Source organism: Hesperophylax consimilis, chromosome 16 (genome assembly GCF_061612785.1).
Source record: "Hesperophylax consimilis isolate HC1 chromosome 16, BYU_Hcon_1.0, whole genome shotgun sequence".
NCBI lineage: Eukaryota > Metazoa > Arthropoda > Insecta > Trichoptera > Limnephilidae > Hesperophylax > Hesperophylax consimilis.
Window position 1 is genome coordinate 17284598 of NC_142851.1, and position 144179 is coordinate 17428776.

At 33.5% G+C, this 144179-nt stretch overlaps 2 protein-coding genes across 2 annotated transcripts; one reads left to right on the forward strand and one right to left on the reverse strand.

The window, feature by feature from the left end:
* Nucleotides 1-6247: 6247 nt before the first annotated feature.
* spn-E (tudor domain containing 9 protein spindle E) lies at nt 6248-54546 on the reverse strand. Its single transcript, XM_089640984.1, has 26 exons — nt 54243-54546; nt 51145-51315; nt 48043-48264; nt 46075-46150; nt 43858-43976; nt 41745-41906; nt 40519-40730; nt 34985-35160; nt 34459-34622; nt 33663-33830; nt 33030-33192; nt 32516-32643; nt 31727-31939; nt 28645-28874; nt 28302-28362; nt 28078-28169; nt 26808-26967; nt 24805-25020; nt 23440-23661; nt 14418-14537; nt 14166-14329; nt 12996-13115; nt 10094-10361; nt 9550-9668; nt 7507-7725; nt 6248-7332 (listed from the first exon to the last, which is right to left on the reverse strand). Exons 1-26 carry the CDS (start codon nt 54450-54452, stop codon nt 7176-7178), a joined length of 4332 nt encoding a protein of 1443 aa, XP_089497110.1. The 5' UTR covers nt 54453-54546; the 3' UTR covers nt 6248-7175.
* Nucleotides 54547-55861: 1315 nt separating this feature from the next.
* On the forward strand, nt 55862-70230 carry LOC149416816 (dihydrolipoyllysine-residue succinyltransferase component of 2-oxoglutarate dehydrogenase complex, mitochondrial). Its single transcript, XM_089640647.1, has 10 exons — nt 55862-56022; nt 56133-56263; nt 56345-56452; nt 58550-58859; nt 61379-61459; nt 62136-62287; nt 62809-62967; nt 67831-67964; nt 68597-68754; nt 69117-70230. The coding sequence occupies exons 1-10, from the start codon at nt 55969-55971 to the stop codon at nt 69249-69251; spliced, it is 1422 nt and encodes a 473-aa protein (XP_089496773.1). The 5' UTR covers nt 55862-55968; the 3' UTR covers nt 69252-70230.
* The last annotated feature ends 73949 nt before the right edge of the window (nt 70231-144179 follow it).

Consider the following 144179-nt stretch of genomic DNA (forward strand, 5'->3'; position numbering starts at 1 on the left):
TAACGTGATGAATGATGTAATGTGATGCGACACCAATGTGATGGTCCATACAATTTGATCTGATGGTCAAATTGTATGGACCATCAGATCCTATGCGAATCCTACTGTTATTGGATTTGATCCATTAAGCATCGATGACACGGAGCTAGTTTACGAGCTGCTAGTCGACGAGTCTATAAGCTAGCGAGTAAGCGAGTTAGCGAGTGTCGATGACACACAAAACTTTCCACTCGCTCAGTAGCGAACTAGCTAGCGAGTTGGAATCACGTGTTATTTTGCATGACGTGTTGTTTGCGTTCTATCGTTTATTTTTTTAAGCTGAAAAATGAAGTGGAACACGCGTGATATATTCTCTATCTTCCCATAAGTATATATTAACATAAAAACAGACACACACACACCACAAAATGCAGGACATCATATACCGATGTTACTGAAGGCCGCATATGTTTCAAGTTGACTATCGGCCGCTGCTTCCTGGGTAAGGTTTTCTGCGGTTTCCCTTACTCCATCAGGCAAATGCGGAAGGATTCCCACAAAATTACGCAGCCGAATTTCCCCCCCGATCCCAACACAACACAAACAGACACGTATGTAGTATATGGCCGCCGTTGGTCGCTGGTAATGTTGATGCTGGATAATACATGCAATTTTAGTAGGGTTTTTTGGTAACAAATTTTTTCCCTACCGAGAAAATACAAGGCCTCTAAGTCTATAAAAGCCAGGTAATATTTGAATAAACCCATATGAGGTAAAAATTGTGAGGCGCATATGACGCCGTTCTATTTGTATAAAGAACATTAACTTTAAATTCAGTAAATTTAAATGATTCACCACTTCATGGAATATAAAAATCTAGAAAATAAAAGATAGATGACTGCCAAAACGCAAAGATACTCGCAACTAGTTCCTAGCAGCGATGATGACACACGGCTAGTTAACTAGCTTATAAGCCAACACGCCAGCAAATGGCGAGTAAATTAGCCCGTCTTTTTATTTTACTCGCTGCTTTTTTACAATCGGATAGTCAACTAGCAGATTGTAAAAAAGCCGATGACACGGGGCCAGTTTACAAGCTGCTAGCGAACTCACTGGCTTGTAGCTTGTAAACTAGCCCCGTGTCATCGATGCTTTATACACGAAATGCCAATGAAACACACAACCCATTATGAAAGCAATTCAATCAAGCGCTTTTGTATTAAAAAATGACTAGGGATTGATCGGCACGTTCTTTGCCGCGCATTACATTTAAAGATCATCTGTCCATATGATATATTCGCATCACATTGCACGATGCATAAAACAATAGAATAATCCCATTCATGTTAAGGGCTGCATTTATTGTAATTTTTTTCAATGCCTTCGTTTTGTCCTTGTAACCTCCTACCTTGAGGTTACCCTGAGGCCACCAGCCCCTCTGGACTTTCCCAACCCTAGAATAAAGAAGAACACTATAAATGCCTTCCATATAGATTTGAATGGAAACTGATGTCGCCACTGACTTAATACCTTTTGGTTCTTGCCCATTTACTATGCGCTCTGTCTCTCTTAAATTCGCCTGACATTGTATATCACCATCCCTTTAAGAATCATAATGATGGCGAATCACAGTTCTGCATTTTAAATTTAAGGCCTCCGTGGTCGAGGAGTAAGGCTCTCGACTAGCAATCCGGAGGTCACGGTTTCAAATACCGGCATACATAAGTAAATTATATATGTTTAATTTGTGTTATTTCATAACATATTCCAGAGTGGAAGATACTCTCAGTATGATTGCATTTAGAATTGATACATTGTTTGAAATGGCTTTAGCCATGTTTGGTGACCAAATCTGAATTGCCAGGTATTTCACCTCTTTCCTCTCCCCCTCTCCTTCCCCTCAGTCTCACAACATACCTTATTACCTCACAACATAACGTACATTATTGGAGATGGCGTAGTCTCATTGGTTCCAGACAGTTGGGAGCAAGACTTATGTGCAGTATTCACATTTTTTAAAAAGCGGAGAAAGAAATCTTAAGTTCACGAAACATGCCCAGGTGGCATTTTTAGTGTTCTTCTTCATTCTAAGTTCCCAACGTTCAAGGGGGCAATATCATCCACTTTGAGAATGACTGCTTTAAATGATAGCTTGGCTCAGAATGTTATTTATATGATTCTTTGGATCAAGTCAAAAACATCAATGAAAAAACAATACAGAATTAAAAATATAAAATCAAGAAAACAACTTGTTGCCAGCCAGCTTATCTACAGTTCTTTGTTTAGTGGTAAATGCGCCTCTGGGCTTAAAGCTAGTTGTTTGAACTGAATTTAGATTTGAAATCTTCCCAAATTGATGATAATTTGCATTTTTTTTTCAGTTGCCACATGAAATAAAGATCCCCATTAATCAACGATTCTCGGCCTCTATCAGTCATCAAGCATAACTGTTAAGCTTAACAGATGATCAAATGCAATTCAAACAAAACGAAATGATTTCTCTGATAGAAAAAATGCAGTTAATGTTCACGATAACACATGTTAAAAGACATCGGTCCCTGACATGGTGAGAACAATAATTAAAAACTTTTGGAAGAGAAATTGTTATAAACTCGTGACAGAATAGTGCGTGTTTTTATTTGTTATGTTATGAAATAGCCGGACCCACAAAAAATTTGAAAAGGAGATCAGATAATTAATTTGGGTTAAGTTGAAAGGGTAAACAAGCACAAGGTTATCAAATAAAACACAATAATAATAAGATTATTTAAAAATAATGGATAACTTTCTTCAAATTGTGCCTGTCCGTATAAGGCCGGTGAATATCATGAAAATTATTTCAAGGGGGGCTAAAAACTAAGCTATGTATTATTATGTTGAGAATGGGAGGTTTAAGAAGTCTTTTTTAAGAAATTTAGGGCTCTGGGCTCACACTTAAAATGGCATTAAAGTTGCCGAATTCCGCTACATTATAACCGCTAATTTTTAAAAAATAACACTCGATTTCAACTTAATTCCTAAAAGAAACAATTATTTATGCCGGGGAGATTGTAAAAGATGCATTAAAGTTCCATTTTTTTCTCAATCAGTTATGTTTGAAGGTTAGGAAATATGCATAAAATTATTTAAATAACCAAAATTAAGAACCTAATAACCTATTTTGTGCATGTTTTTCAGTCTTCCCCGTCTTAAATAGTTGTTTCCAGTAGTAATTAAGATGAAATCAAGTGTTATTTAAGTGCAGCGGAATTCAGCAACTTTACTAAAAGCACTGTTATTGTAGTGAATAAAACTACTTTGCTCAACTCTAATGAAAATCACGAAGCGTTTTTAAATCAATCATATTTTATTAAATGAAGAGCAAAATAATTCTATTATTAATTCTATTAATAGTCCACACAACACTGAGTCTCTCTCAACTAGCAATTAAGTCAATAAATATTTAAAACATTGATAGGAAGACCCTTTTATACTATTAGTCGGAATTGATTTCATACACTTTATTTTGTCCTTTTGACTGTTTAATCATTTATGGGGCGTCACGTGGACGGAACCAATAAGTGGTAGAATATCTTGAAATTTGATTGGAATCAACCATTTAATCCCTGAAAACGTATTAATTGTTTTTACTGATATTCATTTTATTGGATTGTTTTTTAATTTTGGAATAACCTGATGAGTAAAACCTTTAATTGTAATATTTGATCATTGAAAACAATATTAGCGATTTACAAATGGAAATTTAAAACAGAAAAAGATACGGTTTCATCTAGGAATTGAACCCAGGATCATAGCCTTGCCGGTGCGTTGCTCTACCACTGAGCTAATCCAAACCTATTTCCTTCAGTCATATTTTACTGTATCATTACGCATATTTTTACGCAAGATTCTTCCCGAAATAAATGCAATCTAGATTGTGGCGGTATCTTTTTCTGATTTTTCTGTTTCAAATTTTGAGAATAGCTAATATTGTCTTCAAAGATTAAAGATTATTGTTATTTGAAATTTAATTTCAAACGATAAAATATCCTTTACATGTTCCAGAATCAAAGAGAAATCACAACTTTTCACGTGTAAAGTGAATATATACATTGAATTGTCTCTGCCTACTGTGAAAGGGTGTAATTGTTTGTTAGTAAGGACGGGTTGTTTCAGAAAATTTGAACAATTCATCAAATTTAAAAGTTAATATTCAAGTTCCGAAAAAGTCTTGTTGGTTCTTTTAATATATCAACATAGGCCAGTTACTTCACAGAACTGAAATAATAATAGAAGTTGAATAGAACTTTCAGTCTTTGAAAATAACCTGTGAAATTTTAGAAATTCTTCAAATTCTCTGAAACAACCCGTCCTAAGTTTAATTTAAATAAAATTATATCACCTTCCGAAAAGGATTGCAGTAAAAAATGTCTGAAACATCCATTCAATGATGCAATATTTTTAAACATTTCACAATGGATAAACTTTCTTCGTCAGCTACTAAACTAAAAGAATTGATAATAATCACTACCCACAGTGGAATCTTAGAGAAGATATGCATTATGTTGATTGTAGCTAAAATATTACATAAATGGATGATGAACCTTCACCCTCTTATCAAGGGTTATAATATTTACTGTAGTATTGTAGATTGATGGCGGGGACTCAAAACGTCATTAAAGTGTTTGTTATTTACATTTCATGTGACCCTTTGAAATCTGCTCTAATGATTAGTTATTAAGTTATCACAAAAATGATAATTATTGAATAATATTATGTAGTTTGTTTACAGTTGTATTTGTGAACTAGATTGTGATTATTTTTATATCTTATGTTTAATATGTAGAGTAGGAGGAAAACCCAACCCAACTGCTTGGAGCCAGTGGAAGTATGTCAACACCATTTGGGGGATGCTAAGTTGGGATATTGTGAGATATAAGGAAGGGGGGATTCAATTCTGAACGACAGTCCCCACCAGGGCGATACTGAGAGTGTCTTCAATTCTGGAATGAGGTGCTAAAATTTAATATATTTTTTATAAAACTCGATATATTATTATAATTTTGCGACATATGCAGGCATATGCAAGTACAACCAGAATTATAAAAATCGAGCATGAAAATGTAGAATACAAAAGTCCAAAGAATGACAAATGAATACACCGTGCCCAGACCCAAAACCAACACGCAAACCGTAACGCAGTTTTACAATTCAGGCAGCATCTGACGAGCCTGGGCCCAGTATTTTTTTTTTTTTTTTTAAATGTCAACTCAGCCACCGACCGGATGGATGTGGACTTACCAGGTAAGTATTGTGTATTATCTCCATAAATAGTTAGTAATAACATAGTTAGTAACATCACTGTAGAAATTCATTATAAGTTTGTACATCGCCCTTGAGGCGATTTTGCACAAAAACGGCACTATACAAGTCATCCAATTATTATTATAATTATTATGTTCGCGGCAGTACCGCGTGTTGAAAACTTGAAGAAAACAACAGAATATCCTATTTCGCATAGGTACTACTCTGAATTCGTACCCCTCTGACTCGAAAACGAAAGCTCAAATCAAAAAAGTTATACAACAAAATTGACTCCAAATGGAAGTAGATTCACAAATTTCCTACTTGTTCTACGCGTTTCCGGACACCGTGTATAAATATTATCATTCCAATATTGTATTAATAATAAATAAATAAATGGCAGTCTTGGCGGTCTGCCGATCCCTGACCTAGGCAATACACGATTAATGCTTTCATGAAAATACCTGCAGCAATGTCCGACACCAATGGAAGGGGTTCTTGCTATTGTGAGATGTTTTGGTCTTAGGTTGTTATTTTGTTAAATTAAAACTGCCGAGCCCTCCATGGGATATTTGATGTCCTATGCCTCAGTTTCTCATATTTTATGTGCGGTGATAAATTATTGTATTTCACAGATTGTTGTAATCAAAAGAGGCCTTTAATGTGCGAGATACCATTGTTCGCCAATTATTTATTTCAGGTTCATTAGATAATATAAAAATAACATTCAAAATTTCTTGAATCTCTCGTTTTAACTTAACTTTGTCACATTATTGTCTCTTATTTTATTTTTGCATGTATATCGTTTTGTTTACATTTCGTGGTGTACCTTTATTGGACGGTTGTTATTCTTCGTAATTTTTTTTTTTATGTTAACACTATACAATATACCTATGCGAAGTAAAATAAAAACTTGATGGGAAATGAGAAACTGGTGATATTTTTATCATTAACATTATTTATTGATGAACGAACAAAAAAATTTCAACAAACGTATACATATGAGAAAACAAGATATATTTGTCATAAGATTATGGAGAAATGTATTAGATACATCGCCATATTTACATATTTTATTTCGAGTATCACAAAAAAGTACGTTAATCATATTTATTATATTATTTGAAAAACTCAACATCATTAAGACTTAAAATATAAAATGTTTATGACTTAATTATGAAATAAAAAAAAGTAGAAAACGTTGCTGAAAAAAAAAAAAAAAACTTAAGTTATTTTTGGTAAAGGTGCACTAGTTTAATAGCATAACTGATTTCGTTACAAATGTTAGTTAGTAACTGGTTGCAATTTACGTATGGCACATGAATTACATAGGGAACTGCCCACTCCGATGACAAAAGTACACGAAAAAATTACATATTTCGCAAAGAATATCTAAATCCAAATAAAAAAAATTTTCAGTAACACAGATGAAGGGTAAGACTAAAATCATTGTCAACCCTAAAACGAAAAAGAGCTTATATTGTTTTATATTTATATTACAGAAAAACTCTCATATAAGGTTTTTTTTCAAGCGACCAGAAAAAATAATGTGAAATAAAGTCCATTGTTTTATTAAAATTACGAGGGACTGAAAACTAAAACTTCTTTTAAGGGGAACCTTATAAGAGGGTTTAGTTGTATTTTCTTATAAATCTGAGCATCGATAATAACTGGGGGGTACAGTGGACAGATGTGCAAATCAAGGTCAGAATTTGTTGCAGAAACAAACAAAAAAAATAAGGATTAAAAAACAGTATTTTAGTAAATGAAACAACAGTGAAGTCAGATAATTTATGATTATTTTAGCTTACCCTCAGTAAAATAAGTTTGCTTTTAAAAAAAACTAAAAGACGATTAGAACACCTTCTTTGAAAAAAGTTAAGTAGATAAAAAAAAGCGTTGCCAGATGATGACTAGTCGTCTTGTCCTTCATCCAGGCTGGGTAGGTCTAACTCCCGTTCCTTGTGGAGTCGGGAGCTGAGATGGAGCCTCATGGCCGTCAGGGTGAGCTCATCCGTGTGGCACAGGGCACACTCCACCCTTTGGGTGGTGGGCCCGCACAGCAGCATCCTGGAAGAACGGGAAAATGTCAAACCCAGTCCATCATAAATATTTACGCAACAAAGATGAACGATTAGCTAGTATAGGAAAATGTCAGTAGACTGCCACTATATAAAACCTGGTCAATCGTAAATAATAATAACGAAACAAGGATGTTAGATTATGTGGTATTCGTTTACATACCCCTTGCAGGCATTGTGCACCTTCTGGTTCTCCACGGCCATCTCCATGAGCTGCTGGGGCGAGATGGTGCGAAGCTCGAGGGCGTCGTGGGGGGGAAAGATGGCGCGCTCCCCAATGAAGTTGGTGGCCTCCGCCTCGTCCACGTCGTAGTTGGCTCCCCACTGCCACGGCCGCGATACTGCAGTGGGCTCGCGCCATCGCCGGCTACGCGTCATCAGGCTGCGGGGAGAATTACTGCACTGTCAGCATCATCTTTGTCATCACCATCATCATTATCACGATTACCACTATCATTATCATCAACGTCATCATCATCATCATAATCTTTATTAGCATCATTACACCATCATCGTTTCCAATATTACAATCATTATCATTACTAAAATTACCGGCATAATCATCACCATCTCCAATATCACCATCATCATCAGAATACTAGCATCGTTATCATTTCCAATATAATCAGCATTATCACCACCATTACATAAAACGTATTAATCTAGAAGTTGAAATATCTGAGAGTCCCAACTGCTCCCAACCATCAGAAGCCAGTGAGACTATGGCATCCTCAATTAGGGTATGTTAACACATTGTAGTCGGGCGCTTCAAACAATAGACTCTAGCCTATAGCGGGTGTTTTTCGCGATTAGCACAAAAATATATCGCTTTCTTAAAATTGATACAATTTCTAAACCAAATAATATTTAAGATTGAAATTTTCAAAGAAATCATATATGACATATGATCATCAAAAATAAATTATAATTGCTTTGATTATATCATAATTTCACCACATTTCAAAGCTGAATATAAAAACCTGATATTAATTCAGTAAATAGCATTCAATATTCAATATTTGAAAATTCCATGTAAAAGGTAACATGTTTATTTATATCATATAGTTATATAATCAATAATAATATATATTTGCCATGCCCGCAATTTTACAATAGCAGGATGTGTGAAATCTGATCGCGCAAATATTGAACAGTGTCGCCTAAGGCCGAAGGCGAACACTCAATAACTCATAAGTTTAATTGCTTCTTGTCAAAAAAGAGTCTTTTGCGGTTGCATCGCCTAATTGAAGAGCCCATTCCACTTATGAATGATAGTATATATTCTTTCAAGGAATCAGTAAACTTCATATGTTGATAATCCATCACACACCATAAGTGCATGTATCATTGGCTTGTAAAGACATTTTTGTAGGGATAAAGTCCTATACAATGATAATATATTCAAATAATAAAATACCAAACAGTAAACAAAACAGTGTGAGCGGTATGAAAAATAGTCCAATACGTGAAATGACTTAAACTAAACTGGAGATTGAGATTGCATAAAAACTGTAGATTTCTGGCGACGCCTTTACAAGCGGCACACTAGCAAATCCGGACAAGGCATCTCAAATAACGTCGACAGAGTGTCGCCTAGCACCCAGGTAGCAAATTACCCTTCAAGGCGTTTTATTTCACGCTGATAACAAACCCGTATAATGCCGTTTCCCGCCAAAAACCGACAGTCCGCGAAAAACGGCAAATGCCGTGTCCCGACGACAATGTGTTAAGGTAATGTGGAGGGGAAGGAGATGGGGAAAAGGAAGGCGTGGAAGTATCTAGGTATTCAGATCTGGTCACCAAACACGGCTTAAGCCACATTTCAAGCAACATTTTAAATTCTGAATGGTGGTCTTACGCCAGGGCGATAATGAGAGTATCTTCTACTCTGGAACATGCTGCAAATATACTATTTTTTAATTTGTGAAATAACACAAATTAATCAAATAGAATTTACTTGCGCACGCCGGAATTTGAACCCGCGGCCTCTGGCTTGCTAGTCGAGAGCTTTACTCCTCGACCACGGAGGCCGTCTAAGTATAACATATAAATAATAACCGTCGACACATAAATTTAATTTTGACTTTCAATGCTCTCAACGTGCATATGCTCACTCTAGTCAAATGAAATGTTTAACAGCCATTTTTATCCATAAGGACTCAATTGTACATATTATTCAATAAAACGGTTTATTATTATTATATACCTTTCGAACAGGGATTTAATTTTTTTGGTAGTGCCTAAAACATCCGGTTCATTCATCGGAGATTCTTGTCCTTCTTCAGTGAACAACACTAGATCCATGTAATAACGTAGCTTGTTGATCTAGAAAAAAAAGTTCAATACATGTGAATTTCTGGGTGAACGTTACAATTTTCAGTCCACAATGTAGATACGCTATGGGAGTTTTGGAATATCTATTTAATTTTTAATAATCAACCCGTATAAAACAAAGTTTTGTTTATATAATAAATTTCTTTTTTCTCTTCCATCTCGTTTATGTTGATTCCTTACCGATCTGGGGGAGTCTCCTAATATTGATGTTTTGTCAATTGAAAATACAGAGAACTATTTTACCTTCGCCCCAAACCAAATATTAGTGCAAAAATTTCTTCAGAGATGTCAGTATTAGGATGAAAACATTTAAATCATCAATAGATGCGACTTGCAGCAAGGGTCAACAAGATATCCTTGATGTTGCTTTGGGGTCATGACATGGTAAAGCATTGAAATTTGATTGGGCAACTTACATTCTGCAGGTCCATCCTGTCTAGTTCAAAGTCGATTGGCACCAGGATGTCCTGTTCAGGGTAGAGTGGACTGCCGTCCACGTGGCCCAGGCCGCACAGGATGGCCGTGTAGTGGCATAGGGTGGCGTCTGGCTTCAGCTGCGCCCGCGGGCTGAATATCAGCGCCACGAGGCTTGGCAGGCCGCGGATGTTGGGCATCATAGTCGTGTGGCGGAGGGTGAGGTTGCCGCCGCTGGATGACTGGTCGATGGACGCAGCCACGAGGAGCCTGTGCAAAAGATGGATAGCCAAATAATACAGAGAAAATACTCGGGATTTCATGGACAGCCAAGTGCACTAATTTATCTATTGTGGAAGAGCTATGCATCCAAATCAGGCTTCAACTGTCTGTTTACAGCAGAGGTTCCCAAACTTTTTTGCCCCGTAGACCACTTGCCAAATTATTTTTTTTTCCGTAGACCCCTTGCCTGCCGAATATTGAATTTTCCTAAAACTATTAACGTCCCATGTGAATCATTGAATAATCATTTATTTTTTAGTAAAAATATTCCCTTCCCTTGCCTGCCCAGCAACCGGGTGGCGGTATAGTTGCTCTGTCTTTACATTGTGAAGACAGGGGCACCCTTGTGAGGTATTACACCAAATGAAAATGAAGCAGGATAAGCAACGGGAATTTCTTTCTGTAGCTAGCCCTACAGAACTGCCCCTTAAGTTCTTTTTCAGTGCTTATTCCGGTCAGTTCTTCTTGTCACATGATATCCGATTCTTCAACGTTGCATTTCCATAGTTAAAATGTCCTCAAACTTAGTTTTGAAGTCTGTGTGAAATGCATTTAAATGTTGAACGTCATTATTACACTGGACGTTTTTCAAAAACAAGTTGGGGAACTAGGAAAATTCGCGGCTTCCAATGTGCAATGTTTTGCTTGAATATATTAATTCTGACAAGAAAAGGAAAGGAAAAGGAAGGAGGAAGAGGTAAATTCTCAGTCTATTATATTTGTGTTAGGTGTATTGTGTCATTTACAGAACTCCTAAATGTTGACTTGAGGTAAATAGGGGTCCGCTCGTATGTACCCCCATTTGAATATCGTGGAAACCCAAATTTTTTTCTCGCTGACATAGACCCCTAGCAAGCCGATATCGACCCCTGGGGGTCCATATAGACCACTTTGGGAACCTCTGGTTTACAGCATATCCTATGATATTGGACACGTTGCTCGACAACCTGAGAACAGGAACCTGGAGAAACTAGTGATCACTGGAAAAGTGGAAGACAGGAGATATAGGCACCCGGAACATCGGTAGCCATGGCTAGCATGCAGCACAGGACTGCAGGGAATGGAAGAGCCTTGTTCAACAGGGAAATTAGTACTGAGGCGAAAATGAAAGAAGAAGTACAGAGAAACTCTTCTATAAAGGTTTTCATGGGGCCAGAAAATAAAAGCATTGTGGGGATGTGCAATAACTTTCCTATTTCCGATAGTGCAGTTTGGCAGTGTTAATCCAAGCTGCAGCCTGCGTAATGAAGATTGCCTTGAGATAGGCCAAACTATGATAGGAGAGGGCACCGCAAGTATCCTTTATTATGATGGCCTCTGTGGTTAATCAATTTTTCAAATCAATTTTTACGCCAGACCCAAATATACTAGAAATATGAACATATTTTGGACCGAAATTTTTGCCAATAACACTGGATATTTTAATCCTATGTCTAGAATGTCTCGATCATACAATGATCTTGCTAAAACACACACTGTCATAGATATTTTTGCAAATAATATAACTCGCTTCAAGAAATATCTCCACGATTTCTGTACTTAGAAAAAAAAAGAAAAAAAGAACAATAAATAAATACAAAAAATTATTTAGTGTTTTAGAATTTTTTTAATATATACTCTTTAAATTTTTCTACTTATTATGTGCTTCAATCTTTGTAATTTAAGTTTTGTATATAAATAATGTCATTGTTTTACATGTTTGCTTATGTGAATGTGCAAATGTGATTGCTGCAGACACATTAGTCTAGGGATATTTATAATTGTATTTTTATTTATTTTGTAATCCATAATTAATGTATTTATAAATATCCTGTTTGTGTCTCGAATAAATAAAATAAAATAAAATAAGGGGTTAAGGTTTTGACTAGCAAGCCGAAGTTTGCGGGTTCAAATCCCGGCATACACAAGCAAATTTTATTTGATTAATTTGCGTTATTTTAAAATTTACTAATTTAAAATAATATAGTATATTGGCGGCACGTTCCAGAGTGGAAGATACTCTCAAGTAAGACCACTTTTCAAAATTTAAAACGTTGCTTGAAATGGCTTCAGCCATGTTTGGTGACCAGATCTTAATAGCCAAGTACTCCCCCACCTTCCACTTCCCCATCTCCTTCCCCACACCACAAACTTCAGCCTCACAACAAACCCCAATTGGGGCCATAGTCTCACTGGCTCCAGACGGTTGGGAGCAATTGGGACCCTTGTGCCGTGTTCATATAATTTTTTAAATGCAACATAAATCCTACAAAAAGCACATATTTTATTTTAACTAAGGATGTTTTAAGTGTTGGATGCCTTTAACGGTAATATTTTAAACAGACCGTGATAATGAATTTAAGGGTTCAATACGACTTAAGGTAAATCTATGTGTCCTAAAGGCTAAGCTTGAAAACTTCTTATGAGCGGACTTTGCAGTAGTACATATTTTAAATTTTTAAAGAAATAACGATTAGTGGACTGTGTCATTCAATTCACATTACGAGGTTTTTAGCGAAATGCAATTTTCACAAGATTTAATAAGAAATCAAATATTGAACCTGACATAATGCATACACTAACATCATTCAAATCTAATCTTCGAACAACGTTCGTTAGGAAAAGGATGAAATTCCTGCGTACCTGTCGTTAAGGTCTTGAGGATCTGTAGTTAGAAGAACAGAATTAACAGAACTCCATTCAATGTGTGATGACTTGTCTTTTCCTGCATACATCAAGTTTAGCGGACTGGTTTCAAGAGGACTGGAAAAAACACAAAAAATTATTATTAATAATTTTCAGAATAAGATTATTGCAAAAGCATCCATGTATATCTTCTTCTTCTTTCGTATGGTGTGAGAGTCATATGGGAATACTAGGTTAGTAAGCCAGTCTAGGGCCTAGGGCCTCGGGCATCGCCCTGTAGCTCTCATCAATTCCGCCGGGGAATGAATACAGCAGGCATTCTTTGACCACGTGTTCGGTGGTCTGCACCACATTGCATTCATACATCGCCGACCCTTCAAGGCTCCACCTGTGCATCACGTGGGCACAGTGGCTGTGGGAGGACCTTATCCTAATGATGGTGAACCAGATTTTACGAGGCAGTGAAAATCCAGGCCGTCTTTCAGTGGGGTTGTGCACGAGATGGGCATTTCAGATTGTCAGTCCAAGTGATCCATGAACTAAATACAGGGTGCGGCAGAGAAGACGGACGGTTTTAAAAAAATCATAAAATAGTTAATTTTTACTCAAAAACAAATTTATTGATGGAATCAGGTTCGCGAGGAAATAGCATTTGAGACAGTCAAGTGTGGAAAATCACATCAGGCATGTGGTAGCCGAAATCGTTGATGCAGTGCTGGAGGCGTTCTTGGAAGTTCGCATAGACTCTCTCCATTTACAGGAGTTCGAACTGTTCGCGGAGCTCCTCTTGGTCTTCCGTTGATCAGTTCACCACGCCTGCAAAGTGATTCAACCCAACGAAGGATGGTGTTTCGAGAGGGAACGGCTCTATTCCGATGAATGTTGAAGTGGCGACGAAACTCACGCTGTACGACGGTGACTGACTCATTATTTCGGACGTAACAATCATAGGCGAAAACGCGGTGCTCCATCGTCCACGGCTCCATGACGACAACTGGTAAAACAATGCTAGGAACTAACGAGTCAAGCGGCACCCCCCCACCTCTCTCGTAGACGGAGGGGGAGAGTACTACCCATCTCAAAAACGTCCGTCCTCTCTGCTGCACCCTGTATATATGCGGGAATTCTTATGTATGTGGTTTTCATTATATTTTATGTATGATTTACCTGAACGGTCCTTTCAAGGTGATTTCTCTATTACAGTCTTTGACATCCGGTGGATCTATGATCACAGCTACAGTGGAGCTGTATTCCTTTCTCTGCTGTTTGTTTAAAGCGTTCTTTTGAATCGGTTGAAGGTTTTCAGCCGTATCTCTAATATCTCTGTTTAGCTGAAATGATTAAACAATCGCTAATTTTATGGCAGAGGTTAAATTTAATAATACTTATCTTATTTCAAATATATAAATTTAAACATACCCTGGAAATGTAGCTTTCTTCTACTTCTTGGGCAAAGCCTTCCTTAACCAAAGTTTTGTTCACACTCACATTGTCACTAATTAACTCGAGTGACACGACACCCATGGCTACCGAGTACACCTGAAAAAAAAAAAAAAAACAAATAACTAAACAGTTTATTTATCAAAGTCAACAGATTGAACAGACAGAACAAATGGAGGAAGATAAAACAACCGGGGAATATACATCATATCTCAAAAATTATTGAAAAAATCTTGAAAAAATCTTTAAAAATAGATTAAGTAATTACATAGAGAACAGAAAACTTTTAAGCAAAAATCAGTTCGGCTTTCGATCGGGGAGAGGTACGGACGACGCCATAGCACAACTCATAGAACATATTTCTAATAATATAGATCGTGGAAAGAAAAACATCGCAATATTCTTAGACCTAGCCAAGGCTTTTGACACGATTTCTCACAAAATACTCCTCAAAAGACTACAAAATATTGGAATTGTAGGTATGCCATACGAATGGCTAAAGAATTACCTAGCAGGTAGAAGCCAGCAACTCAAAACTGGTAAAACTTTGAGTAACTCACTAGGCACTAACTTTGGTGTACCACAAGGAAGCACATTGGGACCCCTTCTATTTATAATCTATATCAATGAGTTGTGCGAGCTACCAATCGGTGGTAAAATTATTACATTCGCAGATGGTACGGTAGCTATCTTTGAAGGAGATGACTGGACTGACACACACAAACTTGCTGAAAGTGGAATTAACGTGATAAAACAATGGCTCAACAAAAATCTACTAACACTGAACACTTCTAAAACCAAATACATGAGATTCAGCTCAACCATAAAGGGACAACCTAGTACAACACACACAATAAAAACACATAATCATGACTGTAACTCCTATAATACTGAACCTAACTGCAATTCTGAAGATCTTGAAGATCTTGAATGTGTGAAAAACATCAAGTACCTAGGTGTCATAATAGACAATCATCTTAAGTGGAATTATCACATTGACAATCTTACAACTAGGGTAAGAAAACTTACTCACATTTTCTTTGCAGTGCGAAACATAATTAGACAAGTAGATCTAAGAAAAATATATTTCGGACTGTGCAACCCCCTCTTAATGTATGGTTGCATTGGCTGGGGAGCATCAGGAAGATCAATTCTAGATCCGCTTATGAAGACCCAGAAATCAATAATTAAAGTCATAATGCGCAAACCATATAGGTTCTCTAGCGATGAGCTCTTTAAACAATTTAATGTACTTGATGTTCGTCAAAACTATATAAAAAAGATTATTATCCATGTACATAAAAATCTAGACAATTTTAATAAAATTGACCATAAACACATCACAAGAAGCCACACCAGAAATGACCTTATGATCCCAACGAGCAATACGGCAAAGTACCAAAAGACACACACATACTTGGGACCTAAATTGTACAACAAAATCCCCCCTGAATTAAACATAAAAACTTGTAATATTTCATACATAGGCCCAATAATAACTAAATGGTTGATTGGACTGGGCAGAGGAGAATGTGAAAAAATGTTAAAAAACGTCACGTAATAAATAGACTAATCACACACTATATATATCTCCCATTATTCTAATTATTGATCATACACATTCGAAACATACACAACAGCTCAAGTTCGACTCTATCATAAGATTGTAACGATTAAACATCACAAATTAAAACATTAATGAGATATATTATAGACATAGACAAATCACACACTTACTTTTACATATTTTTTGGTTTCTTGGAACGGGCAATTTGCCTAGTTAGGAACCAATAATTTCGACCTGATAAGGTACAATAATCAATAATCACAAAATATATTTTCATTATATCTTGTATATAACATATTGTACTGTGTGTAAATTTAAATGAATGAATAAATAAATAAATATATATTTATGCAGAACTATTAGAAACAAGTGAGATGGGCCATAAATCATTATTAGTATGCACAAAAGTATCGCCAGTCTCGTTCACCTATACTACTGCAAATCGCATCTATGCACAGTAGCGCCCTTCCCTTTACCCCTCAGGCCAATTTGTTCCCTTTTGGGAACAACTCATATAGGTCTCATGCAAATCGTTAAGATCTATACGGTGTTAGAAAGAGAAAACACCATGCTTTATATTCAAATCTAAAAGTTAACCACAGAAAAAAATAAAAAATGAATTTTTTACTATTTATTTTTATCTGAAATGACAAAAGAGTGAGATTACAGTAACGTTTATAATAAATTTGTTAAATAAACTGTTGATGTATGTGTGATTTTTTCTCTCTTTATAAGTAAGAGACATTTTAATAAACATTTATTATGTTTAAACAATTTTTGAAATATTTAACCTGTCCGGTGGTATGACCGTACAGGTACGGTGAGAAAAAAATTCCTCGTAAGGAGTATGACCGTACCCGTACGGTTGCGCCTAAAATTAATTAATTATTGAATTTCTTCCGGAAAACTGATAGTTACTGCCATCTAAAGACAATTTGTCATAACTTGCAAAAGTTTTTAGCGATTTAGGTACATTACCAACGGAGTTATTCACAATTAAAATATTCCGTGACGTCACCGTCTGGTAGTTGGGGGTAAACAACATTTTTATTGCGAGCGACGTCTTTTGTGAAGTGAAAATTGTGGTTTTTGTTTGTTTTTACACTGAATAACCTAATCATCTTGCATTAAAAATTACCTCACGTGTTTGGATGTGAATATTTATTACATATATTGTACCGACAGTGTTTGTTTTCAGTTTGAATACAGTTTTTGACAGTTTGAAAAAAATTCAATAGTGAATCTGAGTGCTGTGAACTATTTGAAATATTATTCGTTATACTGTTATTATCATTGACATTTTATTATTTTAGGTTATTAATAATTTGGACAGTGTTTTACTGTGATTCGACCTTGTGATTCGCATTGATAACTTGTTCAATTTAAATATTTTACTTTTATAAAAAATGGTTAACCCTTTGAATGAACAAGACATTGCTAATATTTTAATCGAAAGTGAAGATGAAAATGTTTACGAGGATCTTCATGATTTGCCAATACATTCGGATAGCTCATCCGACGAATCTGATACATCTGATGAGGATGAAACTCTCCATAGTTGTTCAACATCCAAAAAGAGAAAAGTTGACCATCGTAAATGGGATCAGGGTAAGTTTACGCCCATTATTCATGAATTCGATTCAACTAACTGAAATTAAGTCTTTGAATTCGAACAAACTCATGGCGCTGAAATGGAACAATAAAGGGGATGTACTTATGCTTAGTAACATACATACAAATGCAATAATTGTTACTGATAAAATTGACTTCCCCACGGGAGAAAATAAAATAAAAACCAGAGGTAGTTTTAGATTATACGAAGAATATGGGAGCTGTTGACAAAGTGGACCGCATATTGGGCTTCGCAAGCAGTTTCAGGAAGTCTCTAAAATGGTATAAGAAAATTATCTTCAGATTGATAGACATTGGAACACTAAATGCTTTCTTTTTGCATCGTTTGAAAACGCAAAAGGTTTTATCATTTAACGAATTCCGGGAAAACTTAGTGTCTCAAACGATCTAAAAATATCACACGCCAAGGCTGGCATCATCTGGAGGAAGGAGAGTAGTGGATCAACCAACTCGCCTTTTAGGAAAACATTTTCTCCGTCTTGTACCAGAAACTGCAGCCCAAGGAAAGCGAATTCAACGACAACGCCATGTGTGTAGACATCCAGCAGTTCGAGCTTAAAAAAGAAGTGACACGAAATATATAGCCACAAGCTAATGCTTCTATGGAAGAGGAGTCTTGAAATATTTGATCATATATTGTAACAAATAAACAAAAATGTACTTATATAATAAATAAATATAAAAAAATATGTGCACCGACTGCAATCTTGCATTTTGCGTATATCCATGTTTCGAAGACTACCATACGAAAATGCAGTATAAGTTAGTGAAGACAATTTTATTCCTAAGAAAGTGTACATTATAATTAGATTAGTGTTTTTGTTATCGTAATTATTGACTGCATATACATTGTGTACCTATGTTGAATTTTTATAATGAAAATACAATAGTATAAGTGTAAATAATAATACGTATATGTAAGTGTGTGAAAAAAGTTGTTCTTCCCCCCTTGATCCACTTGGCATCATTAAAATTGTGGTAAGTGAATCTGATTTTTATTAAGTAAAAACAAAAATCTGCTGCGATTTCGATGGTTGGCGATTTCTGCAAAATTGTTTTTATTTTTTCCTTCTAAATAGCTTAGTATTTTTTTTTTCGTGCTAGTTTCTAAGGATTTTTTTACTATTATTTTTTACTCTACGAAGTGGCATTTATTTTTTTCTATATTTTGATTGTTGAAAAAACTCCCTCCAGCGGGACCGTTTTCTTTCCAGAAACTCACCACCGGACAGGTTAATACCTTACCACTGACACCACTGGCAGAAAGCATAACAATCTATATTTGTAAACGTAAATCTCTAGTTTAAGCCGTAGTTGTGAGTCACATTATAGTGATATTGTGCAAATACCCACTCGGTCATAAAAATATGTATAGTTTTAAGTCATTAGGTAAAAGTCTTAGTTGTAAATCACTCAACATTAATATTAGTTATAAGCCACTAGTAGTTACAGTAGAACCTCGTTAATTCGAAATCCAGCGGACATCATAAATCAAATTTCGAATTAACGAATTCGCACGTAATTCGAAATTTTATGAAAAAAAAAAAAAAAAAAGACGGCGAAAATCGAGTTCCTCGGCCGCCCCTTCAAATTCGGGTGGTATCTTTGGAGTAAATTTGTATTAATACGAATTATTCCCGTTTAAATCGAATTTTTACAGCCGATTTTCGCCGCGATCGGCCCTTCAAGTTCAGATATTCTAAGCAAATTCATAAAAATACCACACATTTCCACGTAAATCAAATTTTCGCGCCCGATTAACGTCGCGGCCGGCCCTTTAACTCGGATATTCGAAAAATACAATATATTTATGCGTAAACCGAAATTCCGCGGACGATTTCGGTCACAGCCGACCCTTTAAATTCAGATAATTTAAATAAATTACGTAAAAATACGTCATATTTCCGTGTGAATCGAAATTTTGCGGCCGATTTCCGTCGCGCCGAATCTTTTAACTCAGATATTCGAAGTAAATTTAGTAAAAATACGATATATTTCCGCTTAAATTGAAATTTCGGGTCCGATTTCCGTCGCAGCCGACCCTTTAAATTCAGATATTTATAATAAATTCATAACGATATATTTCCGCGTAAATCGAATTTTCTCGGCAGATTTTCGTCGCGGCCGGCATTTTAAATTTAGATATTTGAAGTATATTTGTAAAAATACGTCGTATTTCCGCGTAAATTGAAATTTGGCGTTTGAATTCCGTCGCAGCCGACCTTTTGAATTGAGATATTTATAATAAATTCATAAAAATACGATATATTTCCGCATAAATAGAATTTTCTCAGCAGATTTTCGTCGCGGCCGGTTTTAAATTCAGATATTTGAAGATATTCGGAAATATATGTCGTATTTCCTCTTAACCCAATCGCTGCCATTTACGCGTATCGGCGTACGAACGATCCGTGCCACAACTGCCATCTACGCCGTATCACGTAAATCGCCAGTATGAATGTTTCGAAGATGATATTTCTAAGTTCTAACGGTAGATGGGGCTAAATATTATTTTGTAAAATATTATGAACTGTTTCTTTGCGACATCTCTGGTAAAATATGATAATTTTAATTGTTTATACTACGAAAAACAGCATCCAAAAAAGGTCAACAGATTTCTTGACGCAGTCGTTTGAATCTCCCGCCATCGCAGCGTCGTGTGTGTGGATATCACGTGGTTCTTATTACGTTCTCTGTGGTGTGGTTCTAAAAGTTTTTTTAATATTCGGCGGAAATGTGGACTTGAGTTTTTATTCCCGAATTGAGAATTTAGTTTGCGTATTTTTTTTTTAATTTAGTTCGATATTTCTTTTCGTGTGTACTTTTATAAAATCATTTTTGAAACTTTATTTTTAATATCCCTAAATATGTCAAGACGCGATCTCAATGAAGAAGAGATAAGAGAATTCGTCCTCGATATTGACTCTGAAATTGAGGAAAGTGATGATGACTCAGATATTATAACGCAACTTAGTGACAATGAAGATGAGCCTATGGAGACTGAAGTTACCCAAAGAACTTCGTCAGGAAATTGGACTGTGAATTCCGGAAATTTTAAACCAATCATCCATCAATTTAATGATTTTCCATCTGGAATAATCGTGACCCCATTATTATCAGAAAATTCCCCGGAAATAAATTTTTTTGAACACTTTCTAAATACAAATATAATGGCCGAAATTGTCAAGGAGACAAACAAATATTATCAAGCGACTATTAGATATAAAGTTATTTCTGAACATTCACGGCTTCGCAGGTGGAAAGATACATCAGTTAATGAACTCTACATATTTATTGCAGTGACAATGCTAATGACCAGAAATAAGCACCACACGATAGAAGAGCACTGGTCAAAAGATCCCCTTCTGACAAGTAATATATTTGGCAAGACGATGGCAAGAAATCGTTACCAGATATTGCTGAGTATGCTGCATATGTCAGACCCTGATTCTCAAATTGCTGGTGACAAATTAAATAAAATTAAACTTCTGGTCAATCACACTCGAAAAATGTTCAAAGAAACAATGGTGCCATACGAAAATCTTTGCATTGACGAGAGTATTATAGAGTTCAAAGGACGTCTTAAGTTTAAACAATATATTCCATCCAAACGCCATCGGTTTGGAATAAAAATGTTTATTTTGTGCGACTCGAAGACAGGTTATATTTTAGATATAATTATTTACTGTGGAGATGGGACGGATGTCACTGACAATCAATGTCTTGGGGCTTCAGGAGCTGTTGTCACCACTATGTTAAATGACTACCTCGGTAAAGGCCACAAATTATATGTAGATAATTGGTACACTAGTCCAATATTATTTAAATTTTTGCATGACCACCAAACTAACGCATGTGGAACGGTGCGAAAAAACCGTAAAAACATGCCAAAATTCAACAAATTGAAGAAAGGGGAAATTACTTCTCAGTATTCCGATTCACTGATGGCATTAAAATGGCACGACAAAAGAGAAATTCACATGTTAACGACGCTTCATGATGATAAAGTTTCTCCAACTGGGAAAATAAATTTTAGAACTGGAGAAGTAGTTTCGAAGCCAAATTGTATTCAAGATTATAATAAAAACATGGGCTTAGTAGATAAAGCGGATATGATGATAACTAGTGTAAATTCGCTTAGAAAATCAATTAAGTGGTACAAAAAAGTTTTCTTTCATTTAATCGATTTATTTTTACTGAATTCGTACATTATGCACAAAACCGTTACTTCCAAAAACATTACTTTTCCTGATTTCCAATTATATGTGATAAGACAATTATTAGAAAAATATCATACTACATCGCACCCTGAAGTTGGTCCATGTACGTCACAAGATGTGCCATTACGGTTATCTGCCAAAATGCTAGTAAAACATATGCCGATACCTATACCCGCAAAGGAAAAAACCCAAAAACCTTATAAAAACTGTTATGTTTGTTCTAACACTAAACTTAGACCAAAAACAAGAAAAGCGACGAAGTACATGTGTGGCGAATGTAACGTACCGTTATGTGTTTGGCCATGCTCAACAATATTCCACGAGAAAAAAGAATATTAATTTTAAATCTTTAAACATTGTGTAAATAAAATGTAGTACAATTTAGTGCAATATCAAATATAAAATGTGAAAAAAGTTGGAGAATCGTTGCCGACTCGATACAATCCATAATGACATGTGAGTGTTTATCTTATATCTCTTTGTTTATTTGTGTTAGTGAGTCAGCACTATGGCGGTTCACCGCACTCAATTATTCTGTCGGTGTTTATAATTTATGTCGAAAATACATAATGGGACACACTCGAGGATTCAAATATCTTATCAAGTATGTACCAAAGATATCAGTAATGAGCATCTAGTATAAACAAAGCCCTCAATGGCAATGGGAATGCCGTAAAGATTAATTTAATTGAGAACTTAAAAAAGGCTGAAATAGCTTGGCGTGTGATAATTGACAGAGTATATTGCTTGGGCAGGCATTGGGTTAAATCGAATTTTATCGGCAGATTTTCGTCGTGGCCGGCCTTTTAAATTCAGAAATTCGTAAAAATATGTCGTATTTCCGCGTAAATTGAAATTTGGCGTTTGAATTCCGTCGCAGCCGACCCTTTGAATTCAGATATTTGGTGTAAATTCATAAAACTACCACATATTTCCGCGTAAAACGAATTTTCTCGGCCCTTCAAACTCGGATATTTGAAATAAATTGGAAAAAATACGACATTCCAGTGTAAATCGATTCCGATTTACAAAATAATAATACTAATTAGGGCGATGTATAATCACGTAAAAATACACTTTTCGGTGTTTTACAGTCATGGCTTTGGTCTTTTAGATTCAGATTTACGAAATTTTATGATTTATTTTCGCAAAAATCGAAGTTTTTCGAATAACACAAACAAATTTTCGTGTTCGGACAAAAATAAATTTCGAATTACGAATCAACGAATTTCGAATTAAAAAACCATTTTGTATGAAAAAAATTTTCTGTGGATATTTTTTTGGCGAAAATTTCGAATTACGCATTTTTTCGAATTATCGGTAATAATATATCTACTGTATAAGCCAAAAGTAATAAGTTATAAGTCTAAGTAATAGGAATAAATTAAATGCATAAATTAAGTTTGTTAAGAGCCCTTGAGGTGATTTTCTCATGAAAATGGAGCTATACAAATAATCCAATCATTATTATTATATCTCCATCTCCATTTGTATCTATTATTTATAGCAGGAACCCACATGCGGGTTTTACTCTAAACCGATTGCAAACTCAGCTGTAAAGATGACAATTAATTCTACAAACCTTTCCAAGTAGTCTCTTGTTTTTAGTCAATTGAACAAATCTTCTAAAAGCTGCTTCGGTCCATATAGCTCTCTGGTCTTTGACTATGGATGGGGCTGTTTCAGTCAGAACGCACTTAAACGCCAATGCCTTTATTTTAGTGAGCAGGTCACTTTGAGGGTCCAGAGCTTTTAATGCATTCATTGGGATGAGGCGATTAATACCAATGTCAATGAAGAACACCTAATTAATTGGATTAAAAAAACACTATTAGGCGAATGAATATTGTCAATGAAGAACACCTAATTAATGGGGATTAACAAAACACTATTAGGCAAATGCATATTGTCAATGAAGATCACCTAATTAATTGGATTAATAAAACACTATTAGGCAAATGAATATCATACAAAAAGTTATCATAAAAGTGTTACATAATAGGTACATGAAAATTATAAATGACAAAAAAGTCAACGACAACTGTAATGCTTTCATTAACAAAATATATTTAAGTTTAGCAAAGGAGAAAACTGTTTAAATCTGTGAAAGAATATTTGATGTTAATCACGCTAGCGACTAAACATATTAGCCGATTGTAAAATTTACAGTAAAACTCTGAAGTGGGATCCATATTTGGCAATTTTTTAAATTAAGATTTTTTTCTAGCATTGACACATACATAGTAAAGTTATTCGTATTATGTATTTTTAAATTTCAGGTAAAATTATTAAAAATATTTTATCATTTCCGGCTCCAACAACATCAATACTTTTGTATTTTTTCAATCAGAGCAAACACAAACTACTCGAGTTGCCACTTTGTAACTTGCGTAATCTGCTTACAAAGTTGTACATTTTATGACTGTTGAAAAATATTCATTTCAGGTAATTATGTTGTGATATTGGTTTTGGATTAGAATTTTTTTTTTTTGTAGTGCCGAACTTCTAAAACCTCTTAAATGGGATGCAGATAATAATAACGAAGTGATACATTTTATGACTTTTTTCATTTGTGATGGATTCACTGACAATTCTTTTGAATTTCTGAGGCGGGAAGTGGTTTTAGCTAAAAATCCTTTTGTGGGTAAAAATAGTATTTTTTGAAGTTTTTTGTATGGAATTTGAAGGGACTGAAAAACAAAACTTCTTAAGGGTGAAAACTTGTTAAGTGGGAAATTCTTAAACGAGTTTCACTGTAATTGATAAAAATCACCAAAATTTGGGTAGTTATGGCTTAAATTCATTAGCTTTACTACTTTGGGTAGCCATCACCTGAGTGTCGTGGAAGTTATTGACAATATAAGAAAGTGCAGTTTTATTTATTGAATTGACTAGGAATTATCTGTTCGTTTTATGAAAAGGATAAGAAAGATGGAGGTTAAATTACCCAAACTAAATTATCACGGTTGATCTTGGTGATTTGGGCACGGTGATAGAAGTAGGGGCCCCCATCGGCGACGGGGAGAGGAGCGGCGCACAACTGCCCCAACGCGGGGGCGCTCAGGGGGGGCAGAGGCTTTTGAAGGCAGTGATGCAGCCATTCCAACTGATCCTGGGTAGTCTGGTCGGCATAGTTGCACCAGAAGTGACTGCAGTCCACTAACTAAAATGTATACAATGTTATATAGACGGAAAACCGGGCCCTTTATTGTGGTAACCGGATATAACAGAACAGTGACAAAACAGAACATGATAAAATAATTGATTAGGCTTGGTTGGGTTTTTTGTTCATCACTTTTCACAAAGTTTTGTTTTGTCAGTTTAGTGTATTTTATTATCGATAGCCGGACCATTCAAAAATGTGATATAAAGTCATGAAATGTGATGAAACAAAAACTAGGTTAAAAAGGTCACATAGCAGATCGTGCTCCGGAGACCTTTCTTTTTACAACTGAACTTGCTGATTGTGCACCGGAGACCTTTTCTTTTTACGACTGAACTTGCTCATCATGCTCAGGAGACCATTCTAATACCATCCAAGTTGCAATGTTTTGCGATGCGATTTTAGGCTTAAAGATATGAAAACTCTACAGACAACAAAATCAGAATGCGCTAATAACACTGTTGTCAACTGTCATTACATGAATGTAGCATCTACGATGGCTTACTAATTGTCTATGAATGCGTTGATAAATGAAAATATTTAAATATTGAAGACAATATTAGTGATTTCTAAACTAAAATCTGAAACAGAGTAATCAGAAAAGGATACGGTCACATCTAGGACTCGAACCCAGGACCCTTGTCTTTCCGGGACACTGCTCTACCAACTGAGCTAATGGGACCCTATCCCCCTCGGTCACTTTTAACTGTATCATACTTCGAATAAGAACTACCAACATTGTCTTCATTTTTTCACCGCACATTTTTATTGGCAACTATCTTTATGTATGATCGCAAGATTCAGTTTTCAATGTAGTTTAAAAGTCATTATTTATTTAAACACCGTGATTGTTGTTTTTCATATAGGGTGTGTAGTCAGGTTTGTGTAGAAATAATAAAAATATAATATATATTCGCATAAATATATTTTTTTCTTAGATAAAGTTGTTTATTCTGAGGAAACATCTAATGATAATATAAACTTCAAATACGTAAATACATATAAGATACATTATCTGGTATACAGAAAAATATTCCAAAAATAAATAGATCGAGGTATTTATTCCAATATTGGAGCTAAATTCATCAAGGTAATTTTCGCGTCGCTCCAAGTATTTTCGTCCTGAGGATTATCTGCTCCGGCTTTCCACAATTATATTTAAAATATGGATTGACCATTATAGATACCAACGTTTGAATTTTACTACATAATATTAATATTTAATTATTGAAGACAATTTTAGCGATTACTAAAGGAAAATCTGAAACAGAAAAATCAGAAAAAGATACAGATCAGCTTTAAATTATTAACCTCAACACAGGCTTGTCCTAGTGAGGTTAAAAATTATAACTTAAAAAAAAAGATACAATGTAAAGAAACGATAAATAAATAAATAAATAAAATAAAAATACAGTCACATTTAGGACTTGAACCCAGGACCCTTGCTTTGCCGGGGCACTGCTGATTTTTCTGTTTCAGATTTTCATTTAGGAATCGCTAATTTGTCTTCAATAATTAAATATTACAATTTGAGGTTTTACTCATCAAGTTATTGAAAAAATAAAAAAAATATTAATACTTCATACACAAGAATTTCTGTTACTCAAAACTGAGTGAGAATTTCTGTTACTAATTTGAACGGTCACTGTGATTTGGTAATCAGTGTATCTTGGTAAGCGAACGCCATCTATGGGAAACCTAATAGACTAATCTATTGCCATCGGGTGAGCTCGTACACTAATATCACAGTAACTACTAGTGCATGTAAAATAAAAGAAAAAACTTACATGGCTTATATTTACTTGAATATAGGTTTCATCGATATCAGGAATGCGCGGCTGCATAGATTCTTGAATAGAATTTTCAAGTGGAACCCTTTCCCATTCTTTATGTCCTTTAGCTTTATATAAGCCAAGCTTAACGGCATACTCCATAGACTTCTCAACTCTAAAACAAATGGGATAATAAAAAAATTATTGCTTTGAATAATACCTATCATGCAGATTGGAAATTACTATTCATGGCAGAATTGCACATTGCAATCATGGCACCATTAACAGAAGATAACAAATAATACATATTGATAGAAGTAAGTAAGAACACCGGTAAGTGTACAGCAGACAGAGGGTAATATTAACACATTTCTGGCAGGTATTTTTTGCACTGGCGCTACGTTGTCTTCGGGCGAAAATAAAGGTCCCTTTAATAACTTTAATTTGTTTTAAATCGCTATATCTTCGAAAATATTTTAATGAACAATTTCTACGTAGTAACTCAGCATAACCAAGCTTTAAAAGTACTAAACAAAACAAAAATATTATTTGAAATGTAACTCAATTAACCTTTATCGGTATTTGCCCATACATGCTTTCTTTAAAAACGCCTGACATCTCTCGCTAGCTTGCACATAGGAGTTGAGTGGGTGCAGAAGAGAGATAGAGATTCGAGATTTCATGGTCATAAAAACCCTCATTCCAGGAATTAAATTATTACAATAACAAATAATATGCTATCCTTTTGTTGAAATACCGATGTAAACGAAAGGCACAAAGATAAATCTAATTACTTGACTTGCATTACGATTCGATAATTAAGTACATATAAGGGACTGAACTGGTTAACTTATTCGTTGCTAGGAGCTTTTGTTACCGTTAAAAGTAAATTTGGTTTGGATATGATTTGAGATTTTCACGGCCAAAATTATTAGTGATTTATTTTTGGGGTATTATGCCGTGTTGCGCTTTCTCCTTCTTTGACCGATGTTCTTTAGCCACACGTCTACCCTGATGATGGACACTGTAATGCTGTCTGAAACGTTGGCTAAAGAAGGAGGTGGCGCTATACAGCATGGTACCCTACAAATAAATCACTATAAATTGTACTGGTCGACTCATGGGATTGCTTGGCAGTAAACCGGTTAACTCATTCGCAGCCAGGAGCTTTTTTTATCGTTAAAAATAATAAAGTTAGTTTGGATTGGTCCACCCATGGGAGTGATTGGCAGTGAATGAGTTAATTTATTATTAACCCATGATCTTGCGAGATTAATTTACTTACGTCATCACAGGTATAGTTGTTGGAATTTTTATCTGGCGACCCTTGACGGCTGAGTATACAGGTAGTATAACTTGTCCCGGAATCTGTGATATCTAAAAAATTATACATAGGGTGTTATTAGGTTCCATTTACAATGAGTAAGAAAAGGTTTTTTTTTTTGCTTAAAAACATTATCTATATGTACATAAAATGCTTAAAAAAATTATATTAAAATTATTTTTTACCTTGTCATTATTTTTATTTGGTTTCAGTGATTGCCTGTTGGCGAATGTGACAAATACTTTGCTGAAACAAGTGAAAAATAAATAAGAAATCAAATTCATAATATTCCAATTTAGATGGATTCGTAACAATTTTTTTTTCACTATTTGACTATTTTAACAATAAAAAATAAAGCAGTTTATTCACGGTCTTCCTCACTAGATATTCCTGTTCCGAGGCGGACTGTAGGTTGTTGTAAGGGTGTAACTTCATGATTTCCTCATCTTCGAGTATGTTGATTTGATCATGTACGTCACGGAACCGGGTAAAAACTCATTTCTTGTAGGAAAATGTTGGATAGCAAACCTGCTGTTGCTGTCAAATGAAACGGTCATGTCCTCGGGAGCGCATTGGGTCAGCAAGCCCTTGATTCGCTCCGAGTAGATGATGCTGGGCTGGAAGTAGTCCATGCCGCTGAAGTAGACAGTGTTGCGCGGGTCGCGACCACACAGGGTCCTCGTGGCCTCGCGCTCCTTGTCCTCACCCCACCGAGACAGGGTGAAGTAGAATGGGTAGAAGGCGCCGGCTAGCAGTAACTAAAGCATACTTTTCATGTTAAATTGATGCTCAATTTCTTTAATAAAATGTTATAACTGAAGAAATTGTTTATAAAAAAACAAGTAAAAAAATATTCTTTTCAACATCTTCAAATTTAATATTATTATGTGCATAAATAAATTATTCGTTGAAAGAATAAAAAAACAAGGAAATTATTCAGGATCGCTGCCCCCTCTTAACCACTCAGAACATTAGAACGTCAAAAGACGTAAATATGATAATAGCGGTCAAGACATTAGAACGTCTTTTCACGTAAACGCGCGAGATTTTACAAAAATCGATTTATTTCCATCACTAGTACACGGATTGCCATGATTTAAAAAACAGAGTATTGATAATGAATAACGCTACGCGTCTGTATTCAACAATATCTATGGAACGTAGAACTGCATTATCTAAGCCGATTGAATCTGTCATCTTGTTCGTTCATAATTTATTGCGTTTCTAAATAATTTATTAAAAATATTTTAGTTTGGACGGTTAATATTTTGAGGTGACTAATAGTTTTTAATTATATTTCTTCAATATATAAAGTGTTATTTCTTTATGATACTCAGAAAAAAGTACATTTTTCACGGCTTTGAAATAATGGTTATCGATTCTTGCATATTTTTGACGTTTTCATAAAATATATATTTAGAAACGCAAATATTTACTTATAACAACACAATTCGATAGTGGATTTCATAATCTTTCCAAAACATTTTTTAGAATGAGGCTACGTTTCCCAAGACGTGAGTTATGATGCTTTTAGCAAAACTCGTAAATAACACAAAAATTATTACGTTTTGACAGTTCTCAAAGGAATACTTAGTATATAAATGTCTTTGTCTGAGAGGTTAAAACGATTTAAAAAAAAAACCTTTTGATTCACCTTAATTACTAAAAAAGGTAATCATCTGAATTTGGGAAATTTTTAATTTTAGCATTCTTCTTTTTAATTACATAAAATTAACATTCATTTTCGTTATATGGGATGAGAGCCATTTAAAATAATCAGTTGATGACATTTTCTTATGTTGGTGGTATTCCTGATATTATACGAGTGGCTAGAAGAGACGTTATTACCATTTACTCTATGCAAATTAGGTAGGTACTATTTTGGCGAACTGTATTTAGGTGTGACCAGATAAATCATCAAAATGATAATTCATCACATATTTAAAAAGTTATATAAATTCATGGAAAGTGATGAAACAAAAACTTTATTAACTGGGTTAAGTAGGTTAGGTTAGGTTAGGTTTAAATTTTCTCATCATTTCTAAAGACTTTATATCACTTTTTAGATGTGTTGAATTGTCGATGTGTTGATTTATCATGCAACCGTATTTAGGCATGTTTTTTAGTAAAAAATATTTTTAAAAAAGGTTAGGTTATGTTAGTATAGGTTAGGTTTTATTACATACAATTTTTTTAAAATAAATTACAAATAAAACATGCTTTAATACCCTAATTTAATTTAATTATTTCCAGAGTTCCGCCAAAATAGTGTCTACATAATAATCATGAATTAAATAGTAATAACGCTTCTTCTAGCGACGTGTATTATATCAGGAATACCAACATATATCATTGATAGAAATTATTGGAAATGGTTGTCATCTCATACAAAAAAAGCGAATTTTCATTGACGTAATTAAACATTAGAATGTTAAAATTAATAATTTTCCAAATGCAGATAGTTGCCTTTTATTAAGGTGAATCAAAAGGATTTATTTTTAAAAAATCTTATAAAGCGTGGCAAGCGATCCTGAATATTTACCAAAAAATAGTTTTATAAGTTGGAATGCAGGATTCCCACGAGCTAGAACTTCCGTTGGTGCCGTTCAATTTTAAATATCACCCGACTTGTGGTGAACTTCAGAAAAAACTTCTCTTCTAATTGGTTATTTTATTGACAATCGATTACGGTACCATTAGACTATAAAAGTCAAGACTATACTAGTATAAAAACTCATAAAAAGATATTGCTGGATGCGGTAAAATAATTATTACTCATCATAAATGTTAAAATATTTACGGTAAAATTTCAACAATCATAAATCACGGTGATTATTTTGGTAAGCGATAGAAAACATTACATTAATTACGATGATTATTTTGGAAAGCGATATAAAACATTACATTAATCACAATGATTATTTTTAAAGCGATAGAAAACATTACATTAATCACGATGATTATTTTCACAATTTTCAACAGTGAACACATTCACTGTTGAACTACTATCCCGAAAACATGATAAAAAAAAAAACATTTCAACAAAATACACATTGTTTTCAATAAATAAATGCACAAACGAAATAAACATTCGATTGAGATTTTCACATCCCAAAATTATGTGATTTATTTTTGGGTTATTATGCTTGTGTTCTTTAACTTATTTGACTAAAGAAGGAGGAAGCGCAACGTGGCATAATAACCTAAAAAATTATGACAATAATGAAATAAACATTGTCTCAAATAAATAAATGAACAAATACTAACAAGATTTCCATTACACAATGCCAGATAAATGAGTTTCTAATGTACTTATATTACATATTATAAATACAGTGAAACACTTTTGTAAGGTTTTCCAAGAGACCAGAAATAACTTCTTAACCTCTTAAATGCCATGTATCCAGCTGATTCTATTATCGTAATAATATCTTTGAATATAACTAGCTATTCCCGGGAAACTAAATATGGTAAATTATAAATTATTTTTAAAACAAGTTATTACGATAATAGAATCAGCTGGAACACGGTGAAAATTTTATGAAACATTCTTCAACATTATGAAAGACACATTAATAATTTGTTAATGATTCAAAGTAAACATTCCAACCTTCAGAATAAACGGCCGGTCAATATCGTTCCATAAATTTTGTTGAGCATTCCGGCTAACAACGGATTCCCGGGATAGTCTCTGCTTCAACTCTGTGACCAAGGAGACCAATTCACGGAGGGCGTTTATTTGGAGGAACGAGGACTTGGCCCAGGCCCTTTCCCCGCCTTGATAACTGCTGAAATAGTTTATGTTGCGAAGATGGGTATAAATCTACAACAAAAGGTTTTACATTTATGCCAACAAAGTAAAATAAACCAACAAGAACTGTTTTTAGCACGGTAAAATTAATATATTTTTTTTTTACATTTTCTCCACACAGGAGGTACTGAGGAAAATTAGTTCCATGAAAATATGTCATCTTTTATATGACGGTCTTTTTAAGGAAACGAAGGAGAGAAAGCTCTGGGAAAGAAAAAGGAATTTGGGGGTATTTGGGGGTATTTGGAGGTCAGTTTGTCCAGGAGTGACAGACGTACGAATCCATTCCTCCCGCTGCGGTGAAAGGCGACGAATTGAAAATAAGTTTCCATGAAAATATGTCATCTTTTAAATGACACTCTTTTTAAGGAAACGAAGGAGAGAAAGCTCTGGGAAGGAAAAAGGTATGAAGGGTGAATAGGAAGTAGGAATTAGGAAGGTGAATCCATTCCTCCCACTGTGGTGCAAAGCAACGAATTGAAAATAGGTTTCCCCATTTGAATGATATTTATAATCAACTGATATAGTTTCTTGTAAACGTGTTGTTGAATGTTTAAATATATTTATGTAAAGAGGGGTTAGTCATACATTGTAAACACCGAGAAGCGCCAAGCAGTCGCTCGTGGATCCATTGGCCCATGCCAGTTTGCTGTTATATGCTGCCATGCGGTTGTTGAAAGGAGTACTAAATATGTTCTTCACACTCATCCCGCAAGCTAAAATCAAATGTTTGGATGTTAAAAAAATACAAAATGGCTATACGGGTGTTAAGGGACCTACTTGACTTACTTTAACCAGTGATTCCTGACGTCATTTGGAATAAAAAAATGTAATGTATTTTTTTTTTCAAAAATGTTTTTCAAATACAATTATAAAAAGAATTCTTCCACATGTCGTCACTATATACTCAGCCGAGTAAAATGATGTCAGGAATCACTGGTTAAAGTTATGTCAAGTACGTCCCTTAACGGGTAAATTGCACAAACTTCGGGACGTGATTCCACACACACTTTTATATATTAGAAGAGTGGTTGTGTATATAATCCTGTGTCATCAACAGCCATTGTCTGTTCAAGCAATCACATCAAGGTTTTTAACTTACCCATCACAATGCAATCATCCAGAACGCCAAATATGTATCCAAGCATAATCAGTTTAGAGAATCTTACATCAAGAGGTAATTTAGACATTATTCTGCCCAGATAAGTTATGTCTCCGTCATCCAGAGACATTTCCCCAGATACTGTTTTCAACAAAGCGCCAACCTGAAATACAAAAGCAAACATATTGAGCTATATAATAAACCACTCGCTCACCTCACTATGTACAGTACACCTCAACAACTTCATTTTTTTAACTCCATAGGACTTTGCCATATTTTGACAGAAGGTCGGAGCATTTCCGCTTTGCAATAAAATCCAAATAAATGAAATATTTCAGAACATAACCGCAAACTAAAAACCGCTTTTGAAAGGTGATAAAATACAGTTTCAAATTTTATTATTATAAATAAACATATAATTTATGATAGATTAAAATTTTGAACGCGAACAGAAAAAAATGGCTCACCTTACATGTTTTGTAACTAAAATTACTGATAGTGAAAACAATATATAGAAACACACGCGTTTTATTAGACAAATTTTGGTGATATAATTTTATGCAAAAGCGTAGATTTAAAAGAATTGTTAAAACTCATGTTAAAAGGTTAGGTTACGATAGGCTAATATGGTACCTGTTGAAGACTCAGTACGGTCCTAGTAATGTTGGAGAGATCAGGGGGGTCCATGGCCAAGGCAAGGATGGACACCGGGGGGCCCATGTTCAACACCTTGGACTTCAGCACCAGGTTATCCAGGGGACACCTCTGCATCTCCGGAATGCAATTGTCATCCATCCTATTCTGCAGTTGTCAAACAAGCAAAATGATTATCTCTAGCGTGGCTTTGGTTTTTATTTATCTATTTAAATTATTGCATCATAAAACTAAGAGATTTGCAAGTGTTGTCATATTCACTAAATCGAATATCAATAAAATATAGAGGGATGTAGAAATAGGAGGTTAAAAGATGGCTTCAGATAATAATTATTTTTTAAATACATAATAATAAAATAAATATTTATTTGAGTAACATTTAAGATTTGATGGTTTTGTTAATTTATTATTGCTGCAGATATGGTATGTATAGCTCACTTAAAACACTGGTTCCCAATTAATTGTACGCATAACCAGGGGTATGTGAGGTTACTTCAAGGGGTATGTGCACAGACTGCATAGACATTTTGGCTACAAGGGGTACGCGAGTTTGGGCTCTTTCTTGAAGGAGTACTCAGGAAAACTAATTGGGAATCGCTGACTTAGACCATTGTTTCATTTGTAGGGTTGACTTTGGGTATTTAACAATATCTCATTACTTAAGGTTTCACTAATCTTTTTTTACCAAGGCACCGTTTGGATAACTTATTAACATGACATTTTGTAAAAAGCAAATTTAGCTCTAGGGTGTTAATAAGATGAAATATGTACTAACATAAAAGTCTTGCAAGATCATTCTGTATACACGGCCTTCTCTCACTCGGCCGGCCCGCCCCGCCCTTTGCTTCAGGTTGGCTTGGGAGGCCCACGTCATCCGAAGGGTGGAGAAGTTGGTCTCCGGGTTCGACATCAGCACCTTCGTCAGGCAGAAGTCGATCACTGAAAGGGAAAGGTTAGGTTTGAGTTAGACGATAGCTTGGCAAATATGGCCACAACACAAGTCAAAGGTTACTAACTTTATAAACTTTGGACAATTTCAAATGGGACTATCATGGGCATGTGACAAGACTACTGTTGTAAATTACAATATCATATGAGGATGGTGACCAAGTGGGTGCCACAGTGGAAACGACTCAGAGGTAGACCGAAGAAGAATTGGCTAGACTGGCCAATGGCGAGGGACTGCAGCCAGTGGAGAATATTTGTTGATGATGATGCTAAGAATCAACCTTGTGAGAAGCCCGTGTCTAAAGCTGGACGCCAGAAGGCTTGTTGATGAGGAAGTGATTTGGGTTGTTTACCGTATTTGATGTCAGGCACGGTAATGGAGCTCTCGGCAATGTTGGTGGCCAATATGATCTTCCTGTGTCCGGGCGGAGTAGGCTTGAATACCTGCTGCTGCTCTTCGGAGGTGATGGTGGAGTGCAGTGGCACTATCCACCATTTGCAGTGGCACCAGTCGGGACTCACTTCTGCACTATAATTTAATAATGTTAATTTATTCATACGCGTTCGGAACGTCAATGTCCGCAGCTCTCCACGCAGCACAGGACTGCCAGGAGTGGAGGAGCCTAGTTCACCAGGAGAATTATAGTGGGGATCACAAACCTCAGTCATGGGAAAAAATTTTATAAAGGATTTAAAAGCATTTTTTTAAATACAAAATGAAACAAACACTTAGTTTTAAACCACTTTAATTTCGAGTTATATTAGTCGACCGGTTTCGATTGGACTCAATCTTCATCAGGACAATAAAATATAATACTCTATTATAATACAGAGTAAGGTATAAGGTAAACATAAAAGAAAGAGAAAGTATGTAGTAGAGGGAGAGAACATCAGAGACTGGTTGGTGGAGGGGATGGGGAAGGGATAGGGGGAGGGGTTGGGGGAGGACCAAAGGAAGGGTGGGGGTTATGGGTTAGGTTGGAGCAAGGAAACAACTTTAAAATCGGGCTGTTGGTTAATTCTATCTGTTTATTTAAAATTTGGGAATTATTTTTCGTTGATTTAGAGATTTCCAAAGCTTCTAAGTTATTCAGGCGTATTCCTATTTTATTTTTATGAATTATTTGGACTCCCGTATTTTTATTAAATGTGTGGTTAGTATTGATTAAATGTTCAGCAAATTCTGAGAAGCCTGTGTGTGTTAAGCACCTGATATGTTCTTTAACTCTAATATTTATATTTCGCGCGGTTTTTCCTATATAGGTTGCTGGGCAATCGTTGCAATTTAGTCTATAGATGCCAGAGTGGCTTAATTGATCCTCTTTGTCTTTAGAATTAATTAAAATTTTTGCTAAATTATTGTTAGTATAGAAGGCCGGCCTTATTTCTGAAGGAAGTTTAGATATGCAAAGGGAAGACAATTTACTTATATACAAAATTCTACGCCATTGGGTGGGAGCATTATTATTATTAATAGTTGGGAGGGCATTATATAGGAATTTATTTGTTGTGATTCGGCGAAGTTTTTTTGAGAGGATTTTATCAATTAGACCGGAGTCATATCCGTTGTTGATGGCTATTTGTTTAATTGTAAGTAGTTCATTAGAAAAATTATTATTAGATAAGGGGATAGTAACAAGCCGGTGAATCATGCTGTGGAAAGAGGAGTGTTTGTGTGACATAGGGTGGTTGGAGGTATTATGTATTATAGTGTCGGTAAATGTAGGTTTTCTATAAATGAATACATGTATTAATTAAAGCGCTAAGTGCCAAAAACTAGAACTGCTTGCTGTAACAAAATACTGATTTGTCTAATAAAATTATATGTGGCCTACCCTTTGTAAAAATGTTACTTAGTAGTATAGAACAATCTCGACGGCTTCCATAATTTAAAAGCATAAATTAATTTTGCATTTCTACAAAATAAAAGTTTAAAACGGACAACGACGGTTACGGTGAAGCTCCACAATAAGAATTTTATTTAATGCTCTAAGTGCCAACTCAGGGGCTCTGGCAGATCTAAGTGCACAACCTTCACATCGGGAATAGGGATGTGCATATAAATAAAACAAATCACTTATTTGTTTAATTTAATAAAAAAAAATATTCTGATGTACAAGTACATATTTATTTAAATGATTCAAACATAATAAAAAGTGTCGGTGTGTGAAAATTAAACAAAGGAATATAACTTTTCATAAAACCTATAAACATATTTTAAAAGGGATACAGTGTTTCAAAAGTAGGTACCGCTCTACCAAACAAAATGCAAATAAACAGTTTAAGAAAATAATACAATACCTACCTACCAAAATGTATGGAAAAAGCATAGATAATTTTGTATTTGACATTTGGTTGACACTCTTCACCGATGGCGACATCTACAATTAGCTTTGCGTGGCCAACCCCATTATGTATTGTGAAAGCATACATTTTGATTAATAAAAGTTCGGAGGTCATATCATTAAATGCATTTTTTTTATTAATATTATTGTTATCAACATCACGAAAGACCAATATATCATTGGAAACGGCTTTATGAAACATAACGACACTAAAAAACTTAATTATTATTTTCCATGAAATAAGTAGGTATAATAAATTAAAAGTTACGAGTACATAAGAAAAACAGTGGAATTAAAAGAATTATCTGTTTACAAAATGATTGGATTCGAAATTAATATTTACAAAATGAATGAATAATATTATTACGACAGGCATGCACATCACTAGCGCGTCAGTACCAAAACTAACAAAATGTACAGAAAAATAATATTATACACATACCTCAGAATTTGGTGGTTTTTTGGCAGGAATGACTTTATTATTTAGTGTGGAATACTCTTGGCCACTGGTTTTTAGTTTTTTTTTTCGCATTTTGCACACTTCCTTTACCTTTTTGATGGCGTTTTACAAGCAAGCTCGCGACTGTCAACACACCATCGCCGGCCATTTTATATGGAATATCAATGAACACTGTTGTGGCACTTAAACCATTTTAAAAGATAACATACCAATGGAGTTACAGCGATGCCAGACTTCATCAATTTATTGTATTTTTTTGAACTGCCTGAAGCACTTGGATCCTATTTAAGGTTATTGGCATCGGTACATAGAATAAATTTCTGTAAAAACATCGTTTTCAATTTTTTGGGCACTTAGCGCCTTAATTAATACACGTATTCAAATGTTGAAGCTAATTTTGTTGTTAATAATGGTTAAAGAGAGATCTAGAAAATTTAAGTTGGAGTTTACGCCTATCTCTAGTGTGAACTGGATTTTTGAGTGGAAGGAATTAAGGAGTGATAGGAAGGAGTTGAGTTGACGGTCTGAGCCCGTCCAAATACAAATTATATCGTCGACATACCGTTTCCACAAAAGAACATTTTTTAACAAAGGGGATTTAGATTCAAATATTTTGTTTTCAATATTATCCATGAATATGTCAGCTAATACCGGGCTGGTGGGCGATCCCATTGCAAGGCCATCTTTTTGTTGGTACACCACATCATTGAATTTAAAATAATTTTGATTTAAGCACAAATTAAAAAGGCGAGAGAGATCATTAGAGAGGTCGTTAGATAAATGGGAATTATTAAGTAAGTTAGATACTAAAGTTTTACATTCAGACACAGGGATATTCGGAAATAAGTTTATAACATCAAATGAAATGAGTTTAGGGTTAGATGGGAGAACTAAGTCTTTCAAATGATTCACTAATTCTATGGAATTTTTAATTGTATAATTAGGGGAAAACACATTGGAATTATTAAACACATTAGTAACAAGAGAGGCTAATTTAAAATTTGGGGCATTACAGCAGGCAACTACTGGGCGAATTGGTGAGTCACTTTTGTGGATTTTTAAGAACCCATATAACCTGGGGATTTTAGGGTTTTTAGTGAGTAATTTAACTTTGTCATATGACAAATCTATGAATACTGGGTTTTTACAGTCTATAAAAAGCATTCTTTACATGTTGTTGGTATTTATTAGTGGGGTCTGAACGTAATATTTCAAAATCCTCATTGTTAAGAAAATTGCCAATTTTTGAGTTATATTCACTTCTGGGCATAATTATTACCGTGTTGCCTTTATCGGCCTTTGTTAATATTAAGTTTTCGGTATTTAGCTTGTTTCGAATGGTCCTGGCATGGAGGGTTTCTGGATTGAATGAGGGGATATTTTTGGGGATAAGGTCTTTTAGCACTTCTGCACTTTGATACTGGAATTTTCGTATAATAATAATGCTCCCACCCAATGGCGTAGAATTTTGTATATAAGTAAATTGTCTTCCCTTTGCATATCTAAACTTCCTTCAGAAATAAGGCCGGCCTTCTATACTAACAATAATTTAGCAAAAATTTTAATTAATTCTAAAGACAAAGAGGATCAATTAAGCCACTCTGGCATCTATAGACTAAATTGCAACGATTGCCCAGCAACCTATATAGGAAAAACCGCGCGAAATATAAATATTAGAGTTAAAGAACATATCAGGTGCTTAACACACACAGGCTTCTCAGAATTTGCTGAACATTTAATCAATACTAACCACACATTTAATAAAAATACGGGAGTCCAAATAATTCATAAAAATAAAATAGGAATACGCCTGAATAACTTAGAAGCTTTGGAAATCTCTAAATCAACGAAAAATAATTCCCAAATTTTAAATAAACAGATAGAATTAACCAACAGCCCGATTTTAAAGTTGTTTCCTTGCTCCAACCTAACCCATAACCCCCACCCTTCCTTTGGTCCTCCCCCAACCCCTCCCCCTATCCCTTCCCCATCCCCTCCACCAACCAGTCTCTGATGTTCTCTCCCTCTACTACATACTTTCTCTTTCTTTTATGTTTACCTTATACCTTACTCTGTATTATAATTTAGTATTATATTTTATTGTCCTGATGAAGATTGAGTCCAATCGAAACCGGTCGACTAATATAACTCGAAATTAAAGTGGTTTAAAACTAAGTGTTTGTTTCATTTTGTATAATGTCAAGCCACAAAGTGTTTGCTTTCTTCGATAATTTTTTTAAATGGCTGATAAATATGGTGGTTGAAGTTTCAAGGAGTTATTAAGAAATAAATTGAGAAATATAAATGCAAAAGTAGTTTAAAAAAGGGAAGACTTGGTTTCTTTATAACCGCAACCTATTTCAGATTGTTTTCTCATGAACATATGTATCTGCACATACTTGATGAAAAATATTGCTTTTTCAGATTGGCGGTTTACAACAGAAATAACAACTTTTAGCTCCAAATTCTCTTGAGTCCGTGATCACTCTTATATCAAAAGGCGGTCCATTCCAGGCTTTAGGTCCTGACACCCAGAAAACATGTTCACCGAACTTATTATCTGGTGTGGTTTGCTTAGGTTCCTACAACTGATGCTGACCTAAGGGTTGACTGTGACTTACTATATTTTGAAGGCACAATCCACTTTTTTCTCAACTGTTTATCACTTGGAAACCTATGTCCAGACATTCTCCAGGAGCATAAAGGCACAATACAACATTGGAAACCAATGTCCAGACATTCTCCAGGAGCATAAAGGCACAAAACAACATTGAGACATTTTAATTACTATTTTAAACTTATTACTATATTAAACTTTCGCCATAGCATTTAACATAACATAGCATTTAACATAACGTTTTAATTACTATTTTAAACTTATTACTAAACTTTCGCCATAACATTTAACGTTATCATAACATTTCGCCTTAATGGCTGGCATGATATCCGACTACACCAGCGCTGACAGCTAATTTGAGCATTTCACATTACATGCCGTTGTTATTAGTTATTTTACAATATAAATCTGACAAATGCCACACAAATGTGTCTACGTAATTTAATAAATAGAAATTGAACCCACCGCAATCTCTGATTAGTGAGTATTTTGTACAACTCTTCAATCTCAAATATACCAGGAAGGAAAATAAGAACAGATGGCATATAATTGGCGCAGGTTCCATCAGAGTTCTTTTCTTCATTAGAGTCGATGAACTCAAAAGCGTTCAATATCTTGAGGGTGAAAATATTCATGTCTTTCGATATTCCCGGCTCGCTGTATTCTATTTCCGGCAGCTGGAATAAAAAAATTCAATTATTATTTTTTATTTTTTTGGTAAACTAATGTTTTAAGACAAGATTTTTTATGCATAGCACAAAGGGTAACAATTATTTTATAAGCAATAATTATTAGCCTGAAAAACTCATCCACATTGAAAAAGCTCCTGATAAAAGATACATGACATGACATGTAAAGATACATGACATACATAGATGTCCCGTTGGCGTCATGTATCTTTTATCAGGAGATTTTTCAATGTGGATGAGTGTTTCAGGCTAATAATTATTGCTTATAAAATAAAAAAATTCAATTTAATATTACCAAATTATCACAGTGAATAGATTTATTTCCACTTATTTTTATCATTTCACAATCATATCGCTCGTTTGCTGCAGAAATGACACCATTTAAAATTTAAAAAATTTCTGGAAACGAGTTTGAACATTTTTAATTATAATAATAATGATATCGAGAAGCAATATTGACACTTACCGTTGTCTCACAGCGACTTTTGGTATTTCAGGTACGTTGTTCTAGTAAAATGTACAAGTGGAAATGGTTAGTTTTGACCAACTAAGTCAGATGTGGATATTTCTCATGCTTGATTTATGTCATTATTGCGGGAAACGAGCGATATTATGTACTTCATTTTGCAATAATTATATCACATACTTCATTTTACAATAATTATATAATGTACTTCATTATATGATTATTATATCATGTACTTCATTTTATGATTATTATATCATGTACTTACTTGATCTTACAGTAATTACATTATGTACTTACTTCATCTTACAGTAATTACATTATGTACTTACTTCATCTTACGGTAAATACATTATGAATTTACTTCATCTCACAGCAATTACACTATGTACTTACTTCATCTTACAGTAATTACACTATGTACTTACTTCATCTTAGAGTAATTACATTGTGTACTTACTTCATCTTACAGTAATTACATTATGTACTTCATTTTGCATATATTATATTATGAATACTAACTAAGTACTACTCACTTTGCCCAGGATGGATAGAGTATTTAAGTAGAAAATTTTGATTTCATACATTCGAGGACTGTCAATTTGTAGTATGGGAGGCGTTTGTAGCCCATCATACGCGGAAAATCTAAAGTAATTAGCGAAACTATCCAAGTCAAATGTCGCTGACATCAGAACAATCTGAAAGAAAAAATTATGAATATTTGTGGAAGATGCATTCAAATGGAATACATAACATATATGTTTTTTAATAGTGAATACTGCACAAGAGTCCCAACTGCTCCCAACCGCCTGGAGCAAGTGAGACTATGACATACCCAATTAGGGTATGTTGCGAGGCTGAAGGTGGTGGGGATGAGAAAGGGATGGGGAAGAAAATTGTTTTACATTTTAGTTATGGTTTTGTTAAGTCATTTAAGACTTAGGCCTTACTAATAAATGTGTTTTAAATTTTACACAACTGATAAACAACCATTAATGAATGGTAAATTGTTGTTTTATCAGTTGTGTAAAATGCGTATATGTATTAGTAAGGGGGTTACGGTTTAATATTTAATAAACATTTAATATACATATCATATGATTTTAAGCATAAATAAAATTTTTATTTGCAAGTACAAATTTACCAATAAAAAGTGTTTAAATCATAGACATCCAAATTGATAGACTTGCCCTAACATGAAATTTGGGCATCATTTCGACGAGCTGGAGGCAAACCACGTGACCATATTTTTGGCACCGGTGGGTTTGAGAATGCTTTGAATAAACTACGACATAGTGGTACATTGACCAGTAATAGCCATACCCTGTGCAGAAAAGTAAGGTTTGCTATACTAAGGCAGAGGGTTTGCAGTGCAGTACATTATAGGACCTTTCTACGCAGGATCTGAATGTTAGTTTTTAAGCGAACCACAGCAGTGCCAGTAGCTAAAAATGAGTGAGGTGGGTAAATTATAACACATTTGTAAAAAAGGTGTCTAAATAAATAGTGTAACAAAATATTCAATTTTGGAAACAAGCCAGAATTTTCGTTTACCCGATTTGAGATTTGTAGTGAAGTGTTTTTAACACTAATACGGATTGAAACTAAAACCACAAAACTGCACTAAAAACACTACACAGCGATGGCCTAGTGCACACATGTTCAATTTGAAAATTTAATTTATAAGAATACTCTGGGTTAACCACTCAGAACATTAGAACGTCAAAAGACGTAAATATGATAATAGCGGTCAAGACATTAGAACGTCTTTTCACGTAAACGCGCAAGATTTTACAAAAATCGATTTATTTCCATCACTAGTATACGGATTGCCATGATTTAAAAAACAGAGTATCGATAATGAATAACGCTAAGCGTCTGTATTTAAGAATATCTATGGTACGTAGAAGTGCATTATCTAAGCCGATTGAATCTGTCATCTTGTTCGTTCATAATTTATTGTGTTTCTAAATAATTTATTAAAAATATTTTAGTTTGGACGGTTAATATTTTGAGGTGACTAATAGTTTTTAATTATATTTCTTCAATATATAAAGTGTTATTTCTTTATGATACTCAGAAAAAAGTACATTTTTCACGGCTTTGAAATAATGGTCAGCGATTCTTACATATTTTTGACATTTTCATAAAATGTATATTTAGAAACGCAAATATTTACGTATAATAACAAAATGCGATAATGGATTTCATAATCTTTCCAAAACATTTTTTAGAATGAGGCTACGTTTCCCAAAATGTGAGTTATGAAGCTTTTAGCAAAACTCGTAAATAACACAAAAATTATCACGTTTTGACGGTTCTCAAAGGAACACACAGTAAATAAATGTCTTTGTCTGAGAGGTTAATTATAAGTTGCAAAGCATCAAAATTATCCATTCTAGGTGAAATAAGTAATGTAAATATCCCACGAAATATTTATTTACAAAACACATATTTTTTTCACTTAAAATTCCACTAAGCACATGTGAGCACTAGGCCATTGACAATATATTTATAAATGCTTCATATTATTAACTTTTAATAATGTAAATGAATTCCCCAGCACGGGATATCAGATCCCAGTGAGGATATCATTTTCTCTATTTGTTACAAAAAAAAGGAAGATATTAAAACATTAACTATTATTACCTTAACGTTTGCAGTTCTTAGTTTCTTGACAACTATGAACAGAAAGTCCATATCCTGGTCTCTCTCGTGGACCTCATCGAGGATCACATGAGTGAGGTTGTCCATGTTGCGTGATCCAACTAAAACATTATAAACACCATTTTAATAAAGCATCCTAATTAACTCAAATGGGTTAGTTTTACAATAACACCTCATGCATATTTAATTCTTCAGGTTAATTTGTGGTAATTAACAACCCATGTGCTTTCATAGAAATCTTTGTATCTCCCTTAGTGTCATGGTGAGAAATATGATCAAAACGGTGTTAGAAAGTGAAAATACATAGAAGTTAACAACAGAAGAATTAAAATGTGCAACTTTATGAAACCAAAGGTTCCGAAAAAGTTTGAAAAAAAAAAAATTAAACTTAGTGAATTTTTTATTCATAATTTTTATATGAAATGACAAAAAAAGTGAGGTGACAGTAACGATTGTAATACATTTATCTAATAAAATGTGTGTGCGTTTATACACGGTGTCCGGAAACTCGTAGTACAAGCGGGAAACTGGAGAATCTACACCACATGGGGAACCCAAAAAAACATAAAGTTTTTTGATTTGAGCATTTTCAAAAAAAAAAAAACCAAAAAAAAATATTTTTCGGCTATTTTAGGGTTAAAGTTTTTTCTGGTGTTTAGGGTTGAATAACAGATGTTTTAACCCTGCAGAGCAGAAATATTTTATGATTACACCGGGTTAAATGAAGGGTGATTTCAAAATAATGCTTCAAATCCGAGTTTCTTCATTTGTTTTACTTTCAAATAGTTTTAATTAGTTGGGTACTTTGATCTTCAGTAATAATTTATAAGAATTTGATAAAAAAATCAATCAAACTCGATTTACTCGATAACGAAAGCTCAAATAAAAAATAAAAATACTACAAAATCGACTCCAAATGTGATGTAGATTCACCAGTTTCCCGCTTGTACTACGAGTTTCCGGACACCCTGTATATTGTTTTGTTATCAGTAATTTTAGTTACAAAAAAACGTTAAGGTGAGCCATTTTTTCTGTTCGCATAAAAAATTTCAATATATCGAAAATTATAATTTATTTATGATAGTAAAATTTAAAAGCGTATTTTATCACATTTCAAAGTCAGTTTTTAGTTTTCGGTTATGTTCAGAAATATTCCATTTATATGGATTTTATTACAAACGGAAATACTCCGACCTTCTGTTAAAATATGGCAGAGGCCTGAGGAGTTAATAAATTCTTTGTACATAAAGCAGCAATACATAAATATCTCATTTAAATTTTTTATATTTAATAACTATGTGAAGTCTCCGGCGTTGTCCGGGCTTTCCACATAGTTTTCGAAATCAGATGCAGACAGTGACCTTTCTCTTTTTTTTAAATTTGTGTGTAAAATTTCATTAATCTCGGAATAAAACTGTAGATTTGTATAAAAATCAAATCCATGCTGCCCACCGCCACATATTTATATTACCACCATATTCTTTATATAAATAGATATTATTATTTAATTAACAAATAGTTTTATTTATGAACAAGTTCTGCTGTGTAATTATTACAACACAAAACAATATGGTAATATTATAAGTAGGAAAACTTTATATGGTAATAACAACCATCAATTATGATTTTATGTGAACACCGCACAAGAATAAATAAATTTATTGATTTTTTAGCATTTTAATGTGAATAAAGCACAAGGGTCATTTAAGGTGGGAGAGTACCTATTTATTGTCACCAAACAAAGCTAAAGCAATTTCAATTCTTAATGGTGTTCTTACACCAATACTGAGAGTATCTTCCTCTCTGGAATGTGCCGCGAGAATGCTATGAATGTTACTACGGTAGTAATTTGTACCCTGATGATGCTTGAGTAAAGCAAAACCGGTCGATTCTAAAAATTATTAAAAACTCGTGGTTTTAATACAAAAAGTATTTTATTTTGTTAAATATGTCAAACCACAAAGTGATTGCTTTCTACAATAATATTTTATATGAATAAATTTTGAAATAACACAAATTAATCAAATAAAATTTACTTGCGCCGGGATTTGAACCCACGACCTTCAGCTTGCTAGTCGAGAGCCTCACCCCTCTACCACAGAGGCCGTCATTTATGACAATTTATTTGGAAATCAACAAGGGCAACAAAAACTTGAGAAAAATAAATAAATATTGCAATTTTTTATAATGAAAACCTACCTAATTTTTGTAGCAGTACTCCAGTTGTGACATATTGCAGTCTTGTATCTTTTGTTACCTTCGAATCAAGTCCAACCTATAAATTGAAACATATTACGTATTGTATATCATTACATGTGAAAACAATATCCCAACTGCCAAGAGCCAATGACGAATGTTTGGAGGTTAAAGGAATGGGTAGGCAAAGTAGAAAGTAAGTACATATATATGAGGCGCTGCCTCTTGTATTATATTATGTTTTTAGTTTTAATATTCTTGTTTTGTCCTGTCCTGCTGTTATTGTTATTCTAAGTTTTGTCATCACTTTGTATAAACAGTATATTTAGTATTATAATATTAGATCTGTGTTTGGTAAGGCACACTGTAGGAATAATTTTAAGAACATGACCACTAATACTAAATTAACGTTTTTAAGTTTCTGCGCTATATAAATGCCATGTTATTATTCAGTGGAAGAGTGGATCAACTAACAAAAATTTATAATTAGTGAAAACATCAAATTGTTAAAGATTTTTGTCACTTCTACTAGCCGCAGTGGCCCAATTTTAATTTTCACTGATTTCAAAGGATAATATCGTTCTACATAATATCATTCTTCCATTTGCTCGATGGAACGACTCCGAATTCAATATAACGACGCCTGTAGAATCTTATTTGGATACCGAAGATACAGAAGCGCGTCGACAATGTTCACGGAACTAGGACTGAATGGATTTGCCGGCCTGATGAGACACCGGGTCACTGGAGCCAGGATGCGGCTAATGGCCTCCGCCAACACGTTGGTGACCGCAGCCTACCAGCACCAAGCGCCACTCCTGAGTGTGCGCTGGGCCCAAGCGCACTCAAGACCACACCCTGCATAGTTGTCCTTATTTGATAATTTATTATATCTATTGTACAAAAAAAAATGTATATCTATATGGGACGTGTGGGATTGCACTAACCTCCCCAAATTCTGGAATAAAAAATATTATTATTATTACAAAATTAGTTAATTATCTTTGACAATCTGATGTTTTCGCTGATTATGATTTTTTTTTTGGTTGAGCCATTCTTTCGCTGAGCGCCTCATATGTAGGCACAAACATATTACATATTAGGTTGATCTGTTTCAAATTCCAGCACATTTGATGACCACCAAATCGACGATCAGCGCCATTTAGAATTTTCGACATTTGAACGGTTCCCATTAAATGCCAATTGTTGGCCTGTTTTAGCTTTCGATCAATTTCTGAACAGCTGATAAGCATAACAGTATTAATGTTATGCTTGAAAGCTGATCACAATTTGATATTAAGCTAAAGTGTGCCGAGAATCAGAACGTTAATAATGTCGATTTGATGGTCATCAAAATGTGGGTTGTTGAAGTTTGAAACAATCCAACCTAAGTACATATTCATAAATAGTAATGTCATAAAATCCGCAACCAAATTATTACAATTTTTATTTGAACACATCATTTCCGGTTTTTTTTCACCAATCCACGCTGAAAAGAGGGTGATTTATTCAAATTTGCATGCAAAATTTCTTTTCACTTTAATCATGACTTGAGAAGTATTGCTTATTAAAAACAATAAAAAACTTTAAATTATGAACCGATAAAAAAAAAAATTACAAATATTGAAAAACAATATGCAAAAAAAAATGTTTACTCGTCTCCCGAAAACAATTAGTTAAAATCAGAAATTCAGTACAAAGAATGTCAAGGTTAAACGCGGAAGTTTGTTATAATCTACCTGCTCGTAGATGGCGTTAATTTCATTATTTTATTAGCATATGCTTTTTGCAAGTTATGTTTTACAATATTAAGATAAATTGTGTTTGCGCCCGTACATACACAATATCAATATGAATAAATAGTTTTGTCCGTATAAAAAATCAATTCTTTCAAGAGAGGCATACAAATACAGTATTGGATTGAATCAGCGATACAATATTGTATTTTTATGCAAACAACATTCAAAATACCTGATAGCCAACGATGGTGCTCATCTGATAGTTATTTTCTTCGCAGACTCGCTTGGCAACAGAGATGGCAGCAATTCGCCTCGGCTGGGTGACAACAATGTTGCAGTACCGTCTTTTGTCGTAGCAGTCCTTGAGGATCCAGTGAGGGATCTGGGTAGTCTTGCCACAGCCAGTTGGACCTTCGATTATAGTCACAGGACTTTGATCAATTGTGCTCAGGATCTAAACAAAATATAAATGAAGACTATTATAAAATATACTAAATCTCCAAATAGTATAAAACAAAGTCGCTATCCGCGTCTATCTGTTTGTGTGCTTAGTTCTTCTAAACTACGCAATGGATTTTGATGAGGTTTTCACTATCATATAGAGAATTTCTTCCGGAAGGTTTATACATATAATGCCTTCGTATTATATTTATAGAAAGTAGAGAAAAGTAGAACAATGCCGGGTACACATCAGCGAGTTTATACTAAACGATAAACACCTTTAATGTAACACTTTGTTAGATTCAATATATATAGAAAGCCGAACGGGTTTCGTTTAGCTCAAGCTTCATCGGGACTTATATATATCAACTAATTATAATTAAATAGAGACACATATGATATATAACTTCTATGTGTTTTAAACACATTGTAGATAATACCGAAAACTTAACCCTTGGGACCTTCTAAGACCCAAACAGTCCCAAATGCCGTGCGCGCATTATACTCTCCTAAGACCATATTTGTCCCAGAACGACCACACATTATTAATGCATATATCTCTCTTCCTCTCATCTAAAAATTAATTATTTCTTTATGTCAGAAAGAGAACGAAATAGTGCTTGTTATTGTCTTTGAAAAAATGGAAGCTTGTAGAAGGTTCGATCCGTGCAAATCAACAACGTCTCAAGGGTTAACAGTCCTAACACATCACCCTTGAGATTATTTTTCACAAAAAAGGCGCTACACGAAAGTACAAATGATCCAAATATTATTGATTACAGTGATCACCTACTGGTTTTGAAAAGGGGTGTCAAAATTTTACTCGCGCCAGTAGCTGTTTGGCTCAAGGCTGGCCCTGTATACTGAAAACTGACATTTTTCTTTTGGTAGTACATTGCGATCTTGGATAAATTTCACAATATGGTCAAAATTTGTAAGAAATATGGCAAAGATTAACGAAAAGCAGAATTCGAAGAAGAACAGTAGAAGAATGTTTTTAATGCTAGCTGAACCCCGCCACGCATTGCTGTGGATCAGTCTGTCTGTGCAGATAGACAAACAACAGCGCGTACGGTTTTCAAAAAAAACCATGTTTTTCCCCGTCACAAGTAACATCTGTATAATATAGGTATATAAAAACACATATTCAAATGCAATATTGTGTCAAAATTTCGGAGATTTACGATTTTGAACAAACAAACATTTACATTTTTATTTATATAGACTAGCTGTACCCCGCCACCCATTGCTGTTGCTGAGTCTGTCTGTGCAGATAGATAAACAATAGTGCATGCTGCTTTTAAGTCCAACAGATGGCACTGTTTTAAAAAAAGCATGTTTGTCCAACATATGGCGCTGTTTTTTAAAAAAAAGTCTGTTTTTACCTATCACAGATGACACCTATATATTATAGATATTTAAAAATACATGCGTATTCTAATGCAAAATTGTGTCAAAATTTCAAAGCAATCGATGAAGAACTTTCGGAGATTTAAAATTTTTAACAAATGAACATTTGCATTTTTGTTTATATAGATAGATACGAGGGTGGGTCAATAAGTCCTTAGAAAAAAGCATTAAAACAGTTTGTATTTTTGTATTTTTTTTTTTATTTCTCAACATAATCTCCTTGGAGCTCAATACACTTGGTTAGACGTTTCTCAATTTTTTTTAAACCGTCAGAAAAATAAGTTTTCGGAAGGTCCTCAAAATAAGCATTTGTCCGATCGATGACTTCTTCATTTGAAAAAAAACGTTGTCCACTTAGCCATTTTTTTAAGTTTGGGAAAAAGAAAAAGTCACTGGGGGCTAAATCTGGCGAATACGGTGGGTGGTCGACCAATTCGAACTTCAATTCTTCAATTTTAGCCATTGATCGTAAACATGTGTGAACACGGGCATTGTCCTGATGAAAGAGGATTTTTTTCCTGTTTAAATGAGGCTGTTTTTCTTCAATTTTGTTTTTTAGCTGGTCCAATAAAGATGCATAATAATCCCCTGTTATTGTTTTTCCTTTTTCCAAATAGTCAACGAAAATAATTCCACGTGCATCCCAAAATACAGTAGCCATAACCTTACCAGCTGATTTTACGGTTTTCGCCTTCTTTGAACATGGTTCGCCTTTCGCAATCCACTGCTTTGACTGTTCTTTCATCTTGGGAGTATAGTGGTGTATCCATGTTTCATCTACAGTCACAAAGCGACGAAAAAATTCATCCGGATTGCGTTGCATGAGCGACAACAGGGCTTTAGAGGCCACCACCCTATTGCGTTTATTGTCGACTGTGAGCAAACGCGGCACCCATCTTGCAGAAATTTTTTTCATGCCCAATTTGTCATGTAAAATAGAAATGACGCTACTTTTTGAGATCCCTGTAACCTCAATTATCTCACTCAACTTTAATCTTCGTTCACTTAACACCATATCGTGGATTTTATTGATGATTTCTGGTGTAGTCACCTCTACAGGACGTCCTGAGCGTGGTTCATCCTTTGTTGATGTACGACCACGTTTAAATTCATTTAACCAGTTATAAATAGTTGCAAGTGAAGGAGCAGATGTGCCGTGAACTAAATCCAACTTATTTTTTATTTCCTTTGCTGTTAACCCTTTTATATTAAAATGTTTAATAACAGCTCTAACCTCAATTTTCTCCATTTTTGTAAACAAGCAAATTTTTTTTTTTTAATGTACGAGAAACACACAACAACCCGACCAATCTGCTTGAAACTTCGCAGCATACTGAATCGGTAGTGCCGCTGCATGAAAACAAACCGCTTACAGTACTAGTCGCGCCACCTGTCGGCTTTTCTAAGGACTTATTGACCCACCCTCGTAGATTATCTGATGGATCTGGGAAGAATGAAAAATATTTTGAAATCAGCACCATACCCTTTCTTTCATATTGTTAATAGGAAGTTGCAGCCTGCTCTTGTCCTGGATTTTGTATTTCTTATAGTATTGCGAGTCTTCTAACAGGTCATTCACACGATTCACATCTCCAAGTGAAGTCAGATCGTCCAACATCTCCTTGCTTTTTTCTTCTTCAGGAACAGCTAATTGCTAAGGAATTATAATAAACATTAGTTGATACTGGGTCAATTGAAAACATTTATCAAGGTGCTTACAGCGTTTAATTTGGAAAAAAAATTTTATCCACTATTTTAACCTTGTGGTAGACAGTAGGGAAGAATTTGAATAATAAATAATCATAGACCACGTGAGAAAGTATATTTGAACAAGATGACCGCCAATTTTTCTGTCTAGTGTCTATATAGGAAGGTTTTGTTTTGCCTCAAGTTGATCAGTCACCTGAAGTCTATCCCCTGTAAAGGGGTTGCAGGTCGCCCCGGTTGTCTTCACTGAGGGGATGACAAAATGCAAAAAATTTGTGTTCAAAAACCTAAGTTTAATTACTTTGTAATAAAATTGATTTCCACATGATAAAAATCGACAGCATTTATTGGTTGATCCAGAAAAAATGAATAACATGATTTTAAATATTTCAGGATGATTAGTAGACAGTGTTTTGTGGCTTCACCTTAAATTTTTTTTTTCTGGGGTCTATGTTTGAGGTATTTTTCGGTTTCCGTTTTAAAAATACTAACAGATATGGCAACGAAATATTTCATGGAAACTGAAATATTTATGAATTATAAAAATCTATAGTATTTATTGATTTGACCGTGGAGAAGAAATGCAGAAATTAAAATATTTTTGCCAGCGATGCATTCTATTGTGATACTTTATATGCCTCTCCCTTTAGCCTCACAACATGGAGGTGCGCACATGAGGCGACGTAAAAATAGGGAGATTTTTCTTAAACTTGTATGGATGAAATAGTTGCCAACTGTCGCCGCAACTAAAGTTGCTTGTGTGCAGAGGTTCTAAATAAACCAGAAACTAACACTTGTTAGAAAGAACGGGTTCACAGAATTTGACATTCACAGAATTTGACCAATTCATCAAATTTCATTGTTAATTTTCAAGTTATCATATCATTATTGGCCTGTTGTTTCACATAACTGAAATAATAACAGAATTTGAATACAACCTTTACAGAACATGTAAATGTTGAAATTTGATGAATTGTTCAGATTCCGTGAAACAACCCGTCCTTAGTATCTTATTTTTTCTACTTTTAATAATGGCGGGTAATCTGAAAGTATCGAATCAGCCATTGGCGCTGGTGTAGTTGGCGATCGTGCCACCAGTCAATCCTTGTTTATTCCTATCATGGAAGTAAGAAGCTATGGAAGTCTATGGAAAGTATGGTTGGCAGCTTTTAGGGCATCCTTGGGGTTAAAGTCAGACCGTTTGAAATTTGGGGTGGAAAAACTTGTGCAGACGTCATTCGCTTGCAGTTCGTCTTCGCAAGAGATTGCACGAGTTGTCTTCCGTGTTTTATTCTTTTGAGTGAAATTGGTTATGTGTTCTGTGATTTCGTGTTCCAAGAAAAACAATGAAAAATCTAAATCGAATAGCGGTATTACAAATCACAAGTGAGTATTTTTAATGTATTTTCTTTATTATCGTAGTGTTTAAATTTAAATACGTAACGTTCGTACAGTGTCAATCTTTTTTATACTTAATCTGTAAAACAATATCTTTTAACCTTTGAAATGCTGTTTCACGTCTGCAGTGTGCCAAGGGTAAAAATCCCACAAACAGGAAGCATTGTTTTCAAAGTACCAATTGGATACGCTGGCGCTCAACTGAGACATATTTTTCGCATCCAATGGGTAAGTTTGGCGGTTGAGAAGTTAAACCGTATCACATAGCCGTCATATCGGACGAATAACCGCCGACAGCACCAGCGCCATCTGCTTCAAGCTTTCCAGATTACCTGTCATTTTAATGTGGGGGGGGATTGACAAGATATTTTCCTCACGAGGTATCACCTGACTTTGCTACGTCCCTGCATGTAAATCTACATATCGTCACCTTACTATTGAGAGCTCGTAAGTCCAATTATTAGCTTAATTGAAGTTTCTTCTACAAAAATTAAAAAAAAAATAAACATTTTTGCGATTATCATTTTTTTATGATACCTTAAAGCATGAATAGTGTAGTGAACTTCTAATTTTATTTGGGTTTTAACTAATTTAATATTGTTTAATTTTTCTTCAAATGTAATTTTTTTTTAAATTTTAATAAAACAAACTTAAAAGTGTTTATATGCCACCTCAGTTATTATCCCGAGTTATTAAATCTTTGCAACAGAACCTGGTAAGTCCACCCAAGATTCTTAAAAAGTTTTATTACTATTGTATAATTAAGCAAAATTAACAATATTTTTTTCATATTTTCACACTAGCATAATATCTGTAATACCATAATCTTGCGAAACAAATTTAATTTGTATTTTTGTAGCGTTTCTAATGTGTTCGTGTTTCCAACGGGTGAGCGAATATATAAAGAATCATTAGTAAATATTTCCCTAACCGCCGCACTTTTAATAGGCATAGATTATGGAAATTCCACTTCATTTGAACTTAATTACTAAAAGACGAGACCATTTACGTCGGGAAATATAGTTAAATTTGCATTATAATTTCATCTTTATTCCCTTTTTCTTTTCCAATCCCTTTTTGTATATGTAGTGACAAATGTGAAACTTTCGTTCCAATTTAAATAGGTATAAATTACTTCATTAACCCAAACTAAGAATCTAATAACCTATTTGTGAAAGTTGTTTCCCGTAGTAATTGTTGAAACAAAATGTAATTTACATAATCGGCGCCTAAAAGTTCGGCGGTCAGGTAAATAATTAACGAATCATCAAAATATTATTATTTATCTGCCAGAAACATTTGCACAAATAATAAACATTTTTCTTCGTTTAATTACAGCAAAGATAAAGTTAAGTAAAAGTTTAAAGTAAGAAATTCGAGCTATTGGTCAAAATACTACACGAAAGAGTAAAATTTTCAAATTGTGCCAATATTATCGAGACCAGCGAATTCTTAGGAATAAAGGTATTGACAAACCTGCAATGATTTTTCAAGATCCAATTGTTTGTAGCGCTCGGCATAGTCTGTTCCTTTCGAAGTACCGGCGTATGGTTGCCTATCTTTCGAAAATAATTCCTCAAGTTCATCATCGTTAATGACTATTGCTCCACCACTTTGAGGTCCTTTCAACTCCACTTTCTCGGTTGGTTTTTTCGAAAGATCGAAAAAATCATTTAGTTCTTGCATTTCTGCGTAAGTTTGTTCAACAACACCTCAATTTTGTACAGATTTTTGCAACACACCGCCGAAACTTCGTACTGCTTTGTATAGAAATGTATAGAAACCAAAACAAAATTATTTTAATCTGACATCAAGACAAAAATAATTCTAGAAGTACTGGCTCGTGGTTTCTGCGTTTCTGCCTCTCTACCATGTCTCTACTTTAGTTTCTCTCTATCTATGCTCATGCTATGCTCTTTCTGCTCTCGTCTCGATCTCAAAGGGCGCCACAGAACGGAACTATTCAAGATAAATTTGAAGCCACGGGATGAGGGTTAAGATGTTTGAAAAACGCCTTTATCTACTTATTTTTTTCAATAACATATGCCATTACCTGTCTCATAAAATACCAAAAAAAAATCATACGCTATAAATGCATTAAAAACATGAAAATAAAATTAAAATAGTTACAATGATACCACTATGCACACAAATCATTTCCAAAGTTTGTCAAACAAAACGGCTGCCAGGAAATTTACTACACCGTAGATTTGACTTCATTGCCGTTCACAAAATCGCACTAATGCTCTGTCCAGGGCTTTTTAGGTACATGCACAGAAGACACATTAAATGAAATATTTAACGACCTTGCGAATAAATTAGGCGAAAGTTCAATCTTTGGGCCGTTTTGTAAAAACAAATTCTGGGTTGGTTCCGATTTTTCCTCATTTATGTTTTTTTGTATATTATTTATATTAAAATCGCAAGTGAGTTGGAAAGCTTGATGCAAATGACGCGGGCGTGGTTAGCGGTCATTTTCCTGATATGACGGCTATGTGGTACGGTTTAACTTCTCAACCGCTGAACTTACACATTTAATGCGAAAAAATGTATCAGTTGAGCACCTGCGTATCCAATTGGTAATTTGAAAACAATGCTTCCTCTTTGTGAGATTTTTACCCTCGGCACTCTTTAAAGATTTTAGGTTGCGTGAAACAGCATTTCAAAGGTTGAAAGATATTGTTTTCCGGATTAAGTATAAAAAAGATTGACGCTGTACGAACGTTACGTATTTAAATTTAAACACTACGATAGTAAAGAAAATATATTAAAAATACTCAATTGTGATTTGTAATACAGTTTCAAAATTTTTACATTCCATTTGTAAATGGAACACGAAATATCAGAACACAAAACCATTTTTCACTCAAAAGAATAAAACACGGAAGACAAACCGAGCGACCTATAGCGAAAATTAATTGCGAGCGAATGACGTTTCCAAGTTTGCGCAAAATGTTAAAGTTTTCAGGAAATGTTTCTCGTCAGTGGATCATTTTGTAAATTGTACAAAAATATCAAAATATTGATAACTAGGGATTAAATTAATTTGCCTTAAAATGTATAAAAAACTGTGTTGTTTTTTATCTCTGGTTGTCTATGAATCGTCATATTTTTAGGAAATGAAGGTGCGGGAGGGTTAAATAAGTTAGGGTTGACAATTATTTATTTCAATATTCCGTAATAATATTTAACGATTCTAGAAATGGCGACCTCATTTTTATCGGGCTCAGCTCGTTTCCTCAGATTATCATCAGGGGTAAGTGAAAGTACAGCCAAGTATTGAGCTGTCATTATGTAATGATTTTGCATATGGTTATATTATGGTGATAGTCAATGGATCACATGTTTTAATTAATTAAAATGTAGCTCGCGAAACCTTGGCATCCTTCAGCAGTCCTCAGGAATGTGGACCGGCACGGGCGCAGCTTCTGCGTAGCGGTCTGGAACAAGAGATCCTCCCTAGGGAACTCCACTTCTAATGAGAACAAATCAAGAATGTTGGTATAATATTTGGATTTCCGATAAATTATCTGATTTTACAAGCTGGTGGTTGAAATCATATTTGGTATATCTTTTAGATTCGCACACAATGAAAGGAGAAGCTTCCATGCTTCAGGGATTCTGTTTGATGTTCGAGACGTTCTTGCTCCCACTTTCCCCGATTCGGTGTCTGAAGGCGATGTCAAGTAAGTATTTATTTTATAATATGTGAATAAAAACAATACATTGCTTCATATTGTGAAGATTACCCAGAACCAGTTTTGTTGTCATCAAACAGCAACACTACCTAAGCACAGAAGTAAGAATTCAATTTTTTTCAGATAAAGTTTTGCTCTTGTTTTACCACTTGCAAATAAAGGTTCCCTAACTTGTCCAGCAAGGGGGGAAATTGTTACACTCATTTGCTCATATAATAAATATTTTTAAGTGAATTTTTCAATATGATTTGCACATATTGTAAAGGTTATAATATTTCACTAATAATATATTACATAAATATGTAACATAAAAATAGGCTTTTATCCTCCTTAAAACATTTACTGATTTGCACACCTCAAATGCCAGTGATAATAATAGATTAAGGGTAAACACAACCTACGTTGTAATCTACGCATTCGTATATGCCGTCTATGAATGCGTAGATTACAACGTAGGTTATGTTTACCCTTAAAACATTTACTGATTTGCACACCTCAAATGCCAGTGATAATAATAGATTAAGGGTAAACACAACCTACGTTGTAATCTACGCATTCGTATATGCCGTCTATGAATGCGTAGATTACAACGTAGGTTATGTTTACCCTTAAAACATTTACTGATTTGCACACCTCAAATGCCAGTGATAATAATAGATTAAGGGTAAACACAACCTACGTTGTAATCTACGCATTCGTATATGCCGTCTGTGAATGCGTAGATTACAACGTAGGTTATGTTTACCCTTAAAACATTTACTGATTTGCACACCTCAAATGCCAGTGATAATAATAGATTAAGGGTAAACATAACCTACGTTGTAATCTACGCATTCATAGACGGCGCTAATTTAATTAATTTATGAATTGAAAGTGATACATTAAAGTAGACAAATTATTTGTTTGCGCCCATACTCACGCAATATGAAAGTTTTATCCATATAAAAACTCAATTCTTTCAAGAAAGGCATACAAATACAATATTGGATTGAATCACTGATGCACCTTAGACCCAAAGGACGCTACGCACACCCTTTTTCTTGATTGAATGATTGAAGTGGCAAGAATCTTGGGAGTGGAAATTAACCCACTTTCCGACATCCGATCGAGCTGAAACTCCGCAGAGAGACTCATTGTCAATGACGATGCACTCCTATCAACTTTTGGTGGCACTCATGCACACACAAACACGCGCACACACACACATTCATTTTTCAAATTGGATGACATTATGTTTAAGAAATATATATTTACAGCAGTACTCAGTCAAACCAAAATAATTAAAAAAATGTATTTATTATTAATTATTCCTTGGGTATATTTAAATTAGTCTGAACAGGATATTATACTCAATTATCCAATAATATGTAAAAGTGATAATAAATATCTAAAAATATCAATTTCTCATTACAAGTAGAGCATTTTTTGAGCAAAGTTTTATAATGCTGGAAACATTGAAGTTTTTAAAAATTTCTTTTAATGGAGTTCTTATGGGTACTTACTTTCAGGATTATTTTTATTATTACTTTTTGTGTTTTGAGCTGCTTCTTGTGGGTGTTTGAGATCAATAATTATTAAAAAAATATTTGCTTCCATTTATTTATTTATTTAAAGATAGATACAAAAGAAAGTACAAATTACATATTAGGAAGCTTTGCCTGTGCCACTAGGAAAGTTTCCCATTCCAGGACAGACAAATTGACAGGTGTAGTTCATATTATTCCAAGAAATGTACATAATTACATAACAAAAAAATTCATCTTTCTCTGCAACTAAGCTGTGTAATGGAGAGAAATATATACATATATATATTTTTTTTTACAATAGTGGTGTCTTTGTAAAGATTAACATGGTAACATATATTGCATTCGAATTTACAGTATAAGAGATATGTTAGGTATTTAGTAGTAATGAAAAGTAGAAATGGAGATTTTTTTATTGTAGTTGTGACAATGTAGAAAAAGTAACTTGATTCTGGCATTGCCTTTGATTTAAAAAGATGTTTACCTTTCAGTATTGAAAATTAAGAGTTCATTAATAAAATTCAATAATTAGTGTGTTTAATTAATTTATTTTGAATGGCAGGATCGACCGCAAAGCAGGTGATACTATCCACGAGGATGAGGTTGTCTGCGAAATCGAAACTGACAAGACGGCCATGCCGGTCATGGCACCCGCCTCCGGAACCATCGAGGAGTTCTACGTCCAGAATGGCGACACGGTGAAGGCGGGGCAGAAACTGTTCAGGATGAAGGTGGGCGCTGTGGCCGCTAAGGCAGAGGCCCCCGCGGCTTCCGCCCCCGCACCGCCGCCGGCCGCCGCTGCGCCCCAGGCCGCCGCCCCAGCAGCCCCTGCAGCCCCCCAGGCTGCGCCGCCACCACCTCCAGCAGCTAGGGTAACTTTGCACACAAATATGGTCAGGCTATTCGGTGATCTGTAAAGGCCCGAACAAACCGCCGCGATCAAAGCGCATCCGCGATCCCGTGCACGGTGGCGATCAGATGTTGTGTATGAACTTGTAGCAACGTGTTCATATTGAAGCGTTCTCTGATTGGCCGCGGCGTCCTGTGCAGCGTCTGGACGCGGCGATCGCTCGCGTCCGCGATCAGTTGCTGCTTGCAGGATCTGCACGCTGCACGCAACGTAATTATCTCTGAGTTTGTGGTATTTCTCATGATGTCGGATACAAATACAGAGAGAATGATCAACGAAATTAGCAAGCATCGTTTACTTTATGACACTTCACATCCAGAATATAAAAATAATAGAAAGAAGTATCAAGTTTGGAAAGAAATAGGAGAATTATTGGGATTAAGTGGTAAGTTTTAGAAAAAATATATTTATTTTTATAGGACATACATTCTTATGAATTAATATTTTCACGAATTAACATCTTCTGTTTTCACCTAGCGATATTTGTTTATACTTGAGTAAATATCAATATTATATCAGTGAACAAAACTACAAAAAACATTAAAAACACGCCTCTTTTAGAAATTATTTTCGTCTCCAAACATGATTATGATTATTTAAATGGTTCCCGCTCCGAGCTATACCTACCACACAACCGACACGAACGTACGAGTGCCACGGACGCCAGCTGATCGCTAGTTGATCGCTAGTTTGGTGTGAACGGTTCTGCACGCACACAGGACGCTCACCGTGCACGCCATCGCGGACGCAAAATGATCGCGGCGGTTTGGTCTTGCCTTTAGTTGCCGTTTAGAAGAAGTGGAAATAGAAGAATTATCAGCTTTATGCCCTTTATAGTAGAGTTATTTAGGGATCTTCTACACATTGTTACGTGGATGACAGTACAGTCCATGGTAACTTTTTCTTTGACAAGCAACAGCTCGGAGGGCTTTGAAACAGAGTGGACTGTTACCTCGGGAAGGTTTCCTCTTAATAATAACCTGGTCGAATTTAATGTTTCAAAGCCCCAACCATGTAAGATTACATCTAAGAGAGATCAAAATGACAAAGTGGTCTCCTTTAAAGGAAGCAATCTTCCCAATATGCCTTCCATTGATATGCTTGGTGTAACTAAGTATACTAAGGACAGGTTGTTTAACGGAATTTGAACAATTCATCAAATTTCTAAGTTGATTTTCAAGGTTCTGTTCAAGTTCTGTTATTACATTATTATTGGCCAGGGGCTTCACAAAACTGAAATAATAACAGAACTTGAATAGAACCTACACAGAACTTGAAAATCTAGTTTGAAATTTGACGAATTGTTCAAATTCTGAGAAACAACCCGTCCTAAGGAAAGGCAAATACGCAAAGGTTAATCAAATGAGAGAGGAGCTGAATAGGATTCCAATAAAAAAAGAAACTGCTATATAATGTATTCATTTTTATACATAAAAAGTATGAATAACTAAATGCCTTAAGGATGAAATATAAATATAATATAAATATAATGAAAGATGGATAAATAAATAAAAAAAAAAAAATAGTATTTGATAAATATTCATAAAAAGTATGAATAACTAAATGCCAGGATGAAATAGTATTTGATAAATATTCATAATTATGAATCCAGATGGTTTGGGCATGTAGAGCGAATGAGCGAAGAAAGGAGTGTAAGCAGAATATACAATGCAAATGTGAATTGTAGCAGAAGTCGGGGACGCCCGAGGAAGACATGGCACGACCAAGTGAATCAGATACTTGAGTCGGGCCATGTCAAGAGTCAGAACAATAGAAGAGTATGTATGAGACAATGTATGAATGTGAATGAGGCAAGGAGTGTGTGCCAAGACCGAGTTGTTAGGCGGTCCGTCCTCTCTGCCTACCCCTGCAGGGAAACGGCGTGATGGTTAGTAGTAGTATGAATCCAGAAATGTTAATAGAATTAGATATGCCTAGATGCCGCATATGAGAAAAACAGAATTATTTAATGTATAAAGAATTAAAGATGTATGATGAAATAAATGCCTGAAAGTCTGAAGAATGAATGTTTAAAAAAAAAATTGTTATGTTTACTGCAAAAATATAATTTTATAAATAATGAAATGTAACCATGTACTTAAAAGTTTATGTACATAAAATGTTATATGAACTAACTCAATATACAATAAAAAAATCTCTAAGGCTCCATTGAAGTTAGCCTCCCAGAAGCTGGGCGTTTTGTACAGGGCTCGGAGATACTTTAATAGTACACATCTGCTAACCCTGTACAAATTGTGGATACAACTTTTAACTGAAAACATTTTTTCTGAATAATTATGTAAATTTGAAGAAAAGTCTCTAGCGCTTAACAATATTTTGATGAATGTTTCATATTTGAAAATTATCCTACCCTTATTATCATCCAACAAAACAATACCATTCTACAGGTGTTACCGGGTTTCTTGTTTTTATTCTATGTTATTAGTCAGATTATATTTAATTGATTTGTTTAATTCATAGCCCCCGCAATCTGCGCCAGTGTCCTCAATCCCAGTGGCCGCTATTCGACATGCCCAGGCCATCGACTCTGCCTCCGTCAAGGTTTGTTCCACATCAAAACTTTCTTAAGGTGTCTGTGGCATGCTTCAGGAGTTAGTATTGATTCTGACCAATCATTGAGTAAGTCACATGTTAAAAATATTTACACTGATTTAAAAAAAAAAATCAACTCACAAGAATAACAATTTTTTGTCATGTGTTTTATTGAGGCTTCTGACTCACATAATGTTGTCATCTTTTGTCTCATCTGTTTTTAAACTACAATATTAACGTATTGTCATTATAATATTGAATATTTTTCAATCCCTTATTAATCTTGGCTATTTTTGTAAATTGAATGGTGACTTTATTTTCAATATGTAATCGTCAAATTTGATCATAAAATTATTGTTCCTCAACAAAAATTGTGGCAATTGAAATAAACTTGTATTTGCTATCACCTTCCGCTGTTGGATCGTTGGATGAATGTCTCTCAAGCGTCCTTTATTTTAGATTGTTGATTTATTTATCTAATTCCTGTCTTCTCAGCCCTTTAAATATTAGATTTATGTATTGCCACCTATGTTATTCTGTTATGTCCTCCACCCATAACTTTGTTGGCATATATTAGTAGTTTGATGTTCACTTGTTCATGATGCCACTTCACCCATTGCCCTACCTGATCTGATCTGCACTGTAAATATCAATGACGAAACAATGAATATTTTGTGTGCACCAGATCCCTCCCGCAGACTACAGCAAGGAAATCACAGGAACCAGGACCGAACAAAGAGTGAAGATGAACCGCATGAGGCTGCGAATTGCCCAGAGATTGAAGGAAGCACAGAATACCAATGCCATGCTCACAACATTCAATGAAATTGACATGAGGTAGGTACCTAATGTTTTATATTCTCTTGACATTAAATGATAATAATACACTGACCCTGTTATCAAAATATTTTGTCTTGCATTCACTTATCTCCTTATATTGCTTATCTCTGAATTTTCTCAAATACACTTTCATATTTTCAATGCCACGTTATGCTTTTGTAACATTATCAGTGATCTAATATTTATTTGTTGTTATGGAGAGTGTGGCGTCTTTCAGAACTTGGCTGGAGTTCAAAATGTCGCTCATGAAAAAGTTTTTTTTTTTTTTACTATATATTTGTTTAAATGTATTATTCTTCACGGGTGTTTGGCACATACAATTTATTTGGAATTCCTTCTATGAAATGATGTCACGCATTTTTAGAGTAAATAAGACATTTGATTAGCTTGTACACACAATATTTATTAGGATGGTTATGATACCTTTATTACTATGTTATTACGATGTTACTAATAATTCCTTATATCAATGCATCTGGATAAAATAATGAATTAATTGGTTTATTAAAACCTTTCAGCGAAATCATCAGCTTCAGAAAGGCTAACCTGCCGGCCTTCCAGAAGAAGTTTGGCCTGAAGCTAGGCTTTATGTCTCCCTTTGTGAAGGCCGCTGCCTATGCCCTGCAGGACCAGCCCGTTGTAAACGCCGTCATCGATGGCAATGATATCGTCTACAGGTAATCATTCTCACATTGTTTGCACAAGATTAACCACTCAGAACATTAGAACGTCAAAAGACGTAAATATGATAATAGCGGTCAAGACATTAGAACGTCTTTTCACGTAAACGCGCGAGATTTTAAAAAAATCGATTTATTTCCATCACTAGTATACGGATTGCCATGATTTAAAAAACAGAGTATCGATAATGAATAACGCTACGCGTCTGTATTCAAGAATATCTATGGAACGTAGAGGTGCATTATCTAAGCCGATTGAATCTGTCATCTTGTTCGTTCATAATTTATTGCGTTTCTAAATAATTTATTAAAAATATTTTAGTTTGGACGGTTAATATTTTGAGGTGACTAATAGTTTTTAATTATATTTCTTCAATATATAAAGTGTTATTTCTTTATGATACTCAGAAAAAAGTACACTTTTCAAGGCTTTGAAATAATGGTAAGCGATTTTTACATATTTTTGACGTTTTCATAAAATGTATATTTAGAAACGCAAATATTTACTTATAACAACTCAATGCGATAGTGGATTTCATAATCTTTCCAAAACATTTTTTAGAATGAGGCTATGTTTCCCAAAACGTGAGTTATGAAGCTTTTAGCAAAACTCGTAAATAACACAAAAATTATCACGTTTTGACAGTTCTCAAAGGAACACATAGTAAATAAAAGTCTTTGTCTGAGAGGTTAACTACAAACTCCTTCTAAGTTCGAAATTCTTTAATTATTCAATAATCGCAGTGGGTCAAGTGATGTTGGAATACATTGTTAAATATACGCTTAAAAATGACCGTAGCTATGTTTAGTTTTCAAATCTGAATAGTCAGGTTCTCCCAACTGCTATCTTATTCTTTCTCCTTCCCTTCTCTTTCATTCCCTTCATATTGCTTGACAATATTCCCAATTTTGGAGTTCCTCATCCTATTGGCTTCAGACAGTTGGGACTCTTGTGTTGTCATTGTATTAAAATCCTAACTACCTTTTTTTAATATTTGAAACTGCAGCAGTCCCAACTGCTCCCAACCATCTTTGAGACTATGGTATCCCCGATTGGTTATGTTGTGAGGCCGAAAGTAGTGGGGGGGAAGGAGATGGGGAAGAGGAAAGTACCTGGCTATTCAGATCTGGTCACCAAACATGGCCAAAACCATTTCAAGCAATGTTTCAATTTAGAATGGTGGTCTTACACCAGGGCGATACTGAGAGTATATTCCACTATGCAATGTGACAAATTTAGCAGAAATTTAGGAATTTTTCTGTAAAATAAATCAAGCATGAAAAAGACAATAATATTGTTTCATGTGTAGGTTTGGATAGTTTTGTATTCACATAACGATGCATACATGCCTGCTTATACTTTAACCCGTTGGGACTGACAACAAAACGGAGAATACCGTACTTGATAAAGTGCTATTTTTATTTTTGTCTTTAGCTAACTCAGTCGAGGTTATTACCACCTATAGTTTATTCCGAAGGCAAAATTAATGTATAAGGTTTACACTGTAATTGCAGTGCTTGGTACTGTCCGTGGGCACGATTCTTAAAACACTGCAAATGCAGGGGTGTGGCCCCTAAGGGTTAAAGTCAACATGGTTATTCATTTCACTGTTGTTTCCGTTTTCCTTTTGAATAATGTAATAAATAGTCTAAAAATATATATATAGCTGATTAGTTCCTTATCAATCAATAACATAAAATTAATCCAAATTGTCACAGTTATCAATGTAATAATGGGTTAAGTGCACCTACTCTACTACCTACTTTATTTCATATTGAATTAATAATGCTAATCAGATGCCATACAGTATCAATAAAAACATGTCAGTTATTATTTGCTGAGTGCTGTTTTTATCTTTCTAATCTGACAGAAGTTCCTTTCAGTAATATAGGTGAATCATAGCATCAAATCAAATGACTTCACTGTTCGAGGCCTTATTTTTCGAAAAATAATAACTTAGTTTAAATGACGAATGTTTTCACAAGGGGAAATGTCTATTCAAAACGCTTTTTTATTTTTATTCTTATTCTCTATCTAGGTGTCTACATAGTTAATTCACTTATTATATAGATATTTCACAAAATGAAACATCTATATAAAAGTCATTTAACTATGTAGGTATATAATGAAAAAGGGCCATTATTATCTTATTTCAATGTAAGTATCTGAATAAACTTTTATTTCGATTTCCTATCAAAATTTTTGCCTTTGTATTACTTTTGTATTTTTTTTTTGTATGGGTAATATGGGCATATTGTAGGTATTATATTTTAAATTTTTATTTAAAAAAAAATTTTGTTGGATTTAGGGAAATGAAAAAACATAAATTTTAATATTTTACGATGGGTTATTTTGTATCTTATGATATATATACTGCTCTTCCGTTAGAAGTATTTGTTGCTTGTGGATGGAAGAGTTTACATTAAAAAAAGAAACAGTTTAACAATATTATGATACATGCATAATTTTGTGTAATAGTATACATTTTAGAGCTGGGTCGATAGATCGTTTTACACGACCCGGGTCGCTCGCGATCCATTAGCATCGTGAGCGAGTTGCGAAAACCCGCTCATTAATCGGATTTCGGGTCATTCATGACTCCTTACCCGATTGCCCGTCGCCCAGATACTTTCACTTTCCTTTGACTTAGGTAGGTAGTAAGTACTGTAACTAATATGGGAAATTCCAAATAGATAATTTTATTTATTTATTCATTTATTTATAGAATACTTGATAATACAATAATACATTTTCTTACATGTGATACATTAAATCACCACACTAGGCGACTGCCTGTCTCGTGGCGACCAATGGTATATACATAGTTAGTATGTGAGGTCTAGTGTTAACATATGAATTAAATATTTATACATGTTTAAAGTATGAAAGATTATATTAGAATGAATTATAATGGAAATAGAAAATATAAAAATGTTAAAGTAGAAAGCAGAAGACAAAAAAAAAAAGAAAAATAAAAAGAACAAAGAAGAAATAAAAATAAAAGAAATACAAAAAAAAATAAAAAATTTAGAAGTCTAAGACATGCTATTATGCAGGAAAAGATCAAATACATAACTCTCTTTTCTGGTTGTGTAAGTGTACATGCATGTATGAGCGCGTAAATACGCGTGTACACGCATACATCCACACACACACACTTAATGCGTCAATATTCACCATTCTTTAACATTTCATAAACTCTTTGCAAAATCAACAAAAAAATACAGTAACTACACGAAAAGAACGTCAATGACAGGAAGCTGCATACATATCAATTATTCAAAAATAAAAAATGAGTTATTAATTTATTTTAAAATTAAATTATTTTAATTGTAACAATAATATTAAAAAAATCTTATACGCGTAAGTATATAGATTTTTGTATAATTTTATATTAAAGTAAGAATAAAGTTATTTTAATTATATAGTCGCAAGAGTACTTGAGATCCGTGCTAGCTATGTCCGCTCCCCTCGCCACTACTGCACCTGCACCAATACATACTTTGTTAATATGTATAGTAAATTGGAAATAACTAAGCAATCCATGGACAAGGCAAATTATTTTAAAGAGGATACGTTTTAATGTTTTTTGTAATAAAGAATTATTCTAAACCTTTCCCGAACTGTCCAATTGAAAAAAAACCATTGTTTCACATATGACAAGCGTGTAAAATGAAAAACCTACATGTTTATGTAACCATCTCTTTAAAACATAATATTTATCATGCCGTCTCCCTCACGGCCATGACCTAAGCGTCCCTAAGTTATCTTCGGTATCTAATATTTACTTAGACGAAAGACATAGTGCCATCACGTTTATTCTATATCTCGCATAGGGACAGAAGCCGGTAACATTCTTTAAATTAACCCAGCGAATCGTATGGACTTGTGAATGAAAGCTTCTATTGGAGACAATAGATAGATAGCCGTACTATTTCGCGGTACATTTCAAATGAATTGAGAATAAGACCAGTTGTTTTGATGCACATAATTTATTATTATTGTTGTCTTATAATTTTGGGGGGTCAGAAACCAATTGACCTAAGGGAAGATTTACCCCTGGTTATGGTTACATGGTAGAGACATACATGTTAATGTATTTAAAATATATATAGTTATGATTGCTTTGTGTTTGAAATATATATATAAATAGTTATGGATACATCGTAGAGACATACATAGTTATGGTTACACCGTATAGACATGACAGTTTATGCATTTAAAAAGAATAAAAAAATAATTATGGAATATAAATGAATGTTATAGGATTATTAGTATGATTTTCAGGTAGAAATAGGGGAAGCAGTTGAGTTTTCTTATTATTCATCATGTTTAACAGTTAATTGAAATTGCTTTTAAAGATTATCATAAAATATTAACCCCAAGTGATTATTCACAACTGACTCATGAAAAAAATTAAGTTTTGTAGATATCTCTCTTTGTGAAAACGCTTCTCAAATGTAGTTTTATTATTCAATACTCAGATATTATGGTTCAAGACTTTCTTGTCAGTCATTATTTTTAATTCCAGGAACAATATAAAACCATTTTAAATGTAAATTATGTACTTTGTGAGGTCTTATTTTTAAAACGTCTTTATTCATTAGTGCTTTAGTCTTACTTTGGTTACATTGCTCAATCCTCTGATATGATTCAAGATACAGTGAAACCCTCTTACAAAGTTCCCGCATAAGAAGTTTTAATGCTTAGGTAGTTTTATTTTCCTTCCTTTGGAAAACCTTATGAGAATTTGACTATATTCATGTCAAATAACTTTTAGCCTGTAGTTTTTTTATATTTGTTAAAGCACATTGCGCTTCCTCCCTCTTTTAATGTATATAATAACATTATTTTTGCAGAGATTTCGTGGATATCTCAGTGGCCGTAGCGACCCCCAAAGGTCTTGTGGTGCCTGTTCTCCGCAACGTACAAGAGATGAACTACGCCGATATCGAAGTTGGCATTGCACAGCTCGGAGAAAAAGCTAAAAATGGTATGTTTCATACCATGTATGTTTCTTTCTTGTATGTTTTTTACCATGTTTTTGTTGCAGATTTGCATTTTAATTGCTATTGCATTTTAATTGGTGTTTCTGCCCCTATAACCATGCTCCGAAATATGGAGTGCTACTTTACTGCACTGTGCTTTACAGTATTTACCTTTATGGCAACTGCTTTACTACTCTACTTTTTACAGCATTCCACTTTAAGCTGCTTCCGTTTACGACGCTCAGCTTAAAATTAAATGTCTAATGTTCATATTTTCATTTGTAAATATTCAATGATTACCAATTTTTCATATAAGCCCAATTTTTCATGCCTAAATAAATTACCCTTCAGAATAAAAGGGTTTAATATCTACATTCAGTGAGATTCTTTTATAAGGTTTTTAAAGGGACCATAAAAAAATCTTATAACCTGGGATAAACAAAACTGAAAACTTTTTATGTGGGAACCTTATAAAGGGGATCCATTGTAAAAATATATAGCAAAATCATTAGTAATGCATATCTGATTCTTTTCATAAGTCAATAATGGATTTATTTTTTTGCATGATCGTCCCACATCGAGATGTAAAACAGGAATGTTTTCAAATGTAATAAATTTTGTTGTTCTTGTTTTTTAGGACAACTGGCCATTGAGGATATGGACGGTGGCACCTTCACCATCAGCAACGGCGGCGTGTTCGGCTCACTCATGGGCACTCCCATCATTAACCCCCCGCAGTCCGCCATCCTCGGCATGCATGGCACCTTCGAGAGGCCCGTCGCCAAGAATGGACAGGTGGGTTCAATGGCATACACATAATTTTTAATCATCTTATGCAGTTGTATAATCTGCTCTCCCAAGTTTTTTTTTTGTTTCTCTTGAAAATGTGTTACAATTACATACTACAAATTATGGATTTATTAATATTCACATTTTTGAAACCATAATATAAAATGTCAGTAATTTGGTTAAATAGTAGTTAATTATTACTTGCAAATTGTTTTGGAAGTTATCAAATTTGACTTCATATTGAAATTTCATATTTCCGTAAAGGGCACCTTTCCAGAACCGTTTAATTAACCAGACGGGTCCCTCTATCGGTTCTAGTAATGAAGTAATGTTTCTCAACTAAAACATGTGTTTCTTTGTCTCTACAGGTGGTGGTTAGGCCCATGATGTATGTAGCCTTGACTTACGACCATAGATTAATTGATGGTCGCGAGGCTGTCCTCTTCCTGAGGAAGATCAAGGATGCTGTGGAGGATCCCCGGATCATCCTCGCCGGCTTGTAGACTTCTATTGAACATACCTACGAGTTCCTCACCTATTATTTGCTGTAAACATCTTTGCTAATTTTCTATAATGCAGAACGTACCGTTGTTTTCATCACATCCGCAACACGGCCGGTACCGAAGGCGGCATATTGATTTAATTTAATCACGTTTCTTACTCAACCCGATTAAATAATGATCTTATTGTAAATACATAACATGTTTCAAACGTAGCATTTGAACGTTTCGTAGAAACAGTTAATCCATGTTACTTATTTTTGAATATTTATTTGTTTATTTTTCATGTCTTGTGATTGTCTCATTGTTTCTTTATAATTATTATTTTAGTATGATATTTTTCATGTGTGATCAAAGGCGATAATGCGCTGATTCACACAATTGTTACATTATTAATATATTTATCATATCATTAATTTGTTACTCATCATGTATGCATTTTTTTCTCGCTATTTATATTCACCAGGTCATAGTAATTATCATTTGCGAATTTAGAGATTACCTGACTAAGTATTATCCTGGTAGTCCTTGTACTAAAAAAAGTGAGACTTTTGGGTAGTTAACTATTAAATTATAATTAATTCAAAATTTACTCTAGAGTCTTTTATCTATTGTGCGATTTATTTGTTATTATTTTTAGTTACGGGTTTTTATCTTTGAACAAATATGGCAAACATTCACTACTCAAGCTCTTTATGATAAATATTAAGTTACCCGCAATTTGTGTGGAAAAAATTACAATAGTATCGCTATTTTAATGTTTATACGCATTTTGCGACATTTTTACATGTATTATAACAAATAAATCCTTGCACGTACTTGTAATACATATTTATTCATTAAAATTATTATTTTAATTTTATTGAAATATCTTGTAGCATGATTGTCCAGGCAATTGAACCATATTTTTCTGTTAAGGATTGGATGCTTCATGTAAAATAAGGGAATAAATAAACCAATTTCACAATAACTTATTGCTTTAATTTATTTTAGTAAGAGGTTACTATGAGGACTGATGCACAAGTTTTCCATAGATTTATTTCACGTTGAACCTCTACCGAACATTGTACATTGTGGAGAAAATATTTATTTTCATAAGTCAAAACCGCCATTTTTGGAGAACGTTGCCTTTGCTGTTATACAACTCTGTTGTGAAGAGTTGACCACATTAAAAATAATTTTGACTATGGAGAAAATTAACAATTTTTTTTCCATTATTTCTGGCTTTCACCCTTCAAGGGTGTTCTTGGCCATCATTTAAAATTATGGAGAAATTAATATTGGAGTCGAGTTCAGACTTAGAATAGATGAGATGTTGAATGGAGGGGAGGCAATTTTAGTTAAGGCTTGATAGAAGAGAGGATATTTGTTTAGAGAGGGACAACCAAAAAATATGTGATCTAAAGTTCCCACTTCTAGACCACAGAATGTACAATCTGGGGAGTCAAGGACGTGAATTTTAATAAGGTGGGAACAACGGAACAATGTCCGATCCTCATTCGAATAAGTGAAGAAATTTTATTTTTGGAAAAATGGGGGAATTGTTGAAACCACGGTTTTGATGGGATAGTCCTTTATATTGAGGCATAGCAGGCTCCCTTGGATTGACTAGCAATGTGCCAATACTCTGCCCAAACATTGCGGGATCTATCTTTGATGATGGAAAAAATGTCAGATAGGGGAAAGTTACTAGGGTAACAACAGGGTTGGACGCTGCTTGTTTTGCCAAGGCATCCGTAATATCATTACCCGTGATGCCAACATGTCCAGGAATCCAAATCAGAGTTACAGTTTTTCCAGAGCTTTGAATGGAGGATATCATCACTCGAATAAGGCATACAAAGTAATCAAGAAGAGGACTGGATTTAAGTTTTTGGAGGGAACTGAGAGAGTCAGAGAGAATGAGGGAATGTTCAAAATTATTTTGATTATATATCTGAGAAATTCTATTATTATTGCATTGCACTAGGCTGAAAATATTGAAAATTGATTTAAAAAAAAAAGAACAATTCTACTGCAAAAAAATCAACCAGTTAAAAACATTAAATGTAATGATAAATTAATTATAGTAAGAAGTTTTTTTAATTAATTTATTTTAATATATTTTTTGGTTTTACTGACGAGTGAACCTTCATACCCAGGAAATAGAGTCCACAACTCTATCAACGTTACGACTTATATTTATTGTGTATATTAACTGCTGTAATATCATCCAATTTTGGAGAATTTCGTATATGTCGGTGTGTATGTACACACACATTTTTACCAATTGTGATTGCTACCAAAAGTTGATAGAATTCATTGTCATCGATAAAAATTGTCGAGTTTCAGCACGATCCTATCCGGAAATGGGTTAATTTCCGCTTCCAAGATTTGTATTCATTCATTACCGAAAACAAATGTTAAATTCAGATAGATGTATTTAAAAAGTACTGACATTCTTCGCACTTTGACAGTGTTGCCAAGTGTTACCGGAAACTATTTGTTCAAAATAAAAACACCTCCAATCCTGTTGTTGAAAATCTTCATAAATAAACATTGGATAGACAGGAATACGTAGGTACATATTATAACATTAACTGCATTATTGGAAGTAATTTCTGTGACTATGGTATGTATGGAATTTTGTTTTGTTGGAAATCCGTTTTGGAAATTGAATGATGTAACTGCACTTTATCTGGTGACTTAGTTGAGACATCCCTTTATAATGGATGAAAACAAACTTTTCTAATACTGATTGGGATCACGACATAATTGGTTGGAACGGAACAGAATGCAGGTCAGGGATCGGAGAGTTCTTTACCAGATTTTTACAATTTGACTAAACATTTGAGTGTGTTCCATAAAACGAATTATAAAATAATAATTTTCATTCTCACAAAATTTAATTTAAAAAAAAGTGAATACTGCATAAGAGTTCCAACTGCTCCCAACTGGAATTCCCAATATTGGGAATGTTATGAGATAGAAGAGAAGGAGATGGAGGAAACGAAGGTCGGGAAGTACCTGGCTATTCAAATCTGGTCACTTAAAAATTGTTTCGATTCAGAGTGTTGGTCTTTCACGAGGGTGATACTGAAAGCATCTAGCACTCGCTTCAAAACTTAAGTTAATTAAAAACACATATGTTTGTATAACTGATTTATTTGCTTATTCAATTTATTTATTTTTCTTTAAAGTCAACTAGTTTCGGACACAAATATTCCTTCTTCAGGGCAGTATCAACTCAATAAAAAAATATGGAAAGAATTTATTAACATTAACAATAAATCAAAAATATATTTTAAACTAATCATGCAGTAAAAAGAAAATGAATGAGCGATATGCAACAGTCGGTGATAGGTAATTCCGGTAACGGCGCATTCACACCTCATAATATATTCTATAATAATCAATATATTTATTTCATAGAATCTATGAAATACATCATAGAATAGATCAGGAGAGACCCCAGGGGAAATGTATGTAACTATACTAAATATAAAAGTTAACCTCTTAGGCTAATTTGTTCGTTTTTGAGAACAAACAGCAATTAACCGTAGAGTTTGTTCGCTTTTGGGAACGGCTCATATTGTCTCATAGAAATCATTTTATCTCCCTTACTGTTATGGGTAGAAATATGATCTAAACGGTGTTAGAAAGAATAAAACACCGCACTTGTTATTTAAATATATAAATTAACCACAGAAGAATTAAAATGTACACCTCTGTGAAACCAAAGGTTTGGGCCCGCAATTCGAAAAAAAAAATTATGCAAATTTGTGATTTTTTTTTGTTAATTATTTTTATATGAAAAAACAAAAAAGTTGGGTGGTAAATAAAACATTTTTCTAATAAAAGATGTTCTTTTTCGTTATCAGTGATTTTTGTTCAGTGTTTAGACGGAAAAACGTAAGTCGAGCCATTTAATTTTTTTTTTAATGTTTGATTTAAAATTTTTAATATTTCGAAAATTATATGTTTTTTTCTAATAATAAAAATTGATATTTCATCACCTTTCAAAAACAGTTTATTGTTTTCGGATACAATCAGAAATATCAGATTTATTTAGATTTTTTTGCAAAGCGGAAATATGTACACACAAATTCTCCGACTGTCTGACAATATTTTTAAGAAATATAACTGTCAATATGTCAGAGGCCTGAGGGTTAATGAATTAATGTTTCGGTGGGTTCATCATTATCAATGAATATAATTAAGTAAGTAACAATACTGATATTATACATTATTCTATTAATTTCTTTTTGACAATAGGGTGTTATTGCTTTCAATGTTTGCTGCAAGATGGCAGTACTTGAAGGGCAGGAATTTAAAATTATTATTTTAGTTTGAAAATAATGTATAATATATAAAAAATAACTTACTTATTATGTAAGTATATAGTTGATATTTAGTATTTATATTTTTTTAAACTTGAATTATTCGATTTTTACCTACTTTATTTTTTGTAGATACCTACGTAATATTAATATTACAAATGGTGCAAGAGTCCTCACTTGATTTCTTAATGCACCAACAATTCAACACAATGACAATTTAACACACATTTAAAAAAAGCGATATAAAGTGTTGAAAAGTGATGAAACAAAAACTAGGTTAAATAGGTTACGTATGTCAGGTTAGCTTATTTTCGTCACTTTAAATGACTTTATATCATAGAACAATTTTATTTTTATTATAAAAAAGTTACTCCGCGTCATTTTAGTAATTTAGCAATCTATGGTTGTCAAATTCTGCTCTTGTTTACTTTACAAATCAAAAAAACAGAGCATAACAAAATGACACAAAAAATAGAGCATCTTCCGATAGGGTGATGACTTTGCGCCACCAATTGATATGGAATTCTGCAAAACAGTATTTTTTCTTCTTCTTTTATTGGAGATTAGCCATAAATAAAGTCAGATTAGCTATCATCAAGAGTGGACAATATTTACTGCGGAATTGTAGGTAAGTACTTTTAAACTTGAATATAATAAGTATTCCGGATAGTTAGGTACCTACCTAATTCCTTCAGCACGATAACATTTCAAGTAAAAATCAAACATCAAACCTTAAAAAAAAAAGTTAGCCCCACACAAAAGGTCCCGAGGAAATAAAACTCCTCGGGGCCTCTGTCATCTTTAGGAATGCTATGTGGTGTGTGGAGGATCTTTTTCAGGAAAAGAGGGAGAGGAGGTTCTCGGAAGGAAAGGTAATGAGGAGTGGATAGGAATCTAGGGGTCAGCGAGTCCAGGTGAGTACAGACGTATGAATCTATCCGTCCCGCTGCAGTGCAAGATGGTGGGTCGGGAGAGACCAGCTGGCGAGGTCAAAGGGTCTCATAAAACCGACCCCTCCCAATCTGCCGCTCAGCAGCTGATGGGCAGGCGCATCCGCCGACATGACCCGAACACATCCCAACCGATGAACCCGGGCACCCCTGCTGAGTGACCAATCGTAGAGAACTACTTTTGGTGACTTATAGCAGAGTTTTTGGTTACCCAATATATGGTTCCCGGGGCGACGGTACCCATATCCGCCTCCCACATTGAAAACTATCCAAGTAAAGCTAATTTAAAATAAATAATTCATTACAATAGATTTGTTTTGCAGGTTTGAAAGATTTTCATTTCAAATTCATTCAATTGATTAATTCTGTATACAACACAATATTATGTCTGCACTGTTATTGTAACAGTATTTGAATAATGTACAAATTTATCATTGAAGAAGAAGATAATTCTGATAAATCTAAACGAAACGTGAAAGAGAATAAGAAAAAGAAAAATAAAAAAGGCAACGGTCTCAACTGGGAATTGAACCCAATATTCGTCCCTCATGCTTTAATCGTATTGGAAATATTTTAACAAATTGTACCAACTCAAACATCTAAGAAAAAGGTCAGCAAGAAAAAAATATTATTTCTTTTAGATAGTTGCTTTGTTGTATTTTTTTATAGTAGGGAATATTTTATGCTAGGTATGCTTTTATGTAATCCCATTGAAATGAATGGGCTGCTGTGTGCTGTATCCTGCATCTGTCGAGAAAACTGGTTTTTAAATAATCAATTATTGAATTAGAAACGATGTTATGGACTGGTTCTATTACCCATAAATAGTGGTCCTTTCATGTTACGCCAGGTGTTAACAGTTTTGAAAAGTTAAAATTTATCATTCCACGTAGAACTAAATGTATGCAATTTACCTACGTAATTGTAATTGCAACTATTGGAAGGAGTGCAGTTCGTAGTTGCAGCCTGCACAATATGGTGGGCCTACGGTGCCGCAATGATCTCTCACCGCCGATAAGAAAAGGCACTGGAAGTAGAAGCAACTGTTTTGTAATAAACCACCTCAATTACGAGTAATCTCCATAATTTTCGTATGTAAGTAATGGTTCAACCTTTAATATGTAAGTACATTAGTTGTTATGCATGCCCAGCGCGTATCACTATTGTGAATAGGTCGACCCTACACGACAAATCTATGGGTAACGTGCCTACTTACCGGTACATAAATTCGAATAAGTTTCCCGGAGAAATAAACCTGATAGGCGCCACTGCCTACCTTACACCGTTAGTTTGTTCGCTTTCAGCGTTGTTTGCTGTAATTTTCTTAAAGTTTTCCACAACATTCTGGAAACGCGAGGCTATTTGTTTCTGGGAACAGCTTCCTGCCAGCGGTGGCGGTGGAAACCCGCCCCGATTCTTACTTCATGAATACAAATACGATTACTTGCCTCCCTTTCGCAGCGAGCCGCGAGCCCCGCGCAAACTTGAGACATTTCTATGCAAATCGACAGCGAGGGGGCTTATATTATTAGGGGTCGTTGAAAAAAATGGCGAGCCGAGAAGCCGGGGGGTAAAATGGCCGATCGGGGCGAGTGGGGTGGAATGTATCCGGCCCCGACTTTTAATTCAGTGGCGTTGCTAAAAAAAATGCTTCCTGGCAATTTTCTACAAGACCTATTATTTTTTCTCCTCCTTTTAAGTTTTCAGGACTAGGACTATTGTTAACTCTCTCATGAACCACGCGTGTAGCCGAGTAAAACAACGGAGCCCTCAGCGGCCTCTTTCCCAGGCTTATGGATATGCAAACATGATGACATGCACATATTATGTAATAATATATGGTGGCTGATAGTCCGGTGGGTTGGACGCTCGGCCAGCAAGCGGAAGGTTCGGATTCAATTCTGCAGCAGGTACACTGCTTACTTAAATTTTAGAACAAGTTATGCTCAGTAAAGTGGTCGACTTAAAAAACCATCACGTCAACTACCGGCAAGGGTAGCTTAAGAGGATGGAACGCTGTACAACTCTGTTTGGCTCACAACTCTTCATCATATTTATACTTAATATCTTCCAACAAATTCCACCCTTCTGTTGTACCGACTCTTGACATGACCCAACCAAAGAATTTGACTCATGCCGTGTTTTCTTGGGGCATCTGCGACTTTTATTTCATACACTTGCGCGTCATATACCTATTCACCTGATGCTCTTAGGAATTTATTAATCTTGCGAAATTAACAGTTGAATTTATAATGTTGTATTCTAAAAAAAATTCAACCAATTATAGGTATCCTACTTTTGTTAAAAAAATTACATAACAAAATCAAATAAAACTATAACATAATAGGAAGATTGGATGTACATAAAACAAATTGAAATAATAACAGAAATGGAGTGCCAGATAAGTTAGTACTTGCTTTTATTATTAATTGTTAATAACCGGCAACACACGAATACGCGCGCGCACATCTGATGGTTCCGACCATTTCCGCACTTAACTGATCGTGGAGGCGTGGGCCGTCATTCTCTTGTAACAGGAGTATTGTAAGTCCTCACAACAGTAGTATTGTATATCTTATCGTAAATAAAGTAACTTGTATCTCGACAAACCACGGTTATACTATTGAAGATGCACAGTACACAATACCAAATATTAGTTGTAATTTAAGGATATTACAAGAAATGATAAAAAAAGTTACTCATAACATGTCAGAAAAACACTCATTGTTAGACTTTTATACTTATTCAGCTCGCAAAATTTTCCCCATCCACCGACTATTCATGTCCAAACCATCTAAGAATCCTTTTCACAAATATTTTCCTCCATCCACTCACTTGTCATGCCAAAACCATCTAAGAATCCCTTTCATTTCCCTCGCATTATTTTAGAATCTTTGCATTATATAATATATAATACGCACTGCCGTATCTACTTTAAATTAATAAAAATAAGCAATTCATTTTCCTCCTTTAAATAAATATAATCCGCCACTGTCGTGTCGAGTTTCCGTAGATTAGTACATGAAACGGCCGTAAGAGGTCGGGGGCGCCGATATTTCTTTAAGGAGGGGTAGTTTTGGTTTAGCCTGAAACTCCCCCCGCAGGAAGATGTATGGGAAATACAAATATATTAAGTTACGTGTAGGCGCTCGTTTGCTGATTTATGTATGTCGCTAACTACGAGTACACGCTCAGACGGACCGGAGAGGGATGCGGGCGGTTCGCCATCTTTCATTTCAAATTCACGGAAAATAATTAATTTATGATTTCATTTATCTAGAAGTGTTAAGACTAATCGTCTTTAGAAAAACGTTCACTGCCGATTGAAGATGTTTTGACCAGATATAGACAAGAACAATCTTAAATAATGTAAATATTATAGTTAGATAATGTAATACCAATAATTTTTTAATGTAATATCCATAATCCAACTGCTACAATCTTCTGGAGTCAGTGAGACTATGGCATCCCCAATTGGGGTCGTTGTGCGGCTGAAGGTAGCGGTGAGGGGTAGGAGGTGGGGAAGAAGTACCTAGGTGTTCATATCTGGTCACCAAATACTGCTAAAGCCATTTCAAGTAACGTTTCAATTCTTAATAGTGGTATTACAACAGTGTGATACTGAGGATATCTTCCACTCCAGAACGGGCCACAAATATACTATCTACAGGGTTTTCCAATAAGAGGTGTTATTTTGAATAGCCCGCTATTTCGGTAGATGTTACTTTTGAAGCTGTCATTTTTTAACATTTGACAAGTAAAAATTACGTTATTAATAAAAATGGAACGATACACGCTTCAACAACGCATTGAAATTATTAAAATTCACTTGAGTGAATCAAATGCAAATCATCTTGAGTGATGAGGCCCATTTCCACCTCGGTGGCTTCGTCAACAAGCAAAATTTTCGCATCTGGGGCTCGGAAAATTCAAGAATCATTGTTGAAAAACCTCTCTATCCTCAACGTGTTACTGTTTGGTGCGGTTTATGGTCCGGCGGAGTCATTAGACCTTACTTTTTTCGAAAATGAGGCTGGAGCAACAGTTACGGTGAATGGATTGCGCTATCGAGAGATGATTAATGATTTTTTATGACCGGAATTGGATGGTATTAATCTGGACAACGTTTGCTTTCAACAAAACGGCGCTACGTACCACACAAGCAACGAAACCATTGATCTTTTACGATTGAATATCAAAATAACATCTCTTATTGGAAAACCCTGGATTATTTTAAATGATTGAATTATGACTTAAATTAAACAAATAATTTTTGATTACGCACTCCTGGATTTAAACACGTGATCTCCGGATTGATTTTCGAACTCCTAACGTTTAATTGACACATCGAATTTTAACATAAGCGGACAAAATTCAAACAGCTCTTAACCTTTACCTAACTAAGGATGGGTTGTGTCATAGAATTTGAACAATTCATCAAATTTCAACGTTCGTTTTCGGGTTCCGTGAAAGTCCTAATCAAGTTCAGTTATCATATAATTAGTTATGTCTAGTTTCTTGACAGAACTCAAATAATAACAGAACTTGAAAAAAATCTTTCACAGAACTTGAAAATTAACTTGAATTGAAGAATTGTTTAAATTCTTTTAAACAACCCGTCCTAAGGTTACCGTAGTTCAATAAATTATAAGTAGTCTGTTTTATTTTATTTTCCGTTGTTTTTTTATTACCAGCATTTATTTACTTTATATTATTTTAAAAACTTGTTGCAGTGCCATTATTAAACAGATGACCTCCATCCTACTTTTAGGTAAAATAATTTTTTTGAGTAAACTCAAGACATAGTATACATTTTGGAGTGTTTTAGTGGTGGAAATTTTTATTATTGTAATAAAAAGATATGGATTAAATTAATTAATTATTATTAATCTCACTGTTTGAGGGATAGTGTTTTCGGGACCTGAATTTTCCCAAACGGATATCTTAGTTAATTTCAATTCACAAGTGCTCCCCCAGGATTGGCTGAGAGAATCAATTAGCAACTGAAACACTACTGTTATAATGTAGCTTTCATTTTATATTACTGCTTTCTATTTTCAAGAGTACATAATATTTATTACGTGTCAATCATATTTCAAGATGCAAAAATAAATATTTGTAAATTGTGAATTTTTGTATCCATCGTCTTCTAACAAAATTGTTATATTTTAAGAGTTAAAAAAGTTTTTTTTTTGTATCTTAAGTTTAAGATAATTAAGGTTTTTAAGAACTTTAGTTTACATGAAATTAAATTAGATTTTAAATCTCTAAATAGTAATACATAAAGTCGTTATCCATGCCTGTCTGTTTATGCGCTTTTTCACTCTCATTTGGAGAAATTCTTCGGAAAGGTTTATATATATATAATCCGTGCATATTATATTTACAGAAAGAAGAGAAAAGTCGATGTTTTGTAATCAAGTCGTAAAAAAATATTTTCGGGCTCTTACATTGCTAAAGCTGGCTAAACCTTGTGAGATATAGACATTAGACATTAAATTCTTTCTATAAAATATAGTAGGTACGTCTCTTTAACTAATACAAAAAATATTATAATTTATTTATAGTTAGTATTAATTAATCCCTTATAATAACTAGTATTAATTAAGTTATTCAATGACATATTACGTTGATGGGTATAACCTTCAATCGTTGTTCTTATAAAACTTAAGTAATATATATTCTTATTATAAGCTACGTAGAACTCAACATTTAATGTGAAGTAATACACCGCGCGCGGAATATTACCAAAACATCCTAGATCGAATCAAATCAGTCTCCTAAATTGTGTGACAACCTCCAAAAATGTAGTTTTTTAAACTAAAATATTTTAAGATGGTTTAGTAAAAAAGTATAAATTGAAAAAAAAAAATAATACGAAAATTTTTGTAAAATCCATACAAGTTATATTATTATTTACTAGCTTTGAATGAGTGTCCCGGCCTTGTGATCTAAGAAGTTTTAATATTACCCAGTCCCAGTACTTACCCACAATACAAATAAACGTACACATGCACTGACCCAACAAAGCAGTAATTGCGACTGGCCGGTAAATCTATCGTCGAACGATATAACGCTAATAGTGTTACAAAGGCTGAGTTTTATATAACACGCAGTTGAAGACTGGCTTCTAAATTATTTCAGTTTAAATATATTAGCACTTACTAATTCTTCGGTTGAGACAATGACAACTACAACACATTTGGTTTGATGGATAACTGATAAGCTGCAATGACTTTTGGAGCCATTTGTGAATTGATATTGAAACTAGGAGGTCTAACGTGTTAGTGGGGCATATTACACGAGGTGCCATATTCACCCACTTTACCTAATGTTTTTTTAATAATTTTTAAACATAAAAGCTTCTAGAATAATCTCGTGTCGATGAAGAAATCATGTGAAACTCTTTATACATACTTTGAACGGGTATTTAATAGAATATGCTTTGATTTTGAAGAAATCAAGTGAAACACTTTATGTACACTACGAATGGATATAAAATGGAACACTTTGATTTTGAAGAAATCAAGTGAAACACTTTATGCATACTTGGAATAGATATGTAATAGAACATACTTGGATTTTAAAGAAATCAAGTGAAACACTTTATGCATACTCTGAATGGATATGTAATAGAACATACTTGGATTTTGAAGAAATCAAGTGAAACACTTTATATATACTCTGAACGGGTATGTAATAGAACATGCTTTGATTTTGAAGAAATCAAGTGAAACTCTTTATGCATACTTTGAATGGGTTTATAGGCCCTAGAACTTCCTGCAATCGGAGACAATATCGGTGCAGTGGTGAGGAGCACCCTAGATCGCTCCTTGATCACCGCGTGAGTATGCAAATGGCCATAACTCCAAAATCGAGACGGGCGACCCCGCGATATCAGTTATTGTATAAGATATCAATATATGTTCTTCAAGTCCGCTGGTTCCAGTACTCTCATTATATTCATGTGGAGAAAATTGCAGCGCTTCATCAACCAGTTCTTCACCCAAATCTTACTTTTTGTACATAATTGCACGCAAGGAAGCGCCAGAGCCATTCCTATTTTCTGATGTTTGTAAACTGTAGGCGCCATATTGATCGACGAGCGCTTTGCTGCACGATCAGTTTCACTCTGCAGCAGGGGAGGTTGTGTAGAGAAGACGCCAATTTTACCCACAACACCACTCTTCCTAAATCGCATTTGATTGCAGGGAGCTGTGTAAGGCCTTTTATACTCTGATAAAAAATCTTTAAAAATTGACACGAGTCACTAACATTCTCTTTTTTTGTTTTGTTGTGTTACCCAAACGAAGCTAGTTTTGCCTTGCGTTATTGACATCAGGCTAAATAAAATACCCTATTAATACATAGCCAACTTAGAAATATGTTTTAACCGGTGACCGGATAAATCATCAAAATGATAATTCATCACACCCTTAAAAAGTTATATAAAGTCATGGAAAGTGATGAAACTAAAACTTTATTAACTGGGGTAAGTAGGTGAGGTTAGGTTAATATTTTTTTTTTTAGAAATGAATTTATATCACTTTTAAAAATGTGTTGAATAGTCACTGTGTTGAGATAGCATGGAACCGTTTTAACCACCCAGAGACCGAGAGGTCTAAGAAGCATAATTAAAAAAATAAATTGAACATTAACCATATTTGTTTTGTTTATACCATTTTACGGTGCTAATACTTCTGTTTGCTTTGTTAGATTGGCCTGCAATTCTTGCAATCTGAGATCACCACTTTATCTTGTCTCAACAAAGTTAGGGATGAAGACCTCTGCAACTTCGCGCAATATAGGCAGCTCTAATTTCGTGTTTATAATGTTCCATAATATAATGCAGGTAGCAGCTAGAAGCTAGCAGGTTACTTCGAGGAAGTGCAACGTAGTCTCGATCCGTAGCGATTCCGTAACTTCCACAGCGAAGTTGGCCGCTAAAGTTTATCGGGGAAATTACTTCACCGATACAACGCAGACTTAGTGTTTGCTTGTAAGTTGGTCCGCAGAAAAGCCACCTCCCAATACCTAATATTTTCATCCACACTATAAAGTTTACTTTTAGGCATTTTTTTAAGATGACATCTCTGTTGTCCAAAGTTAACAGTACATTTCAGAAGCAAACAGTGGTCAAAAATTTTAACATTAAAATTGTATTTTTATTAAAATTTTGCAAATTGACTTTGTGGCAGCATTTTATTAATGAAATAAATTAAAACACTTTGTTTTTACCACGATAATCTTTATTTTTTAAAAATCGACATGTTTCGAGAACGATGTTCTCTTCATCAGGACATAAATTGTACTAAAACTAATTATCAAGTATAGAAAAGGCGTGGGTAGAAATGAAAGTACGGGGGGGAGAGAGGTGGAAAGGGAGGAGTTTATAAGATCAAAAACAAAAAATTACAATGGAAATATGTTATTGGGATAGGGTTATTCACAAAATTAATTTGATTATTAATAATATCTAAATTTCTGTTGACATTTTTCCTCATTTTTAGTACAATTTATGTTCTGATGAAGAGAACATCGTTCTCGAGACATGTCGATTTAAAAAAAAGGTTATCGTGGTAAAAACAAACTGTTTTAATTTATTTCATTGTATTTTTATGTTCTTTAGAATAGATTAATGATTGAGTTTTGATTTCTAAAGAGAACAAGTGAAATGTATTATGCATTTAATCAATGGAGGCTAAAGCACTACTTCGATGGTGGTGACCAATATTTATATGTGTATGTTGTACCTACTAAAATCTCGCTACCCGGAGAATACATAATATTTAAAAAATAAATTCATGGACAAATAATGCACTTATTCATATGTCTAGACACAAAATAAATTGAAATATATTGGTACGAGTACCTTTATATCAATTTAATATTGTAATATAGTAAATATAACGCGAGGAATGGCTGCGCGGCCTTCTTACAAAACTTAAATTTTGATTTGAGGCCAAAATACTTGACCAAACTAAATAATATTGTTTTAATAAAAAATTGTAGCAAATATCTTTATTTATTTATTTGTGTTTTAAATTAGAAAATATAGGCCATTAAAAATTCAACTCTTCACGATTCCAGAGGAAACTTTGACAATTTTTGTGAGTTAATGGTAAATATAAAAAAAATCTTTCGTGCCTACTGTGTAAATACAATGAATTACAAATAAAAAAATCATAAAAAAGCGTTCTTTTGGGTCGGAATTTAAAATTTATGTACGACAAATTTGTAAATCGGTCGTTTGAAAATCAAATTACCCATCAAAAGAGTTTTTTAATGATTTCTTTTTAAAATTTTATATTTCATTATATTTACATAGTAAAAAAGTCAGGATTATTTTTTTATAACTACCATAAAGTCGCAAATAATTGCCAAACTTGCCTCTAAAATCGTGAAAAATTGATTTCTTTAATGGCTCATATTTTGTAACTTGAAACAAAAATAAATAAAGTAGCACATATCCGTACTAGATTTTCGCTCCACCCAATATTAAAAAAAATATTATTGCGCTATCTCGTTCTTTAGCCAAAGTTTCGGACAGCATTGCAGTGTCCATCGTCCTGATGATGGATACTACAATGCTGTCCGAAACGTTGGCTAAAAAAGGAGGTAGCGCAACACGGCATAATACCCCAAAAACAATTCATTATAATACTTTTGGCCATGAAAATCTCAAATCATACCAAATATTATTCAGTTTGATTGTGTATTTTGGTCTAAATTGCAAATTTAAGTTTTGTATGAAAAAAGGCCCCTTAATATCGAATAATCTCGTAATTTACTGGAAATAGAAAATTTTATTCCTGATATATGAATGACATGAAATCGTTTTCTTTGCTAAATGCCTACAATTAAAGTTTATCAAATTTGTTTGTTTTATAAATTGATTTCTTCTCGGTGAACAGAGTATGTACTTACGTTCATGGAATTTATTTCCAATACATTAGGTTAGTCGTGTTTTAACATGACAACAAGATGTATATTATTGAAAACATGAATAATTTGTTAAAGTGAATAAGGAGAGGGTAGTTTATTACGTGAACGTCTGTATTTCCACAGTTTGTTAACAAATTCATACATTTAAGTGTCTTTTTATGATAATAGGGTTATTTATGTGCGGCTGAACGAATCTTTCTCCGCTGCCGAGACGCAGTTAGCTGAGGAAACTTTCCATGGCGGAGTTGCTCTTCCGAACTCATTTCATGTATCCTATTTGTGTTTTGTAACAGAAACTACAATGTTAACGTTGATTTATAGTTTATCAATTTGAGATTAACGTACCCAGCCTTTCACCACATATACAGAGTTATATTATACATCTAGAGGCCCAAAGGTAGGTATTATCTACACGAGTAATATTAAATGTTGCTTTCTTAGAAATCTTAGAATAGATAATAATAAGCCTGTAGTCGCCAATTTTAATGTGAAAACTATTAGAAATTATTGCTATAAATTTTAAAGTTCCACGATAACTCATCAAAATGACAATTCAACACACCCGTAAAAAGTGAGCGATGCACTACGTAGTAATGCGAAATCATGTGTTTTTGGTTTGAAAATTTGGTCGCCTAGAAATGTTTCAGATGATTTAATTAAATACTGCGAGTAGAATACATCTTGGCCTTTGAAATAATCGAGTATTTTTTAGATAAATCTTTTTAGAATCCCAGAAAAAAATAATGTATAAGGCCTATGAAAACTGCTTTAAAGTTCAAAATCTCCTACTTACGAACGCATTTTCGGTTACAATTTTATTGTATAATGTGGCAAATTAAGTTATTTATAAAATGATCGGAAAAAAAAAAAATATTTGTGGCTGAACATCCACAAAATAAAATAAAAGGCACTTTTTGGCCATATTTTTTTCTTGCATAAATCAAAACAAGCGGATGGTGTTGTTCTGGAATTTAAACCTTATCGCCATCTACGTAAGGGGTGCTATTGATAACGGCTCGATTTAAAATACTACACGACGTAATTCATCGCCTTAAAAGCGATGAAAAAAACCTAACATATAAACCTTACCTACGTAACCTATTTAACATAGTTTTGTTTCATCACTTTTCACGAATTCATTTATACGGTCACCGATTTTATAATGCCTAAGTTTTAAGTCGATTTTTCAGTTAATGATGTTAAAAAGTTTCAAAAAAGGTTTCTAAAAATTAATTATGACTACACAAAATGTATTATTACTAACTATAATATCGATGGCCCATTTAAAAAATCATATTTCACAAACTGACCATAGATTTTACGAAATTTCATAAATGGTAGGATTATGTATTATTCATGGCGTAGGTATATGTGTGATTCTCTTATATTTTAATCAAAATACAAAACACTTTTATCTAGAACTTTTTGTTTATGAATGTTTATGCTTTCCCTGTTAAACTAGTCAGTATTTTAATTTTTTTCTGTAATCTAACAGGAGCAGAGCACAATTCATAACGAAATTGCATTACCAACTCAAAATCGGCATTTTGAGACTACTCTCAGTTTAGAAGAAGGCCATCGTTCTATAGTAAATAATAATATATTTGGTACGATATTGTGATACTTGGTATTAGCAGATTGTAAAAATACTAAATCGGTGGGCGTTGGGTGCTAAAATGTTATACAAAGAATGGAATGCTAGGAAAATGAGAGCATGAGAATCAAGAAGATAAGGTATTGAATTAAATCTCAGATGTGAGCAGAGTAAATGAAATGAAACAAGGTGTCTTTTACACTAGAAGTAAAATTTATTTAAGTAACCATAAACATAAACAAATCTTATAAATTGAGAAGCTATATGGGTGAATGGAGTGTGGCTAAATAATAAGTTGATGACATGAATTGAAGAACTGGTGGGATGGAATGGTGCGTTGTACCGAACAGATGGAAGAACTTGGTGTGACGGAACTTCGTGCTGCGGTCCGCGTACCTTCCATGCATCCCATGCCCTCACCTATGTTGCTGACGTTGTTGAAACGGTGGGATGGAGTAGCAAACAAGGCTCCAGCCCCACGGTTCCTGGTGATGTCCTGCTACAGCTGCCGAGGCCACCAGGTCCCGTGCAGCGTCATCTGCAGATCCCAGGTCAAAGCCCAATGTCAGGAGGTGCAAGAACAGGCGCGCGACTCAAACATCTTCAAAATATGTCATCGATTGTCTTCCATTTCTTCGTCGTAAGCATCGTGATCATGGCGTCCAGGGTTCATACTGCGATAACTCGGATGAACGTGGATTATAATCTCCAAAGGTCGAAGGGTAGAACACTAATTATATTGATGTTAATGGCGAAGTGATTGCTTCGACAAGGAATGATCTCCATGCTCATCTTGCCTTCCTGAGTCTTCTGCACAGATGGTCAGCCCCACCAACTGAGCAGGGACACATATCAATGATACCAATATAATAATTGAGATGATAAGTACCTTAAGGTAACCACCAAAAATAAAAAAAAGACAAATTGAATGAGTTGTCCACACAAAGGCTTTATTATGCTTTGTGATAAACCATATAATACAATATTACAGTACTGCAAACCTAAGCGATAAGTAGGTAAATTCGGGTTAACTTAATTAAAATGTTTCTCTCACAAGACCAAGACGGCACCCTTTGTAGCAACCAATCGCTCCTTCCTCCACCTCTCGGCTCTCAGCTCTCGGCTCTCAGCTCTCAGCTTTCAGCTCTCAGCCAAACGGATGTTATTGAAATGTTTCATTGAACATATTCTAATTAAGATTTACCAATGTCAAATGAATGTTCATGAATTCACTTTAGATATGCTTGATAGCAGATCAAAGGATGGAATATTTCAGCAATAACTTGATCTTTTCATCAGCAGGGGTAGTAAAACGATCTCAATTTCAATGCAAACCTTAATATAAATATTGATAAATTAACTTCTAATAAAATAATAATTTTATTTTATAATTATTTTTTTTATTAATTTAATTATTATTACTATGAACACGGTGGGTTGTGTATTGCAAGCATTACCACACTCGAATAAATAAATAAAATACTATCCAGACATGCATTCGTGTCGAAAAAAATGTGTTTTCTGTTTAGATTACACCTATGTTTTTGAGATGTGACAAAAATTCTTGAAAGATGATTTCAGGAGACTGAAGTAATGATTCCATTTTTGATATTGACAATTTGTGGTGGAATCATAATGATTAATTGAAACAATTTTAAACTAATATCAAAGGAACTTACAAGAAATAAACACACTGTATAGACCTCTCACTCAAATTTCAAATATGTGGACCACTACGAAAAGTTGCCGTCACCGAAGAGGCATCACGAAATTATTTCCAGTTTTTATTTCAATATTTCAAAAGGCGTCAAATTTAAAGTTGATCCAGAAACCAAAATGTCTGCAGATGGTCCTACTTAAGAGTACTATTGCAATCACTGTTTGTGTTATTACAATATCGGAACACGTGTTCATGCAGATATCCTTTTAATTAATATAATGACGAACTATTACAATATGTAAATCTAATTATGGGAAAGGAGCGAAGCAACATCAAATTGCGCGAAACGCAGCTTGCGGTTGCTTCGTCCCTTTAATTCATGGCTTGGCTCGCGTTTCGGTTAGCAAATGTATACATTATGCAGGATCAGAACTTCTATAAACATATGTTCCGACATCCTAATAACATATTCATGTTTTACCGACAGATTGTTAGGAGACCTGTCAGTTCATTCTTTTAAGGCCTGAAGTCCAGTTTTTAACAGGAACACGAATAATTTGACTAGATTTTTAATTAATTAGTAATATTTTATATCAGTAAGTTGTATCCGTGTACGTTATAAGGTAAATTTCTTAAAAGCAAGAACCTAAGAATACCGTTGTAACCACTGTTTGTGATGAACAGGAAAATATTACAGCGGGGTAATAACCCATAATGTTATTAGGTAATTTGTCATTTACGTTATATCTTTCCCAGTGAGTAGGAAAATTAAACTCCAATGAACGTTCCATTTATTTTTATTTTTAGGGTCCCCTTTACCGTTCCCACGATCAACATCTTAGGAAGTTTGGCGATAAAAGCGAACGGAGCTTACCTAGTTGGATAGCACCTGCCATCGCCCATTGGACGCTGGGGGATTGGCAAGTGGGGGAGGAGGTGCTACCGGATGCCTGCAAGAAACCTTCCCCGTGAAAGGAGCGGCAGGATTTCTTGTCCTAATAAGATTAGAGAGACGGGACATTCTGTACTCTGTGCTCCCAGAGAAATCCAGGGTCACCCTTCTTATGACGAGACTATCGGTTGTTGGTAAGTCGGGAATTTAGTAAAAAGGTTATATTAGGTATATACTTTATACGTAATTTCATATTTATAAACAAGAAAAAAACATTTTTTTCTGAACCAGCAAAACTCTCGAACGGTGAACAAATTGGGGAATCGCGAGGCTTGAAGAAGTGCGGGTGAGAAAAAAATGATGAAGATTGAGAAGTACCTACTTTCCTACCTAACAATTCCGATCTAGTCACTGATAATAATTACCAAAAGTTGAGTAGAGGCGCTATATATATATATATTAAATCACCATACTAGGCGGCTGCCTGCTTCATGGTAACGATTGTGTGAAGTCTAGTGTAAACATATGAATTAACTATATAAACACGATGAAAATTGGAAGATGTTTAAATTTCTGTTCCCAATCGTCATTCGTTTTCGAATAGTACAGTAATATACTCGTATTTCAATGCAATGTACAATTAAAAAAAATATATTATAAGCAATAATTATTAGCCTGAAACACAAATATAAATTGAAAAAATCTTCCGAGAAAAAATAAATGCCGCTGACGGGAATTGAAACAGCACCCGGATAATTTTCTCTTAAGGCGATGCACTACGTCGTGTAATATTTTAAATCGAGCCGCTATCAATAACAGCCCTTACGTAGATGGCGATAAGGTTTAAATTCCCGCTTAACAGCATCCACCTGTTTTGATTTATGCAAGAAAAAACATGGCCAAAAAGTGCTTTTTATTTTATTTTGTGGATGTTCAGCGATAAATATTTAATTTTTTTCCGATCATTTTATAAATAACTTAATTTGCCACATTATACAATAAAATCATAGCCGAAAATGGGTTCAAAAGTAGGAGATTTTGAACTTTAAAACAGTTTTCATAGGCCTTATACATTCTTTTTTTCTAGCCCTGTAAAAAGACTTATCTGAAAAATACTCGATTATTTCAAAGGCCAAGATGTATTCTACTCGCAGTGTTTAATTAAAGCATCTGAAACATTTCTAGGCGACCAAATATTCAAACCAAAAACACATGATTTTGCATTACTACGTAGTGCATCGCCTAAAGATTTTTTCAATTTATATTTGTGTTTCAGGCTAATAATTATTGCTTATAATAATTTGTTATCCTTTGTGCTTTGCATAAAACCTTGTCTTGTAAACATATTACGTTAACCTATAATAAATATGAAGTTTAAATATATGTACAATACTTAACTTGTGGAGGCAATCGTGGAGTAGTATGGGGTAAGCCAATATAAGTTTACATCTTGACGTCATGACAAAAAATAGTATATGTTTATTTGTGATTATTATTGCACACATTAAATGATCATTACTTTTTATTTAACATAATATTTCGATATTTTTTTACCAGAAATAGAGTAGGTAAGTATCAAAAATCCACACCTGATAAAATTTCTCCTTGTTTGTGTATTTTGCAATCCAATTGCGTTGACCGTCGTCTGGACACGTATTAGCTAGGTTTCTAAGACCCTACAAACAGTATGGAAAATTATCACCATACGTAAATAATTTATGGAAACAAATTTTGAGGGATCACTACGGGTTGGCTAAAGATTAGCGCATCGTGGCTTATTTTAAAAATAGAGCCAGCTGTCAGTTAACTAATACGTATAGTGAAATATAGATCATGATAGAAGAAAGAAAAACTAAGCCAGAATTTATTTAAAAATTCGTTTTGAAACATCGTGCCATGTAAAAAATTGTCAAATTCATTGTCAGTTTAAAAATACTTTGTCATTATTTTTGGCTGTGTTCCACTTTACCATACTATTTCATTGACGAATTTTAATAAGAACTAGCCATAAAAGGTCAAAAATATATGACCGAGCGTACAAGCGAAGTCCGGTTTAAACTCGACCGTTTTGCATTTTGTCAGCCTGTAAATTTGTTTGTACTTTCCGTTTCCGTGTCAAGATGGTGTCCGTTTTATTGGTTCAGAAAAGATGCTTTTTTAAAATGAGAAATCATCGTGTTTATTTGGACTTTCTTATTCGCATTTTTTCATTATTACGGTACCTGCCTGCCAGAAGAAAGTTTGAAAGAATATTTATTGTTATTAACGTAGTGACGTTTCTTTGGACAAAACATACAATTCCTTATTTGAAATAATAAAAAAAAGTGTTACATAAAAAATATCAAAATCAAAATTTCCCTTGAAATCAAAATATGCATATTTTATATTATACTTAATAAGACAAACACATAATATACATATTTTACATTACACTTAATAAGAAAAACCTAAAAATACCTTTTTTTCTCCACAGAATTGCTGGTATAAATAATACAATTGAAATATTTGGTACTAAGCTTGAACATAAATTTATCTAGTAACAGAAGATCTTCGTCGTAGACATTATAATATTATTGCTGTGGTTACATATACTAGGTACAAAGTTTACTTTCCACCTTCTTTACATGAAAGCTATTATAGCTCGCCTTTTAGAACATTGATTTAATGCTAATAGAAACATAGTGTTATTTTCTTCAATACCGAAGTTAGGCTAAACTAAAAGTTAGCCGGAGCCCGGGCAAGGCGGATCAAGCCAGCGGCAAGTTACTTCGGTCGATACACAGTGGGTCAGATTGCGAAATTAGTTTGATTAATTAATAACTTATTTCATTTACATATTACCAAACAAAATATTGGACATATAACAATGCTAATTCAACGGTAGAATTTAAATCTTTCTTATGAATACTATAAGACGAATCGCTCTCTCTTACCCCTACCGAAGAAGTTTAATTTGTTTTTTTTCCAGAGTGTTCCAGAACAAAATAATTTTTTTTTTCCAGAGTGGAAGATACTCTTAGTATTGCTTGGTGTAAGACCACCATTCAGAATAGAAACGTTGCTTGGAATGGCTTTGGCCGTGTTTGGTGACCAGACCTGAATAGACAGGTACTTTCCTACGTTCCTCTTCCCCATCTCTTTCCTCTCCCCACTACCTTCAGCCTCACAAAATACCTCAGTTGGGGATGCCATAGTCTCAATGGCTCCTGAAGGTTTGGAGCAGTTGGGACTCTTAAAAAAAGTTATAATATTTTTTGGTTGTTATTGTAATTTTTCTGTCTGCTTGTTACTTTTTGTTAATTCACTTCAGTACTCTTGCACACATTAAATTTTTCTATTAAATTTCTTTTTGTTACGAGAAACTCAATTAATAAAATATAAACCTTAATAAAAGGTAGTTATATTTGTTTTCAAGTGATTTGTTAAGATTTTAATATAAGTTTTACGTATTTGAGAAAGGTACCTACAGTGAATTTAAACGTTTGCAATGTCTTGAATGATATCTACACAACAATTTGTAAATTTTTTGTATATTAATACTTTTTAAATTACGTTATTTTGAGTTAATATTTTTATTTACAACAATTGTAAAGCTGGATATCTAAATACAGGAATTCCCTAGTAAGATGAGTGGCTTGTATTACACTATTTTTTGAATATATAAATACATACATTGGCGTTGGACATCTATTATGATCGAATAAAAGCAAATTACCTCATGCTTAAAGTTAACTGTTTCATTCCACAAAAACGGTAGTGTAAATACAAAAACTTATTTCAGTTACCTATTAAAGCTTTAATGACACTTTTGTCCTACTTGGTGTTTGACATGATTTAAGTTTTTAGTTGGTGTTTGACCGAAAAAGTGTCCACTGTGCGACGGTCCAAGCAAGCGGTAAGTTGTTCGGGCCGTACTGGGTCTTGGTCCATGTTTTGAGTTATTGCTCATTTAGGTGTGACTACGAATGTTCGGTGCCGCTTGTTGAAAATTCCTAAGTACAGAGCTTTAATAGTTGCCTACTTGGAAATTTATTGCAAGCCGTTGGAGGGAATTTATAAACAGAAACTTACCGGCGATTTTCTCGGCTGTTGGGCTTAGGGCAGTTTGTGTGTCGTAAATAAAGGTGCTCGATGCTTACATAAATAACATACCTAACGCAATTTTGTATAGCGAACCAAACATAAATAATTTAGAAGATGGAATATATTTTATAACTTATTCTCAGAAATTATCAATAAGTTTTTTATGCAGTTCAAAAAAAAACGGCATCTTAAATAATAATATTTTGAAAATGTGTACATATTATGTATTAATATTTTCAGTTTATATCTGCCCTATTGAAACTGGTTGGCGGGTTGTTTTAGAATATATTGATATATGTACAGTAGGTTTTTCAGGTCATGTCAATCATGGCATCAAAACAAAATGAAAATATCGTTATTTTCTCTAGATATTGTGTCCTAACGCGCGAAGATTACACAATTAATAAATATATATTTTCAGAATGTATTTATTTTAATTTTACGCTAGGCAAATCTAAAGGTAAATAAACACAAAAACATATTTTTTTGTAATTACCGTACAAGACCTCTCAACCGTCTATACCAGCGTTTACCAAACTGTGTGCTGCGGCACGCTTGTGTGCCGCAAGAAGTTTCAAGTGTGCCGCAAAGAAAGAAGCCACAAAATTGCTATAAATTAAATTAAATTACAAATTAAAAATATTATTTAAAATTAAATATTATAAATTAAAATTACAATTTAAAATTTATCTACATGATCAAATAAATATTTGTCACGTTCGTACATAGTGATCGACACGACACAGGGATACCAGTGACGCTGATACATACGAATCAACATAAAATTCCATCCATTGCAGACTTTTGACATCACTGTGTAAAAATATGGCTTCCAATTCTTCATAATTGGTGGCTAAATAGCACTAAAAGAAGAGGAAATTATAATAGATCTCAAAAACGACCTCATACATAAAGCCTTATTTTCTGAGCTAGAGTTGTCAGCATTTTGAATATCGCCTTGGAATCAATATCCTCGATCTTCGTATCTTCTCCAGTTTGTTTTTTCAGCGCCTGTGGAAATGAAATAAAAAAAAACGAGAGCGGTGCGAGATGATACATGAATAGAATATAGGAATTACGTGTTTTTTTTATATACTTTAGAGCTTTTTGATAGAATTCTATTTAAATATAAATTGCATCCTTCTCACTAATAAATACGAAGATAAAATATTAAAATATTCTTACCAGTTTTGACATAATTTTGGGAGCAGAGAAAAACACAGCTGTCACTCGATTGTAAGTATTGTTGAATATTACAAAAAAAATGTTAACTACACTATCGAATTCCTTTATTCGTGTTAATAAAGTACATATACTTTTTAAAGGCATTTTTATTTTTATCAAATTCCATTCATAAGTGTGTCGTGAAGTAAAAAAGTTTGGCCGACACTGGTCTAGACTATGACATCCCCAATGTCAATGTTGTGAGACTGAAGGTAATAGGGGAGAGAAGGAGATGAGGAAGAAAGAGGTGGGGAAGTACCTGAATATTCAATTCTGGTCACCAAACACGGCCACAAGCCATTTTAAGAAATGTTTTGATTCTGAATGGTGGTTTTTCACCACGGCGCGGCGATACTAAAAATATTAGATACTAAAAAGAAAAGCATACAAATAGAGTATTGTATCCGTGATTCAATCCAATATTCTATTTGTGTGCTTCTCTTGAAAGAATTGAGTTTTATACGTTAAAACTATTTATATTTCATATGTACATGCACAAACAAACAAATTGTCTCAGTATTGTAAAGCATAACTTGCAAAGAGCGTATTTCAATAAAATATATATTTTTTTTATAATATAATATTGATTACATTTTATGATTTTGACTGTCCAACAAGGAAAGATTCCCGTTTCAGTACAGTCAAATTTACAAGTTTCAAGTTATCCTAGACGAATACAGGATTTCAGACTAGCTAAAATAAGTATGTTAAAACGAAGATACATAAAAAGATACATAAAAAAGTTACATAAAAAAGATACATAGAGGCGTTCGTGATTTCAAATTACATTTTTTAGTATCATTTCGGAATCAGTCCTGCCTAGATCCGTCAACCATTTTGTCACTCTTGGACCGAAGGATGACAATTCACACAGTTTCAGCTGAGAGGGGATTTTATTATATATTTTAGGACCGAGATATGAGAATATTTTTTGATAAGCCGCTCTGTTGCTTGTTGGAACGGAAAGGTCATTCCTTCCCTTACTTCTGGTTTGATGTTTGTGTTCGGTTGTTTTCATTTTCTTTTTATTTTTATGAACATGGATTACAATTTTTTTATATAGCACTGTCGGACATCTAGTACATTAAATTCCTTGAAGAGAGCGTCACTCGAATATCTGAAAGGTTTCTTTATAATAACACGTAAAATAGATTATATTAATGCCTTCTATGAACACGTAGATTACAACGAACGTAGCATTTAACCTTAGTTTTTAGAATTATTTACAGATGTACCTGAAGTTAACACGTACCTACCCAACTATGCTATCTAACTTCAGTATAAGTACTATCATAAATTTAATAATTGAGATGGAACTCAATTAAGCAAGTTCATTGAACGTAACGGGAAGTTGCCAATATCTTCAGAGTTCGTCATCAGAAGCCCTAAGACACGGCCATTACCCGTGTAAGTGAATTTCCTCAGACTCAGTGCACTTACAACCAGTTCTACCAGCCAACGTACCAGAACCTTCCACGTTTACTAGATAAGGCTCTCTAGGTACTAGATAGGTGCTAGTATTCGTGGACAGGAAACACTGGCATGATAGGGGCGGGGAGAGGTGAGGATGGGATGATGTGAAATTAATTTCGATTCCTGATTACATTTGGGGGAACTTACCTATAGGTGGAACTTATGTAGGTAAGTTATTGAATCACAAGATTCAAATGAATACATCATACTCTTGTGTGAGTAACGTTAGCAAATTTTTTTTTTTTTAATACACCTTATTGAATTTCGACAATCGTGAATGAATGTATGTAAATCGTGAAGTGGAAATTAAACCACGTCCCGGCATCCGATCAAGCTGAAAAACGGCATGCAGACTCGTTGTCGATGACGATGAATTATATCAATTTGTAACAATCATGCGGCATAAACGTGCACATACGTATTTGTTTGAAATTGCCATATCTTTATTAAACAATTTTTTTTAATAACAAAAATCTGCTTGTTGGTGTTTTATTACTGAGCTCTTTCTAATAATAATTATAAAAACTAATTCACTGAGCATAGTGGAGTCTTGTTTTAACTCGACCATTTTGAATTTCGTCTGTCTGTAAATTTGTTCATGACTTCTGTCCGGTTCAAGATGGGAGCCGTTTTAATGGATCAGTAATAGCGGATCTCCAGCTACAATAATACCACAAATATTCATCCAAATTTTTGTGTAAACAAAAACATTGTGGTAGGGACACAATGTTTTTGTTTTCAGTGGCCGATGGTAAACAACGTTGTGGCCCCGACCCAAAGTTTTCATTTACTTCGTTTTTACAACTTTTTTTTTTCTTCGGACATAATATATTGTAAATCTTTATTTTAAATTAAAAAACTAGCAGCCTTATTAAAATAAAAAACTTTGTGTAAATATTCCGCGGCGTGTTAGGTCAGAACAGTGAAAAGCTTGATTTATTACCAGCGCCCTTGGTGTGTTTTTTCACCAAAATGGCGCTACACAAATCATCCAAATATAATTATTAATGTTTTGTTAAAACGGTCTTAAACCAGGCTCAAGGCTGACTTTATCATAATATCTATGTTAAACGGGCGTGTAAAAATCCAATTAGTGAAATATAAAGGTAGGTAGAGAAATAAATACACACCTATTTACAAATCTTATTATTTAAAAATAAATATTTGTTTTGACTTATTAAATAAGATAGTATACTTTAATAAGTATACTTTTTTGGATTTCTTTTCTTCGTAAGACAATCGAAGATTAATTCTTTAATATTAGAAATCAAACTACTAATTGAATGTTCTTGTTTTGTATGTTTTGGAACTAATGAATTGTAATGATTGCAGGTCTTCACGTTTCTCGTCATCCCCTTGAAATGGACACAGGCACGTCTCGCTATAGGGTGGTCCAGAGTGGGAGTAGGGTGGGCTGTATCTAAAGTTATCTCTTTGGCTGGCTCCTTAACGACAACTTCTAAGACCTTATCATATTTGCGAAGTGTTTCACCCCCAATATTCTACCTCCTCCCTCCCCACCCCACGGTCAAATGAGGGGTGACCTCTGGAGAGGGTTGAGACAAAGCCAACTGATTTATAATATTAATAAAGTTCATAATCTGTGATCATGCTGAGAGGGAGATAAGAATTTGTCAATAGATATTGTCGAATCTAACAAAATTAAGATGGTATTAAGAACGTTGTATATGTATTTGATAAAAACATCTTAAATTCAAACTAATATTCTCAAGTCAGTGATTTTTATATTTATTTTATGGAACATAAACAGTCTTAATATTAATTTAATATACAAAGGAGGATGGAAAAGAAACGGACCAATTATAAATGTTCACAGATGGTTGAATTGGTAATATACAACTAAGTATTTAGTGAATGTAGACTAAAATATTAAAAGCAGAACTAAGTAACAAGTATAAAAATGGAAGTATATATGTGTTTATAATTATACAGGACGGATAGAGTGGGAGACAGGTTATGGCGTTGTAGCGGGATGGGGGAGGAAATGGATGAGGGAATGATATGTAAAGTTCTTATTGGTTCACGGAGAAAACTTACTGATATAAAATACTGCAAATTTATTAAGAATCTCTTCAAATTATTCGTAATCCTATTAAAAACAGGCTCTTAAAGAATGAGTTAGTAGGATTCCTGTTAAACTTTTAGTAAAATTATTATATTTTCGTATTTCGTCATTATATATTATCAGGGCAAAAAGTATGAACATGTTTTCCAATATATCAGGAATGTACTAAATATTTAACAGGAAACGGCCTGCAATCCCGTTGTTAATAAATCAGACAGGTCTTAGTAGAATGTATATCGGAAAGCAGAACAACAAAGTATTTTGTTTTTGATATGCTTTACTAATTTAGATGTTCTTTTTGTTAAAAAAAAATAAACATGTAAAAACCCGTGAAAATCTAAATAAATAATATTTTTTTTTCCGTGTAATTATATATATATTATTTGGGATAAAACATTCATAACACACAACTAAGGATGATTTGTTATACTGGATTTGAATAATTTCAACGTTAATTTTCTAGTTCTGTTAAAGTCCTATTTAAATTCAGTTATTATATCATTATGGGCCAGTTGCTTGCAGTTGCTTTCACAAAACTTGAAAATGAACTTTGAAATTTGACGCTTTGTTAAAATTCAGTGAAACAACCCGCCCTGAGTGATGAATTACCACATTAGAAAATTTGCAGAAACATTTCGGGGACCGATAATTAAAAAGGTTTAATAATTTGATGTAAGTATTAGGATTTTAAACCACAAAGAACAAAAACATTAATCATGATAATATATAATTGCGATTTATATTTGGGATATTATGCCATGTTGCGCGTCCTCCTTCTTTAGTGAACGTTTCAGACAGCGTTCCAGTGTCAATCATCAGTGCCGGTGTCGAGGTGTAATGATGGACCATGTAACGCTGTCCGAAACGTTGGCTAAAGACGGAGAAAGCGCAACACGGCATAATACCCCAAAAAACAAATCGCAATAAGGCTTTTGGTAGGTAGGTAGTTATTAGCTAGACTCTGAAAGTTTCAACAACCTTAAGCCAAGCTTCAATATTATTATTTGTGTCTCAAAGAATTCGTATTGGAATTCTTGAAAACAATTATTATTATTTTGCTGTTAGATTGATTCCCCCCCCTCCTCCTCCGTTCCTTCCACCCTACCTGGGGCTGTTTATTGTTGTGGCCGCAGGAGATAGCTGTTTCGGCTGTGGGGGTTGGGATTATAAGCAAGAGAGTACCCCGGATTGGACAAACATCGCCCAAAGCCGAAGACGGATTCTTAAACTATCCCAATAATAATAATTCCCCCATCGATTCGCAATAATGAATAATTTAATCATACATTTTGGTTTAAGGACCTTTTGGTTGAAGATTGTGTAATGAGTTCACCAAGTGCTTTTGCTTTGGAATATCTTTTGTAAACATTATTTTCTTTCTTTGAATTACGAAAGCATATTTAGGAATAGTTGTTTCGGAGAATTTAAACAAGTCATTAAATTTCAACGTTCATTTTTGGGTTCTGTGTAAGCCCTATTCAAGTTCTGTTATAATTTCAGTTCTGTCAAGCTATTAGCCTATAATGATATAATAACAGAACTTGAATAGAACTTTCACAGAATTCCTGTTAAAATTAATTTTAAAAATGTATCAATGATAAAAAATGTGTTCAAATTCTGTGAATCAACCCGTCCTTAGAACCCTAGAATACCAAACAACGCAGAACATCATACAAATTTTCTTTTATAATATTTTATTAATGGATACTATTATACAGGGTGTCCGGGAGTAATGTGCACAAACTTCGGGCGGTGATTCTACACGTCAGTAGAAGTAAAAATTTTTTTTTTCGAAATCCGTTGTTTTTTTCCATAACAATATTATTTTTCCATAGAAGAAAATTATTTTCTCCATGCGAAAAATTCAGCTACTGTACATGAAAGCTACCTTAAAACGTTGAAATTTCGAAAAATGTTTTTTTTTCTTTTTAAATTGCACTATTATGTACAATTAATTACCTCTCGAAGTTTATGCACTTTACCTCCGGACACCCTGTATTGAACACTATTCGGCTTCATTCACTTTTCAATTTGAATACTTTTAAATTTTTATTTTTTTTATAAATTAAATCGGCATTTCAAAGTTCATGGCGGAAATAACTTTCACCAAATTTCAGACACAAAAATCAATTTAATGATGCCAGAGCTCACCGGTCCAGAGTTTTTAATGGGGAACATAAACAGTTTTTTTTAACAACACCATAACATAATAACATCCAAGTAGTTCTTTGAACAAACCTTGCGTCCGAAGAGTTTTTCAAAATTTCTCTTATTTAATAAATCAGTATCAGAAATTTCTCTGAAATCATGAGATTTCTGGGTAAGTACTTAAATAACTTCATTATAACCATTATATTTTTTATGCAACTTAAAAAAATTTCAAAAAAGGAATTATTCAATTATTTGTCCAAAGAAACGTCAATCTATGCATTTTTTGTTCGAATTTTCTTCAGGCAGGTAGGTACTATAATATTTAAACAATGCTAATAAGTAAGACATATCGATTTCATATTTCGAAAAAATAATTAGCACTGTACCATTAAAACGGCAACCTCCTTGAAACGGAAATTTGTGTGGAAATTTACAGTCAGATGAAATGCCAAACGGTCGAGTTAAAACAGTACTGTATGATATATAAAGTATTTAAGATAACATCTTTTTGTTTGAAAATAAATATGTTTTAAATGACAATATTTGAGAAGCCATTGTCTATGTCTGAGAACATTCTAAGTAGAGGTAATATACCCCTAGTCTTGTACAATCCTTGAGAGAAATCTCCCATCTACTTCGGCCAGGAGAAACTTGACTAGCCAGTAGCCAGGTTTTTGAGTTCTGCAGCTAGTTATAACGGCGAACAAACAGTACCCCTTGTCATAATAACTTTGAGGTATGGATATCTGAGAATAGGGATGGGGGCTCCTTCAATTGCTGATGGGGGATGGGGTGGGGGAGGGGGTCAAGACGGGGGAGGTAGGGGGTAGGGGTCAGGGATGAATAACGGATAATCCCACGCCTTGTCTTATAAGGGGAAGATTACTGAGTTTATACTATTTCTCTACTTGCGATGAAGTGGAATTTTTAATGTTGGCTAAGGTATACTAAACCAAACTAAACATTATACAAATTATTTTTGTAATCACTTTTCTGTCTGAAATTTTTATGTAATGGAGTTATGAATTCTCATGGGACTTTGAAATACCATTTAACAGATAAAAATCACAAATATGCTGGATACAAAAAGTTGGGAAAATAATGATTTAACAAGGGTGAAATTCTTAGTAATGTTAGTACTGTAAGAAAATAATTGAAATAAAATTATCGCTCACTTTTATACTAGTCCTGGAATGATATTTCTCCAATGGTTCTTTCATAACTTATAGTTAATTGGATTTTAGTTTTGTTGAAGTATAATTGTAGAAATTTTCCACATTGACAATTGATCTCAACAATATAACAGTAAACAGTATTTTTAAGATTGTTGCGTAATAAAAGTTTGGAATATTTTGACTCAGTTAGAGAGATATCTTATAAAATTATATCAGCACGTCTTTAGTAATAATAAAACAATTAAAAAGTAACTACAAATACCCAACGTAGTGAGTACAGTAAATATTTATGTAGAAAAAATATGTTTTAATGTTTTTTTTGTGACTAATTTGTGCATCGTTTAACAAAGGAAGATGTTGGCTAGAAATTATGTATATAGATGTGTCGTGTAGTCAATATTGCCGGAAAAGGTGATTATTTTTTTTTTAAATATATTTAGGAATTTGGTTTTTTTTTCTGATAATCGTTTGGCTTCTCAAAATTTTTCTTCTTCCTCGTATTGACAAAAATTGTCTATATGTACTGTTGTCTATTTTAGTAGATATATATTTCTCAACTAGTTCATAAATTATTTGTCTTAATTTGTGTTTAAATATTTAATGTTTTTATTTAGGTCTTATTTCTTGTACATAAAGTAGAAATATGTTCATTAATGTTATGTTCTGTCCAAAGTTATATTCTCTCTCCCACTTCTATCTTACCTATAAATACACGTTATTGATTTAAAATGTTTTTATATATTATTGAAAAAGGTTCCTTGATGAACCGAAACCGGTTGGTTTTGTATATACATTCAAGTGGTATTAAAAACAAAGTTATTGTATTCTAATTACTATAATAAATAATGCATCAACGTGTCATTGAAATTAATGATCTTGGCATTATTTCGATTTCAAAATTAATTTACTCTCTCACCAATAAGGCAACAAATGAATTATTAAAAATGCTTGGCTTAATTCTCCGTAACGGAAAAGTCTTAAATTTTCAAATCCACTCCTATACCACTAAAAAAAATCAGCATAATTTTTAAGATGTCATCTATACCCTCGGCCTACCTATGAAAATTATGAATTACAACCACTTTATGAAATAATTAAAACAATTAGATAGAAGTCTTATTTACGACTTGATTTTTATTTCAAAAATATTTAATTGCATTATAGACAGCCCTGATTTACTTTACCTAATTACCGTTCATATAGCAACCAGAACTACTGGATAGATTTTTTATTTTTATTGCAACAACAGTATTACGACTGAGTCAATTAGATATTCGCCTGTACCTACAGTTTTAAATACTTTCGCAGAAACAGTATGTGTGTTCAACTGAACGGAATGTAGTTACAAGAAGGCTATAATAAAATACCTCAATAATAATAACTATTTACTATTCTTCTGCGTGAGTTCTACATAAATTAAAGGGAAAATATTTCTTTGTGATCTCTGTTCCATTAAAATAGTTGACGTGTACCCGACTTTACTGGGGGTTATCCTTAAGAGATAGACATATGCCAAAGTGAATTTTTTTGTAGGCCTGTTCAAGATATACAATTCCGTAGTACATTATTTTGACGTATCTCGTAAGGTTTAACCAGCGTTAGCAATGTAAGCGCCCGAAAATATTTTGTTTACGACATGATTACAAAATATCGAGATTATCTACTTTCTACAAATATAATTTAGATATATAATATATATTTATTTATTTATTTCACATATACGGCACAACATGTGCCATTCACATACTAATTTACAGAGAATAGTACAGCAACATAAGGAATGCAACAATATAAATGTAAGTATAATGGTATAATCAGTAAATAGTAAGTAAGGTTAAAAGTACGAAAAAAAGGGATATAAATATAATATAAGTAGCAATCTGTAGTATATTATTAAGTCAAAGTAAGAAATTATATGTAATAATATACAAAAAAGTAGTATAAGGAAGAATGAAGTGCTTATAAAATGTCTAAAAGGCATTAAGAGTTTGTAAAAAATAAAATAAAAGATATTAGATAGGTATATACTATTAGAAAATGAAAGGAATAAAATATATACTATATATTTTATATATAAATAAACTATATATTATATAAAAATAAACTATATATATAAACCTTCCGAAAGAAATTCTCTAAATGATAGTGAAAATTCCATAAAAATCCATTAGTTAGTTTAGAAGAACTAAGCGCTCAAACAGACAGGCACGGATAGCGACTTTATTTTATACTATTGAGAGAGATCACATGTTTGTATAAGCAGATACTTGAGCATGTAGGTACTTCTTAGTCGATGTAAATACTCGTATGTATTTGCAGAACCCCTTTCTACCATTAGCTTTAGTGCCACTCTCTCCCTTAATCCGGTCCTGAAGACTTTGTGAAGCCTTCTAAGCTAGATTGCCTTACACTGCTTCCTTAGCTCGTCCCTGCTCCCCTTCCTTACCCCCTTCCCACTTCCTGTCCCACCCTGCCCCGCAACCGTACCAGTAGTTAACCTCAGCTTTAATGGCTGCGTGTATTTACCTTTTGTTAATTAATCGATGAACAGCGACAAACAACATGAAATATCTTCTTCTTCCTTGGGCGCAATGTATTACCGATGTATTACATTCTCGCGCGATGCATATTCATTAACTCAAACAATCGATTACTAGTAGTACTTGGGGCAGGTGGATGATTTTGTGTATTTAGGAAGTATGTTTACGAGAGATGGAAAGGCAGACAGAGATATTGAAAGAAGCGTAAATGCAGGTAACTCCATCAATGGAGGACTGAACGCAGTTGGCGCTAGCAAAATATTTTCTAAATAAGCGAAGTTAGCAGTCCACAATGGAGTGATGTATGTAAGTGAGGCATGGAACTGGCAGAGAAAGGACGAAAGTATTACTGAATGCTGTTGAATTGAGATCCCTGAGGCGTACGTGTGGTAAAACCATGTATGATCGTGTGAAAAATGTGGAGATTCGTAAAGAGTGCAAGGATGATGTAAGCGTAATGAGTAGGATTAAGAAAGTTTAGACGCTTAGATGATTTGGGCATGCAGAGCGAATGAGCGAAGAAAGGGGTGCGAAGAGAATATATGACGCGAATGCGAATGGTAGCAGAATTCGGGGACACAAACAAATTTATAGACCGGCGAAATGCATAACGGTCGACTTAAAACAGAACTTCGCTACGCCCAGTCAATACGTAATTGCAATTTCTATTTGTCATTTAAAATAAGATTTCTGCTCGAAAATCGATTTTACGGAAATCAGAATAAATAATAAAAGTTTTTTTTAAGATGCTTCTAATGTATTGTTAAAAAGTTTCTTTGAAAATTTTGTACGTGTAATAACAGCTGACTGCGTTTATTATTATTTAATTAAACTTTTATCTAAACAGGAATCAAACAACAAAATACCCAAATATGAAACCTTTTTTTTTGATAAATACTCGTATTTAAAAAAAAACAATTTTATAAATTTTATTAATGATGGACGGCTTGGTGTGCTTTTTGTATCGAACTGTTGAAAGACCACCCAACAGAATCGATATGATGTTTAAAGTGGCTTAAGCCATGTTTGCAGATCTGAACATTCAGGTATTTCTTACCCTCCTCTTTCCCATCTTCTTCGCCTCCCCACTACCTTCAGCCCCACAACGTACCCCAATTGGGGATGCCATAGTCTGACTGGCTCTAGACGGTTGGTGGCAATTGGGACTCTTGTGCGGACTAACATAATTTCTATTTTTTGTGGTAAAATTCATCTGATTTTGAAATGTAAATAAAAAACTGTAAAACTAAAATTTTACAACTTATAATTTTTTTTTCGTATACGTATTACTCGTATCTGCTGTAATATCGGGAATCGAGATGTCGGGAATCGGGATGTCTTGAATCGGGATGTCGGGAATCGGGATGTTGGGAATCGGGATGTCCGGAATCGGGATGTCTTGAATCGGGATGTCGGGAATCGGGATGTCCGGAATCGGGATGTCTTGAATCGGGATGTCGGGAATCGGGATGTTGGGAATCGGGATGTCGGGAATCGGGATGTCGTGAATCGGGATGTTCGGAATCGGGATGTCTTGAATCGGGATGTCGGGAATCGGAATGTCGTGAATCGGGATGTTCGGAATCGGGATGTCTTGAATCGGGATGTCGGGAATCGGAATGTCGTGAATCGGGATGTTCGGAATCGGGATGTCTTGAATCGGGATGTCGGGAATCGGAATGTCGTGAATCTGGATGTCGGGAATCGGAATGTCGTGAATCTGGATGTCGGGAATCGGGATGTCGGGAATCTGGGAAGTTGCAGTCCGATAGTGATTACGTAGTTTAGCACCTTACGATATTTACGGATAGATATAACGAAGTTAAGTGTCCTTATCTTAGACTATTAGTGACTTAAAAATTCAAGTGGCCAGCAGCCCTGTCCCCCCCCACAGCCTACAGAGTACATTGCCGGGCAGTTTGGTAAAGGATGCCCCCTTGCGCTCCTAGCACTGGCCTCGTCAGGCAGGGACCACTTTATTTAAGATTCATGGCGGCATATTGAGAAGGCGCTAATAGCTAGTAGATGAATATGAAGTGGACCCGAATGCTGTCTCATTCTAACGTCTTACCCCTTTACTTTTACCCCCCCTAAACTTAGGGATAATAAATTCTTCTTAGTATCAAATATTTCATTCACTACTGTTACTGTACCGTTTTTCTATAGCTGCAAATTGTTTTGTATTATTTCGTAACATCGTAAAACATTCCGAGCATTTTATGCCCATGTTTGAACTTGGCAACGTTTTTTTTCTGTATAGGTTTCCTTTCACATGATTACGAGTTTAATCAAAAAATAGAATTACATAACTCCCTGAAAACAATATTCTTTTGTGACTGCATGGAGAAAAAATACTGATATTGAATATTGCTAATTTATTAAGAATCTCTTCACATTATTAGTAATTCGGATAAAAACGGGACTGCAGGCCCTTAACAAATGAATTGAAAGGTTTTCTAATTATTTTTTTTTTAAATACGAACGTATTATGAGGGTGTCAGCTTAGGAGAAACCGGTCGCCAATTTATAATTAACAATTGTAAATAAAATGTTTAAAACAATATATTTGCGTATTTAAGTATGACCATAATGTAACTGCTTTTCACGAATTTAATTTGTGTATCAATTGATTTATCCGTATAATTGACTGAGTGTAGCGAAGTCCTGTTTTAACTAGACCGTTTTGCATTTCGTCTATCTGTAGATAAGTGTGTACTGTGTACGTTCAGTTTCCTTTTCAAGATGGTTGCCGTTTTAATGGTTCTATAAAATTTATGTCAAATGTTAAATCGTCGTGTTTATTTGGACTTCCTCATTCGAATTTTTCAATAATATGATATCTACTTACCTGCCTCAATAAATTTAAATATCGTCACTATCACAATAGCAAATATTTTATATTTAAAAAAATATTTGCCATTGTGATAGTGACGTTTCTTTTGACAAATTTTATAATTCCTTGCTTAAGACGCAGTTAAACGTTTCTAACCGTATCAATTATTTTAAAATTTCAGCATCTGAAGAATCAATAACCATTAACTCAAACAAATCTCAGCTTTCCACGCATCAATACTTGGGGTGACATTGCCCTCAATGTTCCGTGACCCTCGCATCAAATCATAATCGAGAAGCATCCCTTCCCTCCACCCCTCTGGCTGCGATATAAGGGTAGGTACCTACCCCGCACTGATAGGACTGGGTAGGTACTTGCTGGATATTTGGATGGAAGCTACCGAGATTGATGCAAAGTGGGGTGCATCGACAAAATGGTTGCCAAACATTTCGAGATGGGATGATTGAAAATTTTTTCAAAGGTTCTATGCCAATTGAATATGTACGTATTTTGGATAGGTAGATTTCAAAAATTCACTAGATTGTTGTTTTTTTTTAGTGTTATGCATTCTTCTTGTTAGTGGATCAAGATTTTTGGATAGATTGCAGTGATGGTGTGAGATGTGTACACGGTGTAAAAATTCTGTTACAAACATTAAAATAAACTGATTTTTAGTTTGAAAACGGTGTCGTAATAGTAAAAATCAATTAAACAAAACTTATATTACCCAGTCTAATGTGTAGCCTTTGAATTGGCCAATTTACGAAATAATTGTTAACCAAACATTACACAGAATATGCACCTGTAGCGATTTATCAAATATCAATAATAAAGTAAATTTATTGAGAAACTCTACAATTTTTTTTAGTTAATAAACCGAAAATGCAAGATATATAAGCAGTGCAAAGCAATATTATATTTGTTAATTTAATTAACACCTCTCTAATTGAGATAACTCGTGTTTAGGGAGAGAAAATGATTCGTATTCCTATAACCTGATAAACTTTCAGTAAAATACCAATGTTTTGTCCCGATGTCCGAACAAATTAAATTACATTTTTGCATTTCATCATATTATTCGGACAAGTGCATGAGCACGTCTTCCGATATTATTATGAGTTTGCTAACACTTTATCAGGAAGCGGCATGCAGTCCCGTTTTTTTAAATAAGGATTACCAATAATTTGAAGAGATTTTTAATAAATCAGCATTACTAATTTTTCTCCGTGTGGACAATTTACCGCTGTCAAAAACGTTGGCTAAGAAAGGAGGAAGCGCAACACAGCGTAAAAACTAAAAAATATATCACAATAATACAAAAAGTGATTTTAATAAACTGGTTTCATTTGCGATTCAAAACCTAATCCCTTTATCCATGTAAAATACAGCATCCCTATCCTATCTGTATCCCAACTGTAGTAGCCCCGTCATCAGAGAAGATAGAAGATACCCTACCTAAGAAGTCTATCAATACAGCATAATTATTACAGCTAAATGTCACCCAAACTTAGCTCGGGACATTTCCTCCCGTACTTGGGACTTGGGACTCGACTAAAGTTCGCCCGCAGCTTTGAAGTAATCCCCACTATCCGGGAGATATAAGAAACAAAGCCAACGTCTAACTGAACAGCGGAACATTGTAGGTAGTAGGTACACAATTTGCAGAGTACACAACTTCATGAAACTTAAATAATAATCTTGGCTAGTTCTATGGAAGGTTACGATACTTAAAGTTACGTAGATTTTCATTTTACCCTCGTTTTATCGAGTTGTCTCTAGAATATTATAACTATTAGAACTAATAACAAGAGTCCTTGAAAATCTCTGACCTCCCGAAATTCATTTTTTACAAGTTATGTTGAATTTTGTATTTGAATGCAATAAAACACTTGGTTTAACGTTACCAGGGCCGGCACTATGCGGGCGCAACTGAATCTCCGAGGCGCCAAGGCGATGATAATACCTAACCTAACATATCGCCCTTAAGATTGTATTTCATAAAAACAGTGCTACACAAAAATAAAGTTCATAAAATATTATTGATTGCAGTGATCAAAATTATTATTTTACTACTCGCGCCAGTTAAAAATAACTACTATATTATATTAACTAATAAGTTAACCCGTTGGAAAATTTTGGGAGATTTTATTCACAGACAACAAATAACCGTGCAGTCTTTTCGGGAGATATATATCCCAGCCTGACACGGTCTCATAAAAGTTGTGCTATCTCATTTTGTATTGCAATGAGAAATATAATTTAGACAGCGATAGAAAGATAGAATATTGCGCATTCCTTTTTCAATAAAAAATACCAAAACGCTCCAGAAAAATTTGAAATAATTCTGTGAAACAATATTTTGCAATTGAAAAATATTTGTGGGGTTTGAAAATTTTTAAATAAATATTTTTTAAATTAAACAAAAAAGTCAAAGTAGCTTTAAAAATACTTTTGTTTAATTAATAATGGTATTTTAGTTGTAGTTATAGAAGTTTACACGATAAAACCATCGGTAAGCGACATTAAAAACGTTTTGCGATTTTTGTACTTAAATCTGAAAGAATCTTTAATCTAATTTCAAGAACAGTATTTTATTTTGAAATACGTTCAAAAATAACAAATTTATCCGGAATCAAATGTAATTTGAAAATATTTTCCACGGAATATGTATACTGACAGTACACCTAAGATAAGTACAGTGAAAAAATGTTAAAGGCTCTAGGGGTTAAATAATTTTGAGTAACTTGAAAAGAAAAAATCAATAAATTAACAGTTTTCACTGGAAACATAAATGTTTCTTTTGCGAACTTTCACATAATACAGTACCCAATTTCATGGCAAATAATACCTCTGCTGAGAGCAGTTTTTACAAAATCGCTTGATACTCGTATTAATATTCAAAGTCACCCTTTAAATAATTCTCTTCGTACGTAGAACGATACAGAATTAGGGGAGTGGGGGAGGAGATATTCCTTGAACTTGTCTTAGAAGTTCCAAGAGGGGGCCCCAGTAGTCCAGACCCCATTACCCAGGGGCAGGGCCCTATGGCCTCGCCGGTGAACCGCACTCGATACGGACCACTTGAAAGTTTTCAATTGAACTTGGTGTACAAATTTATGCATAACCCATATTTTTGGTATCCACCTAAGGGTGTACCTTTCTGCTGGAATCGTTATTAGTCGGAAAAGTTTACATTTACGAGAAATATATTAAATTTGATTATTTTCTTGGTAAAGAAAATCATTTTAATTTTTAAGAAATAATTATTTTACTGTGCAGCTAAGAAAGTTTTAGGACAGTTAAAATATAAGATACTAATTGATTACATTGGTTGGTTACACGGAGAAAAATGAGTTTTGCTAATTTATTATAAATTTGTTCAAGTTGTAGGTAATCTGGTTAAAAACGTATTACAGGCTTGAATTAACAGGTTTCCTGATAAACTTTTAGGAAATTTCAAATATATTATTATTTCAAATTTATATTCGTACACATGTTCTGACATCGTGATAATATATTCCAAATTTAATAAAAGCTTATCAAACCTGTTAATTTATTTTTTATTTATTTTATTTATATCATAATTTTATTTATATTTCAAAGTTTTCCAGTAATGTTGGCCTCACTGGGTGGCTTGCCCGTGCTGAGGCCTTCATTTTATAATATGAAAATATAATCTAAATACAATCTACAATATAAGATAAAATAATATATTTAATATATAATCTTGTGTGTTTGTGAGTGATGTGTGTTTATATTGGTTTTGTGTAGGTTTTATTTTTATTTTATTCTATGACATTTTGGTAATATTGTCTTTTTTGTTCTTTAATCCATTTTGTAATTTTGTGTGTGAATTTATTTTTATTTTCCTCAATTTTAATTTCAATTAATTAATTAATTAATAATCAATTAATTCGTTAAGAGCCTGCAATCCCGTTTATGACCGGTAGTGCGCATATATTTATTGTGTATCTAGTTTTTATACATGGAAAACATAAAAAAATACATAAAACACTCCGTTTCATTACACTTTAACTATACAAAAAATATTACGGATTTTAATGCGATATTTGAGAATATGTGTTCATAATGAATAACGTATTTCATATACAATTACTATTCAATTCTAATACAGTCTACGAATACAGTCCATGTCGTCAAAGTTTTTCTGCTAAAAAGGTCTATGTCAAATTCAATAATTTAACATAAAATTAAAATAGTACGCAATACTAATGCAAATTGCACTGAATTTTATGTACATATGAACCGAATTTTTCTAAAAGGTATAATATTAAAAAAAAAACAGTTACCTTTTAGATTCACTGTCTCAAAATATATACAACTTTTACAAACAAAATCAGACCATTGTAAAACAATTTGAATTAGTTTTATCATGACTTCAGAAGGACATTGCAATGGCATTAAAATACTTTTACAACCTACAGAGCTAAAATATAATGCTCGAATTGAATAAATACTAGCGCAGACCCTTCAAAACTCACGGGATATTATAATCGTGTGATTTGTGAACCAGAAAGTAAAATAATATGTTATCCCAGGGATCACTGCCTTTGAAAAGACGATCAGAAATTTACATTTCGAATAAACACCGTTAATAAACATTTTAAAACGTGGAGCTATTAATTGATAAAATTATTTTAGTATCTTCTTTATTATTGGTCTTAATGGTTCTCACGTTCCGTTTCAATTTTGTAAATCAAAGCGAATCCAAGTTCTAGATGTCAATAAATCGGAGTTACACAGAGAAAAACCACTGAAATTATTATTTTTAATAATATTACTTGTTTAACTGTTTCAATGACAACAAGATGTTGAACTAGGGTTACCAGCAAAAAGAGCGCCTATAGGTTTAAGGGTGTCTGGGGATGCCAGGAGGGGAGGTCTGCCGATATTGGGGAAGAATTTCAAATTAATATTAAACTACATAGATTTTACATCTAAGACAGAAGCGAGCGAGACCTAAAGGAAAACTAATTTTAATTGAGAATAAGTATCTATCTCCTGCAGGACTTTCGTCATAGCCGTTTATAGACACAGGGGTAGGCAGAAAGGATGGACTGCTACATTAAACTGCCCCGACACACACTACTTCACATTCATACATCGTCTCATATTTCCTCTCCTTTCTTATATTTTTAATTTTGTTTTAAATGTGAAACTGAACAAGAGGCTCAACTGCTCCTAGTGATACTGTGGCATCCCCAATTGGGGTATGTTGTGAGGCTAAGAGAGGAAAATGATGGGGAAGAGGACGGCGGGGATGTACCTGTCTATTCAGATATGGTCACCAAATACTGTTAAAACCATGTCAAGCAACTTTTAAATTCTGAATGGTGGTCTTACACCAGGGCGATACTAAGAGTGTTTTCCACACTGGAACGTGCCACAAATATACTATATATTATTTTAAGTGAGTAATTTGTGCAAAAACGCAAATTCATCAAATTAAATTTAGTTGCACACGCTGGGATTTGAATCAGCGACCTATATCTTGCTAGTCAAGAGCATTACGTCAAAAATTTTGACGCAAGCTGACCTGGATTTAAATACTTACCGATAAAATAATATTCATGATATTAACTCACATAAAATAAGTACTTATCTCCGTTATTAGTTATTACTCCGTTATTAGTTATTACTCCTGTATTAATTATTACTTCGTTTGTAGTTATTACTCCGTTATTAGTAATTACTCCGTTATTACTATCATTAATATTTCGTGCCCCACAAATTATCCTATGCCCCATGCAGATATATAAAGAATCCATATTGCTAATTATTTTGCGCGGGTTATAATAGAACAGAAATCAATTTATATTTAAATGATGTAATTTGTTTTGAATACATTATGTAAAGTGGATGGATACATTTGTAATGCACAAAAATAAACCAATGAATTATTGCATATCCCAAAATTAGGCAATATGTGAGTGAAGGCGGAACTTTATGGCACATGACATGGGGCTCAAGGGGACATGTTGGTGAAATCATGATTTAAGTAGATGGGTACCTTACTAAATACTTAATGGTTATTTAGCCGTTGTCTTAAATTTAAAACACTTTTGTAATGGGGTTATTATTTGTTGATTACATATTTTATATCCAATGGGCCTTCCTAATAAATTTATTAAAATTTTTACATAACTGATGGTAAATGATGATGTATGGTAAATGATGATACATGGTAAATGGTTGTTTATCAGTTATATATCGTAAATTATGATGTATGGTAAATGGTTGTTTATCAGTTATATATGTTAAATGATGGCATATGGTAAATGGTTGTTTAGCAGTTATATATGGTAAATGATGATGTATGGTAAATAGTTGTGTAAAATAAAAAATACGTTTATTAGTACGGGCGTATGTATTTTGTGCAATATAATTTAGTTAATTCTGTACTATGACGCTTTTTCTGCTTGTTTCGTTTAAGTAGGTAATATCAAACACCCTATAATATTTATAATAACATCCGACTTCAACAAAATATTGGCAGTATCAGTAACGGTGGCCGCTAGATGCGCTAGTCTTATATTTCGGTTATATTTTATATTAAGCTAAAAAATGATCCACAAATAAATTAAAGAAAATTTCTCACAATTATGAAAAGTATTTTATTACCTTTCTAAGCCGTCCGAGTTAATGTATGAGCAATGAAACAGTAAGGTCGTACGAAGTTTCTTAATTTTTATTTTCGATTTCTATAATTTATCAACGTAAAATAAAGAATATATTTCATTTAAATGTATGCAAGAAAAGCAAGGCGCACAACTTCTGCAGCTAGGAGGTGCAAGTGTAGCTTGCTGCCATCAGAATGTATGGGAAATGTCAGAAATTGGTATTAATAATATTATTGGATATTTGCTAACATGCACAGTGCACACTTTCCAGAAAATAGATTGCATTAGGGCGAGTGATAATGCTGTTGGTTATACCTAAGTAAAAAAAATATCTGTAGGTGTAAACTATATTACAATAACTGTCATATTTAGTGCATGCACGCTTCAAACTAACGCATGTATTATGAACGTAGAGGTAGAAACAAACTGGATCGACGTACGCTACGTAAGCAACGCATTATGATATCTGTACTAATTACAATCCATACATTTTCTATGGGAATAGATGAATTAGAAACACACTTGTCAAACGTAACGCAAACCCACTCCTCCATCGATGCGCTGATCGGGGCTGTCCGAATCGGCGTGGGAAGCGTGTAAGGATGCTCCATGCCTCCAACGAATTGTTTTTACATCTATGATATTATTTATGCATCTACTGTTATGTTTGGTATATGTATGGTTGTTTTTTTTGACAGTTGGCTTGATAATAAACGTCAAATCAACTGACGCACCCGCGGGCCTCGTGTTTAAGAACTAGAGACGACTTGTCGCGTGGTCACACGCCTTTCGTGTGTAGAACCAATGTGAATGTTGACCAGGGAACGTAGTAATGCGTGTATCGCGTACGTCGACCCAGTGTGTTTCTACCTTAAATCACTCTTTCGATTTCTTTCCATTGATTTACAGATTGTTCTCGCTAAATTTTCCGTCAACTAATTACAATAATGCAACGTATGACTAGGAAACTAACTATTGAATTTTTAAATTTATTTTTTCTTCTTTTGTTGTGGTGCAAAATAATATTCCGCCACCGCTATACAATATACACGTGTAAGTGTGCACTACTGTCTATACGCAGAACATAACATACCAACACGCATCATTGAGTCACCCCAGTCTTAGCGAATGGTGGGTCGTCTGGGGGTAGGAGGTAGGAGGGGGAGTTTAGTGGGAGGGGTAGTTCGGCGCAGAACGTCTCGGTTCCCCCCTCTCCTGCTATCTGCTGGCAAACTGGGGGAACAATCCCCTTTCCACCCATTACAGATATTGGGGTCGCCACCCTTATAAATCTATGGTATAAATGATAAAAATGAATTACTTACAAAATCATATATTTTTGAGGATTTATGTGAAAAGATTTGTTCTTTAGTAGTTATTTGTAGGTATTAGTTATTGTTGAATGACACGAAAATAAATAATTCTTTCACCCAACGCTTGAAAAGACAAGAATGAGTTTTCTACAACATTGGTATCGTGAAATTAATTTACATGCTGAAGAAATAAATGTAAGTACCCACACGGAGAAAATAATTATTGCTAATTTTATTTTATTTGAACGCCCATAGGGAGTTTACCTATAATAATGTACATCTTTATTTTTTAGTTATACAGATTACATTAAAAAAAAATCAGTATTAACAAAATACAGGTTACAAAAAAATATATCAGAGTTAACAAAATATGTTACATAAAATATGAGAGTTTAAAAAATATAGGTATGGATAGAGTACAAATAAGTTAGACGAAAAATAGAAAATCTGCCAAAATCCTCCAAATCAACCATAATGATAATAAGAAAGTATAACAATAGTTTACAAATTAGGTAAAAATAGTTCACACATACTCCGTTTAAAGTTTCATAAGTTCAAATTATTGTCAAATACATTTATATTGTTTAAGTATTTGTTACCAAGACTGTGTAAACGTTATATTGGAGAGTGAAAACTATAGTTGAAATGAGATGTATGTATGTAAAATGTTGATATTTGCCTAGTTGTTCGGGTAGGTATGTGTAGATTTATTAAATGCAGGAGTTCATAACAGTCGAATTTAGAGTTCTAAAGGGATGTAAAGTTTAAAATTGACGAAGCGTAGAAATTTTCTTTGAATTCTTTCAACATTATGAATATGTTTATTAAGAATCTCTTCAAATTGTTGGTAATCCAGTTAAAAACGAGATTTGCAGGCCCTTAATGAATGAATTAATAGGTTTACTGTTAAATTTTTTAGTAAAATACGAATACATTATCTTCACGATGTCGTAACACGTGTTTATAAAAAGCGCCGCCAACGAATTTTTTTCTAGGTTGAAAGACAAATCAACAAACCCTTTGGATTTCTATTTTTCGGAGAGTCGTGGGGTAACTCCCTACAGTATTTAGACGAATATCTTTTAGTATTTTACCAAACGGAAATATATTAGAATTATTTAAAAAGGAAATCTTTAAAACCGGCTATTAGCCCAATGGAAAAATGCATCGGATTCCCACATAGGCGTAGCTTGTTTAAACCAGTGCTAGCTATTGACTGAGACGATGAGTTAAGTCTGTGTCTGGCACTAAACCTGTTACATCTTAATATATAAAAAAAACACGTGTCACTGTGTTTGTACAGGCTAATCTTTAAAACCACCGAACGGATTTCAATGAAATTTTGTGAATGTGTATTGTTGGTTCCAGCTTGAAATAAGGGATAGTTTTGAACCCGATAGGTAGCGCTGTTGTCGAGATCTACAATTTATTAAAGTCTTCCCCTTGATAGTCAACATAATACTACTCGTACGTACTTAAAATTCCTGTATGTTGAACAAAAAAAATATTAAGCATTTAAAAAAACTTTCAACGCATGTTACTCAAAACTGCTATTTTCATCATTAGTTGTTATTGAAAAAAGTGATTTGTGAAGCTGAAAGTATGTATAAAATAATAAAAAGCAACTATTATTGCTATTTTTTACAATCTAATTATATGTTTCTTTGTGAAAACTTAGAAAGACATCAGAAATTTACTTTTCGAATGAACACAATTCGTCGCTCTGGTTCGTTTTTATCCAACAGACCAAAACGTAAATCGGGAGAAATAGCGCTTCAAAGTTTTTTTTACGAAAAACGCATATACAATGAAATTAGATCAATTCTAAGCTTACTAAAATTATTTAAATTGATAGAAATTATTATTTTTAAGTAAAATTCGTTCCAAATGTTTAAAATTACGCAGAAAACACGTTTTTAATTTAGATGTAGGACAAAGTGTTGGATAAACACGCTCGGAATGTTGTTGACTTAAGACAAACTGCATCTTGAAAACACATTAAAAATATTTTTTTCACTTGTATCGTATAAATAAATGCTCTTTGATAAAAACTGCATACTTAACTCAATTTCGCCAAAAATGGTCTGTTGGACAAAAACGAACTCGAGCGACGAATTAGTAAATTTGAAAAATTATCTGTCAAAAATTAAACAAAAGGAATACTGCATAGTTTAATTAAGAAAAACAAAATAACCAACTAAATGAACAACAAACTTCTATCAGTTCATTTCTTCGGTGCTTTGAATGGACAACTTCACAAAATAAGATAAAATTGACTTTACTTCGGGCACGCATGTCTAAAACGCGCATCTATTGATGTATCTTTTAGTGCTTTAAATTGACAAGTCTACAAAATAAGATAAAATTGTCTTTACTTCGGGCACGCATGTCTAAAACGCGCATCTATTCATGTATCTTTCAGTGCTTTAAATGGACAAGTTCACAAAATAAGATAAAATTGACTTTACTTCCGGCACGCATGTCTAAAACGCGCATGTATTCATGTATCTTTCAGTGCTTTAAATGGACAAGTTCACAAACTAAGATAAAATTGACTTTACTTCGGGCACGCATGTCTAAAACGCGCCTCTATCCGTGTATCTTTCAGTGCTTTGAATGGACAAGTTCACAAAGACACCCTTTGAAGCAGGGCCGGCCGGGGATTCCAGGGCAGGGGTAGAAAGGGGCGGTATTCTCCGTGAATACATTTATTGGCCGTGATTGGCCGATTGTAATGTCTTGTTAAAGCTAATTGTTGCGATTCAGGTCTCCGTTTTATTGTCCATTCCGTGTTCAATGTCTTTCCCGTTCATTGACATGTTCAGGGTTGATTAATTAAGACCAACGAAACGGCCTGATAAATTATTGTTGGATAAGATTCTGTTCAATTAAATTAAACGTTTTCTCCGTTACGTGTACAACTTTAATACTTTCGCTAGTGGGTAACATATGTGGTAGCTGCATTGAACGTTGAATCAAGTGGTTGTGGATACATATTTTTAAATTTCATATCAATGTAACACAAAAAGCAGTACTTACTTACACAATCAGTTTTATTGTAATATAATATTGATATAGACCGTCAGTTGGGAAGTGTTTTCCCAAGCCACATTTTTGGGAATGTTGCTTTTCAGTAGTTTCATAACATGGTACAGCAATTTTTTGTTGATAAAGGTATTTTAATACTAAAAACTAAATGTATGGGTATTTTTTAGGTTATTTCGAGAAAACCTTAAATAAAATTTCTCAACCCTCAAATCTTCCACAATTATACATTTGATCACAATATTTCACATAAAATTAAAAAAAAAAACAAATTATCACCGTCTTATATAAATGTAAATTTCTGATGTATGTCTAATTTGTCAACAAAAATATAAATTGATTTTATAAAAAAAATGGCATATTTTTTAAAGGCATCTCGATCTCGAGGAAAATATTTTATAAATACTCTCTGCTTCACAAATCCTGCTGTTATAATATTCCGTAATGTCTCGCGGGTCTGCGCTAGTAGTAACATGATAGTGCAGGTTTAAGCACAGAAAACGCTATCGCTAACCTGACAAAAATCATCTCTAATAATATCGATGGAGGAATTAAATGTACTGCACTATTCCTGGATCTAGCCAAAGCGTTCGACACTATATCACATAAAATTCTGTTGAAAAAATTACAGTGCGTTGGAATACAGGGTCAACTATTAAAGTGGATGGTTAGTTATTTAGAAAACAGAAGCCAAAGAGTGAACATTAATGATACTCTAAGCGATTCAGCAAATATTAAATTTGGTGTACCTCAGGGAAGTACTCTAGGGCCAATTTTGTTTAATATATATATTAATGAGCTATGTAACAGTTCCCTTGCCGACCACATTATTACCTTTGCAGACGATACGGTCTTGTTATTTGAAGGTAAAAACTGGAATGAAGTTCACAGTAAAGCAGAAGCTGGTATAAACAGTGTTAAACAATGGCTTGATAATAATCTACTCACACTCAACACGGAGAAAACAAAATTCATCCGCTTCAGTGCAACTCAAGCGGGACAACCGAAAGAAACACAAAATATTATTATACACCACTGCAATAACCTAACTACTTGTAATTGTAACACCCTAGAATGCGTAGATAGTATAAAATATCTAGGAATTATGATAGACAAATTTCTGAGATGGGACCTACATATAGACTCAATTTCCACAAAAGTCAGAAAACTTACTCATCTTTTCCTGGGCATTAGAAATATTCTCTGCATAAAAGATCTTAAATGTTTATATTATGCTCTGTGTAACTCATTACTTGAATATGCATCTTTGGGATGGGGCGGATGTACCAAAACAATACTGGATCCCTTAGCAAAATCACAGAAATCACTGCTAAGGGTCATCCTAAAAAAACCATTTAGGTACCCCAGTGATGTATTATTCAAAGAGATACGAGTTCTTGATGTCAGGCAACTATACATAAAAAAAATTATATTACACACTCAAAAACAACGTCACCACTACCCTTCCATTGATCATTATCACGACACTAGACATTCAAGGAGGAATCCAGTTGTTCCACCTACTACTATGACATCCTTTGCCCAAAGACAATTCTATTACCTTGGTCCAAAATTATTCAACCTCTTACCCGATTTATGGAAATCGAAAAGCATAAGCATTCTGCGTAAATTAGTTTATTATTGGCTTCTAGAATTGGGAAGAGTCGAAAGCGAACTTATGATGACCAACAGATAAAAAAAAATGTTCTGTACTCACATTTATTCATTGTTATTGGCAGTTAAATAAAAAATTCCTACCATGCATTTGATTTATACAATGCGATTGATAATTTTTGTGATTGATAATGTTTATACAATATGTTTTCATGTACCTTGTTTATATGTTTCTTGATTATGTATATTATATTATATGTACCTTGATTATGTAAATTAATACACAGCACAGTAACAGCGATCAAATTAAGAAACCCACCTAATATTTTTCTTATATTGTAACTATAAATTGAATTAATCCAATATGTTATCATGTACCCTGATACAGTGTTCCTTAATTGCATATTATTACATGTACCTTGATAAAATTTATCAGGTGTTTTCATAAAAAAAACTAATATTCGGGTGTACAAATATGTCTGAAAAAGTTTTTATTTTGATTACTTTGATAAATATATATGTATATAGACTATATTACTAGCGTAACTATTAATGTAAAGTATGGAAATATAATTCATAGCAGCAGCGTGTACAAATGTTAACTAAACCAGGCAATTTGGCTGTCCTAAAACGGGAAAATTTCCTAGTTGGACAGCCAAAGCTTCCTTAATATGTATGTAATTATTTGTATCTAATAAATAAATAAATAAATAAAATAAATAAATGATAAATTATATAAAAGGTCAAATAAACTTGAAGATTTTTAATTAATTTTACGAATCGGAAAATATTCGAATAATATAAAGGCTTCCGATTCGATTCCCGAAGATCAAAAAAACGATCTGATAAATTATTGATAAGATTTCATTGTTTTTCAACACGTAAAATACCATAATTTTACTAGAAGAGAAAGATTTAAAAATTGGGTATTTAAGTTTTTGTTAGTAGAGACCTAGGGCCTTATTAATACACGTGTTATAGTTTATTGTTTATCAGTTGTGTGAAAATTAAAATACGTTTCGGTAGTATAGTTTGTTGTTTATAAGTTGTGTGAAAATTAAAATACGTTTTGGTAGTATAGCGTGTTATTTATCAGTTGTGTGAACATTAAAATACGTTTAGGTAGTATAGATTGTTGTTTATCAGTTGTGTGAACATTAGAATACGTTTTGGTAGTATAGTTTGTTGTTTATCAGTTGTGTGAAAATTAAAATACGTTTAGGAAGTTTGTTGTTTATCAGTCGTGTAAAAAAGGGGTTTTTATGTAGGTAGGTACAAAAATTTTTCGCGATCGGAGTTTTATATAATTTATGAAAGTTTGACAAGGGCCTGAAATAAATTCGATAACACCATACATAGAAATCAAACAAGAGGGCGGCTGTGGAATAATACGAGTGCACACACAAAACAAATAATACAAGTCCGAACATCTTCAGTCACGTGGGCAGGCCGTATGCGGTTCCATTTCCCGCATTCGTCTGTCAATTGCAATATTGTTTTTGGTCGATCGGGACAGATTCATTGGCTACTTGCGGCCGGCCTCGGCGATTTATACACGGGATACTTAAAACTAATAAATCCACAGTCTAATAAAAGGCTCGTGCGGTCTGCTCGGAAGAGACATGTCTCCGCAAGAGGAAAATACCCCAAAAGGAGGAAGCTGTACCCATTGTTATAGCTGTTCTATAATATGTTCAAATTTGCATATAAGGGTTGTTTTGCCATTGTTATTGTTTCCGGTCTGGAATGCACCTTCTCTTAATGAGTACCTATATTGGCAGTTACATCTCTAAAAATATTTGAAAAAATTGCGAAAGTGCTAAAACGGGCGGTATGTGTGGTAGATTCTTCTATCTCAACAACCGATTGCAATTGTTAGAGCACAGGCATTTGGTGGGAATAATTTTAATGAAAGATGCTCCGAGGAATAAACTAGCGTCATTACCTAATCAGGGGTCACACTTATGCACTGGTGCATAGTCGGGAAACACGCTAAACGTGCACCAACGTACACGTACACGTTTGACATTTGTTACATATGAGAACGAGTCATTGAAACGATTTGATTTTCTCCCTCCTACAAAATGGGTCTCTTCCAGACCCGCGTTCGCTCCTTCCTCTCATAAAAAACCATCCACCCATCCTCGAGGGTGACAAACTCCAAGGGACATTATTGATGACACACTCTAAGGGAAATTATTTTTTTCACGGTCTCCTGTGTGGAGCTAACTGTACAAAAATATATTATACTTCCAAGCCGTCATAATTAAAAAATTTAGAAAACAGAGTTTCTATCAAATTCTGATAGGTTGTTGCACATTATATATCTCAGTATGCGTAATTTATCTTATTTAAATGTATAAATTCTCCTTTTAATGAAGTAATTTATTTATAAAGAAATATAATGAAAATCTATTCCAAACAGTCTGAAATCTTTCAGAAAGTCTGAGATAAGAACAAATACAATATATAGCATAACGCCGTTTGTAATCCAGGGAGATTCAATCCGTTTACTGGTAAATAAAAAAATAATTATATCTATAGAGCGAGCGTACATTGCAATTAACAATAATATCAGAATAATATATTAATCTATTGATTATTTTGGGCGAAAATTTTGTTAGCGTCCCAAGTACATAATTTTCATGAGTTAAATCTCTCCCCTTCTATTAGAGATACGAGTAGGTACCTACTACCGTCCTATGAAGGTAGGTACTCTTTATTTATTTAAATGTCAAACCAAAGAAGAAGCTGTTCTTGAAGTATTTCAAATGCATGAATATTTATCGCTTCATTAAGTATTTACCTACGGTATATACCACCCACCTACTTTCGGTATAATAATACCTACGTTCCGTGCACATGTTTTAAGAAATATAAAACACATGTTGTTATTCCGGTACCTACTTACGTATCGTTCGATACAATTTTGACCTTTTAGATAACTCACGCGTGCGAGGGTTTGAACAACGATGAAATAAAATCAACGTGAACATAATTACAACTCTAATTTGGGGTTGTCAAAAAGTTTTGATTGTTTTTAATAAATTCTTTAATTTTTTACTTGGACTAGACAAGTAGCTCACTCACTACGGAGATGAACATTTAAACAAATCACAATAAGTGAAATAGCAGTGTTTAGTAATTTATTAAGCATATCTTTAAATTATTAAATTAAATTAAATTCGGGATTGCAGGCCATGAATAAATAAATAATTAGGTGTACGAAGTAACGCAAAATCTTGTATTTTCGGTTTAAAAATTTTATCACTTTGAGATATTTTATAAGCTTTAATTAAATACTGCGAGTATAAACATATCTTGGCCTTTGAAACGTTAGAGCATTTATTGAAGTCTTTTTATAAGCCTTTAAAAAAATTAAGTATAATGTGGCAGATTAAGTTATTTGTCGTAAAACAATAAAATATTTAAAATAAAATAAAACACACTTTTTGGTGATATTTTTTCTTGCATACCTCAAACTAGGCGGTTGTGTTAAACGGGAATTTAAACCGTATTGCAATCTACATAAGAAATGTTATTGTTAGCGGTATGATTCCAAATGTTAGACGGCATGGTGCATCGCCTCAAACCATAAATCCGAAGTTTTAAAAATATTTCCAGATTGTACTTATCATACAGCTACCTCTTGTTATTTCTGCGGCTTATTTATGGCCTAATGGGCTTTAGCATGATATATATGTAAGTAATACAGCTGTGTTACTATTTGTTTTACAGTAACAATGGGAGAGCATGTACATATACAAAAGTAAACTTACGAAGCATAACATGAAAAACACGTGAAGTAATACTGAAAACACATTTCTTTAAAGAAGAAATAAGATTAGCAAATTAAATTAATTATGAAACCAGTGTAAAATACATAATACACATTAAAATTATATATGTAAAAATATAAAATCAAAATTTGAAAAACGTGTATTTTCACTACGTAGTCGTAAACTCGTACATTTCAGCAAAATATTTAGATAATATTTTTATTTTTTGGAATAACTTAAAGAGTAAAACTTCTAATTGTAATATTTAATCATTGAAGACAGTATTAGCGATTCTCAAACGAAAAACAGAAACAAACAACATTAAACAGAAAAATATACGAATTGAACCTAGGACTTTAAACTTGCTCTACCACTTATCCGAGCTTATCCGACCGTCTTGCGATCATACGTAAAGATAGCAGCCAAAAAAGTTGCGTTAAGAAAATTATGGTAGTTATAAGTATGACGCAGTTAAGTATGAGTATCTTTTTCTAATTTTTCTGTTTCAAATTTTCGTTTAAGAATCCCTAATATTGTCTTCAATGACTAAATAATATTTTTGATTACGAATCTTAATTATATTGTCTGTTTAATTGAATAAGACTACCAACTCATCTAGGTACCCATTGAAATTAATAGTTATTAAATTCGGGTAATTAGTCATCTATTTGGGGAGTGATTAACTTACGAGTATACATAATTAGAATAATCACATGTCAGATGCATGATGCATCAATCTGAAAACTTCGTACAAATTTATAATAATCGGTTATATACAAAGGTTATAAATATTATTATTAGATTCTGGGAATAAAATTAGGATGGATAATACAATAACATACCTATTTCGATTTTGGTTGACGTAATGTGGAGTGTAGGTACTTAATAAATTGGGCTAAATTGCAAGGAGGCACTTATATGGAAATTTATTTAGCTTATTTTTATATCAATCAAAACAAGCGAAGACACACTTTAGAAGATAGTTTGAGTACTCAGTTAATCAGTTCCACTTAACTACGGGGCGCTTTGTTACCATTAAAATTACACATAATTGGTCCGCCTATGGGAGTGATTGGTACTGAATCGGTTAACAAATATTATTAAGCATTTCTTCAATTCCATTTAGGTACCTACCTGTGTACATAATTAGAAATTATAATCAATAATCTGATTATGAAAAGAAGTAACGAGTATCTACGTATCGAATTGTGAATATGGCGTCATGAAATTTGGACAACTTTTTGTCTGGAATTTATTGGTCAACCCATACATTTTCTGTTTGGTCATCTATATATATATATACCTATATATTTTAAATATACTAGATGACATACAGTTTCTTTCTTATTCTTCAATAATAAATTTATGTTAGAATTAAAATAGTAAGGTGTTCTGTATTTTTTTGTTTACCTACTAAGTTATTTTCGTACTAATTGGAATCGTACCTCATACATAAGCTCACATTTTAACACAACCTCAAATAACACATCTGCCCTGATGATGGACACTGCAATGCTGTCCGAAACGTTGGCTAAAGAAGGAGTTAGCGCAACACGGCATAATACCCCAAAAACAAATAACAAAAATACTTTTGGCCGTGAAAATCTTAAATCATATTTAATTGGAATCGTTTAAAAAATTGTTTGGTAGGAGTGTTTCTCTCTCTTCGGTTTCGGTCTGTAATTATTGACTGAGCAATACTGAGCATAGCGAAGTTCTGTTTCAACCTGACCATAATTTGGAATTTCATTTATCTGTAAATTTGCTTGTTACGTCCCGGTTCCGGTTCAAGATGGTTGCCGTATTGGATACTCCTTTTTTTATCCAACCAGAGTTTGCATGAGCTGTCAAATCGGAATAATTAATATTGTTACCAACCGGCATGAAAAAAGTAAATAAAAAAAATTGTCTCCAAGATGGTAACCTATCTTTGGACAAATTGCATAATTCCTAATTGGAAATAAAAAAAGGTGCATAAAATATTTAGGTATGGTTTATAATTAATTAGGTTGGCATTTAAGTACCTACACTGAGAAGAATGAGTACTGCTGATTTAATAAAATCATTTTAAAAACCGGATTGCAGGCCGTTTCTTGTTAAACTTTGAGTACATTCCTAATAAATCGGAACATGTATTCATGGGCCGGCATTTGTCCTGAAAATATACAATGACAAAATGCGAAAACACGTGTTCCGACATCGCGATAACACATTAGTATTTAACTGAAATTTTATTAGTAAACCTATAAATTGCCAAATCTTAAGATTTCGGCGGAAATTTTATATATTTTTTTTATTAAATTAGACAAAATTAGAAACATATGTTTTTGGACACGAGGTCAACTATTCGCAGAAGTAATTTATATTTAGTTGATGGTTTTGTAATCTTTACCACGCTGGGTAAACAAGAGAAATTCGGTAGTCGCCACATTGTCTTGAGCGCATAAATCTGTGGGTTAACTGGCATTAAAGTAACTTAAGCATGAACGAAAGCGCGCCCGTCTCGATGTGAACGGGGCTTAATCCACCGGAAAATACTTGACCGTTTTCTCATTCATTACAGCGATATTACGTTGAAAGCTCCGCCTAAGCAGCGAACAAGGAGCCCGGTAGGTACTGAACTTACCAGTACTTACTTCGCCTCGAAAGGAGAAACAAATTATTATTTAATGCCCTTCGTAGATTTCGTTCTTACATTTTCACTTGGCAGTGTTTGAATAAGTAGATTAGTATTTTGTTCACTATAAAATGTAGATTTGGTTTGAGAATCCAGTGCTTTATAACAAGATTATAAAACTTCCTTTTTTAATAATTGAACATAAAAAGTACAAAAGCTATTCTTTAAATGTTTTAAAATACATGATAACATAATATGATTTGAAATTTTCACAGTCAGTATTATAATAATTTATTTTTGGGGTATCATGCCGTGTTGCGCTACTTTATTCTTAAGCTAACGTTTTGGACATCATTACAATGTTCATCATCAGGGCAGGTGTAACTAAAAAAATTATAATTTTAACATGAAAGCACTATATTTTGTGATTATTTGTGTAATCTCACAATTTAATAATTTAAAATAATATAAGGTATATTTGAGATTTCCAGAGTGGAAGATATTCTCAGTAGAACCCTGATGTAAGAACACCATTCATATGAGGAAGTCAACTTACATAGTCAACAAATAAGAAGACGAGGAAATCAACAAACATAGGCAATAAACATGAAGATGAGGAAGTCAACTTAAACAGTCTACAAATAAGAAGACGAGGAAAGATGATGATGAAATCAACAAACACAAATACGAGGAATCACCATCACAAAACAAGTATTATTTTTTAACGTACTGAAGCAAGTTATAATTGTTTTTTCAAGTTGTTTCAGATAATTGTGGAATGTTGACATTGGATTGTACATTTAGTCTATGTATAAGAAAGGATGTTTTGTAACAAAATTGGTTGAATATCTACACAAAAAGTATTAACGTTAGATATTATTATATTTAATCGTTGCGGTAATTTGCGTGCTGTAATAATCAACTTGTTATTAGTTTAGTTACATTAAAAAATCAATAAATATTAAGATTTTAATACAAGAAATACCCACCATCACAACACAAGTATTATTTTTTAACTCACTGAACCAAGTCATAATTGTTTTTTTCAAAATATGGTACTCACAGTTAATTATCAAGGACTGTGAAAGTTCTATTATTATTTCAATTCTGTGAAGCAACTGGCCCATATCAACATATGACAACTGAACTTCAATAGAAATTTACTTTGAAATTTGATGAATTGTTTAAATTTTCTGAAACAACCCGACCCTAGAACGCGTTGTTTCACAGAATTTGAACAATTCACCAAATTTCAAAGATGATTTTCAAGTTCTGTGAAAGCTCCATTAAAGTTTTAGTTATGTGAATTAACTGGCCAACGATTACATTGTAATAGAATTTCAATAGAACTTGAAAAATAAGTTTGAAAATTGATGGTTTTGTGATTACTAATAAATATCGATTAAAAATATCAATTTGTGAACAAAATGCACAGCACTGGGTTTCGGTAAAATACGTTTAATTAGTTTTAAAAGCGCGGTTAGCAATTAATGTATTAACGATTAAATTATTGTTATTACTGCTTGAATTCGTGACTGTTTAAATAACAGGTTATGTTATTATTGATTATATTATGAGTTCAGAATAATAAGTGTTAATTCATAATTTATCACAATATATTTACGGTAGATTAGTCATGAAATTTTAAAGGAAAAAGTTAAAGTTTGGCTCTTATGAATTCAAATCACCTCTCCGAAAGGATGTTATCGATAAACTGGGATATTATAAGCAGTTTATTCCAGAAAATACACAAATTCCGGTTTTTATTCAGATGGAGAGGGCTGAAATGGGACCTCCGCAGATGTTTCGTCTTGTTGAAGGGCAGCAGCATCCGCTGGAATCGAATCCAGGCATTTATTCTAAAAATCTAGTTTTAAAATTTCCAAATTCTTCGTTTGTTTGTAGTTTGGATGGGGTGAAAACAGGTTTGTGGCATTGTGAAGTGATTTGGTTCAAAGCGTGAAAACGTGTTGTAGGCCCTAAACTAGATTTTTATTCAGAAAGCAGCGTATTAATATTGTCTAGTTGGGATAGTTTTGTTTATGTGTTGGGATGCTGTGTCCGGTCCATTGATGGGTTCGAATAACCGGATTCGGTGCGAGGTTGCGAGGAGAGACACTCGCTTATTAAATTTGTGTTTTTCAACAATTTCTACTGGGAGATTATTATAAAATACCTCATATTAAATTTATTTATTTATGAAGTAGGAAGTCTGAAAAGTGTGAAGAAAACCTTAAAAATCTGGATTTGCTAGGTCAAATAAACTATTTTCAGCTCGCAATGTAATATCCACCATTTTTGTTTCGATTTATAAGAAAATTGATTTCAATAAAGAGTTTTAAACATTTTGGTGAAACCGGGTAATAAATTACTTTTATTGAACACATTTTTCATAGGAGTTCGTCTGTGTTGTGGAATACACTTTTTAATGGTAATTTGGTCTCAATAGTTACTGATCATAAAAAAAATAATTTTAAAATATCTCAAAATTAAATATATTAAATTTACGATGGTTAGAATTTCAACATAGCTCACAACGTAATTTTCACTATGAGCTAAGGAGCTTCGAAGTATTCATATTATTTGCTTTCGAATAAACAAATACTTCGGATATTTATGACGATGGCAAGCGGATTATAACACTAATAAATCTTATTTTCTTGTGATTTTTTAATAAGAATCCTGCGTCATTCAGTCAGTTTTATACTCTATAGGTGTAGATGTTTCAAAATAAAGAAGGGGGATATCTGGAAAAACAGGTTTCCTTCTTTCTCAAATCCCTATCTGAATATATATCTGGAGAGCTAAAAATATTAGATTTTATTATGTCTATCAAACAACGAAAAAAGGGAGAAAAGAAATCTGGGAGGCGTTTGGAAAATTATTGAAACTAATTATTTGTCTTTTGCTATTTTATTAGCTTTAGGGTGTATTTCACCATCCTATTAATAGATTATCCATGGGATAACGTATACCCACAATAGGCAGACAACTCGGTTGATGGACACCATTCATACGTTTGAGTACCCAAAAGTAAACTCGTACTTTATAGATAAATAAATCGTAATTTTTAAATCAGAAATATACGTTATCTTATGGATATGTTAACAAGAATAAGGTGAAATACCCCCTTATAAATATTACTGACTGAATAAAAGGCCACGTAATATATTGTAGATTTAAGTCGAAGAGAGATAAAAATTACAAACATATTTAATTCACATAATTTGTCATGAAAAACACTTTTATATTATTTGAGAGCGTTAAACGTTGTGCATGTTTGCATATCGTTTATGTCTCTAAGATTTCAATTGGTCCAGTAGGTACATATTTTATCATTAATTAATTAATATGAGTTAAAAGTTTGAGATCGCTTTAACAACAATATTTCCAAACTCGTTAATTTAAAATTCGGTCAAACCTCAAGTCAGAGAAAAGTTTTTTGTAATAAATAATAACGTAACTAACAGAACTGATAAATAATATTGACCATGAGTTTTGTTTAATTTTAATAAAATTGTTAAATTGATAAAAATTATTGAGAATTTTCAATGAAATATTAATTTATTGAGATAAAAAGTGAACAAAATATTATTTGTCATAAAATAATATGCCCGACATCTATGGTGCAGTAGCATTACTAATGCAAAACTTTTTTTACAACAGATGGCAGTACAAGTCTCGCTTTCGGGCATTAGCGGAGACGCATATTTTATAAATATTTATAACGCTATACTTGAAGATTCCATGATGTAGATTCTGAAACAGCTCAGCGGTGGTTCATACAAAAAATGGTAACCGGATAAATCATCACAATGATAATTCATCACATCTTTAAAAAGTTATGTAAAGTTATGGAAAGTGATGAAACAAAAATTTTATTAACTGGGTTATGTAGGTTAGGTTAGGTTAGGTTAAAAAAAATTTTTTTCATCGTTTCTAATGACTTTATATCACTTTTTAAAAGTGTGTTGAATTTTTTGTTTTACCATGAACAATTTATTCAAGCTTCATTAGCCGTAAATAAAAAAAAATATCCACATCTTCGGTAAGCAGGAATTTTAAATCTCACAGTACGGTAGTTTCCAGTAATAAACTCGTTTGGCAAAGAAAATACGCCACTTGAGACACAGGAATTTAAAGAATGCTTAATACCTACCTACATGTATTCGACAATAAATTCACAAAATAAAATAATAATAACGGAAATTTCTTTGTAATTTTTCTCTTCATTTTATTTTTGAGGACTTTTTAGTCCTCAAAAGTAAAAATAAGCCCGCAAAAACACATATTATTAGGTATTATTATTAATTTAAAAATCAAATGAATACAGGAAAAATATATTACCTACCTTCACCAAAAAATGCAAATATTGGTAAACAAAATGGATAATACCATTGATGTATATACATGGATAATACATTTTAATATACGCTCAAGGGTTCCCAACCTTTTATCGAATTTTTCACGGCTATCGACTTCTTGTAAGAATCTTGTTAGATTATTTAAAAAAATATATTTTGTTGTATCTTATCAAATACCTTGCTAAAGTAAGTGTACACTTTACGAATAAGGAAACGATTTTTACAAATTTTAATTTAAATTTTAAATTTAAATTTTTAATTTAAATTTAAATTTAAATTTAAATTTAAATTTAAATTTAAATTTAAATTTAAATTTAAATTTAAATTTAAATTTAAATTTAAATTTAAACTTAAATTTAAATTTGAATTTGAATTTGAATTTTTAACTTTAATTTTAATAAGATGATGTTGATAAATCATAAGATTTGTTAGGGCCAGTTGTTTCGGAGAATTTGAACAATACATCAAATTTCAACGTTCATTTTCGGGTTCTATGAAAGTCCTATTGAAATTCTGTTATATAGATTCATTATAGGCTAGTTGCTTGATAGATCTCCAATAAAAACAGAACTTAAAAAATTCTATAAAACAACCCGTCCTGTTGATCTTCCCGAAATGAATCCATGTTGAAATGGTGTTATAACTAATTACTTTTTAGCTTAAAATAATTTATAAATTACTGATTGTATATAAATCGGACTATAGTTTGAGACGGCGGTTTTATCATCCTTTTTAAAGATAGGCGATTAGGTATAAAATTTAGTTATCATATTATTGTGTTTACGCTGTATGGTTGTTTTGTAACACTTTTTCTTATTGTTAAAAACGTTTTATTCTGTATTTAAAGACATCTGCACCATAAATAAATAGAGGATTTTCCAATAAGAGGTGTTATTTTGAATAGCCCGCTATTTCGGTAGATGTTACTTTTAAAGCTGTCATTTTTTGACATTTGACAAGTCGGAACTACGCCATTAATAAAAATGGAGTGATACACGCTTCAACAACGCATTCAAATTATTAAAATTCACTTGAGTGAATCAAATGCAAATCATCTTGAGTGATGAAGCCCATTTCCACCTCGGTGGCTTCGTCAACAAGCAAAATTGTCGCATCCGGGGCTCGGAAAACCCAAAAGTTATTGTTGAAAAGCTTCTCTATCCTCAACGTGTGACTGTTTGGTGCGGTTTATGGTCCGGCGGAGTCATTGGACCTTACTTTTTCGAAAATCAGGCTGGAGCAACAGTTACGGTGAATGGATTGCGCTATCGAGAGATGATTAATGTTTTTTTATGGCTGGAATTGGATGGTATTAATTTAGACAAAGTTTACTTTCAACAAAACGGCGCTACGTGCCACACAAGCAACGAAACGATTGATCTTTTACGATCGAATATCAAAATACCACCTCTTATTGGAAAACCACATAATTTTTTTTTTCTATTTTTATTATTTTGATTCGAATGCAGTATGTAATTTAATTAATTAATACTTATTTTATAAACAAGTAAATAAATATATTAGAAAAAATCTCGCAAAAAGAATTTGTCTTTCAAATTTTGTCGGCCAACGACCAAGATCTTATGTAGGTATTTATAATTAAAAATATGAAATTATTACGATGTATAAATTTAATTACTACATTTAAAAAAAAAAGTTGTTACAAAAACTTTCTTACAAAAAAAGATTTCTTACAAAAAAGACTTCTTTCAATCAAACTGAACAATAATCACTTTTATAACACTTATGTAAAATAGGTACAATTGTAAATATTGTAAACAACTAAATAAAATTATAGTGATTTGTTTTTGGGGTATAATGCCGTGTTGCGCTACCTCTTTCTTTAGCCAACGTTTCGGACAGCATTGCAGTGTCCATCATCAGGGCAGAAGTGTTATCTAAGGTTGTGGTGAAATGTGTGCTTATGTATGAACTAAATAAAAATATTTTAAAAAGCTTCGCGATGGACATGTTGGGCACCCATCATTCTATCTATCTAACACCAGTTAGATAGCACCCAATAAAGTCAATTGATAAGTTAAGTTGGAAGTAGGTATTACAATTTGGGAGGAGGGTATAGCTAACCAACATCCCTGCCATACGTCACCCCAAGTGGTTCGCTACGTTTGGTGACTTAGCAAGGTTGCACAGGTTCATGGCGGTGGATGTGTTTGCCCACCTACTGTGTGGTGAGTCAGATCGGGAGAGACTGGTTGAGGGAGACCTTTTGACCTCCCCAGCCGGACTCTCTCTCAACCTATCGCCTTGCATCGCATTCATTTGGATGGATTCGTACGTTCGTCACTCTTGGACATACTGTCCTCAGATTCCTATCCACCCACATAACTTTTTATTCTTCTCTTTCCTTACTCCACGTATCTTCCCCAAATATGACATAGGCCCTGAGGGATTTTTTTCCTCAGGGTCTTCTATATGAAACTATAAAAAAATTGTATAAAAATTATAAAAAAAGTGAGATAAAATGAAACGCTGAAGCTTCGGCTATCGAAAATTCGATGAACCTCATAGTGTTTTGGCTCAAAACAAAGTTTCTATTGCGATGTTACTGGATTAGCAGTCAATGATGTTATTCAACGTCTATATTGCGATGTTACGTGCTTAGCAGTCAATGATGTTATTCAACGTCTCTGTTGCGATGTTACGGGATTAGCAGTCAATGATGTTATTCAACGTCTCTATTGCGATGTTACGGGTTTAGCAGTCAATGATGTTATTCAACGTCTCTATTGCGATGTTACGTGTTTAGCAGTCAATGATGTTATTCAACTTCTCTATTGCGATGTTACGGGTTTAGCATTCAATGATGTTATTCAACGTCTCTATTGCAATGTTACGGGATTAGCAGTCAATGATGTTATTCAACGTCTCTATTGCGATGTTATGGGTTTAGCAGTCAATGATGTTATTCAACATTTCTATTGCGATGTTACGGGTTTAGCAGTCAATGATGTTATTCAAAATTTCTATTGCGACGTTATCTACGGGTTTAGCAGTCAATAATGTTATTCAATTATTTATATATATATATAATTTTTTGTTTTTGTTTTTCCCTCTAAATTTTTTCAAAAATAATTTGTAAATTCTTATAAGGATATTGCGCATTTCTTTCATATCTCTATTTGTAAAATAATATTCTTATGTATATATTTTTCCCCTATTTATAAGTCAAAATATTTGTATATGTTTTTAACTGCTGTTTAAGTCAATTCGTGAGAAATAGTTTGGATGCAGGTGAATTCTCTAGTTGATGTTTTGTATATTCTTGTTAATTGATATCTGTATCTGTTTTTTCTCCTAAAAAAAAAAACTTTCTATTGCGATAGAAAAATCAGAAAAAACCTTTTTAATATCTTCCATTTCTATTAAAATTTTGTTTCATAAAATAGAATTGCAAAAGTTTTCAAAATGGTATTTCGTTATTAAACAATGTAACTGTTTAACATAAAAAACGTTGGGGGGTGATAAAACCACACTTTTATCGCGTCCTCGCTGCAACAAACAAAGAAAAGGGGGGTGGGGTAGTTTCTGAAATTGGCAAATGGGGTGATGTCCCCCCTCTCCGAGTCCGTGGAATATAATTAGGAACTCCAGACCAGCCCCGACGGTTCTTTCAAAATTGCCAGTTTAACCCCCGTCCCCATGGTAACGCTTTCTCCGGTTCCTGTAAGACGAATTTACAGGGGGTGGGGGGTTGACGGGGATTGGGCGGAAATCAGGGCTGGGAATCAAAATCATAAATAATTGAAAGTACCAGGAAATAGCAAAAGTCGATTTTATTAATATTTTTGATAATTTATTGATATTTGAATTGAAATTTTGAATTGGACTCTGCTTTTAACTCGATTCTTTATACAATAATATAATAAGTGAAAACATAACTTTAGGATAAGAAAATTTAAGTTAAAAGTATAATCGCAGCCAAATAAAGCGATGACTTCTGCTATCAGAAATCAATTGCCTAACGATTCTGCATTGAACATCGACATTTTTTACGTCACGTAAAATCAGTTTAGAAACTATCTTTTGACACATGTCACAACTTAGTAAAACTCCCTACATGATCTTTTAGTTACTTACAAGTACTTCAAATTTTGTAATCTTCTCCGTTATATATTGGTGCATAACCGTTTTATGGAGAACATGAATAACACAATAAATCATTGATTAAACGATACATGCTCTGAGGAACTAGCGTCATTGAACCTTCGGCACCGGTGCGTAGTCGGGATACACGCCAAACGCGCGCCCAACATTTGTACACGGTTGACATTTGTCACATGAGAACGGGTCGCTTCTACGATTCGTTCTTAAGTTCAACAGCTCGGCTGTGGAACGAACTGCCGGCCTCTGTGTTTCCTCCCTCCTACAACATGGGACTCTTCGAGACCCATGTTCACTCCTTCCTCTCCACAAAAAGACCCTCCACACAGCATCCCCAAAGATGACATAGGCCCTGAGGGAAATTATTTTCTTCAGGGCCTCCTGTGTGGAGTTAATATATAAAAAAAATGAAACAGAACAAGACACGGAAAAATAAAGAGATAACGGTCACAACTAGGACCAGACAATCCCGGTAAGACAAGAGATCCTGGGTTTGATTCCTAGTTGTTAACGTCTTTTTTATTCGAACGTATTTTTTGAAGTGAAACTTCTTTAGGCGCGTAATGGATTTTCGTGGACGGAGTAAAACCGAGTCAGGATCGACACGAAAATGCGGGTACCCCCACCACCGCTCACCGTTCACCGTTCACTGTTTTCAGTAAAAGCAACAAATCATTAGCATGCGCATAAAAGTTTTTATGTGTTTTATTTAAGTACTTTTTTACTCGGTAGTATAATTTTGTTTGGCGCATGCCTTAGCTGTGGTACAGACGTGGACAGGGCTTTCCTGTACCGTCCGTCCGCCGTTCAGTCTGGTTTACTCGTCCGTCGAGAGCGCTCGCGTCGCGCGCTTTGCCGTTCCATTCGTATTCCAGTATATAAATATTGTTTACTGTCGAGGAAGTTTCACTTCTGTCTTGCGTAGGCTTGACACACCCACTTTTTAATATTCTTCTGTGTCTTGTTCTGTTTCATGTTTAGTTTAGATTTATTAGTATAATCTTCTTCTTCAATGACGAGTACAACCTTAAAATAAAGTCATTCTTATTAAATAAATCATTATTTAACGTTGGCTTAAGGAGGTAGTGCAACACGCCATTATACCCTAAAAATAAATCACTATGAAGCTTTTGCGTATTCATTTTAAAATTTTAATCTTTCAACATAATATTTTTAAATTAAACCAAAAACACATATCTTATTTTAGGGAAATCAACAGTTTACAATGCGATTGTAAAGTTCGGAGAAACCAATTAAAGATTTCCGTGTTATACATTTTATGTTTAACAAAAAAGTATAGGTATTACGATATGTACATAATAAGAAACGCTCCATAATATCTCATTACATTATGTGAAGTTTTGTTTAGTTAAATAAGGAAACAATTTTAATGGAGTTTTTACATTTACTTTCTTTACATATGAAGATATCTATATCATAGAGGATGTTATTATGCTGCGTATAAACAGGACACAATTTCCGCGAGCCAAGCCACGGATTATGGGAAACGAAAGAAGCAACAACAAACGGCGCGAAAAGCCGCAAATTCGTAGCTCGGAAAGTTTGTCCTATTTATACGCACCTTTATATGTTAACCACAATATTTTAAGGCAAGCATTTTGATTTGAATTTGTTTTACAGGGTTTTTCATTAAAAATATTGCACGAAATTTAAATTCAATTCTGTTTAATAATTCAGGACAGTCAATAATGTTGTTTACGATTTTGTAAAGCAACATCGCATCTGCAAATTGTCTACGTACACTAATGTGAAACCGCATAAGAGTCCCAATGCTCCCAACCGTCAGAAGCCAGTGAGACTAATAACGATTTGTAAGAAATATATTGTATTATTTTTTTCTTAATCGATTTAATTTTGTTGATATATAATGCATTTCTTATATTCTACATCAACATATATAATATGTAGAATGGTCAACTCACGTCAAGACCTTGATTTTTTTGGTATAAGCCAGAATGTTTTTTGTCGCTCACTATGCAATTGTGGATATTTTGTATCACTTTAGTTTTAGCAAGGTCTTGACTTGAATGGACACTTCTATTTAATTTCTATTTTCTTATGTTTTCCCTGTTTGTCTCTGCTTTTATATACCATCTTTTACTCTTTGCATTGTGTACATTGTCCCAAATCTCGCGTCGCTTTGTAATGTATTGGACGTAAGTCCGCTAATTAATAAATAAAAAGGAGGCCACAGTTTACGCAAATTCTATGTGACTTTTATGCAAAGTATAATTGTTTGATAATGACAATATTTGTGAAATCTTTTGCATTTCTTATTACGAAACCAATTGTTTCGTACCGACGATTGGTACTTGGAATGGACAGTATTTTAACGAGAAAGAAAGCTAAGAGTGAGGAAAAGGAGGCCTTTACCTGTTGATGATGATTATTTTTTTAAGTTGTTGGTTTCTAGAGGATTCCATGGACACTTACAGATCATGGATGTATATTTTAAAAACACCATTAATGTTATAAATTTGTACAATACGAACTCTTTTGCAAATCACCACACGACACTATTTAATGTATTTAACTTGGGGATGATAATTTGCACTATTTTACGGATTTTTCACGCGATTAATTGTCAAGATAAGCGCAATAATATGCAACTATTAGTACGACCGAAATTCGAACATAAAACAAACGATATTGGCGTCGGCCTTATGTTTTCAAATCTTCTATCTTCCAAGGTAAAGCTTTAGGAACGAAATACAAAACAAATAAGGTAATTTGAGAAGGAACTGGGATGTCACAAATAAATAACTTAAAAATATTAAAAATATCAGGTTTCACAGCCCTGGCGCTACCCTTTCCACTGATGTAAGAAGGGTCAAGCGACCTCATCTTCCTTCCGCTCTCTCCAACTTTCTTGTTCCTTCTCCTTTTGCCCCCGTGGAAGCTGTGTGAAAGGGTGTAGTGCCTAGCCCCCGGTAGCCCCTTGCCCATATGTACTACCTGTTCCTACGATCAATACCTCCACCAAAACCTGAAAGCCACCCTCACTATTGCCTTCTTCCTACGTTTACTCCTTTCTGAATTTCATGACTCGGATATTTTAATGACAGCTTTGGAACTTGATACGTTTCATTTATCGAGCAAAGATTAGGGAGTTCGTATTATGTTCTGAATGTTATTTTGTTAGAGGAAAGTGTTAGGTATGAACATTATAAGTTAGGTATGGGTATAGTAACTGTATTTTATAATAGTCTACTTGTAGAATGTGAATACTTAGAGGAAGTCTTAAAATTTTTAAAGTAATTAAACAAAATTGCTTCTATTATTGTTGAAATTTCTTTAAAAAAATTATGAGTAGTCGCACGAGAGTCCCATTTGCTTCCAACCGTGTGAAGCTAGTGAGATTATGGCATCAATCAGATTATGGCCTCAATCAGGATATGATGCGAGGCTGCAGGTAGTGAATGGAGGGGAAAGAGATGAGAAAGAGGAAGGTGGGGATGTACCTGGCTATTAAAAAGTCATTTGAAGCAACCTTTCAATTCTGAATGACGGTCTTACACATTATTAATTGTGAAATAACACAAAATAATCAAACAAAATGTTTGAATCTGAATCCGCGACCTCCAGCTTGCTAGTTGAGAGCCTGAATCCTCGACCAAGGAGGCCGAATACGGTATATAAATAGAATAATAATTATTTATTACAAGTATTTTCACAACAATAACTAATTAATTACCCTGTCCTATCGCTTATTGTCATATTTTAGTCTTTGCCTATAAGTCTATTGATATATGTTTAAATTTTTGCCTTACTTTGTGTTCTGAAACATGTAGCTAATTTTTCATTAAAATAGTGGTTTAAACGAAGTCAATTATTTTTATGTAATTTTTAAAAACTATATTTAATTCATTTAACTAAATGTGGAAAAGTTAAACAAATGTTTTCGTTATACTTTTTTTTATTAAAGTCTTTACACAAAATAGATTAATGTTCATTAAAATATTTAGGTAGGTACGAGTAAGAGGAAGGGACGTTTAAGTACCATTTGTGGTATTTAGCGTTTATAATTATAAAAATACCTCAATCTGTTGGGTTAAAATTCAAACAATTCAAATGTTAATCGTCAATTTATCATGTAATACGGTAGTCGAGAGTATTTTTTTAACTCATTAACTTTTGGAAAGTTTTGCCAATTAAAAAATATGATGAATCTTTCACTGCGAGCTGAACTATTTAAATTGACGTAATTCCAGAGATAAAGGACTTAGCAAAACTTCTTGACGAAAAGTTTGTCAATGAACCTTTTTTAAAAGTATATTTCATTTAGTTATAAAATTTCATATTTTATAAAAAAATATATTACCTACGTACCTTGATATTTTTTGTATAATGTATTAGTCCATATAGGGGAAAAAAGTTACTGATATAAAATATTGCTTATTATTAAAAATCTCAAGTCTGAGGACTGTCAAGGACTCCAGTCCTTTAACGAATGAATCGCCAGATTTCTTAATAAACTATCAGTAAAACACGAATGTGTTACGGCGATGTCAGAACACGCAATCATAAAAAAAATATATTTTCGCATATCGTCATTAAATAATAACAGGATAAACGAAGCTTCATGAAAACGTGTTCCAATATATTATGACAGTACTAATAGTTTATTATGAAATGGTCTGCTATCACTATTTTAACAGGATTTGAAGAAATCAGCAATACTCATTTTCATAAAGAAAAATAACTGTCGAAAGTAGGCATGTAGTAGGTACTTACATAACTAGAATCCACTTTGTTATTCTTGCGAGCAATTCACTTAAAATGGGCGTGCTAAACTGCATTGTAAGATGGCCGTGCAATAAGATTAAAATCAGGAACAATGAAATTAGGGGGTGAAGAAAGAACACCGTGTTTACTTTTGCACCCCCCTTTTCCAGTGGGCAGACGTTTGAGGGGGGAGATGGGTTCCCCTTGCGCCTGGTAAACCAATTAGAGCCTCAAGAATGATAGGGAAGTAAGGCCGTAATTTGACTCTGATCAAATAAGCTGGAGCGACGTGACGTTGAGTTTTTTTAATGATCGAAGAGCGGAAAGCTCACAAAAGAAAAACAGATAACTTTCAGTACCTACTAATGAGCGAAAAAAAAATTTGAATCAAGAAAATTTCATTTTGTTTAAAAAATTGTTTTAACACTAACCAACAGGCTTTAAGAACAATCTTCACTGGAATATGCAGATACAGGTCAAAAACTTAATGATATGAAATCTTGCTAATTTATTAAGAATCCGGTTAAAAACGGGATTGCAGGCCTTTAGCGAATGAATTTACAGGTTTACCAACAAACTTTTTTGTTCATAAAAAAAAAATATTTTCGCATTTCGTCATTGTATATTATCAGGACAAACGCAGCTGCATAAACACGTGTTCCGATATATTATATACTAAAAGTTGATTAGGAAATATGCAATCCAGTTTTTAACCGGATTTTAATAAATCAGTAATACTCATTTTTCTCCATGTAGGTAGTGTATTGCAAATGAAAATACAAGGCCAGTTTAAGTGTTATGAAATTGAGAAGAATATTTATTTATTTACGGTACATCTTTAAACACAGAATAAAGCTTTATATTACCTACAACATGATATTATGTCATTTATAATAGAAAACAGTATAATTGACGATAACAATGCATTGTGAATAGCAAAGGTAAGATGATAAGCCACCGGATTAATCCGATTCCGTCCGCAAATAGATTTTTCCAGCCAAGTAATCCCGTGCATTCCACCCTGGTGATCGAGATTAATTGAACACCAGCTGTTCTCAATCTACGGAGATTCGAGGAGCCGCGCGCCTAATGGGTGACAGGTGTCACCGCCAGCAGGGTGGTAAAGGTATCAGAGGTGGCGGGAGCGCAGGTGGCAGGTCCACTAGGTCGTTGTTGCTCTTGGATCGTCCTTATAATCGGAAGTGAGGCCTTCTCGTCCTGTAGATTTCTTAAACTGTGGGGCCAAAGATTCCTGGAAACAAAAAATTGTTGTTACGAGGAGAAAAACGATCCTGTTAAAAAAGTGATAATATGCCAATTTATTGATGAAATATTAGTCATTCAGAATATAGCGAGAACACGAGTTCTTTTCCTGATAATCTTATATATTCATTCATGAGACAATATCAGTATATCAATATATTGGTATGACAAATGTTCCGCGGTCCTCATAAAACATTCACTTTTAACTGATAATTTGTTAGGAACTCAGTCAATTTTTGAGTAGTTATTGTTGTGGGAGAGATCTTAACAATAGTTACTTTGTTCAGAATCAGAAATAAATTTAGGTTCATTATCCCAATCTAGAAATGTTAATCTTAGGCATTTTTCATTTCTCGTTTCGTGTTAGTGTGCCTCACAATTTGAGTATTTTTATTCTCTTAAATTAGCTTCAAATTAAAAAACTCCGAACTGCTCCCAACCGTCTGGAGCCAGTGAGATTATGGCTTCCCCATTTGGAGTATGTTGTAAGGCTAAAGGTAGTAGGAGGGAAAGAGGGAATACCTGGCTATTCAGATCTGGTCATTAAACACGGCTAAAGCCTTTTTTAAATGGTGGTCTTACGCCAGGGCGATACTGAGAGTATCTTGGACTCCGCTCATGCCGCAATTATAACTACATATTATTTATAATGAATAAATTATTGTCTTACTACATATTATTTTTAATGAAAACAATTTGATGACAACAAATTCATATATTTAAAAAAATTGAAAACATCTTAACTGAAACCAAAAAAATGATGTAAATTAAAAAAAACATATTAAAACGTTCACATTTTGCTCGTAAAGAATTGCAGAAACATTGGAATCACAATGATTAAAAAGAGTATGATGTACCCACTGCACAAACATTGATCTTTATACTTTAAAAACATTTGCATTCGGAATGACTTGAAGCAGGGCTGTCCAGTGTCCGTACCGCAAACACAGAATAAATTAGACGGTCTTTTCTATGCGGGGGTAAGTTGATCCGCTCTACTCGTAAGTCATGTCGAGTGGAGCGTCCGTGGTCTATGTTTGCTGTATCTTAGGTTCCCGGGGGTCAGTGTTCTACGGGTTCCCGGGTAATCCGATACCTACTTTACGCACGAACCGTTAATGAGTCGACATCCCTGCATCTGGATTATTAACATTATTTTACAGGCAATAATTTGCAATTGCTTATGGGGAAGACCTCAGGCATAGATCTCAATAAAATCCAAATAAATGATTCATATTTCTGAACGTATCCGAAAAGCAAAAACTGTGGTGATAAAAAACGCTTAAGATACGCTTTCCATTTTAATTATTAGAAATAAACGTTTTTTTTTCAAATATTAAAATTTTGACTGTACGTTTTTCGTAACAATTTTTTTTGATAACGAATGAATATATCAAACAAACTTATTTTATTGGAAAAATGCATGAAAAATGTTTATATTATCTCACGTTTTAGTCTTTTCACATAAAAATATAAATAAAATCACAAAGTCTCATTAGTTTTTTCAAATTGCGGTCGGAACCTTTGGCTTCAAAAAGGTGCACATTTTAATTCTTCTGTGATTAAATTCAAGATTTTAATGTAAAGCGTGGTGTTATCTCTTTCTAACACCATTTCGATCATATTCCTTTCCACAACAGTAAGGGAGACAGCGATTTCAGTGAGATCATACGAGTTGTTCCCAAAAGCGAACAAATTAAGGGTGAAATTTGTAGGCGGCTATGAAGTAACCAAAGAACGGAGAAATATTTTTAAATCGACATATTTTGCATATTCGCGAAATCAACACACTATCTGCGATACTTACTGCAACATTATCCTTCTTATGGCAATCAAATCATTATTTATTTATTTATTAATTTACGGACAATTTGTCCATTAAAACCATAATATTGACACGAATAAGAAAACATAGATGACAGTGAATGGAGAGTACATGAATGTGAAGGGCAAAGACAATGTAAAATAGAAAAAGTACATATAGAAAATAACTACAAGTCAGAGCATCAATAACGATTAAGTTGTGAAAAATTACACATTACGTATCGCTTTTTGAAAGTCATTTAGACTTACACCAAAAAATTCAATGATCTGACTTGAGTTTTCAAGTCTCGACATTCTGGACAAAGAAGAATGGTACCCATAGTTAGTTGAGTGGTATTGAGGAACAACAATTTATATTTTAACAACAATTATGTGTGGTATTTGAAAAAAAGATAGTAATTTTTAGTTCACTATGACCAAGTTAATGAATTATAGACATTACGTTTATGCGATGCGTTTTCAATGAGATAATGCCAATATTAATTGTTGATTAGAGGATAGTAAACGTAGATCTAGGTTATTTCTATAACATAATGACTTTTAATGTCTCGCGAACCTCTAGGGCTAAATATGAGAAAGAAAAGAATTCGTGGAAATGCGTGATTTTTCAGCGTTAGAACTAGAAACAATAATTCTTCACAATTTTTCTCAAATAATAATATATAGCTGCGTACACCAGATGCCATGCATAAAATACTAAAAATAGTTAAAGTTAAGAATTCACTATAATTTGCGTCATTAATATTTGGTTTAAATTAATAAATATATATATATAAATATTTATTATTTTTATTGTTAGAATGAGATTACAAGCAAAGTTACAATTTCCTCACAAATTCCCTGTGTTTTCGAAATATCATGTTCTGTCAATTTTTTTCTACGTTTGTAGTAAAACAATAAAGTAAAAAAATGATTAGCATGTTTAAAATTAAAAAAAAAAAATTTTAACCAATGTTTATTTAAACTACTTACACCTGCAAGATAATTTTATCGAGATTCTAATACAGTATTTTTGTTTGTTCAATTATTTATTTATAATGAGTTTTTAGTACAGGGTTGAACAATTATTAATCCAAAATCAAATTATTTATTAAAAATCGATGGTTTCGGTTATATTAATTAGGTACTACTAGGTAATAAACTATGTCTAAATATTCCGTGACTTACTACAGTCTCAAGTTTTGTTTATTTAAAATATTTACTTAGAAGTTTTGTTGTTAGCTGCATTGAAAACTACAACCGTAATATGAAATAGGATCAGGGACATTCTGAGAAACACAAACTGTTTGCTCAATAGATTAAAAATAAACATGTATTTTGATCGTGCGGTAGGTATAATGTGACCAACATCCATTTGATCCCTTTCTATAAATACAAACACTAGGGAAGGTTTTATTGACCTATTTGAAAAATATTCAACTAGGATGCAAATAAGGGCATTTAAATAACCCTTACTCTTTTCATTGGTAAACTGATTTTTGGGAAATACAATGATACTATAATATACACTGGCGACTATTTATTTATAAAAGCAAAAAGGTCAAAAATTTGGCTCTGTGACCGTAACCTAAGTTTAAACTTAGCTAAATGGGCATTTTCATCAAAATTAGTAAATGTATTTGACTTATACGTTTCCACCAATGCCAGATTACTAGAAGTCGGGATTTTTATTCAGTGAAGAAATTATGGGACTAACTACCATAATATGTACTCTTCATTGCCCAGAATATTAATGGAAGATAATCATTATGCTGAGCCACTTATATACAACATATTGTTGCTGGGGTAGTTCAGTTATATACTAAAAAAAACTATTTAACAGTAATATAACTGTAAGCAATTTTATAAGCTATTCCTATGTAAAATTCCCTAAAAAGCGCGTTAATAGATACATAAATATAGTAACGGAATAGAAGTAAGGGATTCCATATTAGAAATATTAAACGTGATTTTTTCAAAGTTGGTCAAAATTTACAAAGAATATAACTACACCATAATTTTGAAAAAAATGCGAATAAGAAAGTTCAAATAAACAGATTTCAGAATTAAATTCAAATCACAAATTTGAAAAAATAAATTTTATTGAACCATCGTCAGAGTTAGCCATCTAGTCACTTAAAAGGAATTATCAAATCAGACAATGTTTGATTGAATATAGAGATGGAACTCGGCAAAAACACTTCCCTTCGATCTAAATATTGATTAAAAATATATCAAGTTCGACAGTTATAATTAACTGACTAAATAAAGTAAATGAATCAATTTTCATATTATATGTCACATTATAATATTATTATTTTCTACAATACATATAGATAAACATTTATTCTATAATAAAAATATGAAAAAAACGTAATCTAAAATCTTTGGCGAAATTCTCAAATTACTTATAATGAACTTAAAACATTCCGGCTACCTCACGGAGCCAACTGATTTAATAATTCCTTGTAACGTGTTTAGAGAATGTAAATTATATCGTAGAAATCTGTAGGAAAAGTTTATTTATCGTTTTTTGCTATCTTCGATTGAACTTAAGATTTCATATTGCTTTTACAATAAATTAATTATTAATAGTGCCGTTAAAATATGAGACCTCAACGACCGATTTAGTTCTCCAAAAAACTCTATAAATACCCCCTTTTTTGTAGCGTATTGACCTAGTAACTAGTATGCCTCAG

Bases quoted from the DNA above. Each gene is read 5' to 3' on its own strand.
- spn-E (XM_089640984.1), bottom strand. From the start codon at position 54,452: ATGCAAGAACTAAATGATTTTTTCGATCTTTCGAAAAAACCAACCGAG. The intron at 33,193-33,662 runs GTACCATATTAG...TTTGTATTTCAG, and splicing joins CCGTACTGAGTCTTCAACAG to GTTGGCGCTTTGTTGAAAAC. The intron at 28,170-28,301 runs GTAAAAAATAAT...ATAATTTTTTAG, and splicing joins CAAATAAAAATAATGACAAG to ATATCACAGATTCCGGGACA.
- LOC149416816 (XM_089640647.1), top strand. From the start codon at position 55,969: ATGGCGACCTCATTTTTATCGGGCTCAGCTCGTTTCCTCAGATTATCA. The intron at 58,860-61,378 runs GTAACTTTGCAC...TTTAATTCATAG, and splicing joins CACCACCTCCAGCAGCTAGG to CCCCCGCAATCTGCGCCAGT. The intron at 67,965-68,596 runs GTATGTTTCATA...CTTGTTTTTTAG, and splicing joins CGGAGAAAAAGCTAAAAATG to GACAACTGGCCATTGAGGAT.